The 129,780-nt window shown below is 47.7% G+C and overlaps 3 protein-coding genes and 4 non-coding genes across 8 annotated transcripts; 2 read left to right on the top strand and 5 right to left on the bottom strand.

Annotated features, from left to right (window-relative positions):
- Window positions 1-8,379: 8,379 nt before the first annotated feature.
- On the bottom strand, window positions 8,380-16,296 carry rpl13a (ribosomal protein L13a). Of its 2 annotated transcripts, XM_070898812.1 has the most exons (8): window positions 16,232-16,296; window positions 15,493-15,565; window positions 15,215-15,280; window positions 14,674-14,775; window positions 10,727-10,812; window positions 10,488-10,547; window positions 9,018-9,140; window positions 8,380-8,570 (listed from the first exon to the last, which is right to left on the bottom strand). In XM_070898812.1, exons 1-8 carry the CDS (start codon window positions 16,250-16,252, stop codon window positions 8,484-8,486), a joined length of 618 nt encoding a protein of 205 aa, XP_070754913.1. In that variant the 5' UTR covers window positions 16,253-16,296; the 3' UTR covers window positions 8,380-8,483. The 2 variants fall into 2 exon arrangements, with proteins under 2 accessions (XP_070754913.1, XP_070754914.1); XM_070898813.1 differs by lacking the exon at window positions 15,493-15,565 and having other exon boundaries at window positions 16,232-16,250.
- LOC139280431 (small nucleolar RNA SNORD34) lies at window positions 10,612-10,686 on the bottom strand. The gene has a single exon (XR_011596684.1). It is a non-coding gene; the product is annotated as a small nucleolar RNA SNORD34 (small nucleolar RNA).
- Window positions 15,025-15,100, bottom strand: LOC139280428 (small nucleolar RNA Z195/SNORD33/SNORD32 family). The gene has a single exon (XR_011596682.1). It is a non-coding gene; the product is annotated as a small nucleolar RNA Z195/SNORD33/SNORD32 family (small nucleolar RNA).
- On the bottom strand, window positions 15,392-15,463 carry LOC139280429 (small nucleolar RNA Z195/SNORD33/SNORD32 family). The gene has a single exon (XR_011596683.1). It is a non-coding gene; the product is annotated as a small nucleolar RNA Z195/SNORD33/SNORD32 family (small nucleolar RNA).
- A 115-nt stretch (window positions 16,297-16,411) lies between the features above and the next one.
- On the top strand, window positions 16,412-16,483 carry trnaw-cca (transfer RNA tryptophan (anticodon CCA)). The gene has a single exon. It is a non-coding gene; the product is annotated as a tRNA-Trp (tRNA).
- A 33,955-nt stretch (window positions 16,484-50,438) lies between these two features.
- On the bottom strand, window positions 50,439-52,980 carry atp5if1b (ATP synthase inhibitory factor subunit 1b). Its single transcript, XM_070898408.1, has 3 exons — window positions 52,795-52,980; window positions 51,428-51,540; window positions 50,439-50,714 (listed from the first exon to the last, which is right to left on the bottom strand). Exons 1-3 carry the CDS (start codon window positions 52,864-52,866, stop codon window positions 50,561-50,563), a joined length of 339 nt encoding a protein of 112 aa, XP_070754509.1. The 5' UTR covers window positions 52,867-52,980; the 3' UTR covers window positions 50,439-50,560.
- Window positions 52,981-62,330: 9,350 nt separating this feature from the next.
- dnajc8 (DnaJ (Hsp40) homolog, subfamily C, member 8) lies at window positions 62,331-109,280 on the top strand. Its single transcript, XM_070898407.1, has 9 exons — window positions 62,331-62,439; window positions 70,570-70,671; window positions 73,340-73,396; window positions 75,460-75,526; window positions 77,381-77,475; window positions 95,452-95,523; window positions 104,259-104,350; window positions 105,327-105,402; window positions 108,754-109,280. The coding sequence occupies exons 1-9, from the start codon at window positions 62,353-62,355 to the stop codon at window positions 108,871-108,873; spliced, it is 768 nt and encodes a 255-aa protein (XP_070754508.1). The 5' UTR covers window positions 62,331-62,352; the 3' UTR covers window positions 108,874-109,280.
- The last annotated feature ends 20,500 nt before the right edge of the window (window positions 109,281-129,780 follow it).

The raw sequence follows: 129,780 nt of genomic DNA, 5'->3' as shown, positions 1-129,780 counted from the left end.
ATATAGCGTCTTTCGCCACCTCAGGACGTCCCAAAGCGATTTTCAGCCAATGAAGTGCTTTTGGAGTGTAGCCACTGTTGTAATGTGGGAAACGCGGCAGCCAGTTTGCGCACAGCAAGCTCCCACACACAGCGATGTGATAATGGCCCAGATAATCTGTTTTAGTGATGTTGATTGAGGGATAAATATTAGACCGGGACACCGGGGATAACTCCCCTGCTCTTATGCGAAATAGTGCCATGGGATCTCTTGCGTCCGCCTGAAAGAGCAGACGAGCCTCGGTTTAACGTCTCATCCGAAAGACAACACCTTCGACAGTGCGGCACTCCCTCAGTACTGCCCCTGCAACAGTGCAGCACTCCCTCAGTACTGTCCCTCCAACAGTGCAGCGCTCCCTCAGTACTGCCCCTCCGACAGTGCGGCGCTCCCTCAGTACTGCCCCTCCGACAGTGCGGCGCTCCCTCAGTACTGCCCCTCCGACAGTGCAGCGCTCCCTCAGTACTGTCCCTCCAACAGTGCGGCGCTCCCTCAGTACTGCCCCTCCGACAGTGCGGCGCTCCCTCAGTACTGTCCCTCCGACAGTGCGGCACTCCCTCAATCCCTCCGACAGTGCGGCACTCCCTCAGTACTGTCCCTCCGACAGTGCGGCGCTCCCTCAGTACTGTCCCTCTGACAGTGCTGCACTCCCTCAGTACTGTCCCTCTGACAGTGCTGCACTCCCTCAGTACTGTCCCTCCGACAGTGTGGCGCTCCCTCAGTAATGTCCCTCCGACAGTGCTGCACTCCCTCAGTACTGCCCCTCCGAAAGTGCAGCACTCCCTCAGTACTGCCCCTCCAACAGTGCTGCACTCCCTCAGTACTGTCCCTCCGACAGTGCTGCACTCCCTCAGTACTGCCCCTCCGAAAGTGCAGCACTCCCTCAGTACTGCCCCTCCAACAGTGCTGCACTCCCTCAGTACTGTCCCTCCAACAGTGCTGCACTCCCTCAGTACTGCCCCTCCGAAAGTGCAGCGCTCCCTCAGTACTGCCCCTCCGACAGTGCGGCATTCCCTCGGTACTGTCCCTCCGACAGTGCGGAACTCCCTCAGTATTGCCCCTCTGACCGTGCAGCCTAGATTTTTGTGCTCAAGTCTCTGAAGTGGGACTTTAACCCACTGACTCAGGCAAGACTGCGACAACTGAGCCACGTCTGACAGAAAGAAGGAAGGGACTGAATTGCATTTAGGTGGAAGCAAGATAGTGAGGAAGAAAGCTGTAGACTGCAGGAAGATATCAATGGACTTGTCCGGTGGGCAGAAAAGTGGCAAAATTAAATTTAATCTGGAGAATTGTGAGGTATTGCTTTTGGATAGGGCTAACAAGGCAAGGAAATACACACTAAATAGGATACTGAGAAATATAGAGGAACAGAGGGGCCTTTGGAGTGCAGGTCCACAGAACCCTGAAGATAGCAGGGCAGGTAGATAAGGTGGTTAAGAAGGCATACGGAATACTTTCCTTTATTAGCTGAGGCATAGAAGATAAGAGCAGGGAGGTTGTGCTAGAATTGTATAAATCAATAGTTTGTTCACGGTTAGAGTATTGTGTACAGTTCTGGTCATCACATTACAGGAAAGATGTGATTGCACGCAAGCGTAGAGGAGATTTATGAGGATGTTGCTAATAACTGAATTTTAGCTTTGAGGAAAGAATGGATAGGCTGGGGTTGTTTTCTTTGGAACAGAGGAAGCTGAGAGAAGACTTGATTTGAGGTGTATACAATTATGAGGGGTCTAGATAGAGTAGATGGGAAGGATCTATTTCCCTGAGCAGAGAGGTCAAGAACCAGGGTAGTTGCTGAGAGGTTGCTTCCTCTGGCTGGAGAGTCTAGAACCAGGGGGCATAGTCTCAGGGTAAGGGGTCAGCCATTTAGGACTAAGATGAGGAAAAATGTCTTCACTCAGAAGGTTGAGAATCTTTGGAATTTGCTACCCGAGAGGGTTGTGGATGCTCAGGTGTTGAGTATATTCAAGACTGAAATCCATAGATTTTTGGATACTAAAGGAATCAAGGGATTGGATGGGAAAGTGGAGCTGAGGTAGAAGATGTGCATTGATCGTATTGAATGGTGGAGCAGGCTCGGGGGGCCGTATGCAATGTTCCCATTAACTTTTTGGGGTGTGGGCTGTATGGCCCATTCAAAAATGTTCTCATTAAAAACCCAGTGATGCGGCTATGTGGCCTACTCCTGCTCCTATTTCTGATGTTTTTTTATGCTGTTACATACATGCACTGCAACCCCGCCTTAGTCCTCTTTCCAATTCTCTCCAGATCCCTCCTCTTCCTGGACTATTTATTCCAATGCTGTTTCTCGCCCAGTCCTCTATGCACCTTGTTTCACCTTGCTTTATCCTGGTTCCTCTCCCTCTGCCAAATTAGTCTAAACCCTCCCCCACAGCACTAGTTAACCTCCCTGCGAGGACAGTCAGTCTGAAAATCCTGTGTTCAGACGTGTGCCCGTAGTGCCCAATATCTACTATGATAGTAACAATATTCTGTTCGTGTGATGTGTCTTTCGCCAGTTCCTCTCCAATCTTCTCAAAGGCAGACCAAGGAAACATCTGGTGAGATGAGGCCGCATATGAATTGTTCAGCTGCTTTATTTCAGCAATGGTTGAACTCACTTATTTAATTAATACAGTATTTTACACTTTCCCACAATGGCTTTTCTTGTTGGACTGAAACAAAATAATGACTTTCCTGCGTTATCCTCCTGAGCCTGGCTTTTGGTCGAAGGTGGGTTGGATAACCGTGGAATAGTTGAGTCCTTTCACAGAGGCAGTATGTGGGAAGGAAATATAAATGGGCCCTAGTGAGAGCAGTACAGCTGGCCTCATTTTACCCAAGCTAGGGAGGGGAAAGTGCTTGCACCTGTAGAAAGGTATGGCTGTATGCAAGACAACTGCATATCTGAGCCAGGGACTGGAGTGCATCATCACCCCCGGCAACCAAATTTAAATTTGATTTTATTTGTTTTAAAGTTTCATTTTGTTTTAATTGCCGGGTTTTAGTGTCCCCCTCCCCTTTTATAGGGGGCACTTGTAAACTATATGATTTTAATGCCCCCCAAAAAAATCACAAAAGGAAAAAAAAACACACAAAAAAAAGAGGGCAGTTATAAGTGTCTGGAGTGTCCCCCAGATCGGGGGGGGGGCACTCGATCTAATGTTTATTTTGTCTCCTCAAAAGAGTTGCAAGGCAACTGCACATCTGAGCCAGGGTGTCCCTGGAGATGGAGCACGCGGTGTCCACCGGTACGCTCGCGGCCTTCCGCGAGAGGTGGGCACCGGAGGGACTGGAGTGCATCATCACCCCCGGCAACCAAATTTTAATTTGATTTTAAATGTCTAAAGTTTAATTTGTTTATTGTGCTGGTTTTAGTGCCCTAAAAAAAAGGGGCACTTGTTTGAAAGTGTTTGGTGTCTTTCCCCCCCCCCCCCCCCACCCCTCTCCCTTTTAATCAGGGGGCACTTGATTTTAAATGTTTCCTACAAAAATAGTTGCAAGGCAACTGCACTGGAGTGCATCATCACCCTCGGCAACCAAATTTTAATTTGATCATTTAAGTTTAAAGTTTAATTTGCTGGTTTTAGTGCCCCCCCCCTCTTTTAGCCAGGGGGCACTTGTATAATTTCTGTTTTTAGTGCCCTCACCCCTCCCCCCTCTCCCCCCTGCAAAAAAAAATATTTTGAGTGTGACTCCCCCCTTGCAGGGGGCATTTGTTTAAAGTGCACAACTAAAATAGTTGAACTGGTAATGTGTAGTGTGATTGTTAAACTTTTGCTGATACTGCAAGGCAACTGCTAAATCAAACCTGAATTGTGACACATCCTCATCAGTCATAAAGACTTGGATTTATATAGCGCCTTTCACGGCCACTGGACTTGTATTCTTATTACAGTAATTTCTCTGGGCCACAATGCAAATCAGTGACCAGTGATTGCAAAGAATGCACCATAGGGAAATTGAAATTTATCAATGCTGATTATATTTGGATTGGACCAATTGTGACATGATAAAATCCTAAGGGGAAAAAATGACCAATGTACATGGCCCTGTGATTTGTTTTAAACTAGGAACATCTCCAATAGTGCCCGGACTTTGTGTGAGCAAGATGGCACTCAGCTGCAATACCGTTATGGTGTTTTATATATTCATTCACGGAATGCAAGCGTCACTGGCAAGTCCAGCATCTGATATGGTTGTATCTGACACTGTCCAGGTTCATGTGTTGAATGAGCAAGGAGACCAGAGAGCTGCTGAAGATGTGCATCCTTACCGAACCGTGGCATTCGGGGGAGAAAGTGAAGTGGGAAGAAAAATTTGTATTAAAAAGTGTCATTATAGAGGCTGAAACATCCTTCACTTTCTGACCTTGATTTTAAATTATTATTGCTAATGAGTTTTTTTTTAAAGTATAAATTTGAACTGAGTAATGACTTTCCTGCATTATCCGCAATCCTTCAGTCTGCAAGTGTGACCCCGAGCTTCCGGTCGCCTGTCATTTTAACTCTCCGCTCCACTCCCAGTCTGACCCGTTTGTCTTTGGCCTTCTACATCATCATCATCAGCGTAGGCAGTCCCTTGGAATCGAGGAAGACTTGCTTCCACTCTTAGCATGAGTTCTTAGGTGACTGTACAATCCAATACGAGAACCACAGTCTCTGTCACAGGTGGGACAGACAGTGGTTGAGGGAAAGGGTGGGCGGGGATTCTTGTTTGCCGCACGCTCCTTCCGCTGCCTGTGCTTGATTTCTGCATGCTCTTGGTGACAAGACTCGAGGAGTGCACTTCCTCCACTTAGGGCGGTCTTTGGGGATGTCGCACTTTATCAAGGAAGCTTTGAGGGAGCCTTGTAACGTTTCCTCTGCCTGCCTTTGGCTCGTTTGCCACGGACGGGTTCCGAGTAGAGCGCTTGCTTTGGGAGTCCCGTGTCTGGCATGCGAACTATGTGGACTGCCCAGCGGAGCTGATCAAGTGTGGTCAGTGCTGGGGATGTTGGCCTGGACGAGGACGCCAATGTTGGTGCGTCTGTCCTCCCAGGGGATTTGGAGGATCTTATGGAGACATTGTTGGTGGTATTTCTCCAGCGAATTGAGGTGTCTACATGGTCCACGTCTCTGAGCCATACAGGAGGGCGGGTATTACTACGGCCCAGTCTGACCTGTTTGTCTTTGGCCTTCTACGCTGTTCTAATGAAACTCACCGTAAGCTCGAGGAACAGCACCTCATCTTTCTATTGGCACTTTATGCATAATACTCCCGTGAAGCGCCTTGGAATGTTTCACCACGTTAAAGGCGCTATATAAATACTTGTTGTTTACAGCCTTCCAGACTCAACATTGAGTTCAATGCTTTCAGATCATAACCTCTGCCCCCATTTTTACAGACGGCAGCTGTTGCTGTTTCTGCCATTCCCATTTACACCTCTTCTCAACCCATCTTTCGTTTCTTTATTTGTCCCATTACCATCTCCTTTTGTGTCGCACCATCATCCCTTTTGTTATTTAATCTCTCCTGCCCTCCACCCTATCACAGACCTTCCCTTTTGTTCTTCCTTCCCCTTTCTCTGCCTCTGTACTTGCTTAAAACCTGTTATATTTCTTAACATTTCGACCTGAAGCGTTAACTCTTTCTCCACAGATGCTGCTTGACCTGCTGAGTATTTCCAGCATTTTGTTATTATAAATTTGAACTATTTTACCATTGGGATCCCCACAAGTGGTAGAAATATATGTACTGTTTCCTCCCTTTGATAAGATACCCTAATCAAGGTGACCAGCTCCGCTGACGGGCCATACCGTCCGCATGCCCGACACGCGACTCCCAAAGCAAGCGCTCTACTCGGAAAGCGAGCCCCAGGTGGGCAGAGGACACCCTCAAAGCGTCCTTGATAAAATGCAACATCCCCAACGGCAGCTGGGAATCCCTGTCCCAAGACAGCCCTAAGTGGAGGAAGAGCACCTCGAGTCTCGTTGCCGAGAGCATGCAGAAACCAAAAGGAGAGTGCTGCAAACCAGACTCCCCAACCGCCTGTGACAGAGATTAATTCTCGCATTGGACTGTACAGTCACCTGAGAACTCACTTTTAGAGTGGAAGCAAGCCTTCCTTGATTTCGGGAGACTGCTTATGATGATGTAATCACAATAAAACATTCCCAGATCAGGTATACTAGTTTGATGCAGGACAGCAGTCACTCCAATAATGTGTGACACTCCGCTTCCTATTCCAGGTATTCTTCTGGCCTTTCTGATCCAGGCTGACAATTTGTGTCTAGACTTGTGCACAATAGGAACTGGTGTGAGACTGCCAAATTCATTATACTGAGGAGCTTTACAGCTGTTGGAGAGAGGTGTAATCACATCCTTTTTGGGCTGGAACTGAACCCAGATACTACTAATGAAAACCAGTGTCTTAACTCCCTGCTTTAAACCCTTCAGATATAAAAATAAAGTTAGTGGTGTACCTAATAAAACAGTCGCACTTTTAGCTCACTCAGAGAACACGCAATTAAGGAGCTGCTGGACGCTGTGCCATTGCTTCACAAAAACTAAATTTAATGAGAAGTCTGATTTTAAAAACTGCTCACTTTCTTTGTGATTCATTTGACAAGGTGGATGCAGAGAGGCTGTTTCCATTGATAGGGGAGACTAGAACTAGAGGGCATAATCTTAAGAGTAAGGGGCCGCCCATTTAAAATTTCTTCTCTCAGCGGGTTGTGGATCTGTGGAATTAGCTACCTCAGAGAGCTGTGGAAGCTGGGACGTTGAATACATTTAAGACAGAAATAGACAAGTTTCTTAAACGATAAGGGAATAAGGGGTTATAGGGAGCGGGCAGGGAAGTGGACCTGAGTCCATGATTGGATCAGCCATGATCATATTAAATGACAGAGCAGGCTCGAGGGGCTGTATGGCCTACTCCTGCTCCTATTTCTTATGTTCTTTTAATGGAGGGAGATTGGGGCCCAGAAGAGGTGTGGGCCCAGTGGCAGCATGGGCCAGCCCACACTGCGATATGTGTGCGCACTATGTCCGTGCAGCAGAGCTGGTCTCCAGTCGACTTGGTTAATCCTTGCCACTGGACCAAGCCCAACGGCCACCACACGTTAAAAAAAAATCCATGCACAGGCATCTTCTACCCTTCAATATGCAGTTCGGAACCGAGAATATCAGGTCTTCATCGAAACACCTGTGAACTTATCCCTTTTTAGTGTGGAAGCAAGTCATCCTTGATGCGAGGGACCGCCTAAGGAGAATAAATTCCCTAGAGTTGAGTTTCCAATCTCAACAGCAGAGGATGCAGCACTTGCTTTATTGCACGGTACAATTCATTGATGTAATGATTGTTCAATTGTTTTTATTACAGTATAGTGGGAGTGGTACTTTTAAGTTGAATTCCATGATTTAGTACATAGAAAGTGTGAATCAGTGGCTTTTATATCATCGTCATTTAATAGGTAGTTAATTGTAATGAAAAAAGCACCAGAGCTCATATAGTTGAAAGTAGAACAACTTGTATTTATATAGCGCCGTCAACATAGTAAAATATCCCAAGGCGCTTCACAGTACAGCTAGGGAGGGCCTGTGGTTAAGGAGCATTGGGAAGTCAGTCCTGGGGAGTGATGCACTCAGGTGGCAATGGCAGGAACATTGCAGGTCATCATCATAGGTAGTCCCTCAGAATCGAGGAAGACTTGCTTCCACTCCCCAAGTGAGTTCTTTGATGACTGAACAGTCCGATACGAGAGCCACAGACCCTGTTACAGGTGGGACGAGGGAAGGGATCGGTGGGGCTGGTTTGCCACGTGCACCTTCTGCTGCCTGCGCTTGGCCTCTTCATGCTCATAAATTGCAGAGTTCTGAAAGAAGATCCATGATAGCCCATGTATGTTAGAAACACTTTCAAGTAGTTTCCTCTGAACAGTTCTTGTCCTCCCAGGGACTGGAACTATATTTCTACTCCCATTCTTTAACAGGTTCGGGGTCCTATTTGCCATATTTTGAGTGTTGCAATTTCAGTAATCTTGGGGAACTGCAAAACCCAGAATATACTGAGAATGACAACTGATAACTCACTTACATGGAGGTTTCGTTTTCACCCCATGAAAGCACCGTGCGATTATACACACAGCACAACAAAGGTTAGAAACAAAGTGGGAAAAATAAAGATGTTTATCAAGGTAATTTGGTGCTGAGCTCAAACATTGTTTTCCAGTCCTGGCAAAAGATGGGTGCATTGCAGATTGTCCCTTTACCCTAGCCACAGGACAGGTTTTTCTTAAAGCATCAGGGTATTAACTTAAGTACAGGTAGTTGAGTAAATAGAGAATTCCTGCATGGCGACAAAACAAGCTTTAATTGGGAAAAGATCAAAGAATCAAAGCCACATGGAAATCAACATTTTCTACAGTTTTTATTGTCACTGCCTCTAACTGAATATATTAAACAAGAACGCCATATTGTTTTAGCACAGCCGTGTACTTGGCTATTTTGCTTTCAACATTCTTCTCGGCAATTTTCTTCAGTTTCTGTGAACAGAATTTATGAAAATCATTGATAAAATATAAATTCCTGTTTTATCAGACAAGCCCCATTTTAACTTTTGCTTTATTCCAAGTACAGATACACAATTATTACAAAGAAAACTGCAACGATGGAACCAATTTAAAATCCACTTTATTTGCAGGACAAAAAAGTTTAAAACATAACCTTCACCTTTCCATGGGTTTCCTTGTGAACACAGCAGCATAAAGGCCCAAACAGTAGCCATCACTCTAGAGCAAGTTATGGGCCCACACACATTGGGCACCAGTCAATCATTATCAAGAATAGCAAAGAATCCTCAATCTCAGCTCAGGCAAGCAGGAGGGATCCTAGCCAGCTGGTTGTGGTTCTCCCAGGGAACAGTGCTCGGCACCAGACACTTCAAACAAAATGGATAAAATTGCAGTAATCTGAAGAACGGCACTACTTACCAAAACTTTCTTCTTTTTCTCATAGTGAATCTTGGCCTTTTCTTTACGCTTCTCTTCGAGAGTGGCCGTAACGGCCTGGTATTTCCAGCCAACCTCATGAGCAAGGCGACCCAGAAGAGCAAACTGCAGGGGAACAATTAGTCCAGAGTCAAGCTCGTGATTCAGCTTTTGGACAGGGTAACATTGTATTTCCTATTTTTAAACTGCTTTCCCGACGGCTCAGCAAATAAATGAGCCCCCAAGTTTGATCCCTGGCCTCCGTCAAAACAGCGCTAAGGCACAACAATTGGTTTTAGTACTCTTGGTTCGAGGGTGGAACAACAGGTCAATGCTACACATCAGGGTTAAGGACCGAGAGCTGGAAAGTGGGATTAGGCTGGATAGCCTCCTGTTGGCCGGCACAGACACGAGGGGCCAAAATGACGACCTTCCGTGCTGTAAACTTCTCTGATTCTATGACATCAGCCTTATGACGGTCAGGCCTGACAATGACCCAATACCAACTCAAGGAGCACAAACAGAAGTTCCTAGGGATCCAAATCCCAATGTGCAAGTAATGCTAATTATTTTATAATCTTTCAAAAAGATTTTATTCAATCAATGGGACAATGACAAACTGTTTGGAACTCATTACATAAACAAGCTTCAATGTCATAAGCAACTCATTATAGTGAAAACCAGATTTAATATAATCATTAGTCCAACAAATCTCCAACACTCCCATCTGGCCAATTTCAACAAATAGGATGATATCTGCAAGCAGCCACTCAAGAAGATGGTCCACCACCATATCAGGTTAATTAGGGATGAGTAATAGTCAGTCTTGCCCATACCAAGAATGAACAAGAACAAGGCAGATAAACCCAATGAGTCTCCGAAAAAGCAGATTGCTATTTGAACTACAGAATACATTCTAGTGTTACAGAAAATCCAGAGGTTCTATTAAATGGCTGTATTTACCACTGTGAACCAGTAAATGGCAGAACCTGTTTCCTACATGCTACACAGGTGGTTACATGGGCAATGGCTTGTTCTTGGTGGGAAACAGGTTGCCTGCATCATTGAGCAAAAAAAGATTTCAAGCATACCCAATACCTAAAAACACAACAAAACGACTTTCCTCTTAAAAGGGGAATGGAACTTTTGTCTCCCCTCCCAGAAGCATGGATTCCTTGCTGGGCCTGATCTCTGTAGATATAGGTTACCCTCCACCTAAGTAACCATCAGCAGCACGATGATTGTTGGAAGCACCAGGGCTGTCACGCACATTTCCGGCAAGGGTCACTGGTTAGCATCCATCCTATTCCGTCCCCTAACCCAGAGACCAAGTCTGGCTCCCTGCTGCTGGGCCCCAGGATCAACTAACTCAGCAGACCAGGGGTCAAACCTGGAACCTTGGCTTAGCCACATACTGAATAAACCCAGAGGCTGTGGATTCAAGGGGAAAAAAATTGCAATGCTCAGTATTACCTTTCGAGTTGGCTTCAAACGTACAATCTTCAGGGCTGCTGGCACAACCATGCGTTTCCTCTGTAAATGCAAATTACATTGATTAAAACAGAGCAAACAGAATAAATAATTTGAAGAGAACTTGATCTATCTCAGTATTAAGTTTGTTCTCATTTAACAGATCAAACAATGTAGGTATAAGAATTCATCAGTGACAGAACATGGAGCTGAATTATTCAGAGTCTGTGTATGTTGTGCACCTTGTCATATGGAGGAGGGATCCCATCAAAGACCTTCAGTCTGTCCAAGGCAGCTTGACCTCGCTTTGTCTTGTGTGGCAACATACCTTAAAGTAACCATAGTACAACAAAATTGTATTTATTTTCCAAACAACATATTCATGCAAAATAGTCAACTGTTCTACCAGTGTCCACACGCCAGGAAATGTGATCGGTGCTCGAGTGTGATCATACAGCACAGCCGTTGCACATCAATTAGGACATCCAGCAATAATTACAACTGTGTATATATAACTGAAATTAACCAGGTCAAAAACAGTAAGTCTGCAATGTTCTGAACACTGACAACTCCATTAAGTCGAGTCCCATTCCACCATACTACATGCAAGTAACTCATGTCTCCGGCTTTTAAGGCCAGTGCCGGAAAGCACCAACGGAGTTCTCCAGAAGGTGGTTGACAACTAACGAGAGTTCCCGCATTATTGCCTCGGGTACCAGTCCCCCAAGGATCTATCCTTGGGCCCCCTTGGCGACATCATCCAGAAACACAGCGTCAGTTTCCACATGGACGCTGACAACACCCAGCTCTACCTCACCACCACTTCTCTCAACCCCTGCAGCCTCTAAATTGTCAGGCTGCTTGTCCAACATCCAGTCCTGGATGAGCAGAAACTTTCTCCAATTGAATATTGGGAAGACCAAAGCCATTGTTTTCGTTCCCCGCTACAAACTCCGTTCCCTTGTCACCGGCTCCATCTCTCTCCCCAACTTCTGGCTGAGGCTGAACCAGACTGTTCGCAACTTTAGTGTCATATTTGACCCCGGAACAAGCTTTTGACCACATATCCATAGCATAACTAAGATTGCCTTGTTCCACCTCCGTAACATTGCCCATCTCCGCCCTTGCCTCAACTCATCCACGCCTTTGTTACCTCTAGACTTGACTGTTCCACGTACTCCTGGCTGGCCTCCCACATTCTACCCCAAGTAAACCTGAAGTAATCCAAAACTCAGCTGCCCCATGTCCCAACGGACACAAAGTCCTGCTCACCCATCCCTCCTAGGCTCACCGATCTTCACTGCCTCCCAGTTAAACAACATCTCAATTTCAAACTTCTCAGCCTAGTTTTCAAATCCCTCCATGGCCTCACCCCCTCCCTATCTGTAATCTCCTTCAGCCCCACAACCCCCACCGCAAGATATCTGCCCTCGAGTATCGCCGATTATAATCGCTCAACCATTGGCAGCTGTGCCTTCTGTTGCCTGGACCCCAAGCTCTAGAATTCCCTCCCTAAACCTTTCCATCTCTTTCCTCCTTTAAGATGCTCCTTAAAACCAAGCTTTTGGTCACCTGCCCCAATTCCTCCTTATGTGGTGGTGTCAATTTTTTTGTCTCAATATTCCTGTGAAGTGCCTTGGGATCTTTTACTTCATATAAAAAAAAAAGAGTTGTTATTCACAGAGTTGCAACATCTCCACCCCTGCCTCAGCTCATCCATGCCTTTGTTACCTCCAGACTCAACTATTCCAATGTTCTCCAATCCAGCCTTCCATAAACTTGAGCTCATCTAAAACACTACTGCCCATGTCCTAACTCAAGAGTCCCATTCACCCAGCACCTGGGAGCATAGATTTTTTTCAATCAATCCATAGCCTCACCCCTCCCAAGCCCTGTAACCTCCTCCAGCCGTACAACACTGAACGATCTCTGCACTCTTCTAATGCTGGATTCTTGCGCATCTCCGATTTCCATCACCCCACCATTGGCTGTTGTGCCTCAGCCCCAAACTCTGGAATTGCCTCCCTAAACCTCTCCGCCTCTGTCCGATCCTCCTTAAACACACTCATTAAAACCTAGCTCTTTCACCCATCCTAATAGTTCCTTGTACTTGTTGTCAAATTGTGTTTGATAATGCTCCTGTGAAGGGCTTTGGGATGTTTCAACGGCGCAATATAAATGCAAGCTGCTGTTGATGTATCACATTATTTAGAAAGACATGCATTTATATACACGGGCAGATCGTGTGTGACCATCATTTATATACACGGGCAGATCATGTGTGACCATCATTTATATACACGGGCAGATCATGTTTGACTAAGTTTTTTTGATGAGGTAACAGAGGGTGGATGAGGGCAGTACAGTTGAGGTATATGTGGACTTGCAAAAGGCATTTGATTATGTACCACATGATTTTGCTAACCAGTATAGAGGCCCATGGGGTAAAATTGGCAGTAGCAGCATGGGTGCCAAATTGACAAAGATAGAAAACAGCAGTGTGAATTTTTGGACTGGAGGGAGGTATACAGTGGCATTCCAAGCTAGGAACACTGCTATTTTTGATATACATTAATGATGTAGACATGGGGGTACAGGGCACAATTAAATAATGTGCAGACAACATGAAAGCTGAAAGTGCATTAGTGAGGAAGACAGTAATAGACTTCAAGACAGACAGACAGACAGACAGACAGACAGACAGGTGGAATGGTAGATGAAATTCGACGCAATACGAGATCATTCTACCTACCAAAATGCATCATCTCACTTCTCTGCATTGAATTTAATCTGCCATTTTGGTAGGAAGAATGACCTGAGACCATATGAAGAAGAACACCGAGAAGTGTGGAGGAACAGAGGGACCTGGGAGTGCATGTCCACAGATCTCTGAACGTAGCAGACCAGGCAGACAAGATGGTTAAGAAGGCATATGGAATATTTGCCATTATTAGTCAAGGCATAGAATACAAGAGCAGGCAGGTTATGCTTGAACAGTATACAACACTAGTTAGGCCACAGCTGGAGTACTGCGTGCAGTTGTGGTCACCACATTACAGGAAAGATGTGATTGCACTAGAGAGAATTTTAGCTACGAGGAAAGATTGGATAGGCTAGGTCTGTTTTCTTTGGAACAGAAGCTGATGGGAAACCTTATTGTGGTGTATAAAATTATGAGGAGCCTTGATAGTGGCTAGGAATGACCTAGTTCGCTTAGCAGAGGGATCAACAACCAGGGACATAAATTTAAATTAATTGGTAGGAGGATGAGGGGATTTGAGGGGGAATTTCTTCACCCAGAGGATAGTGGGGGTCTGGAACTCACTTCCTGAAAGAGTGGTAAAGACAGAAAGCCTCACATTTAAAAAGTACTTGGATATGCACTTGGTGCCATAACCTAGGGACCAAGATTTTGGAAGTGAGATTAGGCTGGATAGCTATATTGGCCAACGCAGACACGATGGGCTGAAATGGCCTCCTTCTGTGCTGTAAATTTCTACGATTGGTACTAAATACTAAACAAACAATCTGCGCGGCCGCCGGCCTGCGAACATCATCAGAGCAGGCTGGGCTAGGCCTCCACGCTGCTCCTTCTGCTCCCCGGCCTGCGAGCACCATCGGAGCTCCTGCTCCAGCATGTGCTGCTCCCTGGAGTGGTATGCCTCTGCGCTGCTCCATCCGAGCTGAAGGAGCAAGTGTGGAGGCCGAGCCCAGCAGTCTGCACAGCCCCCGGCCTGCGAGCACCACCAGAGCAGGCCGGGGAGCGGAAGGAGCAGCGTGGAGGCATACGACTCCAGGGAGCAGCGGCAGTGAAAAGGGACGTCATCACGGTCCAGGTCGGTGATCGGAGCGCGAGCAGCTATTGCAGGAGCGGCACGGTCGGGGCAAAGGAGCAGCAAGAGATTGTAGAGGGACGTGAACGGGGCCCAGGAGAGGCGTGTGTTCTTTTCAAAATTTAGTTTGGGACCTGGAATTTTAGGTCTTTCATTGAAACACCCGTGAACTTTCCAACATGGAAGCAAGTCATCCTCAATTCAAGGGACTGCCCATGATTATTTCTAAACAGTGTAATTTAAAAGGGAGTGCAACAGAGACATGGGGGCACTTATGTACAAATCTTTGAAGCATAGATAACTGCAGTGTAGACATTAATACATGTCTCTAACTATGAACTTCAGAAAAAAATTACCTCTTACAGTCCTCCAGAAGATTCGGCTTGGTGCTCTGAAGTGATAGGGGCCACGAGAAGGGTTAGTATTCATCCTCTTGCGCAAGAACGAAAGGTACTTAACTATAGAAAAAGAAAGGTAATTGAATACCCGTACAGAATAAATCCAACACCATTTGACTTCATGTCACACTGAAATCTAACGTTGAATACTCTCAATGCAATATCTTTGGATCAACAAAATTAAATATTTTAGGGAAAATGTACAAGTATAAATCTCCATAAACATTCAGTCTGGAGCTTTTGATTTAAGTGGACTGCTACCAACAGATGAGGCTGGAAATGTGAATCAAAGCAAGCTGATGCCGACCATGCGTCTCAGATGGTAGTGCATGTGAATCTTCTCATTGTCCAGAAAACTCGATCACAATCATTCATCACGGACAGAGGCATTCAGCTGCAGCTGCAAGTAACGTGAAGCAATCTGAACTTAATACATCTGATCCAGTCAACAGGTTTTTACAGACAAAACCCCGCCGTTCTGGGTGGGGGAGAAACTTACGCTTGTTCCGGTAAAAGTTGCCCGAGATGTTGATACCTTCGCACCTGACCACCACCACCTTATGGCCTTGGGGAGAGAGAGAGAGAGAGAGTTGGGTCAGTGACGGACATGAAGCAAGGTAAAGCCCACAGTGTCCCCCTCAGGGGCTGTGTCCCTGGGCCCGGACTATGGGGAGATGGTGCCTCAGATGGTAGTGCATGTGAGTATCGTCAGTAACCCTTCAAAATCCACTGGTTCATCACCGGCACCGCGCCGCCGCCATTCACTCACTCACTCACCCAGCAGGATCTGTTTGGCCACGATGGCGGCCAGGCGGCCCAGGAGGTGTCCGCGGCCATCCAGGAGCAGCACCTGCGGGACACCAAGCGACAGCGGTTACACACAGCGCGCAAGCCGGAGGCCCGGCCCGGGCCGCGCGCCGCGAGGACTTACACCGGGCCCCTCAGGCAGCGGCCCGGCGCCAGCTCTCGCCCCGCCGGCCTTTCCCCCCATCCCCCACCCCACCCGGCGTGTCGATCGAATCAACCCGGCGCCGTCACCTCATGGGATCGGGGCCCGCGGCCTGGGGACACGAGGAGTGGCACCGCGTGGAGACCGGGGACTCGGGGCCTGGGATGCGCTGTGAGAGGAGGTGGGGCGGGGGGGGGGGGGGTGTGAGGGGGGAGCGGGCCCGTGGTGATAGAGTCGGGAGAGAGCGCGCGAGGTTTGGGGCCTGGGTGTGACGGAGAGGCCGGGGACTCTGGGCCCTGGGAGTAGGGAGAGTGCGGTGTTTGGGGCGCTGGGAGCACGGGGAGAGCGCGGTGTGGGATGTGGGGCCCGGGGTGAGGGATGAGGCAGGGCCCGGGAGTGGGAGTAGAGAGGAGATCCGGGGCCCGGGGGCGGGTAGAGCCCGGGGCCCGACGATGAAGGGACGGCCCGGGGAGGGGGGGTGGGGGAACAGCGCGGTGTTTGGGGATCGGGAGTACGGGGACAACCCGGGGGTGAGGGAGGAGGGGGACGGACAGCGCGCCCCGCCACCTTGTTGAAGCCGTCCGCCATGGCGCCCGAAAGGAAGAGGCGCGGGGTTTCCCAGCCTAAAAAGCAGGGCTCCGAGGCTCCGCGGAGCGCCGGGCCCCGCCCCGTGACGTCACTGTGGGTGATTGACAAGCGGGCCGGGCCGCGGCTGATAAGCTGCACAGCGCCCACTCTCAGCAGTGGGACCTCGTGGCGCAACGGTAGCGCGTCTGACTCCAGATCAGAAGGCTGCGTGTTCAAATCACGTCGGGGTCACATAGAACTTTTTTGAAAAAATATTTTGCAATGGTTTAATATTTCTTATTTATTTTTCGAGTGAGCATTTGCAAGAATTTTGCAATCTAGAGCACATTAAAATCAGATTTCCAGCCTCCACAGCACTTTGCTTTTGTTGTGAGAAGCTACCTGTGTAACCAGTCCCCATGAGGCCACTGTCCCTATCTTGCAACAAGGAATGCAGAATCACAGAATGTTACAGCACTGACACAGGTCCCTTGCTCTATTCTCCACAGGCCCCTTTGCTGCAGAAATCCACAACTAATCCCATTGCTCTTCTCTTCCCATGTCACCAAATATTCCCCCACTTTTCCATTGAAAGATAAGGGAATTAAGGGTTACGGGGAGCGGGCGGGTCAGTGGAGCTGAGTCCACGGCCAGATCAGCCATGATCTTGTTGAATGGCGGAGCAGGCTCGAGGGGCTAGGTGGCCTACTCCTGTTCCTAATTCTTATGTTCTTATGTTTGACCACGCCCTATGCAAACGCATACCCCGCTCAAACAGACCACTGCACAAAGCAGTTTCTCCTCACCTCTCTCCCCAACTCAATACCGCTGTTTTACTCCGCACGTGCCACTCTGGGACCGTTTCGGGGGGAGATAGGATCTGTACAAGCCAGTATGTAACAAGCCCAACAAGAGAGGGGCCGGTTCTGGACTTAGTTTTAGAAAATGAATCATCATCATAGGCAGTCCCTCGGAATCGAGGAAGACTTGCTTCCACTCTTAGAATGAGTCCTTAGGTGAATGAACATCATCATCATCATAGGCAGTCCCTCGGAATCGAGGAAGACTTGCTTCCACTCTTAGAATGAGTCCTTAGGTGAATGAACATCATCATCATCATAGGTAGTCCCTCGAGCGAGGATGACTTGCTTCCATACGAGTTCACAGATGTTTCAATAAAGGACCCGATGTTCCAGTCCTGAACTCCAATTGAAGGGTGGAAGATGCCTGTGCGTGGATTTTTTTAACGTGTGGTGACCGTTGCACACCAGCCACCACACGGGCTTAACAGAGCTAGGCCTTTATCCAGTGACAAGGGTTAACCAGGACGACTGGAGACCTGCTGTGCTGCATGGACCTAGTGTGCACATATATCGCAGTGTGGGCTGACCCGTGCTGCCCCTGGGCCCTCGGTTTTTCTGGGCCCCGTACCCTCATTCGCTGCATCTTTGCCCACGGTGTTCCAGGGCCCGTGCTCCAGCTCTGTTTATAGCCCCGGCCTGCGGTGGTGTTCTCACACAGGTCGGGGCGCTCGACGATGTGCATTTCTGGCAGATAATGCCACAACAGGAACTGTTTGAGTCTTATCTTTTTGCAAGTGTTATCTTTCAATACATCACCAGATACACAGCCAAAAATCTACTTGTGGAAGATGACGATATAGTGGAGATACTAAATATTTTGCATCATTTTTTTACAAATGACAGTAAAATTAAGAACGTACACATACTAGAGGAGGATATGGAACAATTGTTAAAAGTTCAAATCCCAACATGCCGCATTGTGCAACTGAATTTAATAAATGTGGTCACTGGTGAACATGAAAGCTGTTGGCTCTTTGTAAAAACCCAATAGGGAAGGAAATCTGCCACACTTATCTGGTCTGGTTTATATATAATTTACGTCTACACTACCTGGTCAACTCTTAATGCTTCTAAGCTAGCAATGCAGTTGTAAAAATTCACTTTGAAAGTCAATAATGTGAAAAATATTGGAATGCCTATTGGCTATAACCCAGACATTGTATCAAAACAAGGCTCAGGCAACCTCAGCCCAACAGACCCTGCAAAGCCCTCCTCATTAACATTTGGGGACTGAAACAAATTGGGAGAGCTGTCCTACAGACTTGTCAAGCAACAACCTCACATCCATTTTCAGAGAGTTATATCCGTCACCATCTCACACTAGCGGATACCCCGAGAGAGAGAAGCGGACATCCCGAGAGTGTGAAGGATTTGAGACAGAGTGAGAGACTTGCTGAGGGATTGGAGACAGAGTGAGAGACAGTCCAATACGAGAGCCACAGCCACAGGTGGGACAGATAGTCGTTGAGGGTAAGGGAGGGTGAGACAGATTTGCTGCACGCTCTTTCCGCTGCCTGCGCTTGATTTCTGCATGCTCTCGGCGATGAGACTCGAGGTGCTCAGCGCTCTCTCAGATGCTCTTCCTCCACCGAGGGCGGTCTTTAGCCAGGGTCTCCCAGGTGTCGGTGGGGATGTTGCATTTTATCAGGAAATTAAGCTGGGCAAGTGGAAAGGGTATCAGTGCGAAAGCATTTTGGTGCTAGTGATCATAATTTAGTTAGATTTAGGGTAGTTATGGAAAAGGACAAAGATAGACCAGGAATAAAAGATCTCAATTGGGGAAAAGCCAATTTTACTAAGCTGAGTTGTGATTTAGCCAAAGTGGACTGGAAATAGCTACTTGAAGGTAAATCAGTGTCAGGGCAGTGGGAGGCATTCAAGAAGGAACATAAGAAATATAAGAAATAGGAGCAGGAGTCGGCCATTTGGCACCTCGAGCCTGCTCCGCCATTCAATACGATCATGGCTGATCTGATCTTGGACTCAGCTCAACTTCCCCACCTGCTCCCCATAACCCTTTACTCCCTTATCGCTCAAAAATCTGTCTATCTCTGCCTTAAATATATTCAATGACCCAGCCTCCACAGCTCTTTGGGGCAGAGAATTCCACAGATTTACAACCCTCTGAGAGAAGAAATTTCTCTTCATCTCAGTTTTAAATGGGCAGATGCCAAGGGCTGAATACTGCAGGATAAATCTTCATTTAGAAAGACACGGATTAATCAAGGACAATCAGCATGGATTTGTTCAGGGAAGGTCGTGTCTGACTAACTTGATTGAATTTTTTGATGAGATAACAAGGAGGGTCGATGAGGGCAGTGCGTATGATGTGGTGTATATGGATTTTAGCAAGGCTTTTAATAAGCTCCCACGTGGCAGACTGGTCACGAAAGTAAAAGCCCATGGGATCCAGGGCAAAGTGGCAAGTTGGATCCAAGGGCTCAGCGGCAGGAAGCAAAGGGGAATGGTCAATGGATGTTTTTGTGACGGGAAGGCTTTTTCCAGTGGGGTTCCGCAGGGCTCAGTGCTGGGTCCCTTGCATTTTGTGGTATATATCAATGATTTAGACTTGAATGTATGAGGTATGATTAAGAAGTTTGCAGATGATACAAAAATTGGCCGTGTGGTTGATAATGAAGAAGAAAGCTGTAGACGGCAGGATGATATCAATGAACTGGTCATGTGGGCAGAAGGGTGACAAATGGAATTCAATCCAGAGAAGTGTGAGGTAATGCAATTGGGAAGGGCTAACAAGGTAAGGGGAGACACAATAAAGGGTAGGACACTGAGAAGTGTAGAGGAACAAGGGTATCTTGGAGTGCATGTCCACAGATCCCTGAAGGTAGTAGGCCAGGTAGATAAGGTGGTTAAGAAGGCATACGGGATACTTGCCTTGATTAGCCACGGAATAAAATATAAGAGCAGGGAGATTATGCTTGCACTGTATCAAGCACTCATCATCATCATCATCATCACAGGCAGTCCCACAAAATCGAGGAAGACTTCCTTCCACTTTAAAAATGAGTTCTCAGGTGACTGTACAGTCCAATACGGGAATTACAGTCTCTGTCACAGGTGGGATAGACTGTGGTTGAAGGAAAGAGTGGCTAGGGATACTGGTTTGCCGTACGCTCCTTCCGCTGCCCGCGCTTGGTTTCTGCATGCTCTCGGCGACGAGACTCGAGGTGTTCAGCGCCCTCCCGGATGCTCTTCCTCCACTTAAGACGGTCTAGGGCCAGGGATTCCCAGGTGCCAGTGGGGAAGTTGCACTTTATCAAGGAGGCTTTGAGGGTGTACTTGAAACATTTCCTCCTTATGTAGGGTAGAATGTAGGAGGCCAGCCAGAAGTGCATTGGAATAGTCAAGTCTAGAGGTAACAAAGGCATGGATGAGGGCTTCAGCAGCGGATGAGGTGAGGCAAGGGCGGAGACGGGCGATGTTATGGAGGTGGAAATAGACGGTCTTAGTTATACTGCGGATATGTGGTCGGAAACTCATTTCAGGATCAAATATGACACCGAGGTTGCGAACAGTCTGGTTCACCCTCAGACAGATGTTGGGGAGAGGGATGGAGTCGGTGACGAGGGAACAGAGTTTTTGGCGGGGACCAAAAACAATGGCTTCGGTTTTCCCAATATTTAATTGGAGAAAATTTCTACTCATCCAGAACTGGATATCGGACAAGCAGTTTGACAATTTGGAGACTGTGGAGGGATCGAGAGAAGTGGTAGTGAGGTAGAGCTGGGTGTCGTCAGCGTATATGTGGAAACTGGCGCTGTGTTTTCCGATTATGTCGCTAAGGGGCAACATATAGATAAGAAATAGGAGAGGGCCAAGGATAGATCCTTGGGGGACACCAGAGGTAACAATGCGGGGGAGGGAAGAGAAGCCATTGCAAGTGATTCTCTGGCTACGATTAGATAGTTAAGAATGGAACCAGGAGAGTGCAGTCCCACGTTGCTGGACAAAGGTGGAGAGGCGTTGAAGGATAGAGTGGTCAACCGTGTCAAAGGCTGCAGACAAGTCGAGAAGGACGAGGAGGGATAGTTTGCCTTTGTCACTGTCACCAAGGATGTCATTTATGCGTGTGATGAGAGGCGTTTTGGTACTGTGGCAGGGACGGAAACCTGATTGATTTAACATGGTTGGCCACTCCTTGATGTAAGGGAGAAAGGAATAGAAGGATATGCTTATAGGGTGAGATGAAGAGGGGTGGGAGGAGGCTGGTGTGGAGCACAAATGCCGACATAGAAAGTTGAGCCGAATGGCCTGTTTCTGTGCTGTAGACTCTGCCCAGCTCTATGTAACCATTCCAATACATTTGTCTCAATGTGAACTGTTTCCCATATCCTTTCACTCAGCCTTCTTGACTGTTAATGTTGATGGACATCTCATGGTGCATGCATAGAGCACATGCTGTTCAAGTGAGATAGATAAAGCAGTGGCAGAGGGGAGCCAAAAGCAGCAAATATTGTCTAATTTTGGAGTTCGGAGAAAAAGGGGCTGATAATAGAAAGACTTGCATTTATATAGCGCCTTTCATGAACACTGGACGTCTCAAAGTGCTTTACAGACAATGAATATTTTTGGAGTGTAGCCACTGTTGTAATGTGGGAAACACGGCAACCAATTTGCGCACAGCAAGCTCCCACAAACAGCAATGTGATAATGACCCAGATAATCTGATTTAGTGATGTTGGATGAGGAATACATATTGGCCCCAGGACACCGGGGATAACTACCCTGCTCTTCTTCAAAATAGTGCCGTGGGATCTTTTACGTCCACCTGAGAGAGAAGACAGGGGCGTCAGTTTAATGTCTCATCGGAAAAACAGCCCCTCCGACAGTGCAGTGCTCCCTCAGTACTGCCCCTCTGACAGCACGCTGCTCCCTCAGTATGTCCCCTCCGACAGTACGGCACTCTGTCAGTACTGCCCCTCCTACAGTGCGGTGCTCCCTCAGCACTGCCCCTCTGACAGTGCAGCGCTCCCTCAGTACTGCCCCTCTGACAGTGCAGCGCTCCCTCAGTACTGCCCCTCCGACAGTGCGGCGCTCCCTTAGCACTGCCCCTTCAACAGTGCGGCCCTCCCTCAGTAGTGTACTGGAGTGTCAGCCTAGATTTATGTGTTCAATTTCCTGGAGTGGAACTTGAACCCATGACCCTCTGACTCAAAGATGAGTGTGCTACGCACTGAGCCATAGCTGACACTGTCAACGACAATGAAGCTATATGTAATGAGGTGGAGGTAGAATGGGAGGAGGCTCAAATGGAGCATAAACGCTGGCACGGACTGGTTGGACCAAATAGCCTGTTTCTGGGCCGTAGATTCTATGTAATTCTATGTTATTTTATGTAAATGCAATTTCTTTCATTCACCTCTTGTTTGAGGCTGTCTGAATGAGTTGTGAGCCAGGGCTAAAGAGAATATCCTTGATCACAGAGGAACCAAAGGCTGTGGAGCCGTATACATCCCTATGAGGAAGAAAGCCACAAAGTACCCAAGCTGTAGGCATGTAGGCACTTGTTCCAAAGCCATTTTTGATGCTCCATGCAGGTGGCCATTCTTTCTGTGAACTAACACATCTTAGCCATGGCCTGCGACATCAGGCCAGTCATGCTTGAGATGGACTCCTCCATTCTCCCGCAAGCGAGCACATCGCGGCTGGAAATCCTGCCAAAGCCTCATGTGTTTTTTCTTTCTCCGCCAGAATCATTCTCTTTGTCGTCGGTCCCTGAGGTTCAGCATCTTCATCCAGCTGAGCAGAACTTGGAGCATTCTGCACCTTCCAACGAAGACTCTCCACTGCTGTCCCAGTCTGCATCATCTGCTCCTTTTATGGCCCCGACCTGTGGGAGACCATCAGCGGCAGGTCGGGGCCATAAAAGGTGCGGCAAGCGGCGGCCATGGGCAGAGTGAAGGCAGGCCACGGCAAGGTATAGTGCAAGCTGGTACAGGAGGGCAACAGCAGTGAAGAGGGACGTCGTCAAGGTCCAGATCGATGATTGGAGCGTGGGCAGGTACAGCAGGAACGGTGAGGTCGGGGCGAAGAAGTGGTGAAAGACTGTGGAGGGATGTGATCGGGGCCCAGAGGAGGCATGAGTTTGGGCCCAGGGGCAGCACGGGCCCAGCCCACACTGCGATATATGTGCGCACTTGGTCTGTGCAGCAGAGCAGGTCTCCAGTCGTCTTGGGTAATCCTTGCCACTGGACCAAGACCTAGCTCTGTCAGGCCCGTGTGGTGGCTGGTGTGCAACGGCCACCCCACGTTAAAAAGATCCACGCACAGGCATCTTCCACCCTTGATGATCTGGAAGAGGGGACAGAGTGTAGTGTAACAAAATTTGCAACTGACACAAAAATTAGTGGGAAAGCGGGTTGTGTAGAGGACACAGAGAGGCTGCAAAGAGATTTGGATAGGTTAAGCGAATGGGCTGAGGTTTGGCAGATGGAATACAATGTCGGAAAATGTGAGGTCATCCACCTTGGAAAAAAAACCAGTAAAAGGGAATATTATTTGAATGAGGAGAAATTACAACATGCTACGGTGCAGAGGGACCCGGGGGTCCTTTTGCATGAAACTCTTTTTGGAGTTTATCTGCAAAACAAAAAACATTAAACCGTGCCACCCGACCTGGGTGACACACCAGACATTTACAAGGCCCTTTTTTTTTCCTCCTTTTTTTTTGTGTTTTTCTTTTTTTGGTTTTTTTTTTGGGCACTAAAATCACAATTTTTCCCCAGTGCCCCCTTTAAAAGGGAAGGGGGACACTAAAAGCACCGGCAATTAAATCAAATTAAACTTTAAAACGTAAAATCAAATTAAAATTTGGTTGCCGGGCGTGATGATGCACTCCAGTCCCTCCGGTGCCCACCTCTCGCGGAAGGCCGCGAGCGTACCGGTGGACACCGCGTGCTCCATCTCCAAGGACACCCTGGACCGGATGTAAGAGCGGAAGAGAGGCAGGCAGTCAGGTTGAACGACCCCCTCGACCGCCCGCTGCCTGGACAGGCTGATGGCACCCTTGGCCGTGCCCAGGAGCAGTCCTACGAGGAGGCCTTCGGACCTACCCGCTCCCCTCCGCACAGGGTGCCCAAAGATCAGGAGAGTGGGACTGAAGTGCAGCCAGAATTTCAGGAGCAGCCCCTTCATATAATGGAACAGGGGCTGCAACCTCATGCATTCAATAAAAACATGGAACACGGACTCCTCCAGACCGCAGAAATTGCAGGCGGCCTGGGAGTCCGTGAACCGGCTTAAAAATTTATTGCACGGCACTGCTCCGTGCACCACCCTCCAGGCCAAGTCCCCGATGAATAGTGGGAGGACCCCTGCGTAGAGTGCCCTCCATCGGGGACCCCCGCCTCCTCCGGACGGCAGGATGGTACGCCATGGCGTGTCCGGACGGCAGGCGAGGATGGCAAAGTTGAGAGTGTGCAGGAGCAGCCCGTACAGGAAACCCCTCCGCGCGGAACTGAAGGGCACGGAGGGGATTTCCCCGAGGCGGCTCAAGTTGTGAGGCGCCGGCCCCCGAGGGAGGTTCCGGTGTTTGGCGCCAATGAGGAATTCCGTCCGGACGGGGGTCAGTTCGGACGGGATCTCCCCATGTGCTTGAGCCTCCTCGATGCACCTAACGGAGTCAGGGCCCAGAGCTGCTTTTAGCGACTCGATGGCATCGGCCGCGTGGCGGACGTTGGCAGAATTTAGGCGCCGCGCCAGCATGTCTGGCGCCATCCAGCCCGCTCCTCCGCCATCGAGCAGGTCCCTGACCCTGGTCACCTCACCAGCCACAGCCCTCTCTTCCGACCGCCACATAAAACCTCGGTCGTGGAGGTACGGATTCCCGAGCAGCGGCTCCTGCAGGACGGCCGCCACTCCAGCCGGCGGAGAGCTGCGCTTGGTGGAGACTTTGTTCCAGACCCTGATGAGTTCCCTGTAAAAGACAGGCAGCTCCCGGAGGGCGGTCCTGACGCCCCCCAAGTTCACAAACAGGAGCTGCGTGTCGTAATTGAGGTCGCGCTGCTGGCGGAAGAAATACGTCGCCAGAGCACGCCACCTAGGAGGGGGCTCGACGTAAAGGTATCTCTGCAGGGTCTGAAGACGGAAAGTCGCGAGCTGGGCGCTGACGCACACCAACGACTGACCGCCCTCCTCAAGCGGGAGACTCAAGACTGCAGCAGAGACCCAGTGCTTCCTGTTGTTCCAGAAGAAGTCCACCAGCTTCTTCTGTATCTTGGCGACAAACGCAGGGGGAGGGGTCAAAGTGACCAGCCGGTACCACAGCATTGCGGCCACCAGCTGGTTTATGACTAGCGCTCGACCCCTGTAGGACAGCACTCAGAGCAGTCCTGTCCAACGCCCTAAGGGCGCCGTCAAGGACCCGTTAACCTTAATCAGACACTCCGCGGCGGCGTACAAAAGTCGGATCCGGGCGACGAAATGCGTCCCGAACCCGAAAGCGCGCAGAGTTCCGAGCAGATAATCGTGATCCACCCTGTCGAACGCCTTCTCTTGGTCGAGGGATAGGAAGGCGACCGACAGACCAGCCTCCTGGGAACAATGGATGAGGTCCCGGACCAGATGGATGTTATCGTGGATTGTCCGGCCCGGGACCGTGTAGGACTGGTTGGGGTGGATCATGTGGTCCAGCACGGCACCAAGGCGAGCAGACATCGCCCTGGCGAAGATTTTGTAGTCCGTGCTGAGGAGGGAGACCGGGCACCAGTTCTTAAGGAGGCGGAGATCGCCCTTCTTAGGCAGCAGGACGATGACTGCCCTGCGCCAAGAGAGGGGCATCTCCCCGGTCGCCAGACTTTCCCCCAGGACCCACGCGTAGTCGCTCCCCAGGACGTCCCAGAACGCCCTGTGGAACTCCACGGTCAGCCCGTCCAGCCCCGGGGATTTTCCCCTCGAGAGCCGGGCGAGGGCACCGGTCAGCTCCGCCAGGCTTAGCGGAGCTTCCAGATTTTCGGCGCCCTCCGGGCTGACCTTCGGCAGGTCCTCCCACAAAACTCTACGCGCTTCCTCGCTGGACGGATCCGGAGAGAACAGAGCCCCGTAATATTCACGGACCCTGTTGTTGACACCCTCCGGATCCGAGACGAGAGAGCCGTCGTCGGCCAGCAGCGTCAAGAGCTGCTTACGGACACTCTGCCTTTTTTCCAGCGAGTAGAAGAAGGGGGAGCCGCGGTCCAGATCCCGCAGGAACCGGATCCGCGACCTCATGAATGCGCCTCGGGACCCGACGAGCTGCAGGTCCTTCAGCGCGGCCTTCTTCGCTTCGTACACCGTCCGCAGGGCCGGGTCCTGGACGACTTGACCGAGACGGGCTTCCAGGTCGAGCACCTCTTTTTCTAGGCGCCCGACTCTGGCCGCCCGCCTCTTGGTCGACCCCCTCGCGTACTCTTGACAGAAGACGTGGACGTGAGCCTTGCCCACGTCCCACCATAGCCTCAAGGAGGGGAAGCCCCCCTGCTTCCTTCTCCAGTCGGACCAGAATCGACGGAACGAGTCCTGGAACCGCACGTCCTCCAGCAGCCGGTTGTTAAAGTGCCAGTACGCGGACCCCGTCCTCGCGCGGAGCGAAGCGAGCTCCGCCCACACCAGGTGGTGGTCCGAACATGGCACCGGCCGCATGGAGGCCGCCGGGACGCAGGAAATGTACGCCCGAGACACGTAAAGGCGGTCGACTCTAGACCATCCAACTCCAGGCCTCACCCAAGTAAAGGCGCTGGAGTCGGGGTGGAGATTTCGCCAGACGTCCACCAAGTTGAAGGACCCGACCAGGTCCCTCAACTTCTCCATCGCCGTCATGCACTGCGGGGCACCGGAGCGGTCCCTCGCCTCGAGGGTGCAGTTAAAATCCCCCCCGAGGACAATACAGTCGCCGACGTCGAAGGAGCCAAGAAGAGTGGACACTTCTTCGAAGAAGCGCGTTTGCTGCGGGCCGGGATGAGGGGCGTACACGTTCACGAGATGGAGCGGCACGTCCCCCAGGCGAACCGTTACGTGCAAGCGGCCTGGCATGGGCTCCTCGACCCCCAAGATCTCCGGCTGAAAATGCGGGCCCAGCAAGATGGCCACCCCACTAGAAGTGGCGGTGAGGTGGCTCATGCGGACTTCTCCTTGCCATTCCAGGAGCCACGTGGCTTCGTCTCCCGGAACGGTGTGGGTTTCTTGCAGGAAGCACACCGCATATTTCCCCTCCCGCAGGAGCGAAAAATTGTCAAATCTACGGCGTGCCCCTCTGCCGCCGTTGATGTTGAGGCTGGCTATGGTTATCTTCATGGCAAAAGCATAGTGCAACCTCTACCTAACCTATTGTGGGGGAGGAAGCGGAGTCTTTTGTTGACCTCCGCTCCTTCAGCAGCCCAGCGAGGAACTTTTTGAGCCGGCGCAGCTCAAGGCCTTGAGCCTTTGATAAGGGCCCGCCCGCGGCCATGGTTTTAGCGGCGGCGCGGACGGACGCGACGAGCAGCCCCGGCTCGGACCATCTTTCCAGGGCCAGACGGGCTTGGTCGCGGCGACCCCGGCACTGGACCAAAAAGTCCCGGAGTTCCTCTGCGGGAATGAGGAGGGTCTCAGTGGCGGCCGCGAGCAGATCCACCGCCTCACTGGCGATGGACTCGAGATCTTCACCCGCGTCCCCCACCGAGTCCCCGTCCCCCTCCGGGAGGTCGCCGCTAGCAGCCGGCCCGTCGACCGCACGAGGTACGGCAAACGGCCCGGCCGCTCCATCTGGCCCTGGCTCTGCCCCGATCCCACCCCCAGGATCGTCGGCAGAGGAGTCCCCACTGGGCTCTTTTAAAATTGGTGCTGGGTCGGGAAGCGACAGCGGAAGGGGTTCCTCCTCCGCCCCAGGAGCCGGGGAACACGGAGAGACCCAGTTTAGGAAGTTCTCCAGGTCCACCAAGTCCCTCAGCTCCAAAGTAGGGGGCGAGGGTTGTTGTTCTTCCCCCTCCCCGCCGCCACCCCCCGGCCCAGCGTGTGGATGTATGTTAAAATTGTTTGCAGTGTCAGTTTCTGCCGAGTCGAGCAAATCCCGGGGGAAGTTGGGTATTGGCTGGGCGGGCTCAGGTTCGGCCTTTTCGGCCTCGCCCGCCTCAGTCCCCGGGACGCTCGACCCGGCGGCTACGCATTCTTCCGCGGTCCCCACGCCCCCCACGACGGGCAGATCCTCCACTCCATCCCCAGGAGGCAGCGGCTGGGCAGCCTCGACTGCCTCACCCTCCCCGGGGACAGACTCCTCCCGCCTACAGCGCAATTTGGGGGCGCTGGTGGGGGACGCGGGACACGCGGCGGGCACCGCCTCCTCCGCGGAGGGATGTTGTTCCCCCTCCGCCTCATCGGAGCGGCGCCTCCTTTTGTTCCTGGGGGTGCGCGGAGGCAGGGAGACCTCCATGTCTGCCGAGGCCTCCCGCTCCGCCCCCCTCTTTTCCTTATCTTGCCCTCGCCCGAGCCCCTCTGCGGTATTGGTCAAGGGCTCGGGCACGGGCTCAGGGCACCCCGCGCTCGTCGGTGACGGGGTTGGGCTGAGCGCGGTGGTCAAACTTTCTGGCGCACTGAGGGGACCCGCCTCTAGATGTCTCGTCTTCTTCCGCGCCTTCTTTTCGATCGGACGCTCTCCCTCCCCCCCGCCGGAGGCCGTGAAAACAAAGGCCCCCGACGATGCCCGCGCACCTACGGCTCCCGGCACGCGGACGCAACTAGGAGGAGGGGTGGCGGCGGCGCCAGCCTTGGCCGCCTTCGGTGGTTTGGCGGCCTTGGAGGCGGGGCAGTTCTTGCGAACGTGCCCCACCTCTCTGCAGGCATGGCACCGCACGCCGTCCGACGTCCAGAAGACGCGGTAGGCAGTCCCCTCGTGCACCACATTAAAATACCCCTCTGTCGTCTCCTCCCGCGCCAGCCGGACAAAGAGCTGGCGGCGGAAGGAGAACACGTGGCGCAGGCTGTTCTCCCTGAGGCCGAGCGGTATGGGGTTGATCCCTGACCTTACCTCCCCCAGTTGGTGTAGGTGAGGGAGGAGGAGCTCAGCGGGAACAAAGGGCGGGACGTTTGATATGATGACCCTCTGCGCGGTGGCCTCGAGAGGATCCTCCGGCAGGAACGTCCCGCCCACCGTGAGCCCCTTTTCGAGGGCCAGGGACACCGCCCGCTCCGACCCCAGGAAGAACACAGCCTCCCCAGACATCTTGGAGGCTGCAACAATGGCCGAGGGGCCGACTACCCCAGCCATCGCCCGCACGCACTCCTCAATGCTCATTGTGGGGTGAGTGTCGCTCTTGACCCCGTGTTTTTTTGTTATTAGTTTGAATGGTGGCAGGGCAGCGGGTGGCGCAGGAGGTGCCGTGGAAGCGGTTGCCACCTGCGCATAAGTCCTCGCTGGCCCTGCCACCGGCGTGGATGGGGTCGCCATCACGGGGTCCCTTTAAGGGCTACACCCACCCCAAAGTCACAGCCCTTAATGGTCTTAATTGGCCTCGTATATAGACTGAGCGGAGGAGCTCTTAACGAGGCACACCTCTCCCCTAGTTGGCAATTGGGGAGGGGCCTTGCTCCCTCTGCTCAGTTGTCTCAATTGTTTTTTCCAATCTGGAAGGAAGGGCTCTCAGAGAGAGAGGGGAGAAACAGAGAAAGAGAGAGGGGGGTGGGAAGGGGGGGGGGAACTGCGAGGGCAGGTCTCCCCTCGCAGCTGTGGGTGGGTGCAATCCCCAGATGGCAAAACACAAAATAGTCTTTGGGGTGGTCTTCGGGTGGGGGGAGAAGATGTCTTCACCTGGGCCACCAGGCACACACTCCTAACGATGTTAAATGGGTGATTAAAGAAATGAAATCTTCAGCCTGGTAGCTCCAGCTATCCCAGGCTAGGCAATTGGGGGGGGGGGGGGTTCAATTGTGTGTGGGGCCTAGTTGTAGGCAAGACTCCCACACACACTTTCCACACACACACACCCCCCGCGATGTTCCGGCCCTCAGTGGTCTTCTTTCCTCCCCCCACCGATACAACAAAGTCTTTTTGGGAAATGCACCCACACCCACCTGTAGAATGGTAGAGTCTCCCTCCTTCCACACTGGATGTTGTTGTTGGTCTTTCCCCCTCTCTTCAACTCTTTGCAGAAATGGTAAAAAGTTGTTAAAAGTTTTCTGCTTTTTCCTCCTCTCCCCCTGGGTGAAAGTTGGTGGTGAAGCCCCTTCCTTCCTTCTCTTCCTGGGCTGTTCTCAGGGCTCTCCAGGCCTTCAAAGGCAGGAGCAAAAGTTGGTAGCTCCTCTCCTCACTGCAGCTCAGCTCCAACTGTGCAGGACACGCCTCCACTGCTCCACGATTGGTTCCTTGTGCATGAAACTCTTTTTGGAGTTTATCTGCAAAACAAAAAAACATTAAACCGTGACACCCGACCTGGGTGACACACCAGACATTTACAAGGCCCTTTTTTTTTTCCTCCTTTTTTTTTTTGTGTTTTTCTTTTTTTTTTGGGGCGCTAAAATCAAAAAATTTTCCAGTGCCCCCTATAAAAGGGGAGGGGGACACTAAAAGCACCGGCAATTAAAACAAATTAAACTTTAAAACGTAAAATCAAATTAAAATTTGGTTGCCGGGCGTGATGATGCACTCCAGTCCCTCCGGTGCCCACCTCTCGCGGAAGGCCGCGAGCATGAAACTCTTTTTGGAGTTTATCTGCAAAACAAAAAACATTAAACTGTGCTACCCGACCTGGGTGACACACCAGACATTTACAAGGCCCCTTGGTTTTTTTTTTGTGTTTTTCTTTTTTTGGTTTTTTTTTTGGGCACTAAAATCACAATTTTTCCCCAGTGCCCCCTATAAAAGGGGAGGGGGACACTAAAAGCACCAGCAATTAAAACAAATTAAACTTAAAAACGTAAAATCAAATTAAAATTTGGTTGCCGGGCGTGATGATGCACTCCAGTCCCTCCGGTGCCCACCTCTCACGGAAGGCCGCGAGCGTACCGGTGGACACCGCGTGCTCCATCTCCAAGGACACCCTGGACCGGATGTAAGAGCGGAAGAGAGGCAGGCAGTCAGGTTGAACGACCCCCTCGACCGCCCGCTGCCTGGACCGGCTGATGGCACCCTTGGCCGTGCCCAGGAGCAGTCCTACGAGGAGGCCTTCGGACCTACCCGCTCCCCTCCGCACAGGGTGCCCAAAGATCAGGAGAGTGGGACTGAAGTGCAGCCAGAATTTCAGGAGCAGCCCCTTTATATAATGGAACAGGGGCTGCAACCTCGTGCATTCAATAAAAACATGGAACACGGACTCCTCCAGACCGCAGAAATTGCAGGCGGCCTGGGAGTCCGTGAACCGGCTTAAAAATTTATTGCACGGCACTGCTCCGTGCACCACCCTCCAGGCCAAGTCCCCGATGAATAGTGGGAGGACCCCTGCGTAGAGTGCCCTCCATCGGGGACCCCCGCCTCCTCCGGACGGTAGGATGGTACGCCATGGCGTGTCCGGACGGCAGGCGAGGATGGCAAAGTTGAGAGTGTGCAGGAGCAGCCCGTACAGGAAACCCCTCCGCGCGGAACTGAAGGGCACGGAGGGGATTTCCCCGAGGCGGCTCAAGTTGTGAGGCGCCGGCCCCCGAGGGAGGTTCCGGTGTTTGGCGCCAATGAGGAATTCCGTCCGGACGGGGGTCAGTTCGGACGGGATCTCCCCACGTGCTTGAGCCTCCTCGATGCACCTAACGGAGTCAGGGCCCAGAGCTGTTTTTAGCGCCATCCAGCCCGCTCCTCCGCCATCGGGCAGGTCCCTGACCCTGGTCACCTCACCAGCCACAGCCCTCTCGTCCGACTGCCACCTAAAATCTCGGTCGTGGAGGTACGGATTCCCGAGCAGCGGCTCCTGCAGGACAGCCGCCACTCCAGCCGGTGGAGAGCTGCGCTTGGTGGAGACTTTGTTCCAGACCCTGGTGAGTTCTTTGTAAAAGACAGGCAGCTCCTGGACGGCGGTCCTGAAGCCCCCCCAAGCTCACAAACAGGAGCTGTGTGTCGTAGTTGAGGCCGTGCTGCTGGCGGAAGAAATACGTCTCCAGAGCACGCCACCTAGGAGGGGGCTCGACGTAAAGGTATCTCTGCAGAGTCTGAAGATGGAAAGTCGCTAGCTGGGTACTGACGCACACCAACGACTGACCGCCCTCCCTAAGCGGGAGACTCAAGACCGCGGCAGAGACCCAGTGCTTCCTGTTGTTCCAGAAGAAGTCCACCAGCTTCTTCTGTATCCTGGCGACAAACGCAGGGGGAGGGGTCAAAGTGACCTGCCGGTACCACAACATGGCGGCCACCAGCTGGTTTACGACTAGCGCTCGAACCCTGAAGGACAGCACTCGGAGCAGTCCTGTCCAGCGCCCTAGGCGAGCGGCGACCTTGGCCTCCAGCTCTTGCCAGTTCGCCAGCCAGGCTTCCTCGTCGGGGCTAAGGTAGACTCCCAGATAGGGAAATGCTTGCAGGACTGTGGGGAAAGTGTGGGGGAGTGAGACTGATTGGAGCAGGGGAGAGTGCAACTGATTGGAGTAGGGGGGAGTGCCACTGATTGGAGTAGGGGGGAGTGGCACTGATTGGAGCAGGGGAGAATGGCGCTGATTGGAGCAGGGGAGAGTGGCGCTGATTGGAGCAGGGGAGAGTTGGGACTGATTGGAGCAGGGGAGATTGGTGCTGATTGGAGCAGGGGAGAGTGGCGCTGATTGGAGCAGGGGAGAGTGGGATTGACTGGAGCAGGGGAGAGTGGCACTGATTGGAGCAGGGGAGAGTGGGATTGATTGGAGCAGGGGGGAGTGGCACTGATTGGAGCAGGGAAGAGTGGCACTGATTGGATATCTCTATCAAAGAGCCGGTTCAGGCACGATGGGCCAAATGATTAAACCAATGCCATTTGCTTTCACATACTCAATTTCTGAGGTTATCCAGAGATACGTCACAAATGTCCTCCTCCTGGACTATCATTTGAAGGCACATGGCTCTCTTACTCCACGTTTAGTCTGCCCACCCCATGCTTCAGGTGTGTGGTGTTTGAGCCTCTGGTGACTCCTTCAGAACTTTTTTATTGTTTAGATTGCAATAAGATTGACTTCTTCATGAATCGATTGACAAGCACAAATAGTTCATCTAGTTGGTACATTGATCATACGGTACTTAAACTTGGCATTTGGATTTTATTGTTAAGGCTTATAGTTTTCTCCTGGTCTGATTCCTCGTCCTCGGGTACTGTGTCCTTTTAAAAAAAATCACAGAACGGTTACAGCACAGGAAGCCACTCGGCCCATCGAGCCCGTGCCGGCTCTCTGCAAGTGCACTTCAGCCAGTCCCACTCCCCCGCCCTTTCTCCATAGCTCTGCAATTTTTTTCCCTTCAGGTACTTATCCAATTCCCTTTTGAAAGCCACAATTGAATCTGCCTCCACCATCCTTTCAGGCAGTACTGGTGGCTGGTGTGCAACAGTCACCACATGTTAAAAAAATCCATGCACAGGCATCTTCCACCCTTCAGGATGCAGTTCGGGATCCGGAATATTAGGTCCTTCATTGAAACACCTGTGAACTCATCCCTTTTTGGCATGAAAGCAAATCATCCCCGATACAAGGGACTGCCTATGATGATGCATTCCAGATCCAAACAACTTGTTGCATAAAAGGTTTTTCCTCATGTCGCCTTTGGTTCTTTTGCCGATCATCTTAAATCTGTGTCCTCTGGTTCTCGACCCTTCCACCAATGGGAACAGTTTCTCTCGATCTACCCTGTCCAGACCCCTCGTGATTTTGAACACCTCGATCAAATCTCCTCTCAACCTTCTCTGCTCCAAGGAGAACAACCCCAGCTTCTCCAGTCTATCCACGTAACTGAAGTCCCTCATCCCTGGAACCATTCTCGTAAATCTTTTCTGCACCCTCTCTAAGGCCTTCACATCCTTCCTAAAGTGTGGTGCCCAGAATTGGACACAATACTCCAGTTGAGGCCAAACCAGTGTTTTATACAGGTTCATCATAACTTCCTTGCTTTTGTACTCTGTGCCTCTATTTATGTAGCCCAGGATCCCGTATGCTTTTTTAACTGCTTTCTCAACCTGCCCTGCCACCTTCAATGATTTTTGCACACATACCCCCAGATCTCTCTGTTCATGCACCCCCTTTAGAATTGTACACTTTAAGTTATATTGGCTCTCCTCGTTCTTCCTACCAAAATGTATCACTCTGCACTTTTCTGCGTTAAATTTAATCTGCCACGTGTCTGACCATTCCAGCAGCTTGTCCATGTCCTCTTGAAGTCTAACACTATCCTCCTCACTGTTCACTATAGATTCAAGTCTTATGTCCTGTACATCCAAGTCTAAGTCATTAATATATATCAAGAAGATGTAACTGATAGAATAGATAAGGGAGAACCAGTGGATGTAGTGTATTTGGATTATCAGAAGGCCTTTGATAAAGTCCCACATAAGAGGTCAGTGTGCAAAATAAAAGCACATAGGATTGGGGTTAATGTATTGGCATGGATTGAAAATTGGTTAACTGACAAGAAACAGAGTGTAGGAATAAACGGTGTCTTTTTCGGCGTGTCGGGCAGTGACTAGTGGGGTACCACAGGATCAGTGCTTGGGCCCCAGCTATTCACAATATATATATAAATGATTTGGATGAGGGAACCAAATGTAATATTTCCAAGTTTGCTGACAACACAAAACTAGGTGGGATTGTGAGTTGTGAGGAGGATGCAAAGTCGCTGCAAGGTGATTTAGATCGGTTGAGTGAGTGGGCAAACACATGGCAGATGCAGTATAACGTGGATAAATGTGAAGTTATCCACTTTGGTAGGAAAAACATAAGGACAAAGTATTATTTAAATGGTGATGGCTTGGGAAGAGTCGATGTACAGAGGGACCTGGATGTCCTTCTACACCAGTCATTGAAAGCAAACATGTAGGTGCAGCAAGCAGTTAGGAAGGAAAATGGTATGTTGGCCTTCATTGCAAGAGGATTTGAGTACATAAGAACATAAAGAATTAGGAACAGGAGTAGGCCATCTAGCCCCTCGAGCCTGCTCCGCCATTCAACAAGATCATGGCTGATCTGGCCGTGGACTCAGCTCCACTTACCCGCCCGCTCCCCGTAACCCTTAATTCCCTTATTGGTTAAAAATCTATCTATCTGTGACTTGAATACGTTCAATGAGCTAGCTTCAACTGCTTCCTTGGGCAGAGAATTCCACAGATTCACAACCCTCTGTGAGAAGAAATTCCTTCTCAACTCGGTTTTAAATTGGCTCCCCCGTATTTTGAGGCTGTGCCCACTAGTTCTAGTCTCCCCGACCAGTGGAAATAATAACTTCATGGTGGGGAGGGCAATAATCAAGGGAATAATGGAGGCATGTGAAAAAGGAACAGCAGTAATCATGGAGGATTTTAACCTACATATCGATTGGTCAAATCAAATCGCACGGGGTAGCCTGGAGGAGGAATTCAAAGAATGCATACGGGATTGTTTCTTAAAACAGTATGTTACAGAACCTACAAGGGAGCAAGCTATCTTAGATCTGGTCCTGTGTAATGAGAGAGGAATAATAAACGATCTCCTAGTAAAAGATCCTTTTGGAATGGGTGATCACAGTATGATTGAATTTGTAATACAGATTGAGGATGAGGAAGTAGTGTCTCAAACGAGCGTACTATGCTTAAACAAAGGGGACTACAGTGGGATGAGGGCAGAGTTGGCTAAAGTAGACTGGAAACAGACTAAATGGTGGCACAATTGAGGAACAGTGGAGGACTTTTAAGGAGCTCTTTCATAGTGCTCAACAAAAATATATTCCAGTGAAAAAGAAGGGCGGTAAGAGAAGGGATAATCAGCTGTGAATAACCAAGGAAATAAAGGAGAGTATCAAATTAAAAACCAATGCGTATAAGGTGGCCAAGGTTAGTGGGAAAATAGAAGATTGGGAAAATTTTAAACGACAGCAAAGAATGACTAAGAAAGCAATAAAGAAAGGAAAGATAGATTATGAAGGTAAACTTGCGAAAAACATAAAAACGGATAGTAAAAACTTTTACAGATATATAAAACGGAAAAGAGTGACTAAAGTAAATGTTGGTCCCTTAGAAGATGAGAAGGGGGATTTAATAATGGGAAATGTGGAAATGGCTGCGACCTTAAACAATTATTTTGCTTCGGTCTTCACAGTGGAAGACACAAAAACCATGACAAAAATTGCTGGTCACAGGAATGTGGGAAGAGAGGACCTTGAGACAATTACTATCACTAGGGGGGTAGTGCTAGACAGGCTAATGGGCCTCAAGGTAGACAAGTCCCCTGGTCCTGATGAAATGCATCCCAGGGTATTAAAAGAGATGGCGGAAGTTATAGCAGATCTCATTGAAATGTATAAAATTCTGACAGGATTGGATAGACTGGATGTGGGGAGGATGTTTCCCCTGGCTGGGAAGTCTAGAACAAGGGGTCACAGTTGTTATGTCTTTAATATTTATGAATGACTCCACGAGGTCTAGTATTGTACTTGAGCTGTTGTGACCTTAGGCCCATTCATTGTAACTCCAGAGTGACACACAAGATGGTGGGCAGCCTTTTATACTGGGCCCTGCACACCTATCAGGTGACCCTCAGGTCTCCCACCGCAGTGCTCTCTGGTGGCACACTTTATGTGACTATACAGTCAGTATATATGGTCGACATACATGATAACTGTCTCAGGATACGGGGTAGGAAATTTAGGACCGAGATGAGGAGAAATCTTTTCACTCAGAGGGTGGTGAACCTGTGGAATTCTCTACCACAGAAGGCTGTGGAGGCCAAGTCACTGAATGTATTTAAGAGGGAGATAGATAGATTTCTAGAAACAAAAGGCATCAAGGGGTATGGGCAAAAAGCGGGAATATGGTGTTGAGATAGAGGATCAGCCATGATCATATTGAATGGTGGTGCAGGCTCGAAGGGCTGAATGGCCTACTACTGCTCCTATTTTCTATGTTTCTATGTTTCTAAGAAATGCAGTGGTCCTAGTACCGACCCCAGTCTGAAAAACAACCATTCATCACTACTCTCTGTTTCCTGTCACTGAGCCAATTTCATATCCATGCTGCCACTGTCCCTTTCATAAAAACATAAGAATTAGGAACAGGAGTAGGCCATCTAGCCCCTCGAGCCTGCTCCGCCATTCAACAAGATCATGGCTGATCTGGCCGTGGACTCAGCTCCACTTACCCGCCCGCTCCCCGTAACCCTTAATTCCCTTATTGGTTAAAAATCTATCTATCTGTGACTTGAATACATTCAATGAGCTAGCCTCAACTGCTTCCTTGGCAGAGAATTCCACAGATTCACAACCCTCTGGGAGAAGAAATTCCTTCTCAACTCGGTTTTAAATTGGCTCCCCTGTATTTTGAGGCTGTGCCCCCTAGTTCTAGTCTCCCCGACAAGTGGAAACAACCTCTCTGCCTCTATCTTGTCTATCCCTTTCATTATTTTAAATGTTTCTCTAAGATCACCCCTCATCCTTCTGAACTCCAACAAGACCCAGTCTACTCAATCTATCATCATAAGGTAACCCCCTCATCTCCGGAATCAGCCCAGTGAATCGTCTCTGTACCCCCTCCAAGACTAGTATATCCTTCCTTAAGTAAGGTGACCAAAACTGCACGCAGTACTCCAGGTGCGGCCTCACCAATACCCTGTACAGTTGCAGCAACACCTCCCTGCTTTTGTACTCCATCCCTCTCGCAATGAAGGCCAACATTCCATTTGCCTTCCTGATTACCTGCTGCACCTGCAAACTAACCTTTTTTTGGGGGATTCATGCACAAGGAGCTTCCCCTCCTTGAGGCTATGGTGGGACGTGGGCAAGGCTCACATCCGCGTCTTCTGTCAAGAGTACGCGAGGGGGTCGACCAAGAGGCGGGCGGCCAGAGTCGGGCTCCTAGATAAAGAGGTGCTCGACCTGGCATCCCGTCTCAGTCAAGTCGTCGGGGACCTGGCCCTGCGGACGGTGTACGAAGCGAAGAAGGCCGCGCTGAAGGACCTGCAGCTCGTCGGGTCCCGAGGCGCGTTCGTGAGGTCGCGGATCCGGTTCCTGCGGGATCTGGACCGCGGCTCCCACTTCTTCTACTTGCTGGAAAAAAGACAGGGTGTCCGTAAGCAGCTCTTGACGCTGCTGGCCGACGACGGCTCTCTCGTCTCGGATCCGGAGGGTGTCAACAACAGGGCCCGTGAATATTATTGGGCCCTGTTCTCTCCGGAGCCGTCCAGTGAGGAAGCGCGTAGAGTTTTGTGGGAGGACCTGCCGAAGGTCAGCCCGGAGGGCGCCGAAAATCTGGAAGCTCCGCTAAGCCTGGCGGAGCTGATCGGCGCCCTCAACTGGCTCTCGAGGGGAAAATCCCCGGGGCTGGACGGGCTGACCGTGGAGTTCCACAGGGCGTTCTGGGACGTCCTGGGGGGGCGACTACGCGCGGGTCCTGGGGGAAAGTCTGGCGACCGGGGAGATGCCCCTCTCTTGGCGCAGGGCAGTCATCGTCCTGCTGCCTAAGAAGGGCGATCTCCACCTCCTTAAGTACTGGCGCCCGGTCTCCCTCCTTAGCACGGACTACAAAATCTTCACCAGGGCGATGTCTGCTTGCCTTGGTGCCGTGCTGGACCACATGATCCACCCCGACCAGTCCTACACGGTCCCGGGCCAGACAATCCACGATAACATCCATCTGGTCCAGGACCTCATCCATTACTCCCAGGAGGCTGGTCTGTCGGTCGCCTTCCTATCCCTCGACCAAGAGAAGGCGTTCGACAGGGTGGATCACGACTATCTGCTCGGAACTCTGCGCGCTTTCGGGTTCGGGACGCATTTCGTCGCCAGGATCCGACTTTTATACGCCGCCGCGGAGTGTCTGATTAAGGTTAACGGGTCCTTGACGGCGCCCCTTTGCTTTGGGAGAGGGGTGCGCCAGGGATGCCCCATGTCCGGCCAGTTATATGCTGTTTGCGTGGAGCCTTTCCTGCGCCTCTTGCGGACGAGGTTGACGGGACTGGCTCTGCAAGGGCCGGGCGTGGAGGTCATCCTCTCGGCTTACGCCGATGACGTGCTCCTCGCGGTAGAGGATCCCGCTGACCTGCGGAGGATGCGTGAGTGTCAGGAGATTTACTCGGCCGCGTCCTCCGCCAGGATCAACTGGGAGAAATGTTCCGGACTCCTGGTGGGTCAGTGGCGGGTAGACTCCCTGCCGGAGGGGCTCAGGCCTTTTTCCTGGAGCACGACCCATCTCCTCTATCTGGGAGTCTACCTTAGCCCCGACGAGGAAGCCTGGCCGGCGAACTGGCAGGAGCTGGAGGCCAAGGTCGCCGCTCGCCTAGGGCGCTGGACAGGACTGCTCCGAGTGCTGTCCTACAGGGGTCGAGCGCTAGTCATAAACCAGCTGGTGGCCGCCATGTTGTGGTACCGGCTGGTCACTTTGACCCCTCCCCCTGCGTTTGTCGCCAAGATACAGAAGAAGCTGGTGGACTTCTTCTGGAACAACAGGAAGCACTGGGTCTCTGCCGCGGTCTTGAGTCTCCCGCTTGAGGAGGGCAGTCAGTCGTTGGTGTGCGTCAGCGCCCAGCTCGCGACTTTCCGTCTTCAGACCCTGCAGAGATACCTTTACGTCGAGCCCCCTCCCAGGTGGTGTGCTCTGGTGATGTATTTCTTCCGCCAGCAGCACAGCCTCAACTACGACACGCAGCTCCTGTTCCCTCCGGGAGCTGCCTGTCTTTTACCAGGAACTCATCAGGGTCTGGAACAAAGTCTCCACCAAGCGCAGCTCTCCACCGGCTGGAGTGGCGGCTGTCCTGCAGGAGCCGCTGCTCGGGAATCCGTACCTCCACGACCAAGGTTTTTTGTGGCGGTCGGAAGAGAGGGCTGTGGCTGGTGAGGTGACCAGGGTCAGGGATCTGCTCGATGGCGGAGGAGCGGGCTGGATGGCGCCAGACATGCTGGCGCGGCGCCTAAATTCTGCCAACGTCCGTCGCGCGGCCGATGCCATCAAGTTGCTAAAAAGAGCTCTGGGCCCTGACTCCGTTAGGTGCATTGAGGAGGCTCAAGCACATGGGGAGATCCCGTCTGAACTGACCCCCGTCCGGACGGAATTCTTCATCGACGCCAAACCCCGGAACCTCCCTCGGGGGCCGGCGCCTCACAACTTGAGCCACCTCGGGGAAATCCCCTCCGTGCCTTTCAGTTCCGTGCGGAGGGGTTTCCTGTACGGGCTGCTCCTGCACACTCTCAACTTTGCCATCCTCGCCTGCCGTCCAGACACGCCATGGCGTACCATCTTGCCGTCCGGAGGAGGCGGGGGTCCCCGATGGAGGGCACTCTACGCAGGGGTCCTCCCACTATTTGTCGGGGACTTGGCCTGAAGGGTGGTGCACGGAGCAGCGCCGTGCAATAAATTTTTAAGTCGGTTCACGGGCTCCCAGGCCGCCTGCAATTTCTGCGGTCTGGAGGAGTCCGTGTTCCATGTTTTTATTGAGTGCACGAGGTTGCAGCCCCTGTTTTGTTATTTGAAGGGGCTGCTCCTGAAATTCTGGCTGCACTTCAGTCCCACACTCCTGATCTTTGGGCACCCTGTGCGGAGGGGAGCGGGTAGGTCCGAGGGCCTCCTCGTAGGACTGCTCCTGGGCACGGCCAAGGAGGCCATCAGCCGGTCCAGGCAGCGGGCGGTCGAGGGGGTCGTTCAGCCCGACTGCCTGCCTCTCTTCCGCGCCTACATCCGAGCCAGGGTGTCCCTGGAGATGGAGCACGCGGTGTCCACCGGTACGCTCGCGGCCTTCCGCGAGAGGTGGGCACCGGAGGGACTGGAGTGCATCATCACGCCCGGCAACCAAATTTTAATTTGATTTTATGTTTTTAAGTTAATTTGTTTTAATTGCCGGTGCTTTTAGTGTCCCCCTCCCCTTTTATAGGGGGCACTTGGAGGAAAATATGATTCTGTGCCCCCAAAAAAAAGCCTTGTAAATGGTTGGTGTTTCCCCCAGATCGGGGGGGGGGCACGGTTTAACGTTTTTGTTCGCTCCCAAAAGAGTTTCATGCACAAGGACCCCCAGGTCCCTCTGCAACGCAGCACATTGTAATTTCTACGCATTCAAATCATATTCCCTTTTACTGTTTTTTTTCCCCAAGGTGGATGACCTCACATTTTCCGACATTGTATTCCATCTGCCAAACCTTAGCCCATTCGCTTAACCTATCCAAATCTCTTTGCAGCCTCTCTGTGTCCTCTACACAACCCGCTTTCCCACTAATCTTTGTGTCATCTGCAAATTTTGTTACACTACACTCTGTCCCCTCTTCCAGGTCATCTATGTATATTGTAAACAGTTGTGGTCCCAGCACCAATCCCTGTGGCACACCACTAACCACCGATTTCCAACCCGAAAAGGACCTCTTTATCCCGACTCTGCTTTCTGTTAGCCAGCCAATTCTTGATCCATGCTAATACATTTCCTCTGACTCCGCGTATCTTTATCTTCTGCAGTAACCTTTTGTGTGGCACCTTATCGAATGGCCTTTTGGAAATCTAAATACACCACATCCATCGGTACACCTCTATCCACCATGCTCGTTATATCCTCAAAGAATTCCAGTAAGTTAGTTAAACATGATTTCCCCTTCATGAATCCATGTTGCGTCTGCTTGATTGCACTATTCCTATCTAGATGTCCCGATATTTCTTCCTTAATGATAGCTTCAAGCATTTCCCCCACTACAAATGTTAAACTAACCGGCATATAGTTACCTGCCTTTTGTCTGCCCTCTTTTTTAAACAGGGGCGTTACATTAGCTGCTTTCCAATCCGCTGGTACCTCCCCAGAATCCAGAGAATTTTGGTAGATTATAACGAATGCATCTGCTTTAACTTCCGCCATCTCTTTTAATACCCTGGGATGCATTTCATCAGGACCAGGGGACTTGTCTACCTTGAGTCCCATTAGCCTGTCCAGCACTACCTCCCTAGTGATAGTGATAGTCTCAAGGTCCTCCCTTCCCACATTCCCGTGACCAGCAATTTTTGGCATGGTTTTTGTGACTTCCACTGTGAAGACCGAAGCAAAATAATTGTTTAAGGTCTCAGCCATTTCCACATTTCCCATTATTAAATCCCCCTTCTCATCTTCTAAGGGACCAACATTTACTTTAGTCTTTCTCTTCCGTTTTATATATCGGTAAAAGCTATTATTATCTGTTTTTATGTTTTGCGCAATTTTACTTTCGTAATCTATCTTTCCTTTCTTTATTGCTTTCTTAGTCATTCTTTGCTGTCGTTTAAAATTTTCCCAATCTTCTAGTTTCCCACTAACCTTGGCCACCTTATACGCATTGGTTTTTAATTTGATACTCTCCTTTATTTCCTTGGTTATGCACGGCTGGTTATCCCTTCTCATACCACCCTTCTTTTTCACTGGAATATATTTTTGTTGAGCACTATGAAAGAGCTCCTTAAAAGTCCTCCACTGTTCCTCAATTGTGCCACCGTTTAGTCTGTGTTCCCAGTCTACTTTAGCTAACTCTGCCCTCATCCCACTGTCGTCCTCTTTGTTTAAGCATAGTACGCTCGTTTGAGACACTACTTCCTCACCCTCAATCTGTATTACAAATTCAACCATACTGTGATCACTCATTCCAAGAGGATCTTTTACTAGGAGATCGTTTATTATTCCTCTCTCATTACACAGGACCAGATCTAAGATAGCTTGCTCCCTTGTAGGTTCTGTAACATACTGTTCTAAGAAACAATCCTGTATGCATTCTATGAATTCCTCCTCCAGGCTACCCCGTGCGATTTGATTTGACCAATCGATATGTAGGTTAAAATCCCCCATGATTACTGCCGTTCCTTTTTCACATGCCTCTATTATTCCCTTGATTATTGCCCGCCCCACCGTGAAGTTATTATTTGGGGGCCTATAAACTACGCCCACCAGTGACTTTTTCCCCTTACTATCTCTAATCTCCACCCACAATGATTCAACATTTTGTTCATTAGAGCCAATATCATCTCTCACAACTGCCCTGATATCATCCTTTATTAACAGAGCTACCCCACCTCCTTTCCCTTCTTGTCTATCCTTCCGAATTGTCAGATACCCCTGTATGTTTAATTCCCAGTCTTGGCCACCTTGCAACCACGTTTCTGTAATGGCCACCAAATCATACCCATTTGTAATGATTTGTGCCCTCAACTCATTTACTTTATTTCGAATGCTGATGTGCGTTTAGGTAGAGTGTTTTAATACTAGTTTTTAAACCATGATTTTTTAGTTTTGACCCCTCCTGCAGCCCCTTTATATTCATACATATTGTCCCTTCCTATCACCTTGTGGTTTACACTTACCCCAGTGTTACTCTGCTCTGTTGCCTCCTGCCTTTTGCATTCTTTCTTGGGGTCCTGTTCATCTGAGCTCTCACCCACTCTAACTAGCTCAGAGCCCTCTCCTGGGTTCCGAATACTCCTCCCATCGAGCTTTCAGGCTTGCTTTTTTTATTACACTTTGACCCTTTAGAATTTTGCTGTACATTGGCCCTTTTTGTTTTTTGCCTTGGGTTTCTCTGCCCTCCACTTTTACTCATCTCCTTTCTGTCTTTTGCTTCTGTCTCCATTTTGTTTCCCTCTGTCTCCCTGAATTGGTTCCCATTCCCCTGCCATATTAGTTTAACTCCTCCCCAACAGCACTAGCAAACACTCCCCTTAGGACATTGGTTCCGGTCCTGCCCAAGTGCAGACCGTCCGGTTTGTACTGGTCCCACCTCCCCCAGAACCGGTTCCAATGCCCCAGGAATTTGAATCCCTCCCTGCTGCACCACTGCTCATTCCATGGGCTTCAACTTTGCTGGCAAGCATATTATGTGACACTTTATCGAACACTTTTTGCATGTCCATGTACACATCTATCACATTTCCCCCATCAACCCTCTCTGTTACCTCATCAAAAAACGCAATCATGTTAGTTAAACACAATTTCCCTTAACAAATCCTTGCTAGCTTTCCTTAATTAATCCAGACTGTTAATTTTGTCCCTGATTATCATTTCTCAAAGTTGCCCCACTACCAAAGTTAAACTGACCGGCCTGTAGTTGCTGGCTTTATCTTTGCACCCTTTTTTGAACAAGGGTGTAACATTTGCAATTCTCCAGTTCTCTGGCACCAGCCCGGTATCTAAGGAGGATTGGAAGATTATGGCTAGTCCCTCTGCAATTTCCACCTTTACTTCCCTCAGCATCCTGGGATGCATCTCATTTGGTCCTGGTGACTTTAAGTTCAGCCAGCCTTTCTCGTACCTCCTCCTTATCAATTTTTATCCCATCCAATATCTCTTCTATCTCTATGACTCTGACAGCATCTTCTTCTCAAAAAACACTCTCAACCCCTTTGGCTTTGTAAACTACCGCCCTATCTCCAGTCTTTCTTCTCCAAAGTCCTTGAATGTGTTATTATCTCCTAAATCCGTGCCCATCTTTCATGCAACTCCATGTTTCGATCTGTCCAATCAGATTTAACCTCTCCCCATCCCCACCTCCACCCTCAGTTCTGAAACAGCCAGAATCAAAGTTACAAAAGACATCCTGTGACTATGACCATGGTGCATTTTCTCTCATTCTCCTCAACCTCTCTGCAGCCTTTTACAGGGTCAACCATACCACCCTCTTTCCACATCTCTACTCCATTGTTCAGCTCTCGCCTGGTATCAGTCTTACCTTGGTACTCAACTCATGAGCTGTATAAAATTATGAGGGGCCTGGATAGAGTGGATGAGAAGGACCTTTTTCCCTTGGCAGAGGGGTCAACAACCAGGGGGTGTAGATTTAAAGTAATTGATAGGAGGTTTCGAGGGGATTTGAGGGGACATTTTTTCACGCAGAGGGTGGTGCGGGTCTGGAAATCACGGCCTGAAAGGGTGGTAGAGGCAGAAACCTTCATCCCATTAAAAAAGTACTTGGATGTGCACTTGAAGTACTGTTGCCTACAGGGCCATGGACCAAGAGCTGGAAAGTGGGATTAGGCTGGGTCGCTCTGTCGGCCGGCTCGGACACGATGGGCCGAAATGGCCTTCCTCCGTGCTGTAAATTTCTATGAAATCCTGAAGTCAACACACAACCTGATGAATAATCTGCCACCTCAGTGATAAGCAGAATTGACCTCAATGTCGCAACTGAGTAAATTCATTCACGTTGATAAATACTTGTTGCAGAAACCACAACTAAATATAATAGTACTAGGGAGAGCAAAGACAATTAAACTAAAGACTCAGCGATGAAAAGAATAATGATTCGAAAAGGCAAAAGTTGGTCTAAAATATCAAAAATGTACCGACGGTGAAAACTTGTCTCAGAATTGGAGTCAGTTGCGAGTACACTTCACACTATTGCACCAAAACAGATTCATAAAGCACACAATATACAGAAAGGTATTAACTGAGTGAGTTCGATATACCAATCAGTTATGGGGTTCTGTGTCTGGGTCCCATCGAGTATCAACCTCACCACCCTTCCCCCCAGCTTCCCCATTTGTGGTATATCTATAACAATGGATGAGGAAAGACGGGAGGAGGCTCGAGTGGAGCATAAACGCCGGTACGGACTGGTTTGGCCCAATGGCCTGTTTCTGTGCCGTATATCCCGTGTAATGTAAATTAGTGACAAAGTATATTTTAAACATAGAAACATAGAAAGTAGGTGCAGGTGTAGGCCCTTCAAGCCTGCACCACCATTCAATACGATCATGGCTGATCATGCAACTTCAGCACCCCATTCCTGCTTTCTCTCCATACCCCTGGATCCCTTTAGCTGTAAGGACTACATCTAACTCCCTTTTGAATATATCTAACGAACTGGCCTCAACAACTTTCTATGGTAGAGAATTCAACAGGTTCACAATTCTGTGAGTGAAGAAGTTTTTACTCATCTCGGTCCTAAATGGCTTACCCCTTATCCTTCGACCTGTGCCCCCCTGGTTCTGGACTTCCCCAACATCGGGAACATTCTTCCTGCATCTAACCTGTCCAGTCCCGTCAGAATTTTATATGTTTCTATGAGATCCCCTCTCATCCTTCTAAACTCCAGTGAATATAAGCCTAATCGATCCAGTCTTTCTTCATATGTCAATCCTGCCATCCCGGGAATCAGTCTGGTGAACCTTCGCTGCACTCCCTCAATAGCAAGAACGTCCTTCCTCATATTAGGAGACCAAAACTGTACACAATATTCAAGGTGCAGCCTCACCAAGGCCCTGTACAATTGCAGCAAGACCTCCCTGCTCCTATACTCAAATCCTCTCGCTATGAAGGCCAACTTGCCATTTGCCTTCTTCACCGCTGTACCTGCATGCCTACTTTCAATGACTGATGTACCATGACACCCAGGTCTTCTATTTTAAAGAATCGGCATCACGATTTATAACATACTTGTTTACAATTGGAGGAAAGTCCAAATGCAGTTTCTAATTTTAAACGAAGCTATTGTTGAATTACTTTTCAATGGCCTCAACGTGCGGCAGGAAGAAACCCAGCCACAAATGTAGCCACACGACACAATAGTATTGCAAATATAATAAAGTTTAACACATGTTTATAATAGTCAAACACATGAATCAAGATGAAAATAAACTGCACTGTTGAAAGGTAAAATAAGCTGAAGTAAGAACCATTGTGCTGAGGTTTGTAAGACAGGACGAAGGCGAGGGAAACTGTGGGAAGCAGCTCCCCCTAATATTGACCATGATGGCTGGGAGGACATGGAACGACATGGAATTTACACTCAGAAGGATCTCAGCCATAGTTTTCAGAGAGCCAAAGGATTAATCTAATGAGACGGAATAAGTATTAGCAAGGGGGGATAAAAATCAGAGGTTTATAGGCGATCAGTAACATAGGGAGGGAAAGCCATTTCAGTGGTTGGGACAAGTTCTGGCCCATACTTCACAGCGAGACGAGGGGAAGAAACACAGAGCCCTCCAGATCCCCCAAATACTATTTATTACAGATTGTGTTTCATTTTAAAAATCAATATTTCATAAAGGTAATCATTACTAATTATAAAGCAGTCAATCATTCAACAATTAACAGGATACAGGTATTTCTTTGAAAATTCTTCCTGAACGGTTAGATTATACACTGGTTTACATGGTGTAGTTGCACATTTCATTCACAGTATTCACAGGAGGGCACACTGACAGTTGTGCATCATTTTACAGTAACGACACACCATAGTCGCACATGGACCATCGGCCATTTCCACACTGGGGAACTGATCACCATGTGGGAGGCTTTGATATTCAGTCTGGCATCAGCCCTTCAGCGGAGGTATGAGTCCGCAGGTTGGGCTATAAAAGAGCTGGAGCAGCGTATCACGTCAACCCCCAGCGCGAGCTGCTCCAAGTGTGCGACGATTTTGAGGTGGGCGACTGGGTGACGTCATCGAACCCTGGTTGCCGTGTTGGAGTGTGGGCAGGAACATCGGCGGGGCCCAGGTACAGAGGAGTGGGAAGGTCGGGGCGGATGAGCAGCGAGAGTTTGTGGCGCAAGTACAACAAGAGATCGTGGCGTAGGAGCGGCGAGAGATCATGGCGGAGAGCAGTGTGAGATCGCGGCGGAGGTGAGGTGAATGCTTGGTGGAGGAGCGGCGAGAGATTGTGGCAGAGGTGCGGCAAATGAGGGGCCCAGAAGAGGCGAGGGCCCCAGAAGAGGCGAGGGCCCAGGGGCAGCACGGGCCGGCCCACACTGCGAGATGTGTGCGCACTGGGTCTGTGCAGCAGAGCAGGTCTCCAGTCGACTTGGTTAATCCTTGCCACTGGATAAAGGCCCAGCTCTGTCAAGCCCGTGTGGTGGCTGGTGTGCAACGGTCACCATATATTAAAAAAATCCACACAGGCATCTTCCACCCAGTCAATTGCAGTTTAGGACTGGAACATCGGCCCCTTCATCGAAACACCTGTCAACTCATGAAAGCAAGTCATGCTCGTTCGAGGGACCACCTATGATGATGGTGATTCAGTGTTTTGGGGAAGAGACCGTCCGTGTGGGCGGTTTGATACTTTCCCAGCTCCAGGCAGAAACCATCGGTTGTATCCCAATGGTGCATAGTCCACATTCGATGGGTCGGATGGAAAATTCAGCTTCCCCAATCGCTGCGTGATGCATCTTATCAAAAGCAGTAAGGGACAGACCTGGTCGCTGATCTTCTCAGCAATACATCATCAATTAGCAAGTCAAGTGATCGATTTGACAGGCCTGAAGTCAAATTGTACTCAGAGACACCCGTGTGTAACATTTAACCACCACATTGCCAGCTCTGAAAGAGTTTCAGCTGTGACAGGCCCCAGTGAGGTAACGAGCTGGTCAATCGCCAATCGTCCCTCGAGTACTGCAGACATACTCAGCTTAAATGTCAGTCTACCAGAGGATCAACTGGGTCTCACTTTGTGCAGCTACACGATCATCTTCATCCTCAAAAAGGACAATTACTACTTACGCAGGTTTGAATCCTTGCTCAGATGGCGACATTACCACCATCAGCCCACCTACTGTGGACATGCACCATTATCCCTTTGAACCAGACCATAAATTGGACACGTAGAGCTCCAGCAACAGTTGCTTGCTTCTGTGTCTCGCAATGGCGGTCGGCAGAAAATCTGGGCTGTCAGAGCATGTGCTGATACCTAGCCTCCAGATAATTCCCTCACCAACTGTTGTCCAAAATCAGAGTTTTCTCATCAGCTACAAGACAGGCATCCGCCTTAAGGATAGTGAAAGTTAATTGCAACGTGCTGGCCACATGACGTTCCAGACACCCACGTCTGATATCAGACTACTTAATCAGCCGATCCTTCATTGTCGTTGGGGAAAAATCATAGAGGTTTACAGTACAGGAGGCCATTTCGGCCCATCATGCCCGCACCGGCCAACAAGAGCCTATCCAGCCTATTCCCACTTTCCAGCTCTAGGTCCATAACCCTGTAGGTTCCAGCTCTTTAAGTGCACATCCAAGTACTTTTTAAATATGGTGAGGGTTTCTGCCTCTACCACCCTTTCAGGCAGTGAGTTCCAGACCCCCACCACCCTCAGCGTGAAAACATTTCCCCTCAAAACCTTCTACCAATTACTTTAAATTCATGCCCCCTGGTTGTTGACCCCTCCGTGAAGGAAAATAGACCCCTTCTATCCACTATATCTAGGCCCCTTATAATTTTATACACCTCAATGAGGTCTCCCTTCAGCCTCCTCTGTTCCAAGGAAAACAAACCCAACCGATCCAATCTGTCCTCATAGCTAAGATTCTCCACTCCCAGCAACATCCTTTGTAAATCGCCTTTGCACCCTTTCCAGTGCAATCACATATTTCCTGCATTGTGGTGATCAGAATTGCACGCAGTACTCCAGCTGTGGCTAATCAGTGTTTCATACAGTTCATGCATAACCCCCCTGCTCTTGTATTCTATGCCTCGGCTAATAAAGGCAAGCATTCCATATGCCTTCTTAACCACCTTATCTATCTGGCCTGCTACCTTCAGGGATCTGTGGACCTGCACTTCAAGGTCCCTTCATTCCTCTACACTTCAGTGTCTTGCCCTTTATTGTGTATTCCCTTGCCTTGTTAGACCTTTCCAAATGCATTACCTCACACTTCTCCGAATTGAATTCCATTTGCCACTGTTCTGCCCACCTGATCAGTCGATTGATATCTTCCTGCAGCCCGCAGCTTTCTTCTTCATTATCAACCACACAGCCAATTTTTGTATCATCTGCAAACTTCTTAATCGTACCCCCTATATTCAAGTCTAGATCATTGATGTATACCACAAAAAGCAAGGGACCCAGTACTAAGCCCTGCAGAACCCCACTGGAAACATCCTTCCAGTCACAAAAACACCCATCAACCATTACCCTTTGCTTCCTGCCTCTGAGCCAATTTTGGAACCCAAAATCCTGGAACTCCCTCCCTAACAGCACTGTGGGAGCACCTTCACCACACGGACTGCAGCGGTTCAAGGCGGCGGCTCACCACCATCTTCTCAAGGGCAGTTAGGGATGGGCAATAAATGCCAGCGATGCACACATCCCAGGATTGAATAGAGGGAACATTGGTTACCATGAGCAAATCCTGGCTGGGTCACGTCATCTATAAAATACAAACATTTTAATGATAAATATCTTGTATGTCATAACCTGCAGAGACAATGCATAGCTTGTAGAGATTAAGACTCCATCAGCCAGTGATACACAAAGTTAAGATAAACCAGCAATATTTGATGCACGGTATTGAGGGTGTATGGAAAGTCTACAGCAATAAATAAGACTAAGTATTAAGATAGTAAATTTAACATGCATCTTTATTTGATAATGCACAATGTACATCCACATATGATTACAGATAAAGCGCATTTATTAACTCCAAGATTGAGATACGTAAAGCCTCGTCAGGACACAAGAAATCCTAGTCATCATCGTCATCTTGTTTCCTCAGCTTCTTGATCTGGCTCTTGTGGCGTCTGACCGCATCCTGTAAACGCTGGATTTCCTCTTCATGGTGATGAATCTCCTCTTGATGGTGCTGCTTCAGTTTCGCAATCTGATCCCTTTCCTTTTCCCTGCAACAAAATACAACTACATTGAATTGCCCAGGAGGTATTGTATTGATAGAAATAAAAGTAACGTAAAAGCCTAAGAAGACAGAATAACGCAGGCAGAATTGGTTTAAATCATGTTCTCGAAAAGCGTGTAGATGAGGAACAGGAGGATTTCTCAAACAACAATAATTGCAAAACATTTAAGAAAGAAATTGTGGGTTGTTGAAATGTCGAAATCTATGCCACAAAATGTTGGGAAAAAAATCCGTAAATTCTTGAAGAGGAATGAGATAGATGTTTGAAACAATGTTAAAGATCAAGGGGGAGCGAGGAAATCCACTGTATGAAAGCATTCATCTGCTCTTATCTTGAATGTCACTGAAAGCCTGCATCAGTCTCGTGCCAAGGCATCAGGATAAGAAGTGCAAGTTCAAGAATGCAATCATTGACTGTGGGCCGTCAACGTGGAACGTTAATACAAAGCAAAGTTAATCACTCTCACTGACGAGAATCAGCAAATTTGAAGCCATTAACAGAGCTGAACAAACTGCAGAGTCTGCTCCTCTCAGCTCCAGAGTTCCTCAAGTCAAATAACTAGATTAGATTTTTTTTTAAAAGCACAAAATTCCCACTTTGCTGGGTTATTTACATTAGTTCAGGCTATCCGGGGGGGAGAGGAGAAACGGGACAGACTGTAGTCAATCAACTACAGATTTCAGATAGTAGAAAGTTACCTGAAGTATTTCTCCTCCAATGCAGCTTGTCTTGCACCAAATGCTCCTCCAGCTTCTCTAATCGATCCTCCGCCACCACCGCCCTTGCCGGCTCCCTTGCCCAGCTCTCCCAGCTGAAAGAAAACAGTATTGCATAGCCTTTAGTGCTAGAAATACAGAGACAGCATTATCCATGTTACTTTGAAAATCTTCTGCTGCCCTTTGAACAAAATTATACCGCCCATGCGTGCAAATTGAAACAGTACGACATCTCAGCAGCATTGTGACCGCATTCCACCTTCTTATGTGGAAGTTAGAGGTCAGGGTGACTCCAGGACATGTGGTTGACTATTACCTGGTCTCTGAAATGGCCTAGCTCAGTTATATTCAAGGCAGCAGCTCACCACCACCTTCTCAAAGGCGATTAGGGAATGGGCAATAAATGCCAGCCTTGCCAGCAACACCCACATCCCAGGAACAATTAAAAGGCTCTCCTCTAATCCATCGGCTGAAACAATGCGCCAGTCGTTACCGAACATGTACCCAGCTCGATTGCCTGCATCACGTGGGAAACAAACCGATGTGAAATGGGGGGTTGCCACCTCTCGGTTCACTTTCCACTGCCCAGCAGCAAATGTAAACACGGCTGACTGAAACGAGGATTTCTGCATTAAGTCGTGGTCAGTCTCACAGGCGGAACGCGTGCGGATGCTGCCCGAGCCGGACTCTGGCCCAGTGTCCCCAGCGGGGCATCGGGCACTGACCCTGGGCAGAGGCTCAGCCCCCCACACCTGGGGGGAGGGGAGGGGCAGCGACACAGGCCCCACCCACCCGAGGCTCCACCTCCTAGACAGGCCCCGCCCACCCAGGACACACCCACCCAGACCCGCACACGAGCCCCGCCCTGAACACAGGCCCCACCCACCTGAGCCCCGCCCTGGACACAGGCCCCGCCCACCCCAGGACACACCCACCCAGAGCCCCGCCCTGGATACAGGCCCCACCCACCCCAGGACACCCACCCAGAGCCCCGCCCTGGACACAGGCCCCGCCCACCCCAGGACACACCCACCCAGAGCCCCGCCCAGGACACACCCACCCAGAGCCCCGCCCTGGACACAGGCCCCGCCCACCCCAGGACACACCCACCCAGAGACCTGCACACGAGCCCCGCCCTGAACACAGGCCCCACCCACCCCAGGACACACCCATCCAGAGCCCCGCCCACCCCAGGACACACCCACCCAGAGCCCCGCCCTGGACTCAGGCCCCGCCCGGCCCCAGCAGCGGCCCCGGGTTACCGCGTCCTTGAGGCGGGTTGTCCGCCCAGCCTGCGGGCCCGGAGCCTGTCCCCGCCCCGCCCCGCCCCGCACTATCCCCGGGCCCACCTGGCCGCTGTCTGAGAGGCCCCGCACCAGACGGGCCGCCAGACTGTGAGCGCGGAGCAGCGAGCGCAACATCTCTCCGTCGGTCTGTCTGTTCCTGACTGCGTGCGGGCCCGATTGACCCCTGACCCGGCCCCGATTCCGCACCACCTGACCACCAGGCCCCGCCCCGCACACTACGTCACCGCGCGGCCCCGCCCCCGTAACACCTGACCACTAGCCCCGCCCCCAAAGTACGTCACCGCGCGGCCTCGCCCCCCCCCCCCCCGCACCACCTGACCACCAGGCCCCGCCCCGCGCGGCCGCGCAGCACGTCATCTGACGGCCCCGCTCACTGACACGTCAACCCCGCCTTCCCGCCTCCGCACCAGCTGACCGCCGCCGGCCAATCAGGCAGCGGCACGCCGACCAATGGCTGAGCCCGCCCCCTGGCGGCGCGGCCCGACACTGCAGGCAGACAGTGAGCACGGCCGCGGGAGGGAGGCTGGCGGGGTAGCGGCTGCTGCTCACTCCCCGCGCCGGCCTCTAGCGACAGCAGATAAACACCGCACCGTGTCAAATAATCATTGCGGGAACCTGCACAAATCAAATTAACATCTGGTTGCCAGGGGTGATGATGCTCTCCGGTCCGGAGCGCTCCGGACCCCCGCCCCACCGCGGAGACACACCGCCTCCGTCCCCCGACCCCACCTCCGTCCCTAGACACACCGCGGAGACACACCACCTCCGTCCCCAGGCCCCGCCTCCGTCCCCAGATCCCGCCTCCGTCACTAGGCCCCGCCTCCGTTCCCAGACCCCGCGCTCCGTCCCCAGGCCCCGCCTCCGTCCCCAGAACCCGCCTCCGTCCCCACGCCCCGCCTCCGTCCCTAGACACACCGCCTCCGTCCCCAGACTCCGCCTCCGTCCCCAGACCCCGCCTCCGTCCCCAGACACACCGCCTCCGGACCCCGACACCGCGCTCCGTCCCCAGGGGCACCACGCTCCATCCCCAGACCCCGCGCTCCGTCCCCAGACCCCGCCTCCGTCCCCAGACTCCGCGCTCCGTCCCCAGACCTCGCCTCCGTCCCCAGACACACCGCCTCCGGACCCCGACACCGCGCTCCGTCCCCAGACCCCGCCTCCGTCCCCCGACCCCGCCCTCCGTCCCCAGACCCCGCCTCCGTCCCCCGACCCCGCCCTCCGTCCCCAGGCCCTGCGCTCCGTCCCCAGACCCCGCCTCCGTCCCCCGACCCCGCCCTCCGTCCCCAGGCCCCGTGCTCCGTCCCCAGACTCCACGCTCCGTCCCCCGACCCACCGCGGAGACACACTGCGCTCCGTCCCCAGGGGCATCGCGCTCCGTCCCCAGACCCCGCGCTCCGTCCCCCGACCCACCGCGGAGACACACCGCGCTCCGTCCCCAGACGCACTGCGCTCCGTCCCCAGACACACCGCGCGCTCCATCTCCAGGGACACCACGAGCTCCATCGCCAACGACCCCGCTTGCTCCGTCTCCAGGAACCCAGGGAAAGGAGGAACGTCTAGCTGAACTAAAATTTCCAGAAAAACAAAAAACCAATAATATCTTCTGATGAAGGGTTCCGCCTAAATGTAAATCTCGCTTTGGTTCTTAGATGCTGACTGGTGCACTGTGTATTTCCTGCATTTTCATTCCCCGCCCCCCCCCCCCCCCCCCCCGCCGGATGTCCAGAATTAGTGTATTTTTAACTTTAACAATTATTGACCTCAGGATCCTGATCTAGGGATGAAAACAACCCGCCAGAGTTCTCATATCTGAGTGGAAATGAAACCAGCATGAGTCAGCATCTTCAGGAGAGGAGAAAGAAAATTATGCAACCCCACCCCCAAATGATTATCTTTTTATATTATTCATTCCTGGGATGTGGGCGTCGCTGGCAAGGCCGGCATTTATTGCCCATCCCTAATTGCCCCTTGAGAATGTGGTGGTGAGCCGCCGCCTTGAACCGCTGCAGTCCGTGTGGTGAATGTAAAATTAGATAGTTTGCAATTTCATTCAGCTGATACTAAAATTGCTGTAGTAAATAAATAGTTGTATAGAATATGTAATCACAATGAAATTATTTCATTATGGATTACATAACTTGGAGTGTTTTTTAAATTATATCACAAATTAATAATTGAAAAATGCATTGCACAACTTGGCAAACTGCAAATCTGTGCAAGCTATACTCAAGTCCCAAATGTGCTTCTTTTCAAACTGTGAGACAGATATTCCTCTCAAGGACTTCTCACGGGCAAAGCACTAAATAAGAAACATAAAATGCGCACTGACCTGAAGCTGCTGTGTCCGCTCGAGATCCCGGTCCACAGGCCTCCTCTCCCAGCGCATCACAGCGTGTGCTCGTAGGGACGTGCGCAGGAGTCACGTGGACCTGGGCACCCAATCACAGGTAAGTATTTTCTCATTCATTGTAATGGGAGTTTTGTAAGTTACAAAGCTCCTATTGCAATGAATGAGAACAACCCCAAAACACATAAAACATTAAAAAAACACCTCACACAATGCACTAATAGAAATTAAAGTTGTTATACTGTACATGTTTTTCAAGAAAAAAAATTGTCGATTTTAAAAAAAAAGTTAGGATTAGGGTTTAAAATAACATTACCTGAGTGGGCGGGGTTTTAACATAAATATGTTTTTAAAATTTTTATTATAATCATGTTTTTTCTAGGTTTTTAAACTCTTGCGCCTGTAACAATCGGCTATGCGCCTGCTTTTTCGGGCGCAAGATTTTTGAGGACATTTGCTGTGCAAGATTTGGGTAAATCCCGCAATCTTGCCCGTGCAAATGTCCTCGCTCCCGCTGTGCGTTGGAGCGTGACAGATCGGAAAAGCCGGTTTTCTGCGCATGCGCATTGTGCGCTGAAAACCGGCTTTTCCGATGCCTTCCCAGGTCCGTAGAAACTTCGTACAGACCCCATTATCTAAAACGAGTTAATCTAAAACTGTTGGTTTGACCGGCGACATGTTTGCGAAGACTGATTTTAGGTATTTATTTTACTGTGTAGATCGCCATCAAGTGGTCGGGCCAGGAAGTGGCTGAAGGCCAAGTCTGGCTTTAACTGGAAGGAAAGACTTGCATTCATATAACACCTTTCATGACCACTGGATGTCTCAAAGCGCTTTGCAGCCAATGAAGTATTTTTGGAGTGTAGTCACTGTTGTAATGTGAGAAATATTATTTATGAACTGTTTTAATGGAACACAGCTCCATTGCCAAGTCAGCCAATCATTGGCTCTTAGGCAGGGAATTTATTTGTGTTCCTGGTGGATCTCCCATGGCATTGCTGATATTCTGAGGTCTCTCGAGTGCGGTTTGGACGTATAACTGCTAACCTTGAAAATGCAATGTCTCCGCAAGATCCTACAAATCCCCTGGGAGGACAGACGCACCAACGTTAGCGTCCTCGACCAGGCCAACATCCCCAGCATCGAAGCACTGACCACACTTGATCAGCTCCACTGGGCAGGCCACATTGTCTGCATGCCAGACACGAGGCTCCCAAAGCAAGCGCTCTACTCGAAACTCCTTCACGGCAAACGAGCCAAAGGTGGGCAGAGGAAACATGACAAGGACACCCTCAAAGCCTCCCTGATAAAGTGCGATATCCCCACTGACACCTGAGAGGCCCTGGCCAAAGACCGCCCTAAGTGGAGGAAGTGCATCCGGGAGGGCGCTGAGCACCTTGAGTCTCATCGCCGAGAGCATGCAGAAACCAAGCGCAGGCAGCGGAAAGAGCGTGCGGCAAACCTGTCCCACCCACCCCTTCCCTCAACAACTATCTGTACCACCTGTGATAGGGACTGTGGTTCTCGTATTGGACTGTTCAGCCACCTAAATAAGTCTTCCTCGATTCCGAGGGACTGCCCATGATGATGATGATGACACCGTGTAGGGATCCAGGAAATGGTTGTGCGGTCCCTTGGTGCACACAACACCGGCTGTGAACTTACACACCGGGATAAATGAACAGTGCAGCTTGTTTCTGGCGGTGTTGGTTGAGGGAAGAATATTGAACAGGTTACTGGAAGAATTTCCAGCTCTTTTGGATAGTGCCATGATCTTTTTTTACAACCCCCTTGACAGAGACAGAGCCTTAGTTTAACATCTCATCCAAAAACTAAAACTAGGGCACATAGTCTCAGAATAAGGGGCCGCCCATTTAAAATTGAGACGAGGAGGAATTTCTTCTCTCAGAGGGTCGTAAATCTGTGGAATTCTCTGCCCCAGAGAGCTGTGGAGGCTGGGTCATTGAATATATTTAAGGTGGAGATAGACAGATTTTTGAGCAATAAGGGAATAAAGGGTTATGGGGAGCGGGCAGGGAAGTGGAGCCGAGTCCATGATTAGATCAGCCATGATCTTATTGAATGGTGGAGCAGGCTCGAGGGGCCTATTTCTTATGCTCTTATGCTCTTAAAAGACAGTAAAGCTACAGTCCAATTGAAGCTCAGTTCAGGAGCACCATCACCTCCCAGGTAAACACTATCCTGATGTAGATGTATATTGCTATTACTTCAGTGTTGCTGAGTCAAAGTCCTAGAGTTCCCCACCAAACGCCACTGTGGGAGCAACTTCACCACACGGACTGCAGCGGTTCAAGCAGAGGGCCCTCCAGCACCTTCTCGGGGCAACTAGGGATGGCCAATAAATTCTGGCCTTCCCACTGTAGCCCACAACCACATCCCTATCAGTAATGGTGATCATGTAACTACCGGATTGTCATAAAAACCCATCTGATTCACTAATGTCCTTCAGGGTCGGACATTATTGCCGGTGACTGGCCTCTGAAATGGCCCAGCAAGTCACTCAGTTGTCAAGGAGACGCCTCACCACCACCTTCTCGAGGGTAATGAGGGTGGCAGTGATGCCCACATTCCGTGACTGCCCTGAAAACACACACTGTCAAGACTCACATGGGGAAAGGGCCACGAGCTGGGCGAGTAGCATTTCTGGAACAAAACCCCAGTAAGAGAGTCAATCCTTCAAAACGGGGAAAACAATACCCATCGGAATAATATCTGACTGCTTTGCACGCTTTCCTTCCCACACATTCTTGCAACATGTAAAAATGTAACAATTTATCTTCAGCACAAGGTCACGAGAATCTTATATTCCTCTCACGTGCTGGCTTCATTGATAAGATTTCTTGGTTTGTTTCTGGAATTACCTCACTCTCTGGATCCCACTGATCTGCAGGGTTTCCTGCCTAAAACATAAGAACATAAGAAATAGGAGCAGGAGTAGGCCATACGGCCCCTCGAGCCTGCTCTGCTATTTAATAAGATCATGGCTGATCTGATCATGGACTCAGCTCCACTTCCCCGCCCGCTCCCCATAACCCCTTATCCCCTTATCATTTAAGAAACTGTCTATTTCTGTCTTAAATTTATTCAATGTCGCAGCTTCCACAGCTCTCTGAGGCAGCGACTTCCACAGATTCACAACCCTCTCAGAAGAAATTTCTCCTCACCTCAGTTTCAAATGGACGGCCCCTTATTCTAAGATCATGCCCTCTAGTTCTAGTCTCCCCGATCAGTGGAAACATCCTCTCTGCATCCACCTTGTCGAGACCCCTCATAATCTTATACGTTTCGATAAGATCACCTCTCATTCTTCTGAATTCCAATGAGTAGAGGCCCAACTACTCAACCTTTCCTCATAAGTCAACCCCCTCACCCTCAGAATCAACCGAGTGAACCTTCTCTGAACTGCCTCCAAAGCAAGTATATCCTTTTGTAAATATGGAAACCCAAACTGCATGCAGTATTCCAGGTGTGGCCTCACCAATACCCCGTATAACTGTAGCTAGATGTCTTTAAACACTGATAAAATGTTCTCACTACGTTTTGGAGGTGTGCAGGCCTGATTATTTACTGTGACATTTTAAGAGGGGTGGGAAAGGAATGATGTTTGACCAATAACTATCTGCCAGTTTTCTACTTTCTTCTCCTCCGCTCCTGGAAGCATCGACTCCTTACTGGAGTACCATTCCACCAGTGTCACCAGCCCTCCCATACCTCACCCCAACATCCCCAGCATTGAAGCACTGACCACACTTGATCAGCTTCGCTGGGCAGGCCACATTGTCTGCATGCCAGACACAAGACTCTCAAAGCAAGCGCTCTACTCGGAACTCCTTCATGGCAAACGAGCCAAAGGTGGGCAGTAGAAATGTTTCAAGGACACCCTCAAAGCCTCCCTGAAAAAGTGCAACATCCCCACCGGCACCTGGGAGTCCCTGGCCAAAGACTGCCCTAAGTGGAGGAAGTGCATCCAGGAGGGCACTGAGCACCTTGAGTCTCATCGCCGAGAGCATGCAGAAATCAAGCACAGGCAGTGGAAAGAGCGTGCGGCAAACCTGTCCCACCCTGGGCAGGGACAGTGCATAAACTAAATGTTGGTCCCTTAGAGGATGAGACTGGAGAATTAATAATGGGGAACAGGGAAATGGCAGAGACGTTGAATAAATATTTTGTATCGGTCTTCACGGTAGAAGACACTAAAACATCCCAATAGTGGATAATCAAGGGGTTATAGGGAGGGAGGAACTTAATACAATCACTAATGAAGTAGTACTTGGTAAAATAATGGGACCAAAGACGGACAAGTCCCCTGGACCAGATGGCTTGCATTCTAGGGTCTTAAAAGAAGTGGCTGCAGAGATAGTGGATGCATTGGTTGCAAAATCTACCAAAATTCCCTGGATTCTGGGGCGGTCCCAGCGGATTGGAAAACCGCAAATGTAACACCTCTATTTAAAAAAGGAGGCAGACAAAAAAGCAGGAAACTATAGACCAGTTAGCCTAACATCTGTTGTTGGGAAAATGCTGGAGTCCATTATTAAGGAAGTAGTAGCGGGACATTTGAAAAAGCATAATTCAATCAAGCAGAGTCAGCATGGTCTTATGAGAGCAAAATCATGTTTGACAAATTTGCTGGAGTTCTTTGAGGATGTAACAGCAGGGTGGATAAGGGGGAACCAGTGGATGTGGTGTATTTGGATTTCCAGAAGGCATTCGATAAGATGCCACATAAAAGGTTACTGCACAAGATAAAAGTTCACAGAGTTGGGAATAATATAAGACTAATCTTCAATGGTTGTAAAGTGCTTTGGGATGTCCGGTGGTCGTGAAAGGCGCTATATAAATGATTGTCTTTCTTTTCTTTTTTTTATCTTCAAGTCGCTGTTTCCCCTCCACTTTTGCTAAATCAGATCTCAGTTTAGTAAAATTGGTCTTTCACCAATCGAAAACTTTAACTCCTGATCTATTTTTATCCTTTTCCATTACTTTTCAAAACATTTATTGCCCAGCCCCAATTGCCCTTGAAAAGGTGGTGGTGAGCAGTTAAGATAAATAAATTGCTGTGTCATGTATAGGCCAGACCGGGTAAGGACGGCAGGATTCCTTCCCAAAAGGACATTAATGCACCAGATGGGTTTTTAACGACAAACCGGTCACCATTACGGATACTAGCTTTTTATTCCAGATTTATTTAACTAACTGAATTTAAATTCCCCAGCTGCCATGGTGGGATTTGAATTCACGTCTTCGGAAGGTCTCCTCGTAGGACTGCTCCTGGGCACGGCCAAGGGTGCCATCAGCCGGTCCAGGCAGCGGGCGGTCGAGGGGGTCGTTCAACCTGACTGCCTGCCTCTCTTCCGCTCTTACATCCGGTCCAGGGTGTCCTTGGAGATGGAGCACGCGGTGTCCACCGGTACGCTCGCGGCCTTCCGCGAGAGGTGGGCACCGGAGGGACTGGAGTGCATCATCACGCCCGGCAACCAAATTTTAATTTGATTTTACGTTTTAAAGTTTAATTTGTTTTAATTGCCGGTGCTTTTAGTGTCCCCTTCCCTTTTATAGGGGGCACTGGGGAAAAATTGTGATTTTAGTGCCCAAAAAAAAAAAGAAAAACACAAAAAAAAAACCAAAAAAAGGAAAAAAAGGGCCTTGTAAATGTCTGGTGTGTCACCCAGGTCGGGTGGCACAGTTTAATGTTTATGTTTTGCAGGTAGACTCTAAAAGAGTTTCACGTCTTCGGATCGTTAGTCCAGGCCTCTGGATTCCAACTGAATTATGATCACTACCTCCAAAATGCTCTCCCACTGATACCCCTTCTACCTGCCCAACTTCATTCCCTAAAACTCAGTCCAGAACCACCCCCACCCTGCTACCTGCTCTTGTTGGGCTTGCTACAGACTAAGTAAAAAAAAAGCTATCCTGAATGCATTTTAAGAATTCTGAAATAAAAACAGAAACTGCTGGAAATGCTCAGCGGGTCAGGCAGCATGTTGTCTTTGCTTGCAAGGAGAGCTGAGCAGAGCAGAGGGCATTGAGGTGCAGGATGCATTCGGGTGCAGCAGGTTGTATTGAGCAGCGCGAGAGGTGGGCGCCGGAGGGACTGGAGTGCATCATCACCCCCGGCAACCAAATTTTAATTTGATTTTATGTTTTAAAGTTTAATTTGTTTTAATTGCCGGGGATTTTAGTGTCCCCCTCCCCTTTTATAGGGGCACTTGTAAATTATATGATTTTAATGCCCCCCAAAAAATCACAAAAGGAAAAAAAAGAGGGCAGTTATAAGTGTCTGGAATGTCCCCCAGATCGGGGGGGGGGGGGGGGACTCGATCTAATGTTTATTTTGTAGCCCCCCCCCAAAAGAGTTGTATTGAGCAGCGATTTGCAGGTTGCATTGAGCAGTGAGCTGCAGGTTGCATTGAACAAGTTGCCGGTTGCATTGAACAGGGAGCATTGGATAGGTTGCATTGAGCAAGCTGCAGGGAGCAGGAAGCAGTGAGCTGCAGGTTGTGTTGAGCAGGTTGCATTGAACAAGTTGCATTGGGCAAGTTGCAGGGAGCAGGAAGCAGTGAGCTGCAGGTTGTGTTGAGCAGGTTGCATTGGGCAAGTTGCAGGGAGCAGGAAGCAGTGAGCTGCAGGCTGTGTTGAGCAGGTTGCATTGGACAAGTTGCATTGGGCAAGTTGCAGGAAGCAGTGAGCTGCAGGTTGTGTTGAGCAGGTTGCATTGAACAAGTTGCATTGGGCAAGTTGCAGGGAGCAGGAAGCAGTGAGCTGCAGGTTGTGTTGAGCAGGTTGCATTGGACAAGTTGCATTGGGCAAGTTGCAGGAAGCAGTGAGCTGCAGGTTGTGTTGAGCAGGTTGCATTGAACAAGTTGCATTGGGCAAGTTGCAGGGAGCAGTGAGCTGCAGGTTGTGTTGAGCAGATTGCATTGAACAAGTTGCATTGAGCAAGTTGCAGGGAGCAGTGAGCTGCAGGTTGTGTTGAGCAGGTTGCATTGAACAAGTTGCATTGGGCAAGTTGCAGGAAGCAGTGAGCTGCAGGTTGTGTTGAGCAGGTTGCATTGAACAAGTTGCATTGGGCAAGTTGCAGGGAGCAGGAAGCAGTGAGCTGCAGGTTGCATTGAACAAGTTGCATTGAGCAAGTTGCAGGAAGCAGTGAGCTGCAGGTTGTGTTGAGCAGCGCGGGGCCGGCTCCTGTCCATCACCCGGCGGGAGGGCGGGTCACGTGGCGCGGGAAGATGGCGGCGGAGAGCGGAGCGGCGGGCGGCCCGGCCCCCGGCACTGAGACGGGCGGCGAGGAGGCTTTCAAACTCTTCCTGACCGAGGTAAGGGCGGCCGCGGGGAGCGGGGGAGCGGCTCCAGCAAGGCCCCGCCGTCCCGCGCGGTGTGACGGGCGATTCCCCAGGAAAGGCCCGAGCAGCCTGAGGCCTAGGCCTGGGACTGAGGGGCGCCCGAGTGTGTGTGTGTGTGTGTGTGTGTGTGGGGGGGGTGGGTCTATGTGTGTGTGTGGGGGTTGTGTCTGTGTGTGTGTGTGGGGGGGTTGTGTGTGTGTAGGGGGGGTTGTGTCTGTGTGTGTGTGTAGGGGGGGTTGTGTGTGGGGGGGGGTCTGTGTGTGGTGGGGGGTGTGTGGGTCTGACTGAGTGTGGGTCTGTGCATGTGTGTGGGTCTGGGTCTATGTGTGTGTGAGTGGTGGGGTGTGTGTGGGTCTGTCTGTGTCTGTGGGGGTCTGTGTGTGTGTGTGTGAGTGTGGGTGGGGAGGAGGTCTCTGTGTGGGTCTATGTCCGGGGGTCTGCCTGTCCAGTCTGTCTGCGGTGGAAGCTCCCAGCCCTTCCTCAGTGTGTTTCCTCGCCCAATAATTGCATTTTTCCAGATGTCCTGTTAAATGCAAACCGATAACATATTTTGAGTAATATTTTATGTAATGTATATGGTTTATAAAGAAAGACTTGCATTTATATAGCGCCTTTAACAAGCTCAGGACTTCTCAAAGCGCTTTACCGCCAATGAAGTACTTTTTGAAGTGCAATCACTGTTGTAATGTGGGAAACGAGGCAGCCAAGTTGCGCACAGCAAGCTCTCTCAAACAGCAATGTGATAACCAGATAACATCTATTGATATTAACTGAGCGATAAATATTGACCCCGGAACACCAGGGAGAACTCCCAAGCTCCTCTTCGAAACAGTGCCATGGGATCTTTTACGTCCACCTGAGAGAGCAGATGGGGCCTCGGTTTAATGTCTCATCCGAAAGACGGCACCTCCGACAGTGCGGCGCTCCCTCAGTATTAGCCCCTCCGACAGTGCGGCGCTCCCTCAGTACTGGCCCCTCCGACAACGCGGCGCTCCCTCAGTACTGGACCCTCCGACGACGCGACGCTCCCTCAGTACTGGACCCTCCGACAACGCGACGCTCCCTCAGTACTGGCCCCTCCGACGGCGCGGCGCTCCCTCAGCATTGCACTGGAGTGTCAGCCTAGATTTTTATGCTGCAGTCTCTGGAGTGGGACTTGAACCCACAACCTTCTGATCCAGAGGTGACTCATTGAGCCACAGCTAAGACTAAATTTAGAATGTAGTAAGCACTCGGGTCAAGAGATAAGCAACTAATCTTAATTTCTCATGTCTGGCTCTTTTATACAGTGCCTCGAGAAAGCATTTGAAAGCTTGGTGTGTAAATACACTTTCTGGTGTGGTGCTGGGCTAGTTTTGGGATTAATGCCTGGGGCTTCTGCAGATCCCAGTTGGGGCAGTGAAGCTTGCCTCTATGTCCCCGGCTAGGGAGGGGAGGAATCAGCAAGGGTTGCCTCTCCTGATCACTGTCAAGTGATATCTGCTGGGAAAAGTACAGGTTATTGGGTGAGAATAGTATTGAATCCACGGGTCGGGGCTATAAAGAGAGCTGGAGCGGAATACCACGACATCTATTGAGTTGTACCTGTAAATCCAGTGTAATACAAGTGCCCCCTTATTAAAGGGGCACTAAACCGACAAATAAACAAATTAAACTTTAGACATTATGTGATTCAAATTAAATTTGGTTGCCGGGGGTGATGATGCACTCTAGTCCCTCCGGCGCCCACCTCTCGTGGAAGGCCGCGAGCGTACCGGTGGACACAGTGTGCTCCATCTTCAGGGACACCCTGCCTCGGATGTAACCACAGAATATCACTACAACTTCCAGCGCGAGCTGCTCCAAGTGTGCGACGGCTTCGAGGTGGGTGACTGGGTGATGTCATCAGGACCCAGGTCGCTGTTTGGAGCGTGGGCAGGAACATTGGCGGGGCCCAGGTACAGCAGAGGAGCGGGAAGTTCGTGGCGGAGGTGTGGCGAGTGATCGAGGCAGAGGAGCGTTGAGGGATTGTGGCTGAGATTCGGCGGGTGATCGTGGCGGCGGTGGGGGGGACGGCGGCGAGAGATCGTGGCGGGGGGGGGGGGGGGCGGCGAGAGATCGTGGCGGGGGGGGGGGGCGGCGAGAGATCGTGGCCGGGGGGGGGGGGGGGCGGCGAGAGATCGTGGCCGGGGGGGGGGGGGGCGGCGGCAAGAGATCGAGGCGGCGAGTGTTTTGTGACGGAGAAGCGGTGAGAGATCGTGGTGGAGGTGTGGCAAATGAGGATACAGGGCCCAGAAGAGTCGAGGGCCCAGGGGCAGCACGGGCCAGCCCACACTGCGATATGTCTGCGCACTCGGTCCGTGCAGCAAAGCTGGTCTCCAGTCATCCTGGTTAAGCCCGTGTGGTGGCTGGTGTGCAACGGTCACCACACGTTAAAAAAAATCCACGCACAGGCACCTTCCACCCTTCAATTGGAGTTCAGGACTGGAATATCGGGTCCTTCATTGAAACATCTGTGAACTCGTGTGGAAGCAAGTCATCCTCGTTCGAGGGACCACCTAGGAAGATGAGTATTGAATATTTTTAAATGTTCTTTCAAATTCGCATTGTGCTTGAAGAGAACGGTTGGTCTATAATACGGCAATGGTTGAACTACTCGTTACAGGCCTGTCCTTGTGGGTGGCAGAGTTTTTGAAGGCCATGATCTCCAAGCATCACACGAGAGGCAAACTGGTTGAAGATGTTGAACAGAGCTCTCTAGGGAAGGGGTGCGGGCAGTTAGTGCTTGTTCCACTGTATCTATCAGCATGGTTATCAAAGGAAAACTCCGGCTTGCCAGATGTGTCAATGATGCAAACCAGGAGCAGTGGAATCTGAGGCAGCAATGGATTTACAGAGGGGCTTGGATTGGCCATACAGTTGGGAAGACAAATGCTAAATGACATTTAACACCAATTAAAAATAATTACACTGTCTCTCATGTGTTTCCCGTATGTGTGCAGTGAGTAAGATTGAATGAAGAGGGGTGCTTTTGAAAGGAGTGTTGACAATGTGGTCCTCCCTCAATCTTGGATTGGTATGGCTGCTGCATTATATCCTGGCGTGGGATTTGAATCCTTCTGAATCATAACTTTGTGACAAAGCAATTTCTTTTTTCAAAACTGGAACAGCTCCAGTAGTGTGTTATCTGACCAGTCTCGGTTCTCTGGGAGCTCCTCTGGTCAGTTTTATAAATGGCAACTCTGACTTCAGGCACGATTGCTGCCGACACAGCTGATGGTGCAATGGCTGATCCATGTGCACTCGCTCAGCTCCCCATGCACCCACCCACGATAATAAAAACTTGTATTTATGTCACACTTCGCCACATTCACCATCAATGACTTACTCTTGAACTGCCGGCGATTTGACTCCTGTGGAGGCAAATGCAGCAGCCACTTTATAAACAGTCTGTTAAATGAATGACTCGTTCTTTTGTTGGTGGTTTGAGCTGTGGATGGTGACTCAGGACTGTGGCAAACTGCTCTGCTCCTTTTTGAAGAGTGCACTGGTACCTTCCCCCCTGAATGGGTAGATGGAGCCTTGGTTTACCATCTAATCTCCAGGATGCCACCTCCGACATTGCCGTACTCCTTCAATACTCCCTATCTCTGTAATCTCCTCCCCCACCCCACCCCACCCCCGAGATGTCTACCCTCCTGCGCATCCCCGATTATAATCGCTCAACCATCGGTGGCCGTGCCTTCTGTTGCCTGGGCCCCAAGCTCTGGAACTCCCTGCCTAAACCTCTCCACCTCTCTACCTCTCTTTCCTCCTTCAGGACGCTCCTTAAAACCTACCTCTTTGACCAAGCTTTTGGTCACCTGCCCTAATTTCTACTTGTATGCGGCTCAGTGTCAAATTTTTAACGCATAATACTCCTGTGGAGCGCCTTGGGACATTTTGCTACATTAAAGGTGCTATATAAATACAAGTTGTTGTTGGAATGTCCGCTAGATCATGTGGCCAATTCCTGGAGTAGGGTTTGAATCCAGAACATTCTGACTCGAAGAAGAGAGTGCTGTTGTGAGTCAAGTTGTTGAGTCCAGTAATCAAATTGTTGCATTAGAATGTTATTGATTTCATATGTGTCAGATCTGGCCGATAAGTGGCTGGATCAACGTACATCTGTTCTCATCCCATCATTAAATTAATTTAAAAACACTTCAGTTGCACATCTGTGAAATAGAAACATAGAAAATAAGTGCAGGAGTAGGCCATTTGGCCCTTCGAGCCTGCACCGCCATTCAATGAGTTCATGGCTGAACATGCAACTTCAGAAATGGAGCAGCACTTTGGTTATGTTGTGATTGACACCCGCTGACGGCCTGTTGATCTTTTGTTGGCTGATACCGAGCTATTGAAGGAACCCCAACTTTCAGGTCAAACAGGGTTTAGTGAGTGGAAGACAGATTGTTGCATTGACCGGACAGGTGGGAGATCTGTCTCCCAATCTGTTAATTTAGAGTTTGATCTGCAGGGTATTTCTGCCCTAATTTCTGCTCTAATTCTGCTCTCTTGAGCATCCCTGATTATAATCGCTCAACCATTGGTGGCCGTGCCTTCTGTTGCCTGGGCCCCAAGCTCTGGAACTCCCTTCCTAAACCTCTCCACCTCTCTACCTCACTTTCCTCCTTCAAGATGTTCCTTAAAACCTACCTCTTTGGCGTAATTTCTCCTTGTGCAGCTCGGTGTCATTTTTTAATCTCCTAATACTCCTGTGAAGCGCCTTGGGATATTTCATTACGTTAATAAGAACGTAAGAAATAGGAGCAGGAGTAGGCCATACGGCCCTCAAGCCTGCTCCGCCATTTAATACGATCATGGCTGATCCGATCATGGACTCAGGTTTCCTTCCCTGCCTGCTCCCCTTATTCCTTTATCGGTTAAGAAACTGTCTATCTCTGTCTTTTAAATTTGTTCACTGTCCCAGCTTCCACAGCTCTCCGAGGCAGCGAATTCCACAGATTTACAATCCTCTGAGAGAAGAAATTCCTCCTTATCTCAGTTTTAAATGGGCGCTATATAAATACAAGTTGTTATTTGGTTGGATTGTGTTTCACTGTGTGAGCATTGTAGCTTATGTTTGTAAACCCCTTACCCGAGACAGTATTTCAGATATTCTAAGTGAGGCAGTTGTTAAATGTCATAACTAGGTCAATCTTGCACCAACTCTGTTCTGAACCAGCTAGGTGTTCAGTGTCTGTTGGAATATTGGGTAGCTCATAATGGTGCTTTGACTGGACAAGAGGCTTGGCAAATGTTAGCGGTGGTGTCTCTGCCCACTGTTTCGAAGTAGCATTGCGTGTTTGTTGACTCAGATTTAGATTTTGACTGGCTCTTGTCTGCAGCTGTTCCCTGTCGGAATCTGAAATACGTGCACAATGCCGATTGGCATCAGTCAAATGATCTTGGTGTCTTAGGACTAAATCCATGATCATTTTACTGGAGCTATCAATAGTTGGTGTTGTGTTTCTGCTCTTTACAGATACTAACCTGTGTGTTTCATAAGAACATAATGGGAGCAGGAGTCGGCCATTTGGCCCTTCGAGCCTGCTCCGCCATTTAATAAGATCATGGCCGATCTGATCTTGGGCTCAGCTCCACTTCCCCTGCCCGCTCCCCATAACCCTTCACTCCCTTCCAACATTTGCTTCAATGCAGACACTGCTCAGTGCAATTTTAGTCAAACAGGTACTTTAGAATATGGTGTTCAGTGCTGGCTGTCCATGCTCTATACCTAACTCTGAATGAGAGACTTGATCTTTGCTGCACTATATCGAATACAGTCCTTGCAGGCGGACCCAAAGCAGATCCCAAAAAATCTAAATTGCACAGCTTTCGTTTCTTTCCTCGCGAAGATCAGGGTGAGAGTACTCGCACATTGCAACGGATATAAGCTCGGCACCTAACGCATGCTGACATCATGGATGATACCCATGTTTATCTCCAGCCCTGGTTTTTGTTAACGGAGTGACTGCTGTGCAGAAGAAAAAAGTAACGTTCACCACAACAGACGGAGGATCTGAAGTGCTGAAGCACATCACTAATAAAGTTTCATTAATGTTGCTGTACTTGGATTCATTTTACTTTGTTTTGTAAATGTTACTATAGTTTGATTCATGTTACTTGGTTGGGTTAATGTCCCTGGTGATTTTTCAGTTTAAGAGCCACTGTCTCGAAGGACAAACAACAACTTTAAAAAATAAACTCTCAGTTTGAATTTTATTTAAAATGAACGGTTTGAACAGAAATCTCTGAATCCAGCTCCATTATTCCTCATTTTGGGAAGTCCGGCGACAACAAACAAAATAAACACTGGAATGGCGGCAGTGCGGCTCCTTCCGGCTCCCGCCGAAGAGCTGTTCGGGCCGTCTGGCCACGCCGAGGAGGATGTTGTCGGGCGGGCCGGAGAGGAGGCCCTGAGGTAAGGGCAGTGAGGCCTGAGGTCGGCAAGGTCGTCGGATCTGGATTCCTGACAACCCTGCCACTGATCGGTCCGGATTCTGGAACATTCCGGAACGCCGGATTCTCGACGCTGCACCTGTATCACATTTGGTCCCCTCGTCCAAATCATTGATACAGTTTGTGAATAGCTAGGGCCCCAGCACCGATCCTTGCGGTACCCCACTAGTTACAGGCTGCTAGCCCGAAATTGACCTGTTTATTCCTACTCTGTTTTCTGTCCGTTAACCAATCCTCAATCCATGCCAGTATATTACTCCCAATCCCATGAGCCCTAAATTTGTTCAATAACCTCTTGTGTGGCACCTTATCGAATGCCTTCTGTAAATGCAAATATACCACATCCACTGGCTCCCCCTTATCTATTATACAGGTTAGAATGTATCTTATATTGGAATGCATATATAGAATATAAAGTGAGTAAGACCCTCAGCACAATAATTAGCTTCCTGATTGATGAAGGGCACATTATTTCTTTTTTTAGCCTTTGCTCTTGACACCTCCTGAATCTCAGCAGGCTGGCCCAACAATGTAATCATCTCACCTATTTTAAACTTGTTCTTGGCCCATTCAGTCTGTTGCAGTACAAAAGCAAAATACTGCCAGATGCTGGAATCTGAAATAAAGACAGAAAATGCTGGAAATCTCAGCGGGTCAGGCAGCATCTGTGGAGAGAAACAGTTAGCATTTCAGGTCGATGGCCCTTCGTCTGTTGCAATGTTCTGTTGCTGCCTCAGTATTGGGATGTTGCGCTCGTAGGTTGCACTTTATTTGCTGTTTGTGTGAAGAGGCTTTTTCCCCTTCTCTGTCTTTGTTTTCCTTGCACAATAAGTATAATGCTTTGTGACACGACAGTATTTCAAACTATTTATATCTTGTTAATGTCACTGCAATCTATTTTGTACCATGCCGTTGTTACTTCTAGGCTTGACTATTCCAGCGCAATCCTGGCTGGCCTCTCATGTTCTACCCTTTGTAAACTTGATTGAGGTGATCCAAAACTCAGCAGCCCGTGTCCTAACTCGCACCAAGTCCCGCTCACCCATCACCCCTGTGCTCGCTGACCTACATTGGCTCCCGGTTCAGCAACGCCTCAAATTCAAAATTCTCGTCCTTGTTTTCAAATCCCTCCATAGTCCTTGCCTCTCCCTATCTCTGTAAGCTCTTCCAGCCACACAACCCTCCAAGATCTCTGTGGTCCTCTAATTCTGGCCTCTTGAGTATCCTCGATTTTAATCACTCCACCATTGGCAGCCGTGCCTTCAGCTGCCTGGGCCCTAAGCTCTGGAACTCCCTCCCTAAACCTCTCCGCCTCTCTTTCTTCCTTTTAAGAAGCTCCTTAAAACCTATCCCCTTGTGTGGCTCGGTGTCAAATTTTGTTCGATAACACTCGTGAAATGCCTTGGAACATTGAATTACTTTAAAGGCTCTATATAAATATAAGTTGTTGTTGTTTAAAGGCGCTATATAAATACAAGTCATACATTTTCCAAGCTGGCCAGGAATACTAGTGTTCTGCTGAATTGTCAATTTGACTTGTGTCATTTCCATAAAAGATATCTTTGTAAATGTTAATTTAATGAATCATTCTTGGTAAATGCAACCTTTGTGTTCTTTCAGGTTAAGCAGATTGAAAAGAGGGACTCTGTTCTGACCCCAAAACAGCAAATTGAAAGACTGACGAGACCGGGATCCACCTACATCAATCTAAATCCATTTGAAGTGAGTCTATTTCCAACCTTTGCAGTTGTTTCTAATTTGAAGTACTGTATACCTAACTTCCTGACATCCTCTGTGACTGACTGTGGTACACGATCCTTCTCAACCTGGCTGCATCTTTTGACACAGGTGACCACACCAGCACCATCCTCCTCCAACGACCAGCTGGGTGGGGCTGCCCTTGTCTAGTTCCATTCTTCTCGATCCAGCCATTGCCAGAAAATCTCCTGCAAAGGCTTCTCTTCGCCACTCCCACTATTTCTGAAATTCCCCAAGGATCTACCCTTGGCCCTGTCCTATTTCTCAACTACATGCTGCCCCTCGGCAACATCATCTGGAAAGACGACATCAGGTTCCACGTGTGTGCTGACGACACCCAGGCCTATCTGATTGCCACCTCATCCCTCGATCCCTCCACTGCCTCTGTGGTATTGCAGCTTGTCCAACATTCGGTACTGGATGAGCATAAAGTTCCTCCAGTTAAACATTGGGAAAACCAAAGTCATTGTCTTTGACACTGTTACAGTCTCCGTTCATTAGCCATCAATTCCATCCCCCTCGCTGGCCTCTGTCTCAGTCTGAACCAGACTTTTTGTGACCTCGCCACCCTATTTGACCCTGAGCTGAGCTCCCGACCCATAGCCTCTCCATCACTATAACCGCCTACTTCCACCTCCATTATATCACCCGTCTCCATCCCTGCCTCAGCCCAGCTGATGCTGAAACCCTCATCCATGCTTTTGTTACCACCAGACTCGACTATTCCAATGACTGGCCAGCTTCCCATCTCCACCCTTCGTAAATGTCAGCTTATTCCAAGCTTTGCTGCCCGTATTTTGACTCGCACCTAGTCCCGTTCACCCATTACCCCTGTGCTCGCCGACCCACATTGGCTCCTGGCCTAGTAACGCCTCAAATTTTAAATTCTCACCTCTGTGTTGAAATCCTCCCGTGGTGTTGTCTGTCCCTGTCTCTGTAACTGCTTCCAGCCCTGCGACTATTAAGCTGTCCCGTGCAGACCGCTTGCTGGCTTTACAATGGAAAAACCGCGGAAATTTGAATGGGCTGCCCACCCCCAAAAAAAATTAGACATGACCATTCTGGCCTCTTGTTCATTCCCAGTTTCTATCGCCGCTCCATTGGTGGCCGTGCCTTCAGCTGTCTCAGTCTTCAGCTCTGGAATTATCTCCCATGACTCTATATTAATACAAGTCGCTATGATCGATCTTGCTCTCACTCGCTCTCACTCGCTCTCACTCGCTCTCACTCGCTCTCACTCGCTCTCACTCGCTCTCACTCGCTCTCACTCGCTCTCACTCGCTCTCACTCGCTCTCACTCGCTCTCACTCGCTCTCACTCGTTCTCTCTCTCTCTCTCTCTCTCACTCTCTCGCTCGCTCGCTCTCTGCTCCTTCAAGACGCTCATTAAAACCTACCTCTTTGACCAAGCTTTTGGTCACCTGTCCTAATATCTCTTTGGCTCAGGGCCAATTTTTATTGCATGATTACATACCTGTGAAGTGTCTTGGGGCGTTTTGCTACTTCAAAGGCGCTGTGTAAATACAAGTTATTGTTTATATGTGGAGCAAATTGTACTCAAACTTGTGCTAGTTTTCCAAAGTGAAGTTATGGTTCAAGTTTCTGCTAAAACTAATTTGAATAATCACAAACTTAAAATCTTGCATGAACCGGCACCCGTTTCCTAATTTAGAACGTGATCTTTCATTGCATTAAAAAATATTCTTTGACCTATTTAAGAGTGGTAACCTGGTGCAGTTTTATTAATAAAGCTGAAAATGGGTTTGTCACAAAAAAAAATATGCTTTTTGAATCAGTTTCTAGTCCCAACACCCAAGAACATAAGGGCATAAGAATTAGGAGCAGGAGTCGGCCATTCGGCCCCTCAAGCCTGCTCCGCCATTCAATAAGATCATGGCTGATCTTCTACCTCAACTCCACTTTCCTGCACTATCCTCATTATCCCTTGATTCCCTTAATATCCAATGTGAGTAACCCGATTTTAAATGATTGAAAATGACTTTGAAGAACAAAACGGCGCCACTTACTAGTTATATTGGTGTACATTAGTCAATATCTCAGTTGATTAAATATTTAACTTTTTTAAAAAGGTGCCTACTAATGTCTTTGCACCTAAAATGAAAACTCCAGCAAAGCAACTATTGGAAGAGCCTTCTCGAAGGGCTGCACTCAGGCGCAATTGGCAGAACCTCATCATGCTCGTTAATTCGATCTGGGGGCGGGGCCGGCTTCCAGTGCAAAGTTTAAAAAACATTAGCGTAAAAGATCGCGGAAACTCTGTTTGCGCTGGACGTAACTCGCGCTTAAATCTTCTACGCTGGTTCGTCCGATTTCGGGCGACTTGTGTCCTTGCAGAAACTGTACCCCCGCTTGGCTGCAGTGAGAAGAAAGGTACATGATTGCTTTTATTTTCACTTTCAGCAACCTTGGGTTCTAATGAATGAAATGAACATTCTATAACTTATGTATAAATATTAATGCCTTTGTGACATGCTTACTTTTGGAGGAGATCGCTATCATAGCTACTGTCGAACTCGGTCAGCTCGTTCCAATGTAGCAAATTCCTAATGGTGCCGAAAAAAATAAACACTGAATGCATTCTAGTAGTCATGAACGTATGTTTTGTTACACAGGTATTGCAGATAGACCCTGAAGCAACAGATGAAGAGCTGAAAAAGAGGTTCAGACAGGTAGAAACATCTCTGTTTGCCAATGCTACAGGCTAAGATAGCAGCAGATCTTAGGTACAGTCGGCTCCATTTAAGTGAGTGAATAAAAAATGAAAATTCCAAAACTTTTTTTTATCTACATCCATTACGTTTTGTTAACTGAATCTTGTTTTGGTTGAAAATTCTTGTTAAGTGAATACTTTTTTTTTTCAAATTGTATATATTCTATTTGGCTCAGAGCCCCAATTACGCACGGTCATTGTCTGTATAATATGTTGCATTACATCTGTTGTTTCAATAATATATCATACCACACTACAGCAAGTTAACAGAAATTACAATCAAAGCTCCCCCACCCCCCCCACCCCAGCCCCCCAGTTGGTGACGGCAGAGTGTAACTGAGCCATATGGACCAGAAGAATCCCGGTTCCATTCCCAGCCAGGGCAGCAGTTGGGCTCTGGCACTCCTGTTGGGATGTGCACACGTGGGGACGTCAGGTGAGATCAAGGGCGGGCTTGGCTGTGATGGCCCCCATTGTAGAATAGCCTGCTGCCGTCTAGACTTGCATATGAAGACTAGCCTTGGGTGTGAGGTACTGAAGGGCTGCAGGTGCCTGTGGAACCATACTCCAGCATGAGTCAACACCTTCAGGAATAAATTGGCCAAAGAAGAATTTAGGAAACTGGGAAACTGACAGATAATCCTTGCTAATGTTTCACTGTACTCTTCAGGAAGATTTTGTGGGGAAGCAAGTTATTCACTTAACAGGAATTGACATTACTAATGCTGATTGTTGCTCATAGTTGTAAGAAACATTACTACTTTGAAGTTTTCTGCAAGTTATTGAATTAAAAGTAATGTAATCATGTTAAAGAAATTTGGCAATGCGTTTTATTTTAATTCACTGGGGCCATATCATGCACTAGACATAGCATATCCTTTACTACCCTATGAAAATCTACACTTTCTTTTCCCAAATTTTCTCCCCATCTCAAGGTGCTGACTCATGTTGGGGTTTGGTTCTCTGGGTGCAAGCAGCCCTCCGGTACCTCGCCCACGTGGCCATTCTTCAGCTGTGAGCCTCGACTGTGAGTATCGTCAGGCTACCCTCGTCCAGCATCCACATCTTTACTTTCCAGCACTGCTCACTGCACGGTGATCAGGAGCAAGAACTCTGGCATATTTTCTTTTTTTTTAAACCCTCCTAATCTGAGCAAATGTTATAGTGTTACACTACAATTGCAGCTAATTCGGAACAAACCAGGCATCAGATTTGGGACCTTGCTGCTCTCTATAGCTCAGTACCATACCAGGCAGTATCGTTGCTGACTGAGCTATCAGGATCAGTGGTAGGATTAATAATTTATATGGTGGCAATACTTGATCCTTGCTGTGGGTTGGCATTTAAGTGCAGTGCTTTATGCTCTTGTCAACACAGGTTTTACTGTGCACAATGTAGATATCTTTGCAATTATTATGTATTTAAAGTTGCCTGTCAAATATTTTCATATAGGTATTGTTTTTGCACTCAGTCGGGAGCTGTTATTCTTGAGTGCCATTTGCTCTCTCTGTGCACACTGGGTGCTTGTTTCCTGCAACAAGTTCCATGCACGTTTCCAGCACGTCTGTGCTGCAAGCAGACCCGAACTAAGGTTTATTTGGCAGCCTTAATTCAGCATCTGCAGGGAGCGTTTCTGGATCCTTTCTGTTTAACAAAGATTGAAATGGGGGAGGGAAAAGGATAGGTTTGTTTCTCTCCTTGGGGCCGGTGGAGAAGGAGCAAGCAGAAGGAAGAGTTTAAACACTTTAAGCTTTGGGTCACTGAAAGCTGTGAAGCAAACAGAGAGGGAATCAGGAATTGGAAATTCCAATGGACACCAGATTTGAATGAAGGCAAAGGGTGAAGAGCAGAAAGGGAAAAATTAAGAATACTCTTGAAGTTGTTGAGAAGGATTAAAGTATTTCATGCATTGAAATGTGTATCCGCTGCCGCTGAGTGAAAATTGCTACAATTGTGATTTCTATCAAGTTCTAATATCTTGATTTATGCACGTATCATAAATAATTTTCTTCATAATTCCAGCTGTCAATCTTGGTCCATCCAGACAAAAATCAAGATGATCCTGAAAGAGCACAGAAGGCTTTCGAAGGTAAATTAAACACAACCTTGGTAGGAATAAGATGCGCAGCAATGCTATGATTTTTGTGGGTCTTCATAGTGCATATTTGGGAAACTACACAAACCTGTGGCATTATCCTATCCCTTAATGGCCCTATTCCCATCCCAACCTTCCTATTTTTAATTGATGTGCCTGTAAAATATTTTACTATTTTGTTTTATGTTCCTTGATAATTTAATTTCATAGTTCCTCTTTGCCTTCCTAATTGTTTTTTTGACTTCTTTCCTAATCTCTTTGTATTCTCCCTTATCATGCATTCCCCTGCTGTCCATGTATTTAATGTATACCTCTTTCCTTATCCTCAATTGTTCCCTTATGGCTTTATTTATTCATTTTGTGTTTAGTTTATTTCCTTTTAGCGGAATATATTGTTCCTGCACTCTGTTGAACAGCGTTTTAAATGTTTCCCATTGCTGTTCCACATCGTTGTTTACCAATATTGTTGCCCATTTTATTTTCCCATGTTCTATTTTCAGCTCCTCAAAATCAGCTTTTCTCCAATCTATTAACCTGGTTTACGTCATACGTGTATCCTTCTCAATCAGCATCTTAAAGCGTATTATATTATGGTCACTATTGCCTAGATGTTCCCCTACTTTTACTTCTCTTGTCTGCTCTGGTTCATTCCCCATTACTAGATCCAATAACGAATCCTCACTTATTGGGCTTTTTACATATTGGTTTAGATAAGAGTCCTGTAAACATTGTAGGAACTCCATTCCCTTATCCCCTTTACCTGCCTCTTCTGTCCAATTAATATCGGGGTAGTTGAAATCCCCCTGGATTATTATTCTGTTTTTTTATTAATTTCCCTAATTTGTCTGCATATTCCTTCCTCCACCTCCCGTTCACTATTAGGTGGTCTGTAGATTACACCTATTGGTGTGATTGATCTTTTATTTTATCTCTATCCATATGGATTCTATTTTTGTCTATAATGGACATTTGAATAATGCCTGGCATTTGATGACCTGTACCTCAGCTAGGAATCAATGTCTTCAACAGAGGAGAAGTAGGGAGAGGAGAAAATTCACATGGAAAGAGAAATAAATAAGAAAGTAACCTGCTGTGACAGCCTAGTGGGAACAGCACAGAAACCGGCCATTTGGCCCAACTGGTCCATGCAGGTGTTTACGCTCCACACGAGCCTCCTCCCACTCCTCTTCATCTGCTCATATCAGCATAACCTTTTATTCCTTTCTAGCTTCCCCTTAGAAGCACCTATGCTATTTACCTCAACCACCCTTTGTGGTAGTGAGTTCCACATTCTACCCCTCCTGGGTAAAGAAGTTTCTCCTGAATTCCCCATTGGATTTATAGTACACGAGTAAGCTACACAGACAAGGAATGTCCTGGATTTGATTCCCCATTGTTGCTGAGTTTGCTGATCTTGGCCAGGAGCAGTAGTTGGGACACACAGTTGGCTGCATTGCCTCTGGGCTAAGTGGAGGCAAAATAAGCCAGGGTGCCTGCTGATTGCTATCCAGTGATTCTTACAGGAAGGTGCGTGTGACAGATAGAGTAGCTTGTTGACACACTGTGAATAGCTACTCCCAGGAGTGTCTCTGCACATCTGGAGAGAAAGGAAATGGCAGTGTCAAAGCACCCAACCACTGCTCCCACTGAGATCAGCTGGCTTGGCACCAATTATGCATCGAATCTGGGACCACCTTATCTGCACAGCTCAGTACCGTATCACTGTTACCCAATAGGATATCTGGGGCACTGGGAATGTACACTCTGTTTAGGAAATGAGTTGCAGGACATAACTTGATTCATATGTTCTTGTAACCAAAATCCTAACTTTTCTTCGCTTCCCAATAGCTGTTGACAAAGCTCACAAGATGTTACAGGAACCAGAGCAGAAGAAACGTGCTATCGATGTGATACAGGCAGCAAGGGAAACAATAGAACACAATGTAAGCAACCATTTCAATCACTTGGGCTTAATCCTGAGCGGCGCACGTGGTTGGTATATTTTGCGATGGCAACAAATACCTACAGACTCCTGTGCTTGAAAGTGTGTCCGAGAATAGAACAATTAAATCTCAGACTGTAGGAAGAATGTTCCCGATGTTGGGGAAGTTCAGAACCAGGGGTAACAGTCTAAGGATAAGGGGTAAACCATTTAGGATCAAGATGAGGAGAAACTTCTTCACTCAGAATTGTGAACATGTGGAATTCTCTACCACAGAAAGTTGTTGAGGCCAGTTCGTTAGATATATTCAAAAGGGATATAGATGTGGCCCTTACGGCTAAAGGTATCAAGGGGTATGGAGAGAAAGCAGGAATGGGGTACTGAGGTTGTATGATCATATTGAATGGTGGTGCAGGCTCGAAGGGCCGAATGGCCTACTCCTGCACATATTTTCTATGTACTCTCCTTCCCCTCTGTTTTTGTTCCCATTTTGTTCCTATGGCACCATCATGCTGACATGAACAAATATTTACTGTGCGTTATGTATTCACTAAATTTTCAACAGCCTTGCAGTCTTTTTAGCAATTAACCTACCTTGTTAATTGTTAATGAATTAAAAGTTTAGAATGTCTTAATAGCTTGGTCATGTGAGTATAAGCTTGTGCGCCTTCTAGATTAAGTAGTACATTTAGCATGCTTGGACTAATGTAAAATATAGTGTTTCGGAATTTGGTTTGTTGCCATTAGATTGTGCCACAAGAACTTCTACGCTGTTGGTACAACACCGAATCCAATTTCGTGCAATAGCATTTGGCGTCGGTATTCACAGTTTTCCACATTGTCAACAGAAGGCTCAAACAAGAGATGATTTTCAAAAAGTGAGAGGTAATTTGAGGACACCCAGCAAAAGTCAAATAATAGAGCAATTATCCCTGGTGCGAATTAATTTTTTGATGGTGCAGATTCAGAAAAAGAGAATTTCTAAAAAGCAAAGAGTAGGAAAACGGAGTGAAAGGAGTAGCAAATTCAAGTCCTCGCACTACACCAAAGCGTTTCACTATTGCGGGACAATCATCTGTGGTTTTTGTTTCCCAAAAAGATGGGGAACTTCCTATAAATAAATTCAAGTTAAATATAGAACACAAGGTATTTTGAGGATATGGAGACAAAATTCAATATGAATGTTTATTGCTTCTAACATTTATCTGATGTTTTTTAAAACAACCCACGTCTTAACCATCGAAGTACACTTTGTTAACTGTTATGCCATTCACTTCAGTTTTTCTTTTCTTTTCTCTTCCTGCCTCAAATACAGTGACGAATGCTGGGCACAGATCTTGAATTTGGTGTTTAGCCCAGGTGACTTTTTTGTACGAGAGTCTGTATAGTGAGTGAGTGTGGACTATTCAAATCGGACAATTACAGCTGAGCCCAGTGCAATCTCCCCTGACCTCTGACATTGCCTGCTGGATCGTGATTGGCTGTGGGATCCTTGGCCATGTCCGCTGGCTCCTTTCCCCACCACAGGGATGCTAATAGTTGCATCTCTAACATGAGACTAGCTAATTTAATACACTTCAGAATTCAAACCTAATCTCTCGTTCAATGCCAATCCCACAGTGCAATCACCCATTGGTGAGCTAGTATTCCATTCGGATAGGTCGGTCCCTGTGATCTCCACTTAGTCATTTAGTATTTTTTTTTATTAAATTAAAATGAATTCTATAATTTATTAAAGCAAACCTTGCACCTGGTAACATTTTAAAATAAATTAACAGTTGAATATTTTGTGTCAGAAGCCATTCTTTTCATCTATGATGTAACTCTCTTTCTCCTTTACTTATTTTCTCCTTCTTTCTCTCTGTTCTCTCCTTTTCAATCTGAGGACATTCCATTGGGGTTGGTGGGAAGTGGTGCTGGAGACACGACCTTATGCTTTGTTGGTGGGTGGGGGGCATCTGAGAGTCACGTGATTGGGGGGGGGGTGCGGCTGGTTGCTGAGGCAGGCCCCTACTTGAGTGCGAGAGCAGCAGTGCTGGATACAGGAGCTCATTGGATTTTTGGAGCAAATTTCCCCATTTGGAGCTCCTTCCTAGCCCATTTGAAATTGGGTAGTGGCCCATGGGTTGGACACCCCTTCTCAAACGGGCATTACGCCTGCCCACATCATAGTTCCAGCGGAATCGGGTGCAGTGCTTTTACCAGCTGTCAGTGCCTCAGAGTTGGCCCATGGGTGGTATCGAGACACATGTCCAGCAGCCAGAACCTTCTGCGCTCTAGAATCGTTGGGGAAAATGTTCACTTTTAACGTCGGACAGAAAACGGCTTCAGCGGAAACGAAAGTCAGGGGGAGTGTGAAACGAGCCGCTGCCCATTTTACACCCTGCCGTAGTTCACCCATAGAATGTCGCAGCGCAGAAACGGACCATTCAGCCCGTTGGGTCTACATTTGCGCTTTTCTCCACGAACCGCCTCCTCGCAGCGGGCTGGGCGTTTTCAGCTGAGCAATGCACTTATGTTCCATTAATCGATGGCGGCCTTTCTCTCAAACCTCACCTTGCCGAAACTGCAGCCTTCAGTCAATGACTGCAACCGCTCCTTTTATCCCTGTGACCATTGTTCTCACAACCGCTTCTGTAGATTAATTCGGCATTGACACCAATTGACTGCACATTTATGGACACGCTGTGTTTAAGCAATAGCGTTCCAAAGAAGGAAGCAACATTACCCGTTCCCGCTTTGGATCGAGACCGTAACCCTCGGATGGTCTTCTGTCCTGGTCTCTAACTCGAGCTGTTAAACTCAAAATCTTAGAACATTCCTGTCACTTGTGCCTTTCCTTATATGGAGTTGTTTTTGACGTCCTTCATGACCTTTATCGTACCTGCCCAAGGCCCTAACCTAATCAGTGTCTCAACTTATTGCATCATGTTGCTTAGCCAAACCCTTCAGCATTCTGGGTAGGTTCTAACATGACTATTCTGTGGTTTCATGTAAAAGGTTACTGCACAAGATAAGAGCTCATGGGGTTGGGGATAATATATTAGCATGGATAGAGGATTGGCTAACAGAAATCAAGAGTCGGGATAAATGGTTCATTTTCTGGTTGGTGATCAGTATCTAGTGGGGTGCCGCAGGGATCGGTGCTGGGGCCTCAACTATTTACAATCTATATTAATGACTTGGATACAGGGACTGAGTGTAATGTAGCCAAGTTTGCTGATGATACAAAGATGGGTGGGAAAGCAAGTTGTGAGGAGGATACATAGAATCTGCAAAGGGATATAGACAGGCTAAGTGAGTGGGCAAACATTTGGCAGATGGAGTATAATGTGGGAAAGTGTGAGGTTATCCACTTTGGCAGGAAAAATAAAACAAAATCATTATTTTAATGGCAAGAGATTACAAAATGCTGCAGTACAGAGGGATCTGGGGGTCCTTGTGCATGAAACACACAAAGTTAGTATTCAGGTACAGCAAGTAGTCGGGAAGGCAAATGGAATATTGGCCTTTATTGCAAGGGGGATAGAGTATAAAAGCAGGGAAGTCGTGCTGCAGGGTATTGGTGAGACCGCAGCTAGAGTTTTGGTCTCCTTATTTAAGAAGGGATACACTTGCATTGGAGGCAGTTCAGAGCAGGTTCACTAGGTTGATTCCTGAGCTGAAGGAGTTGACGTATGAAGAATGTTTGAGCAGGTTGGGCCTATACTCATTTGAGTTCAGAAGAATGAGAGGTGATCTTATTGAAACATAAGATGTTGAGGGGACTCGACAGGGTAGATGCAGAGAGGATGTTTCCCCTCGTGGGGGAATCTAGAACTAGGGGGCATAGTTTCAGAACAAGAGTCATTTAGAACTGAGATGAGAAGGAATTTCTTCTCTCAAAGGATTGAAATCTGTGGAATTCTCTGCCCTGGAGAGCTGTGGAGGCTGGGTCATTGAATATATTTAAGGTGGAGATAGACAGATTTTGAACGATAAGGGAGTGAAGGGTTATGGGGAGCGGGCAGGGAAGTGGAGCTGTGCCCAAGATCAGATCAGCCGTGATCTTATTGAATAGTGGAGCAGGCTCGAGGGGCCAAATGGTCGACTCCTGCTCCTATTTCTTATGTTTCATAGACTTACATAGAATATGCAGCACAGAAACAGGCCATTCAGCCCAACCAGTTCATGCCACTGTAATATGGGTACATAGGACAGTTGTTAAATTCATAGAGAGACAATGGGGAATCGCTACTTGCCAGACAGTTAGCTGGGAATGCCAGATGGCAGATCTCCTCAGCAGGAGTGCCCCAGAGGGCTGTGGAGGCTCAGTCTTTGAGTATATTCAAGACAGAGATCGATAGATTTTTGGATATTAAGGGAATCAAGGGATATGGGGATCGTGCAGGAAAGTGGAGTTGAGGTCGAAGATCAGCCATGATCTCAGTGAAAGGCGGAGCAGGCTTGAGGGGCAAAATGACCGACTCCTGCTCCTGATTTTGCCCACAGTAGACCTTGAACAGGAAAATAAAGCTGGAATCAAGGGTACGTACTGATATTTGCCTTGAACAAGAGCTGTCGAATCAGAATGTTCTGTTCCGAATGTCAGAGTCCATTTTGATGGCATGAGATGACCTTTCTTGACAAAGCATGTTATGAATGTGTTTCACTCTTGTACTTTTACCAAGCTGATTATCGCAATCAAATGAGGCAAGACCTGTATGTTTCCAATTTGCCCTATATTATATTCCAGGTTTTTTTCTGCAATAACACATTCAATTTAAGTCTACATTCATATATGTTGTGAGACCACTACATTTAGGTGTCCATTCACACATATATATTCTATGAAGCTAATAACACAAAAATTAGGAGCAGGAGTCGGCCATTCACTGAGATGATGACTGATCTTCGACCTCAACTCCACTTTCCCGCACTGTCCTCATATCCTTTGATTCCCTTAATATCCAAAAATCTATCGATCTCTGTCTTGAATATACTCAAAGATTAAGCCTCCACGGCCCTCTGGGGTACATTTTGTATATTTGTACATTTTGATTGCACAGCACTTGCAAGAGGCATGCATTGAGGGGAATATTTTAAATATATTTTATCCCATCTCTCAGAAATGATAGACATATTACCATCCCGCTGCAGCCGGTCTGTGTTAATAGTCTGCTGACGGGTTCTCAACCTTTTTTCCTTCCAAGGTCCTCCCTCCCATGCTATAAAAATTCCGTGGCCTCCCTGTATCACAAGACAAGAATATTTTCCAGATGAATATTAGTTAATAATAGTTCTATTACACCTTACGTAAAAAGGAATTTATTAAGTCAACTTTCAGGAAGGATAGAAAGAAAGGAAAAGGAGGTGGGGTAGAGTTGTTGGCTAGAGAAGAAATTAACGCAATAGTAAGGAGGGACATTAGCCTGGATGATGTGGAATCTGTATGGGTAGAGCTGTGGAATACCAAAGGGCAGAAAACGCTAGTGGGAGTTGTGTACAGACCACCAAACAGTAGCAGTGAGGTTGGGGACAGCATCAAACAAGAAATTAGGGATGCATGCAAGAAAGGTACAGCAGTTATCATGGGCGACTTTAATCTACATATAAATTGGGCTAACCAAACTGGTGGTAGTACGTTGGAGGAGGATTTCCTGGAGTGTAACAGGGATGATTCTCTAGACCAATATGTTGAGGAACTAACTAGAGTACTGGCCATCCTAGACTGGGTGATGTGCAACGAGAAAGGATTAATTAGCAATCTTGTAGTGCGAGGCCCCTTGGGGAAGAGTGACCATAATATGGTAATATTCTTTATTAAGATGGAGAGTGACATGGTTAATCCAGAGACTAGGGTCCTGAACTTAAGGAAAGGTAACTTTGATAGTATGAGACGTGAATTGGCTAGAATAGACTGGCGAATGATACTTAAAGGGTTGACGGTGGCTAGGCAATGGCAGACATTTAAAGATCACATGGATGAACTTCAACAATTGTACATCCCTGTCTGGAGTAAAAATAAAACCAGGAAGGTGGCTCAACCGTGGCTACCAAGGGAAATTAGGGATAGTGTTAAATCCAAGGAAGAGGGATATAAATTGGCCAGAAAAAGCAGCAACCTGAGGACTGGGAGAAATTTAGAATTCAGCAGAGGAGGACAAAGGGTTTAATTAGGAGGGGGAAAATAGAGTATGAGAGGAAGCTTGCTGGCAACATAAAAACTGACTGCAAAAGCTTCTATAGATATGTGAAGAGAAAAAGATTAGTGAAGACAAATGTAGATCCCTTACAGTCAGAATCAGGTAAATTCATAATGGGGAACAAAGAAATGGCAGACCAATTGAACAAATACTTTGGTTCTATCTTCACGAAGGAAGACACAAATAACGTTCCGGAAGTACGAAGGGTCCGAGGGTCTAGCGAGAAGGAGGAACTGAGGGAAATCCTTATTAATCAGGAAATTGTGTTAAGGAAATTGATGGGATTGAAGGCCGATAAATCCCTAGGGCCTGATAGTCTGCATCCCCGAGTGCTTAAGGAAGTGACCCTAGAAATAGTGGATGCATTGGTGGTCATTTTCCAACAGTCTATCGACTCTGGATCAGTTCCTATGGACTGGAGGACAGCTAATGTAACACCACTTCTTAAAAAAGGAGGGAGAGAGAAAACAGGTAATTATAGACCGGTTAGCCTGACATCAGTAGTGGGGAAAATGTTGGAATCAATTATTAAAGATGAAATAGCAGCGCATTTGGAAAGCAGTGACAAGATCGGTCCAAGTCAGCATGGATTTATGAAGGGGAAATCATGCTTGACAAATCTTCGAGAATTTTTTGAGGATGTAACTAGTAGAGTGGACAAGGAAGAACCAGTGGATGTGGTGTATTTGGACTTTCAAAAGGCTTTTGACAAGGTCCCACACAAGAGATTGGTGTGCAAAATTAAAGCACATGGTATTGGGAGTAATGTATTGACGAGGATAAAGAACTGCTTGGCAGACAGGAAGCAGAGAGTCGGGATAAATGGGTCCTTTTCAGAATGGCAGGCAGTGACTAGTGGGGTGCAGCAGGGTTCAGTGCTGGGACCCCAACTATTTACAATATACATTAATGATTTAGATGAAAGAATTGAGTGTAATATCTCCAAGTTTGCAGATGACACTAAACTGGGTGGCGGTGTGAGCTGTGTGGAGGATGCTAAGAGGCTGCAGGGTGACTTGGACAGGTTAGGTGAATGGGCAAATGCATGGCAGGTGCAGTATAATGTGGATAAATGTGAGGTTATCCACTTTGGTGGCAAAAACACGAAGGCAGAATATTATCTGAATGGCGGCAGATTAGGAAAAGGGGAGGTGCAACGAGACCTGGGTGTCATGGTACATCAGTCATTGAAGGTTGGCATGCAGGTGCAGCAGGTGGTGAAGAAGGCAAATGGCATGTTGGCCTTCATAGCTCGGAGATTTGAGTATAGGAGCAGGGAGGTCTTGCTGCAGCTGTACAGGGCCTTGGTGAGGCCTCACCTGGAATATTGTGTTCAGTTTTGTTCTCCTAATCTGAGGAAGGACGTTCTTGCTATTGAGGGAGTGCAGCGAAGGTTCACCAGACTGATTCCCGGGATGGCAGGACTGACATATGAGGAGAGACTGGATCGACTGGGCCTGTATTCACTGGAGTTTAGAAGAATGAGAGGGGATTAAATGTAGTATCTCCAAATTTGCGGATGACACTAAGTTGGGTGGCAGTGTGAGCTGCGAGGAGGATGCTGTGAGGCTGCAGAGCGACTTGGATAGGTTAGGTGAGTGGGCAAATGCATGGCAGATGAAGTATAATGTGGATAAATGTGAGGTTATCCACTTTGGTGGTAAAAACAGAGAGACAGACTATTATCTGAATGGTGACAGATTAGGAAAAGGGGAGGTGCAAAGAGACCTGGGTGTCATGGTACATCAGTCATTGAAGGTTGGCATGCAGGTGCAGCAGGCGGTTAAGAAAGCAAATCTCATAGAAACATATAAAATTCTGACGGGACTGGACAGGTTAGATGCAGGAAGAATGTTCCCGATGTTGGGGAAGTCCAGAACGAGGGATCACAGTCTAAGGATAAGGGGTAAGCCATTTAGGACCGAGATGAGGAGAAACTTCTTCACTCAGAGAGTTAACCTGTGGAATTCTGTTCCGCAGAGAGTTGTTGAGGCCAGTTCATTGGATATATTCAAGAGGGAGTTAGATATGGCCCTTACGGCTAAGGGGTATGGAGAGAAAGCAGGAAAGGGGTACTGAGGTGAATGATCAGCCATGATCATATTGAATGGCGGTGCAGGCTCGAAGGGCCGAATGGCCGACTCCTGCACCTATTTTCTATGTTTCTATGTAAGTCCTAACTTTACATAAGCAAAATACTGTGGATGCTGGAAATCTGAAATATAAACAGAAAATGCTGGAAACACTCAGCAGGTTAGGCTGCATCTGGAGAGAGAAACAGAGTAAGCGATTCAGGTCTGATGAAGGTCATCGACTTGAAACATTAACTCTGTTTCTGTCTCCACAGTTGCTGCCTGACCTGCTGAACGTTCCCAGAAGTTCCTGTTTTTATCCTAAATGTACATTATGTGCCCACCTACTCCATCTCATCAACCTTTTGCTTGACAGGAATTGAACCAGGAGTAACAGGCACAGTGCTCACTTCAGGCCCGTCCTGTACATGGAGAGTGGGCAGTGCTCACTACAGGCCTGTCCTGTGCACACTCGGAGTGCTCACTACAGGTCCATCCTGTACACACTCGCTGTGCTCACTACAGGCCTGTCCTGTGCACACTCGGAGTGCTCACTACAGGCCCATCCTGTGCACACTCGCTGTGCTCACTACAGGCCCGTGCAGTGCACACTTGCTGTGCTCACTACAGGCCTGTGCAGTGCACACTTGCTTGGACTGTACTGAAATTCCAGGTCCATGTCCTCCATTTCAGAAACAGAATTTCTCCTTTATTTCGATACCAAACCCCAAAATGACTTGAATTAGCAGTACCAGTAATGGCGGAGGCGGATGGCACGAGAGAAATGGAGAAAAAAACAGGGCCTGAGCAACTTGAACCACCCAACCTCATCCCTATAAATCCTTTAGTAGCCCCCCTCGTTACTCCTCCCCACCCCTTTCGCAAATAGTTGGCGAGATCTCAAAGGACTAGACTTATCCATCCGTCAGAAGCTCATGGCCATGAACACACAGCTTCCGAGTCTGAGGTCATTTTCCCTATTTTCTCGCCTCTTTGCTTCACCTCCATTTTGCGTGCATCATCCCCGAGCCTTACTCAACTATTTTCACAACTTCTCTTTTGCATTTTTATTGCCACAAGAACATAACAAATAGGAGCAGGAGTAGGCCATTTGGCCCCTCGAACCTGCTCTGCCGTTTAATAAGATCATGGCTGATCTGACCATGAACTTAGCTCCACTTCCCCGCCCACTCCTCATAACCCTTTACTCCCTTATCGCTCAAAGATCTGTCTATCTCCCCCTTAAATATATTCAGTAACCCAGCCTCCACAGCTCTTTGGGGCAGAGAATTCCACAGATATACAACCCTCTCCGAGAATAAATTCCTCCTCATTTCTGTTTTAAATGGGCGGCCCCCTTATTCTGAGACTGTCCCCTAGTTTTAGTTTCCCCTATGAGTAGAAATATCCTCTCTACATCCACCTTGTCGAGCCCCCTCATTATCTTATGTTTCGATAAGATCACCTCTCATTCTTCTGAACTCCCAATGAGTATAGGCCCAGCCTATCTTCATAAGTCAACCCCCTCATCTCTGGAATCAACCTGAACAGCCACCAATGCACGTATATCCTTCCTTAAATATGGAGACCAAAACTGTATGCAGTACTCTAGGTGTGGCCTCACTAATACCCTGTACAGTTGTAGCAGGACTTCTCTGCTTTTATACTCTACCCCCCTTGCAATAAAGGCCAACATTCCATTTGCCTTCCTGATCACTTGCTGTACCTACATACTAACTTCTTGTGTTTCATGTACAAGGACCCCCAGATCCCTCTGTACTGAAGCATTTTGCAATTTTTCTCCATTTAAATTATAATTTGCTTTTCTATTTTTCCTGCCAAAGTGGATAACCTCACATTTTCCCACATTATATTCAATCTGCCAAATTTTTGCCCACTCACTTAGCCTGTCTATATCCCTTTGCAGATTTGTTGTGTCCTCCTCACAATTTGCTTTCCCACCCATCTTTGTATCATCAGCAAACTTGGCTAAATTACACTTGGTCCCTTCATCCAAGTCATTAATATAGATTGTAAATAGTTGAGGCCCCAGCACTGATCCCTGCGGCATCCCACTACTTACTGTTTGCCAACTGAAAAATGACCCATTTATCCCGACTCTCTGTTTTCTATTAGTTCATTCAAACGAACAACGGTTTTGGTGGTCAGTGTATTATCTGCTCCTCCATGATACACTGACCACCAAAATAGTTGTTTGTTTGAATGAACTAACAGAAAACAGAGCATCGGGATAAATGGGTCATTTTCCGCCCTGCCGTCCCAACCCCTGTCGTCTGGTTGTGTTTAGTCCGATGAAATGCTTTGTCCATCTTCGAGTTGTGATGAAGGTTCAGCTGCCCATGCATTAACCTGACTCCTTTTCACCAGGGATCGGTGTATTTCATGCATCGTCCGATTTTATTTCTTTGCCTCTTACCCGTTGAACACCTCCCTACCCTCTGCACCTGGTTCAGTCCAAGCAGCTGCTTTTCTATTGGGGTTTCTTGCCATTTTAGTTGCTGCCGTCTCCTGGCGTGTGGGTTTTGTGCAGCCGGCGGCGATTGTAAGGTAAACGTGCTGGATCCGCCAAGCCCAACAGCTGGGATACCGCTTGTAAAAAAAAAAATGTAAACTAGGTCTCCATGATAGCTGGCCAGTGTCTCGGTGGCTGGTCTTGAGTGTACCTGGTGAGCTCATGTCAGGAAGCAGCAACAGAAGGAACTTGTTTATTTCTCAACACCGAAATGGAAGGATCCAAGTCAAAACAGGAGACAACTTGTTGCATTTCAAATGCCGACGGCCCTTTCATGTAGTACCCCCCCCCCCCCCCCCCCCCCGGGCCCAGGTCAGCAGATCTCTCTCTCTGCTAGTGCCGATGTTAATTCAGAATGTGCACTGAAGTGGCATCATTACAATGGGGTTGAAAGGACCCTCGCTACCTCGGGCCATGCACAGGCATTTGTCTAAACATGGTATCCAACAGTAAGAGCTTGAACTGCCTGTGCATGCATCGTGTTTGTATCACTGAGACGCTTCCGCTTGTCTCAGTATACAGGGGAGACTACTGATGCTTATGCCTACTGGTGGACCCCCCTGAAATCTTCTCTCTGACCCCTAGGAGGCCGCGGACCCCCATTGAGAATCCCTGTGCTAATAGATGAGATAGCATATTGTTATTAAAACTTTGTATTCTCACTTGCTTGAAATGATTGTCAACCCTGCATTAGACTTAATCCTTACACCTAACCCGTCTAGTGTAGCAAGATATTATTTATTCATGTGCAGGACGACCTGTATGTCCGCCTGAACTATGAGTAAAGCCCAACAGTACTTGTGGAATTTATCTTTCCAAAACGTTTGTAGTGTTGTATAACCTTTTATAAAGTACTGGTAGTCACACATCTGATCGTGGTAATGGTGAGAACACTTTGAGGTGATGAATTGTGGGAAGCATTCCTACAACGTTAGAGCATTTAGGCTGAAGTGCTGTTTTTTTTTTCATGTACCTATACATTAAGTCTTTTGTCAACACTGGGATGGACTATCCTCCATCACCACTTATGTTAAGTTTCTTCATATGTAGGTTTATAATAATGGGGCTCCGTTTTGTTGAAGGTTATCCATCACAGTATACATTGAATGATTTCAATATTGTAATGTCTTATCCTTTGATTTATATTCAGGATATCCCTACCTTCCTCTCTAATGGAACTCGAGTCTCCAGTTCAACTAGTTTGACAGGAAGTCCTGGGACCACACATGCTAATGATGTTGGGATCCAGAGTATCAAATAAAATCTACTCCTGTTAATTTGAGATCTATGCATAGTCACCTCCCAAATCCATGCCCATCTTTCCCGGAAATCCGTGTTTGAATCCCTCCAATCAGGTTTTCGCCTCGGACACAGCACCGAAATGGCTCTCGTCAAAGTCACAAATGGCATCCTCTGTGACTGTGACAAAGGTAAATTATCCAACCTCCTCCTTCTCGACCTGTCTGCCACCTTTGACACGGTTGACCATACCATCCTCCTCCAACGCCTCTCCACCATTGTCCAGCTGGGTGGGACTGCACTCGCCTGGTTCCATTCTTATCCATCTCATCGAAGCCAGAGAATCTCCTGCAACAGCTTCTCTTCCTGCTCTTGCATTGTTACTTCTGGGATCCCCTAATTATCTATCCTTGGCCCCCTCCTATTTCTCATCTACATGGTGCCCCTTGGCGACATTATCCGAAAACACAGCGTCAGTTTCCACATGTACACTGACAACACCCAGCGCTACCTCTCCACTACCCCTCTCGACCCCTTCAGTGTCTCTCAATTGCAATTATATAGGGCCCTGGTGAGACCACACCTGGAGTATTTTGGACAGTTTTGGTCTCCTTACCTGAGGAAGGATATACTTGCCATAGAGGGAGTGCAATGAAGGTTCACCAGACTGATTCCTAGGATGAGGGGGATTAACCTATGAGGAGAGATTGAACAGACTCAGCCTATATTCTCTAGAGTTTAGAAGAATGAGAGGTGATCTCATTGAAACATATAAAATTCTTACAGAGCTTGACAGGGTAGATGAAGGGAGGATGTTTTCTCTGGCTGGAGAGTCTAGAACCAGGGGTTACAGTATCAGAATAAGGGGTCGGCCATTTAGGACTGAGATGAGGAGAACTTTCTTCACAGGGTGGTGAATCTTTAGAATTCTCTACCCCAGAGGACTGTGGAAGCTCAGTCTTTGAGTATATTCAAGACAGAGATTGATAGATTTTTGGATATTAAGGGAATCAAGGGTTATGGGCTAGTACAGGCAAGTGGAGTTAAGATAGAAGATGGCAGAGCAGGCTTGAGGGGCCAAATGGCCTACTCCTGCTCCTATTTTTTTAAGTTCTTATGTCAGACTACTTGTCCGACATCTAGTGCTGGATGAACAGAAATTTATTCCAACTAAATATTGGGAAGACCGAAGCCACCATCTTCGGTCCCTGCCGCGAACTCCATCCCTCTCCCTGGCAATTGTCTAAGGCTATACCACACTGTTTGAACCTTGATATCACATTTGACCACAAGATAAGCTTCCGTCCACATATCTACGGCATCACTAAGACCGCCTATTTCCACCTCCAGAACATTACCTCACTTGGCCCCTCCATCATCCATGCCTTTGTTACCTCTATACTTGTCGGACAAGTAGTCTGACATAAGAACATAAAAAATAGGAGCAGGTGCAGGCCATTCGGCCCCTTGACCTTGCTCCGCCATTCAGTGAGATCATGGCTGATCTTCTATCTCAACTCCACTTGCCTGTATATTCCAACACACTCCTGGCTGGCCTACCCTCCGTAAACCTGAGGCCATCCAAAAATCTGCTGCCCGTGTCCTAACTCGCACTGAATCTTGTTCACCCAGCACCCCTGTGCTTGCTAACCTACACTGGCTCCTGGCTAAGCAACACCTCGATTTTTAATATTCCCATTTTTGTTTTCAAATCCCTCTGTGGCCTCATCTCTCCATATCTCTGTAACCTCTTCCAGCCCCACAACCTCTCCCCCCCCCCCCCCCGAGATATCTACACTCTTCTAATTCTGGCCTCTTGAGCATCCCCGATTTTAATCGCTCCACCATTGACAGCCGCGCCTTCAGCTGCCGATGTCCTACGCTCTGGAACTCCCTGCCTTAACCTCTCCGCCTCGCTGCCCCTCTCTCCTTTATGACGCTCCTTAAAATCTACCTCTTTCACCAAGCTTTTGGTCATCTCCTTATGGGGCTCGGTGTCAAATTTTGTTAATCGTTCCTGTGAAGCACCTTGAGACGTTTTACTACGTTAAAGGCGCTATATAAAATGCAAGTTGTTGGCGTGGTCATCAGATTTTGCTTGAAGAAATAGTCAATTGATCCAACAAGCTGGATTTGAGCAATTTTACCAGAACAGTACAGGAGATGTGTTTTTTTGCACAATTTGAATTGAACTGAACAGATAGTTCACATTAAACAACTTTAAATTAAAAGTAGTGTGTTGGGATCAGTGGGTTGAAATGGAGCTGTCCCATATTAGCCATGATGCACTAATTTATTACCAGCATCGAGTGCAATTTCAACCCACAAATCCACTAGAACGAATTTATTCCTCCTGTTTTAGTTATTTGAATGTCAGATTTATGAGGGGTATTTACTCTTCCACTGTTTAATCTAATTAAACTTTATAACTAGAGCTGACTTTTATGATGCAGCAGCTCAATAGTTTTTATTTCACAAATAATAATTCATCATTGTCTCCCTATTTTAGTAGATTTTGTGACTCAATCCTTTTAAGAACGATAAAGTTGCAACGGTTATCACATGTCAAAGTCCCACACCATTTTCTAAGCACAAGGAGATTAAAAGAACAAATACTATTGAAATAGTTTATCGTCTCCGGAAGGGGGAAACCCTGTCTGTTAAATGTGGAGAAAGTGCCCGTATGTGGTTATCGGGAGAGGCTGGGATCAGACTTGGGTGTGATGGTCCCCTACGGTCCGATAGCCTGCCAGTACCTGCAGTCTCGATTGCCCAATGAAGACGTGCATTTAGCTAGTTAATGGAGAGCAACTGGTGCCTACGGAACTGCTTGCAGCTGGGGGTCAGCATCTACAGGAGACCAGGGAGGGGAAGGGGGGGGAAATATTTGTGTATCTGTGACGAGGACTTTTTATTGTTTCTGTACCTTTTTCCTTTTTAAATGTATAGTCAGCAGTTCTCTGTTTTGCCACTAGATAGCTCTATTACACTGTATGTAACTTGGTGACACAGTCAGAGTGGCAATATTAACTGGTGATACTTCAGTTACATTGCTGCTCTCTGGGCTGTCAGTAACGTCAGAGGATTATTTTATGGCTTCTCAATTGTCGATCTTGAACCAATTCAATTTTCTTTTGCTCGTGAATTCAGACATGTGTTAGAACATTGGAAAACAAATTTGGAAGCCAAGTGGAGTTCATAGGCCTGTGGAATTTTCCTTTACTCCCAACAGCCAAGTGTTTTATCTGTTTTCTGACTTAACCTTCAGTCCCACCCTGAGCCATGGGGAGGCTTCCCTACATTCTCTACACTGCTCTGTGTTAAAGCTGTTGATCATTGGACCTTCGACTGCAGAGCAGGATGTATGGTTCTATTTTTACTTACTGTGATGTAGATGTCCCATCTAACGACCCAACCGCGAACTGAAATTCATATCCCACATTTTTGGCACATTTAAATGTCAGACCTTGCTGAAACTCGGAGTCAATTCCCTTCTGTTTGGTGCTCCAAGTACCAGCAAAGGCTTGCCTTTCAATCTGCCGCACAAGTGTGCATTGAGTCTCCTTAGTTTATCAAGTTAACGTTTGCTTTAACCTGCAGAGTAACACCAACGTAAATATCTGCATTTAACTTTGCCTTATCTAAGATAAGTTTTGTGTCTGTTTCATACCAAATGTTTTCTTGCCATATGACTCAGTTTCACAATCATTATAAAGCAACCAAACCAAGACACGAGAGCAAATATACACACTGACATTACTTCTCAAACAATCCACAGTCTCAAAAAAAGAGGGTTACATATCCACCCCACTATATACCACTAGTTATACAACTTCATAACTTTCCACTTTACTGTTGAAGTATCACTGCTCTCTGCATGCTTTTTTGTTTTGCTGCGCCTGTATAACCTACACCCAGAGAATTCTTGACAGGACTCTGTGATTACAATGGCAGAAATGGATGTCAACGTTTCTGCAGACATTTTGTAATTTCATCCCTCTTCTGCTTATCTGCCCTCTTCTGGAAGTTGTCTTGTGATGGGGGGGATGGTTCGATGGGGGGGATGGTTCCATGGGGAACAGTCGTGTAGTACTTTGTTCCTATGGCCATTTTAATTCTTTAAACTCCAAAGCTCAATGACGTGCATCATATTCCCCACTCATCTGCTCACCTGTTACTACTGCCCTTGCTGATATCAGTTGGCAACCTCTATCCACTGGTGTGGTGACTTCAGAATTCTTGTCCTCACTCGCTCTGTCTTTGTAACCTCTTCCAACCCACTCCCTCTAGTGTTCTGGCTGACCTATTGTGCATTCCTTGTATTCTCTCTTCCTCCCCCCCCCCCCCCCCCCCCCCAGCACTTCTTCAGCCGTTACAGCCCCCCTGCACGTTTAGCTCTTTCTTTCTGAGCCCCTCTGTCAGGCTATCACTCTTCCTATCATTTAAAATCATAAAACCTACTTTTCCAAGCCGGCCTTCAATCCGTTTTCATCATGTCTATCCATTTGCTCTTCTGTCTCTCTCTTTCCCCCCCCCCCCCCCCCCACCCCACCGATTTTAGTGAAACACTGTGGGACATTTTGCTATGTTTAAATGTACTGAATAAGTGCATACACATGGGTTGTTTCTGCTGGGCTATTTAACTGGAAGGCAATCACAGCCAAACGTAATACTGTCCTAATCCCTGCACGGGTACCTCTAGCAGGTTTGGCTGATGATCGAGTGCAACCTTGCTGCCCACCTGCTATTCCAACACAGTAAGCATTGTATACATTGCCCAATGTCAGCTGTGGCTCAGTGGGTAGTCCCACTCCAGAGACTTGAGCACAAAAATCTAGGCTGACAGTGCAGTGCTGAGGGAGCTGCACTGTCGGAGGGGCAGTACTGAGGGAGCGCTGCACTGTCGGAGGTGCCGCCTTTCGGGTGAGATGCTAAACCGAGGCCCTGTCTTCTCTCTCAGGTGGATATAAAAGATCCCACGGCACTATTTCGAAGAGGAGCAGGGAAGTTATCCCTGGTGTCCTGGGGCCAATATTTATCCCTCAATTAACATCACAAACAGATTATCTGGTCATTATCTCATTGCTGTTTGTGGGTGCTTGCTGTGTGCAAATTGAAGATTGGCTGGTGCATTTCCTATATTACAACAGTGACTACACTTCAAAAAGTACTTCAGTGGGTGTAAAGCGATTGGAAACGTCCCAAGGTCGTGAAAGGTGCTATAGAAATGCGAGTCTTTCTTTCTGTCTACAATGAACACTTCAGCAGCTGTCACTAATAGTATTTGGTAAAATTAATCCTGGCTGCCTTTTTTACCCTTCCCCCTACCTCGACTGACAATGCTGAAGTCACTGGTAGCACCCGTATTCTGCTAACTCATTGCAGGCAAAGTGTTGAAGCTGGGTCACTCCTGATTTGTTGTAGCAGACATTTTTTTAATTTGTTCCTGGGATGTGGGCGTCGCTGGCAAGGCCGGCATTTATTGCCTATCCCTAATTGCCCCTTGAGAAGGTGGTGGTGAGCCGCCTTCTTGAACCGCTGCAGTCCGTGTGGTGAAGGTGCTCCCACAGTGATGTTGGGGAGGGAGTTCTAGGATTGTGACCCAGTGACGATGAAGGAACGGCCGATATATTTCCAAGTCGGGATGGTGTGTGACTGGGAGGGGAACGTGGAGGTGGTGGTGTTCCCATGCGCCTGCTGCCCTTGTCCTTCGAGGTGGTAGAGGTCGCGGGTTTGGGAGGTGCTGCCGAAGAAGCCTTGGCGAGTTACTGCAGCGAATCTTGTGGATGGTACACACTGCAGCCACGGTGCAGAAACTTGTGCTTTGGATTTACCACTGACCTCTTTGGGGAATGTAAAATATGTACTTCACAAATCTTCCAACAGTGTATTCCGAAAAAATATTTTTTTGAAGTGATTCCTTTAAAATATGTGGTTTTCTTTTTTAGATGAAAGAAAAAAGGAAGGCATTGAAGAAAGATGGAAAGCAAGGCTTTGTGGAAGAAGATGATCCCGAAATGGTAAGAGATGTGTTACACTGGCTGATAACATTTTCAGAAATGAGACTCTCAGAGTGCGTGTCTTGCATTTCAACTGGGGAAAATAATTTACGCCGTGGTCGTGTTTAAAGAATAAAATTAGGCACTAAAAAAGATTGAGCACTCAGTGGCTCGCACTGCAGTAGCTGCACTATAATGGGCTTTCTGAGAGCGGGCCAGAGTGAACAGCACACTGTAGCAAGCATTTATTTCTAACAATTTATCATTGAGGATGACAGTTAATGGTAGCGCAAATGTTATCTGCAGTCCTTTCTGTATTCCCACACGTGGAAAGGCCAAACATGTATTTTTTGTGAAATGGTTTGTTTGTTGGGTACTTTCTTCTCTGAAATGAATTTTAGAACTTTATTATGTTTGATGAAATATGACTCTGCCAAACAGTGTTATGAAACTTTGTAAAATATATCATGGATAACATTTTGAAAAGCCTTTCTACATCTTTATTAAAAAGAATGTATTTAAATAGTATAAAGTAAGTTCAAGCATTTCATACCGAAATTATTCTATACAAGTTTATTAAGAAAATAAATAAAGGAGTTTAATTCAAAAGGGAAAAGCAAATTGCTTTCCTATTTATCCAAAGTCACCTGCTGCAAAATCTCAACTTGTAATGCCTCAAGCAGCCATTGGAGGGTGCACAAGAGTAGGTAGGGGTGGACAGGAGGCCCCTTTCGTCCGGCCCCCAGAGATCCGGACCCCATTGTGTGGGGAATCGGGGCTGACCCCATGTTGTATTAGCCGACCGTTTACCAAAATAGCTGTGGTGCTGCAGGTCTTTGTGTAAGCAACATTTTGCCCTCTCTCGGGAATGACTGCCCATGTGCTGATATATGTCTGCAGGTCAGCGGAGGCACGAGCAGTCATTTCTCCTCTGTATATTCAAATTGGTTTTTAAGCTCCCTTAACGCGTGGGGTTGTTTAAGGCAGCACCTCCAGCGCGACGAGGCTGTTTTTCTTTTTTTTAAAAAAGGAGATGGAATTCTCGGTTTTTATCATTACAGGTATAGAATATAAAAAACGAGTCAACGATGAGCCTATATAAACTAAATAAGAGCTCGGTTAGACTACTGTGTCCAGTATTGGGGTATTGGGCTTCACACTACGGGAAGGATACGAAGTCTTGAAGAGGGTACAATCCATGAGGAAATACAGATTATTAAAGACTTGAAAATTGGGTCTTTATTCATTGGAACAGTTCAGATTATGAGACTTCGGGCTGGATTTTAGGCTTTTCTGGGGTGAAAACTGAGGCGGGGTGGGAAAGTTACCAGCCAGGAGTAGGTTGCGCTTTAGTCAGGAAGTTTGGGCATCTGGGCCCTGTGCCGGGGAAGGTAGGCATTGGTACAACTGTTGTGGTGCAAAAATGGGAAACTTGCTGATTAAAGTGCCGGGCCATGTGTGCTCCGAGAGGCTGGTGGGGGGATCTTTTTAAAAAAAAAAGCACTCAAACGTTCCCACAACATTGCCCACGCCACCACAACACAGATCGCTAAACAATTGAAAAGAATAAACACTCGCACTTACCGTTACAGCACTTTATCTTCATCACCGCCACAGTCATTGCGAGGCGCGATTCCAGGCGGACGGGTTGGGTTCGAGGCAAAAGTCGGTCGGTGTCGCGTTGCACACCCGGTGCGGCTCTTCCCCGGCAGTGCCGCCGTAAAATCCGAGCCAAGGATCGCGATCGGATGCAGGAGACCTCACCGTTCCATTCCACGCCGCTCCAGGGCGAAACTCGGAGCGCAAAGGACCGGAAAATCCAGCCCATTGTGTTTGAAATGATGAAAGGATGGGATAGGATCGATCGCCGCAGATTGCTACCAGTTGTTGGAGGGTCTAGAATGAAGAGCCGTAGGTACAAGATGGAAGAGATTTGGAACCGAAAGCGAATGAAAGCTTCTTGCACAGAACGTTGTGAGGCTGTGGAATTCACTTCTCGGGTTAGTGGTCGAGACAGAAACAATGCCAACAATCAAGATTAGATTGTAAAGGTGGATAAAGGGATCTGGGACCAGATGGGTAAATGTGGTTGGGACTATACGCTTGCATGGAGGACGAACACCAACACGGCCCAGTTGGGCCGAATGGCCTGCATAAGAATATAAGAAATGGGTGCAGGAGTTGGCCATTCGGCCCCTCGAGCCTGCTCCGCCATTCAATAAGATCACGGCTGATCTGATCTTGGCCTCAACTCCACTTCCCTGCCCGCTCCCCATAACCCTTGACTCCCTTATTGTTCAGAAATCTGTCTATCTCCGCCTTAAATATATTCGACGAATCCTGTCTCGGCTTTGTGACCTCTGTATATTTCTGTATATTGGTGATGAGCAGTGGAATATGAGAATATATTTTAACTTGTGATACTTGGAAAAGGTGCATGGCATAATCTTCGTATTCCACTGATGTATTCTGCTTGAATATTATTTTATAAAGGTCAAAGCCTTCGAATCTGTAATTCTATTCTATTAACACGGGGCATTAAATGAATATTTAGCATTGGGTCTGATGGGAAATGTCTCATTTCCTGCTGTTTTTGCTGCACTCCAAGTCCTGCTTATAAATGTTACAGCAGGCTTTAGAAAGGCCCCCACTGAAACATTCCACATCTGGATCAGTTTGCTTCATTTCTGCCGTGCCCTTGTTTTCTGCTCTCAGGTGCCTGTGTGCTGCCTTTTGATTCTGTCTTCCTCACAACAGGCCTTTTGAAAATTACACCTGTGGTGTAGTAATGTACTCATTGTGTTCTGTAGATATGCCCTTTCAGTAATCTGATTCCCTGTATGAATAAAGTGCTAATCCAGAGGTTGTAGAAATACTAAGTTGTAATTTCCAACGTAAAATAGCAGGCATGGTGCACTTCTCCCTTTCTGCTGTAACCTTCAGGAAGCATGGCCATCATATGGCATTATTGTGCTGGCGTTTGATGGCCTTGTTGACGGCATTTAGTCGTGTTGGAACACGTGAAGCTTGCCCCCTTACCTCTCCTGGTGCACGGCTCAAAACCAGCCAATATTTGTTTTGTTAAATCTTTTGAGTAAAGTTCCTTGAAACAACTTCCCTCAGTTGAGTGAGCATTATGACAAACCAAAAGTGTTTTGTTTGGATATTAATGTCTTCACAGAGGCTCCACCAATGTTGCTGAGGAATATATTGGCCGGTGCGCTCAATAGTGGGTGGACGTGGGAACAGGAGTAGTGTTTTGAAGAGGATTTTCCCTTTTGGCCTTGTATTTTAAGCTTTGTTTTTGTTCCCTGTTCTTTCAACAGGGTGATTGGGGAAGTGAGAGTTACAAACTTCTGTCGTTTCTGTAAACCAAGTCTCCAGAAATATAGAAAATTTGGCCCTTGTTGACTTCCCCTTCACCCTTGCTTCAGGAAACTTCCCCCATAGACAGCCCAGCCCAGCCCTGCCCTGCAGAAAGCAGATTCATGTCTATTCTGTGATACCACCAGTTACGGCACTGTGCCATCAAAAGTATCAACATATGAAACTGGATAGAAGTTAGGTTATTAATCTGTATAAACTTTTTATACAGTTCACTGGTCGTCTACTTCCCAATGGTAAAGCCAGCACTTCAGTCAATAAGTAGTCGATCGTAAAATATATCCGCAGTGTTGCAGCTTGCTGGGTGATTGCACCGGAGTGTATTGTTTCCAAGTTCTCCTCCACCTGGCACTGCTTTTTAATTCTGCATTTGATTTATACAGCATTTGTTGCTGCCTGCCTTAATATCTGTTTAAAAAGAATGACTTGCATTTATATAGCGCCTTTCACAACCTCAGGATGTCCCACGTGGTGGGGATGGGGGGGTGGGGGGCCCGTTGGTGGGGAGACACAAATATGTAATAAACTGCCCCACACAGCAGCCGTCTAACTAAATATGGTCACCAAATAGAAGTGATTTGCACATTGATAAATTAAAAATTGATTACTGTGCCAGCAGAGGGAAATTATATCTTGTCTCTCCTGCCCCTGCAGAGGTGGAAAATGCATTGCAACCAAACCAGGCAGGAATGGAAGTACCAACAAGATTCTGAAATCAATGGGACATGTACTCTTGTTTTATTTGCGAGCACTTGATCATTTGTGGAAATTGATCGCAGCAATGCCCCATGCACATTTCTGCCGGTCTGCTCACTGCCCTTTGATCCCCAAGTACACTGCACCAATTTATTACCCTGAAAGGACGGATTTTCCCCACATTTTAGCAAATCTTACATCACTGCTGCCTGCATGTAGCATTACAGCTCGTAAATATGGTCATCAAATCGGCAAGGCAAATTTTTGTGTGAGCACAATCACCTGTTGCCAAATGTCATTTTATTTGGAGCAGTGAGAGCTCTGTACATTTAATTTAAGCTCAACTGGGGGTGGGGGGAATTTCATATACGGGCAGGTTGTGTCCTTTGTGGGGGGGGGGTCGTGTTTCGGGGCGGTTTGTCTATGCATGCTGACTGGTCTCCAATCTGCTTTTTCAACTTCCTCCTCCTTCAATCGGGCACATCCCGTTCAAAAATGGGCAGCTTCCAAATTATCTTGGTATGTCTATTGTGCATCTATAAAACACAAGTTTCCAAACAGGGGTGTGGCTGTCTTGAGCTATCCGTACGTGTGTCGAGCACGTGCTGTGCCTTGAGAATTCTGCATTCTACACTTTGCTTTACTAACATCTTATTTCTCTTGTGTTCTAATAACTTTAGATATTTGGTGGTTAAGTTGGAGGGGGGAAGGGGTGGTCATTGAGAATATCAGTATTTGCAGGGATTTTTGGGGGTCTGTCCCAAAGGTTTCAGGGGAGGGGTTCTCTCTCAAGTTTTAAAATCACATAAGAACTGGTTCCCATCCGTAACATCCTTCAGTCTAAATTCAAACTTCAAGTTGAATAGGGTGACCTCTGTATCTATAAGAAGTGATTAAAAACTCCTGCTTGTGTTAATAGACTTGAAAATATTCACGTAGAATAAATCATGCCCAATCAACATCACAAGAAATAGGAGTAGGAGTTGGCCATTTGACCTCTTGAGCCTGCGCTACCATTTAATAAGATCATGGCTGATCTAATCATGGACTCAGTTCCACTTCCCTGCCCGCTCCCCACAACCCTCTATTCCCTTATCGCTCAAATATGTATTAAACACCGCCTTAAATATATTCAATGACACAGCCTCCACAGCTCTCTGGGGCAGGGAATTCCATAGATTTACAACCCTCAGCGAAGAAATTCTTCCTCATCTCAGTTTTCAAAGGACAGCCCCTTATTCTGAGACTATGTCCCTTAGTTTTAGTTCCCACTATGAGTGGAAGTATCCTCTCTGCATCCAACTTGTTGAGCCCTCTCATTATCTTATATGTTTCGATAAGATCACCTCTCATTCTTCTGAACTCCAATGAGTATAGGCCCATCCTACTCAACCTATCTTCATAAGTCAACCCCCTCATCCCCGGAATCAACCTAGTGAACCTTCTCTGTACAGCCTCCAACGCAAGTATATCCTTCCTTAAATACGGAGACCTAAACTGCACGCAGTACTCCAAGAGTGGCCTCACCAATACCCTGTACAGTTGTAGCAATACGTCTCTGATTTTATACTCTCTTTCCCCCTTGCAATAAAGGCCAACATTCCATTTGCCTTCCTGATTACTTGCTGTACCTGCATACTAACCTTTTGTGTTTCATGCACAAGGACCCCCAGATCCCTCTGTACTGAAGCATTTTGCAATTTTTCTCCCATTTAAATTATAATTTGCTTTTCTATTTTTTCTGCCAAAGTGGATAACCTCGCATTTTCCAACATTATATTCCATCTGGCAAATTTTTGCCCACACACTTAGCCCGTCTATACCCCTTTGCAGATTTTTTGTGTCCTCACAATTTGCTTTTCTACCCATCTTTGTATCTTCGCAAACTTGGCTACATTGCACTCGGTCCCTTCATCCATTTAAAGATTGTAAATAGTTGAGGCCCAGCACGGATCCCTGCAGCACCCCACTATTTACTGTTTGCCATCCGGAAAATGACCCATTTATCCCGACTCTCTGTTTTCTGTTAGTTAACCAATCCTCTATCCATGCTAATATATTACCCCAACCCCATGAACTTTTATCTTGTGCAGTAACCTTTTATGTGGCACCTTATCGAATGCCTTCTGGAAATCCAAATACACCACATCCCGCTTATCCTCCCTGCTCATTAATCATCAAAGAACTCCAGCAAGTTTGTCAAACATGCTTTCACATTCATAAAACCATGCTGACTTTGCTTGATTGAATTATACTTTTCCAAATGTCCTGCTACTGCTTCTTTAATAATGGACTCCAACATTTTCCCAGCAACAGATGTAAGGGTAACCAGTCTATAGTGTCCTGCTTTCTGTCTCCCTCTTTTTTAAATAGGGGCGTTACACTTGCGGTTTTCCAATCCGTTGGAACCTCCCCAGAATCCAGGGAATTTTGGTAGATTACAATCAATGCATCCACTATCTCTGCAGCCACTTCTTTTAGGACCCTAGGATGTAAGCCATCAGGTCCAGGGGACTTGTCCGCATTTAGTCCCATTTTACCGAAACTACCTGAATTCCTCCCTCCCTATAGCCCCTTGATTATCCCCTATTGGGATGTTTTTAGTATCTTCGACTGAGAAGACTGATACAAAATATTTGTTCAAAGTCTCTGCCATTTCCCTGTTCCCCATTATTAATTCTCCAGTCTCACCCTCTAGGAGACCAATATGTACTTTAGCCTCTTTTTAGCCATCAACTCCTGCTCGTGGCAATTTTGTTCATGGAAAGGGAGGTCACGCTTCTGACAATGTGAATATAGGAGAAGGAACTATGCTTCGGGAATAGTGGCTCAGGAGACTTGCGATGGCAGCTCCATTTTTATTCATTGCCGGCATGTGGGCGTCACTGGCAACGCCGGCATTTATTGCCCATCCCTAATTGCCCTCGAGAAGGTGGTGGTGAGCCGCCTTGAACCGCTGCAGTCCGTGTGGTGAAGGTGCTCCCACAGTGCTGTTAGGGAGGGAGTTCCAGGATTTTGACCCAGCGACGATGAAGGAACGGCGATATATTTTCAAGTCAGGATGGTGTGTGACTTGGAAGAGAACTTGGAGGTGGTGGTGTTCCCATGTGCCTGCTGCCCTTGTCCTTCTAGGTGGTAGAGGTCGCAGGTTTGGGAGGTGCAGTCGAAGAAGCCTTGGCGAGTTGCTGCAGTGCATTTTGTAGATGGTACACACTGCAGCCACGGTGCGCCGGTGGTGGAGGGAGTGAGTGTTGAAGGTGGTGGATGAGGTGCCAGTTAAATGGGCTGCTTTGTCCTGGATGGTGTCGAGCTGCTTGTGTTGCTGGAGCTGCACTCATCCAGGCAAGTGGAGAGTATTCCATCACACTCCTGACTTGTGCCTTGTAAATGGTGAAGAAGGTTTGGGGTCGGGAGGTGAGACACTCAACATAGAATACCCAGCCTTTAATCTGCTCTTATGTGGCTGGTCCAGTTAAGTTTCTGATCAATGGTGACCCCAGGATGTTGATGGTGGGGGATTTGGCGATGGCAATGCTGTTGAATGTCAAGGGGCGGTGGTTAGACTTTCTCTTGTTGGAGATGGTCATTGCCTGGCATTTCTGTGGCGCGAATGTTTCTTGCCACTTATTAGTCCAAGCTTGAATCCTGCTCTCGGTCATTCAACGTTGAATTGCTTTTGACGTACAGTCACTGTCATTATATAGGAAACTGTACCCACAACATTGTGGCAGCAACATCCCACATTTAGGGTGAAGGTGTGATACCGCCCAGTACAGAGGCAGTGACCTGTTCTTCATATCGTTTTGAACCACTGGAATAGGTAGACACCATCTTAGTTTCATGGCTCCTCTGAAGGGCAGACAGCACCGCTGACAATGCAGCACTCCCTCAGTACTGCACTGGAATTTCGACTTCGTATGCAAGTTCAAACTCTCAGCTTTGTTACCTGGAGCCAGAAGAAACTTGCATTACACTGCAGACTTCTGCCCACTGCTGTGTAAACTGGGTGGTTTAATATTTTTGGGGTTGTACCAGAACAAGACGTTACAGTGTATAGTGGTTGTAGAGTAGGAATAACTGCTGTGTTATCTGGAAAGACTGTAACAAAATTTTTTCAAATAGGAATAAACGTGAACAATGTCAGACATTGATGGTTTATAAACCTTTGTGCATTCGTATTGAGGCCCCTGAAAATATTACTCCAGGAAATTGCTTCTCCTAACTTCGAAGAAACAGTATCAACTGCAGAAGATGTCTGTTGGTGTTCTGCAAGAGAAAGTCAGACAAATACAAATGGTAGAAATTCCATGACAGGCAGGTAGAATTCTGATGACCCCATGCACCCTTCAGCGATTCCATAATGTCGGAGGAACTTGCTTTGAAACCCATGTTTAGAGAAATCCTTGGGATTGGAGGAGTCTTGCACCTGCAGATATTGGCGCTGTCAGCTTAAGCAATATTTTGATGCATCTTTGAAAGAAATGCAGTGCTTTGCAATATCCTTTGTTTCTAGCTGAACGACTCCTTTTGTGAACAGATCGAATTCTCAGTCAGTTGGAGAATATTGCTATTTGTGTCATTATTGCAAAATATGTTATAGACTAGCCTGCTCGAGGTAGTGCTGCCATTGTGTCTTGAGTTGTCCAAATCAATCTTTTCTTTTCAAATCTTACTAGTTCAAACAGTCGGTGCACAAACAAACAATGAAGCTGTTTGCTGAACTCGAGATTAAAAGGAAGGAACGCGAAGCCAAGGATATGCATGAGAGGTATGCAATTATCTTAAAACCTATTGAACGAAACATTCTGCTTTTGTTCCCCTAAAAATGGTCGTTATAACTAGCAAGTTGATTGCTGATATGGCAAAGAAGCCGCAAAATATATAACCTCCTCTTAATTCAGAGTTATTTAATTTAAATTATCCGCTATTTCAAAATTTTGCACAAAATCCTCTCACCCGTCACCTAAGTGCTCGCTGACCTACGTTGCCTCCTGATATGGCAACGCCTCGATTGAAAAATTCTCATCCTTGTTTTCAAATCCCTCCATGGCCCTCGCCCCTCCCTATCTCTAATCTCCTCCAGTCCCACAACCCCCCGAGATATCTGTGCTGCTCCAATTCCGGTCTCTTCCGGCCTCAATTTCCATTGCTTCACCATTAGCGGCCATGCCTTCAGCTGTTCAGGCCCGAATTCTGGAATCCCCTCCCTAAACCTCTACCTCACTCTCTTCCTTTAAGGCACTCCTTAAAACCTTCCTTAAAACCAGGCTTTTGGTCACCTGTCCTAATATCTCGTTATGTTGCTTTGTCTTAAATTTTGTCTGATAATGCTCCAGTGAAAGTGCCTTGGGATGTTGCACTAAGATAAAGGCGCGATATAAATACAAGTTTTGTGTTCTAAATACTTCTTAATTCAATTGTATTTAGTACAAAAACTGGGGGATGGGGTGTGGGTGGCGCAGTGGGGCAAGATCAAAACCAGTTCTGGCACTGTTGTCGCCCATGTTTATTAACCAGCAGACAGTAATGGTTGGATAAAGGGGGAGCTGGTTCTATGGGGTCTCCAGACGAAAGACCAGCTCCCCAGTCCCAGGGAACGAAGCAAGGGGGCATCGCAGGATGTGCGAGTATGAAAAGCGCCTTACTTTGCTGGGATTTGGATATATCCACTGTCTCAGCAAACACACAGGATATTTGGAAAAAATCTCTCAGCTGAATGATACTGTACCTCCTTCCAAATCCAGGAAACGACAAAGGGAAGAAGAGATTGAACAGGAAGAAAAAGCAAAACGCGATAAAGAGTGGCAGAAAAATTTTGAGGTTTGTAGAAGTCCAATTTGCCAATTCCCAATTCTTGTCATGTTTTGAAAGATTTGTGTAACAGCGAGTGGTAGTTCTGGTTTTGCGGTCTTATTGAAAACTCTTTCCTTCTCAAAAGCCAATTTATTTTATTAACTACCTTGACATCGAGATGTCCAGTGAGTGATGTCGAATAGTCAATTTGATAGCATGTCTTGAAGCACTCATAAAAATGATCCGTTTTCGATAGAATATTAGATACTAAATTACAAAGCTGTGGATTCTAATTAAAAAGCACTATAGAATATAAGCTCCACATCTGTGTGCAATATTTCCTCATATATGAGAGTTTAAAAAAAGTGGCACAGTTATTACACGCTGAGCATAGCTGGACACACGCGCACATTTTATTGGGCTGGAATTTGCTGTGAGAATGACAGTGAGGCTAACTGCGTTCACCGTTATTTACGCGGAAATCGAATAGCAACTTCCGGCGCCGCACGTGTTAACCGTGGATATCCGGAAGCTGCTGTCCGGGATGCCCTGCTCCTCCAAAAGCTTCCCAGAAATGGCATCTCTCCGTCTAACTCATCATTCAAATACATTGAACGGCATAAAGTTGCTGTGCTGACTGCATAGATTCGGACTAAACTCGCCGAAAACGTTAGGGCTTGTCCATTCAGTGTATATACCCTTTTAACCGAAGGGCCGAATGGCCTACTGCACCTATTTTAATGACATGGTATGTCTTAATTACTGCTAAACAACCTCTCTGGCACTGGAAATCAACTTTTACAAGCGTGGGTTCTCCTTCAGCATTTAATTATTTTTGTCTTATTTAAAAGGAAGAAATATTTTTCTTTTTCTTTCGATCTCCTTTATCTCTCTCGCTTGATCCAATCTTTCTTTACCCCTTTTTATTTTGCCTTCTGTACTGGATTTGACATTGAATTCAATATTCTAACTTCCTGGTTCAGACTCTGCGCTGCTCAGCAATGATTCTTCGATCTGATTGGTTAAAGGGATACACCATTGCTTGCCGTGTTCACACGGGTCCCAGATGCCCTGTAGAGGGCGCTGCACTTTTTGGATGGTTGGCTGACGGGAACTTGCTGTGCAAAAGCCCATCGTGTCTCTGGGCAAGTGCAAGTCCGAGCAAAATCGGGCCCATTATTTTTTTAGTAATAAATTGTATCTTGTACACAAGGGGCCATAGTTTCAGAATAAGGGGTCGCCCATTTAAGATGGAGATGAGGAGGGATTTCTTTTCTGAGGGTCGAGAATCTTTGGAATTCTCTGCCCCAGAGAGCTGAGGAGGCTGGGTCATTGAATATATTTAAGGTGGAGATAGACAGATTTTTTAATAAGGGAGTCGAGGGTTATGGGGAGCGGGCAGGAAAATGAAGTTGAGGCCAAGTTCAGATCAGCCATGATCTTATCGAATGGCGGAGCAGGCTCGAGGGGCCAAATGGCCTACTCCTGATCCTAATTTAAAAAAAAACATATCACACTGCGTGACTTGAAAAACTCATTACATTTTTCACAGCAACAATATCATTGAATTGTATAAAATATTGTGCTTTTTAAGATTATGCTGTAATACAGAAAGAGTATGCAAGGCTTCCTGCAGATTGCTCAGTACTTGCCAATACATATAGTTATACAAGTACTACAATATATCATTCCTTGCTTATTGATGGGATTACTCACTGGCAAGATGGCAGAGGGAGGGTGCAGCAGCACTGTGTTGAGGCAGTGTTTGTACCCGTGTACTGGTGACACAGACTGTTCTGCGCAGGAGTCAGCTTGGAATCTCCTGAGACGGGCATGAAGTGAGCCTGTGTCTCCTGGTCCTTTTATCGCACCAAACCCGCCAGTACCCCACTGGCTCTGATTGTCAGATGCCTCTTTGTTATAAAAAATCAGTTACAACATGGTTTGTGACCAAGCTCCCTCTACTCGACTGTAGTAATGTGCTCGAAGTCTTAAGACTTCGAAGTCTCCGACTGCATCAGTGTGAATTTTTCATATCTTGTAATAATCATCATTGTGGTCTCTGAGTAAATCTGCAGTTCTGTGACATTTTATGGAAATGTTTGTGCTGTGAGGGTCCTCCGTAGGAATTGATTGAAACTACGGCAAGGTTTCAAATCGGATGTTTGCAGTGGACAGTGAAATGAAGCGTTCATCCCATTAGTTTGTTTGGCTCCTAGGTGCCAGAGGGACACAGTGGACTGACTGACTGAGTGTGCTGCCTAGAGACTAATGCATTGCTTAGAGTGGCGAGGAATACCCTGATAGTGCAAGCAACTTTATATTGATCACTTCCCCTGATGGTTCACCTAGTCAAGACCTGCTTGGTTCCATTCTTATCCATCCATCCTAGCCGGAGCATCTCCAGCAATGGTGTCTCTTCCCCTTAATGGCAGAGCCTCATTCACATCTTGTAGCTCTGCCCGGCAGCCGGCCAAATGGACAGCCTGGCCGGCGGGAGGGAGAGAGGGAACGCCAGGGACAGGAGGCTGAAGCCAGGGCCCATCCTGGGGTGGAGGCAGAGAGAGAGTGAGAGAGACTGAAGGCTTCTTTGAGGGGCTGGGGGCAGCCTTCCTGCCCCTCCTGGCCCCCACACACCGTGCAGAAACAGCTGCTTCCCCGGTGAAGCCGGCACCTCCTGCCTCCGTTTCACCGCTGAGTTTCCCGGACCCCCCCCCCATCACGGCACGCTTTAAACCTGACTCCCAATGACACTGGGAACCCAATTCAAATGTTACTTAATCGGTCCGCTTCAGCATGGCGAGACACTTTGATAATTGGCGCCATAAAATGGCGTCGCGGCGGTTTGGGAACATATTCCGCATTGTTCACCTGCCGTTGGGGTGGGGTGGGGGGAGGTGTTAATATCGCGGCCAGTAAGATGGGTGTTCGACTGTGAGCAAACTGAGGAAAAAACAGAAGTTTTAAAAACATAACCACACTGATTGCGGATAAAGTGAAGACAGCTGTTGCTTCAAGATAGGTCTTCAAGATTGGTGCTGACAATGGCAGCTGTATTCAAACATAGGTCCCAGCAGTAAACTGGATTCTCCCACAATAAAACACTGCTTGCCTTGTCCTTGCCCAGTACTCGCAGTGCCAGGTATGGCACAGATTGGATGCAACGTGAAGCTCCCACCACACAGTCCTCCATGACTGGGATCTTTGTCACTTTCTCCCTCGCCATCCATCAACTTCTACAATTCACTGTAGGCAAGCAGTAACTTTAATAGATTTAAGAAAAGATAGTTAACTTGCTAACATAATGGGGGGTGATTTTTGAAAAAGACCAATGCTGTACATTTTGTTTTTGACAATTGCGTGTGTGTGTTACCGCAGGAAAGTCGAGATGGCCGTGTTGATAGCTGGAGAAACTTTCAAGCCAATAAAAAAGGCAAGAAAGAAAAGAAACAGAGGAGTTTTCTCAAGCCACCAAAAGTTAAAATGGAGCAGCGATAAGAGTTCTGAAATTATTTTACGTAAAATAGGAAATCACAAACACAAACAACTATAGCAATGTTTACTCTGGAACCTGTTCTTCACTGAGGAGGAGTGTTTGCAGTTTAGTGGCAGAAATGTTTGTTTTCCTGTCCATTCTACTGACTCATAAGTGTTGTACTTGTAGCTATTACTATTAGTTTCATCGCTGATAACCTATGTCGCAGGGCTTCACTGCTTCTTGATTCTAAAACAATATGATGTAAATGTACAGTATAAAAGAGGTTGATAATGGCCTTGTATCTTTTTGAAAACCTTTAATTTTTAAGCCCTGTAATTTAACGTTTTGTACCCTTTTTGTACTGTGATGAACAATTTGTCTATCTTTAGTCATCAAAGGTAATCATTAAAAGTGTTTGGAAATAACAGTATGTGCTTTATATTTTTGAAATCGATGGATTGCACATTGTGTGATCATAGTTTGACACATGTACTGACGTTTAGCTTCTGTGTACACTGATTAAAGTTGGACAACATTTAAATACTTTGCATTTCAAACTCCGAGAAAAGAAATACAAGAATTAGCTTTGCAAATGTGGTACTAATCCACAGATAGAAGTATTTTTGCTAGTCTTCACTCCTTTCCTGAGGTGCTGGCTAGGGTTGGGGCGACAGGTGTACGGTTCCACAGGACTTCACCAATGGTGACTCGCCATATACTGGGGGTGGGCTGAGGGCCATTCATAGAATCATAGACATCTCAGCACAGAAAGCGGCTCGCTTCACGTGGGATCCACCCATGAGCTAGCTATGCAGCTAGCTCCATAGCTCAGGGGTTAGAGCACTAGTCTAGTAAACCAGGGGTTGTGGGTTCAAATCTCATGAGGAGCTATTTAAAATTAGCTCAGTATTTCAATTTACAAGGGTTGAATTATAAATATTACAGCTCTGAGACTGACTCTGGAACAACCAGCTCCCCTTCCAAATAGTTTCTATGTTTCTATTACTCGGGGGATCAAGGGTTATGGCGAGAAAGCAGGAAGGGGGTACTGAAGTTTCATGTTCAGCCATGAACTCATTGAATGGCGGTGCAGGCTAGAAGGGCTGAATGGCCTGCTCCTGCACCTATTTTCTATGTTTCTATGTTTCTATGATAAATCCCTTTTTACTCCTGTTTGCCCATACACAATTCTGGTGTCCACTTTTAATTTTAATAGAAAATACTTGTAAAATATTTGTGGATGAAAACTGATCAGTTCAGCCTATGTTGATTTGTGTTTTGTTGTTTGACGTAGCCAGAACCTGTGAGGGTGGATTTCCAGTATTGCCTTTCGGCTCGGTTTTTTGCTTTCTTGAAGTCTCTTGACTTTCAGGATTACTGTCCAATTACTGTTGACTGTTTCCCGGACCCCCCCCATCACGGCACGCTTTAAACCTGACTCCCAATGACACTGGGAGCCCAATTCAAATGTTACTTAATCGGTCCGCTTTAGCATGGCGAGACACTTTGATAATTGGCGTTTTCCCTGCTACCCGTTAATTATCTCTTTGCCTCTGCTCAATTTCCTATCTCAAATTTAATCTTGACCAGAATACTAATTAGTGGGAGGGGGGGGTCAGGTGAGCGGAACTTTATAAAGTCAATAAGGAGAAGGCAATAGATCAGGGTAGCACTGGGGGAAATGAAAACCAGAGCGTGCCAGGAAGGGACAGAATGTATGAACATAAAAGTGAACCAGAAAGTGGGGTCAAAGCAGGAAAAAATGGTGGTAAAACAAATTTAAAAGCTCTTTATCTGAATGCACGCAGCATTCATAAGAAAATAGATGAGTTGACGGCACAAATAGATCTGATGGCCATTACAGAGACGTGGTTGCAAGGTGACCAAGGCTGGGAACTAAATATTCAAGGGTATTTGACAATTCAGAAGGGAAAAGGAGGTGGGGTAGCACTGTTAATAAAGGATTAGATCAGTGCATTAGTGAGAAACTATATTCGCTCAGAAGATCAAGATGTTGAATCAATTTGGGTGGAGATAAGGAATAATAAGGAGGAAAAGTCGCTGGTGGACGTAGTCTATAGGCCCTCTAACAATAGCTACACTGTTGGACAGAGTATAAATCAAGAAATAATGGAGGCTTATAAAAAAGGAACGGCAATAATCATGGTCGATTTTAACCTTTATATTAATTGGACAAAGCAAATTGGCCAGGGTAGCCTTGAGGAAGAGTTCATAGAGTATATCCGGGATAGCTTCCTTGAACAGTACGTTGCGGAACCAACCAGGGAGAAGGCTATCTTAGATCTGGTACTGTGTAATGAGACAGGACGAATAAACAATCTCCTAGTAAAGGATCCTCTAGGAAGGAGTGACCATAACATGGTAGAATTTCAAATTCTGTTGGAGGGTGAGAAAGTTGGATCTCTAACCAGTGTCCTAAGCTTAAATAAAGGAGACCACAAAGGTATGAGGGCAGAGTTGGCTAAAGTGGACTCGGAAAATAGATTAAAGAGTGGGACGGTTGATGAGCAGTGGCAGACATTTAAGGAGATCTTTCATAACTCTTAACAAAAATATATCGCAATGCGAAGGAAAGGCTGTAAGAGAAGGGATAACCATCCGTGGCTAACTAAGGAAATAAGGGATGGTATCAAATTGAAAACCAGGGCATACAATGTGGTCAAGACTAGTGGGAGGCCAGAAGATTGGGAAATTTAAAAGCCAGCAAAGAACGACTAAAAAAATAACAGGGGGGAAGATAGATTATGAAAATAAACTAGCACGAAATATAAAAACAGTAAGAGTTTCTACAGGTACATAAAAAGGAAAAGAGAGTCGAAAGTAAAAGTTGGTCCCCTAGAGGATGAGACTGGGGAATTAATAATGGGGAACAGGGAAATGGCAGAGACTTTGAACAAATATTTTGTGTCGGTCTTCACGGTAGAAGACACTAAAAACATCCCAATAGGGGATAATCAAGGGACTAACTTAATACAATCACTATCACTAAAGAAGTAGTACTCAGTAAAATAATGGGACTAAAGGTAGACAAGTCCCCTAGATCTGATGGCTTGCATCCTAGGGTCCTAAAAAGTGCCTGCAGGGATAGTGGATGCATTGATTGTAATCTACCAAAATTCCCTGGATTCTGGGGAGGTCCCAACGGATTGGAAAACCGCAAATGTAACGTTGCTATTTAAAAAAGGCAGACAGAAAGGAAACTAGACCAGTTAGCCGAACATCTGTCGTCGGGAAAATACTGGAGTCCATTATTAAATAAGTAATAGGACATTTGGAAAAGCATAATTCAATCAAGCATAGCTTTATGAAAGGGAAATCATGTTTGACAAATTTCTGGAGTTCTTTAGAAACATAGAAAATAGGTGCAGGAGTAGGCCATTCGGCCCTTCTAGCCTGCACCGCCATTCAATGAGTTCATGGCTGAACATGCAACTTCAGTACCCCATTCCTGCTTTCTCGCCATACCCCTTGATCCCCTTAGTAGTAAGGACCTCATCTAACTCCTTTTTGAATATATTTAGTGAATTGGCCTCAACAACTTTCTGTGGTAGAGAATTCCACAGGTTCACCACTCTCTGGGTGAAGAAGTTTCTCCTCATCTCGGTCCTAAATGGCTTACCCCTTATCCTTAGACTGTGACCCCTGGTTCTGGACTTCCCCAACATTGGGAACATTCTTCCTGCATCTAACCTATCTAAACCCATCAGAATTTTAAACGTTTCTATGAGGTCCCCTCTCATTCTTCTGAACTCCAGTGAATACAAGCCCAGTTGATCCAGTCTTTCTTGATAGATCCCGCCATCCCGGGAATCAGTCTGGTGAACCTTCGCTGCACTCCCTCAATAGCAAGAATGTCCTTCCTCAAGTTAGGAGACCAAAACTGTACACAATACTCCAGGTGTGACCTCACCAATGCCCTGTACAACTGTAGCAATACCTCCCTGCCCCTGTACTCAAATCCCCTCGCTATGAAGGCCAACATGCCATTTGCTTTCTTAACCGCCTGTACTTGCATGCCAACCTTCAATGACTGATGTACCATGACACCCAGGTCTCGTTGCACCTCCTCTTTTCCTAATCTGTCACCATTCAGATAATAGTCTGTCTCTCTGTTTTTACCACCAAAGTGGATAACCTCACATTTATCCACATTATACTTCATCTGCCATGCATTTGCCCACTCACCTAACCTATCCAAGTCGCTCTGCAGCTTCATAGCATCCTCCTCGCAGCTCACACTGCCACCCAACTTAGTGTCATCCGCAAATTTGGAGATACTACATTTAATCCCCTCGTCTAAATCATTAATGTACAGTGTAAACAGCTGGGGCCCCAGCACAGAACCTTGCGGTACCCCACTAGTCACCGCCTGCCATTCTGAAAAGTACCTATTTACTCCTACTCTTTGCTTCCTGTTTGATAACCAGTTCTCAATCCATGTCAGCACACTACCCCCAATCCCATGTGCTTTAACTTTGCACATTAATCTCTTGTGTGGGACCTGGTCGAAAGCCTTCTGAAAGTCCAAATATACCACATCAATTGGTTCTCCCTTGTCCACTCTACTGGAAACATCCTCAAAAAATTCCAGAAGATTTGTCAAGCATGATTTCCCTTTCACAAATCCATGCTGACTTGGACCTATCATGTCACCTCTTTCCAAATGCGCTGCTATGACATCCTTAATAATTGATTCCAACATCTTACCCACTACCGATGTCAGGCTGACCGGTCTATAATTCCCTATTTTCTCTCTCCCTCCTTTTTTAAAATGTGGGGTTACATTGTTTACCCTCCACTCGATAGGAACTGATCCGGAGTCAATGGAATGTTGGAAAATGACTGTCAATGCATCCGCTATTTCCAAGGCCACCTCCTTAAGTACTCTGGGATGCAGTCCATCAGGCCCTGGGGATTTATCGGCCTTCAATCCCATTAATTTCCCCAACACAATTTCCCGACTAATAAGGATTTCCCTCAGTTCCTCCTCCTCACTAGACCCTCTGACCCTTCTTATATCCGGAAGGTTGTTAGTGTCCTCCTTAGTGAATACCGAACCAAAGTACTTGTTCAATTGGTCCGCCATTTCTTTGTTCCCCGTTATCACTTCTCCTGATTCTGAATGCAGGGGACCTACGTTTGTCTTTACTAACCTTTTTCTCTTTACATATCTATAGAAACTTTTGCAATCCGTCTTAATGTTCCCTGCAAGCTTCTTCTCATACTCCATTTTCCCTGCCCTAATGAAACCCTTTGTCCTCCTCTGCTGAGTTCTAAATTTCTCCCAGTCTCCAGGTTCGCTGCTATTTCTGGCCAATTTGTATGTCACTTCCTTGGCTTTAATACTATCCCTGATTTCCCTTGATAGCCACGGTTGAGCCACATTCCTTTTTTTATTTTTACGACAGACAGGAATGTACAATTGTTGTAGTTCATCCATGCGGTCTCTAAATGTCTTCCATTGCCCATCCACAGTCAACCCCTTAAGTATCATTCGCCAATCAATCCTAGCCAATTCACGCCTCATACCTTCAAAGGTACCCTTCTTTAAGTTCTGGACCATGGTCTCTGAATTAACTGTTTCATTCTCCATCCTAATGCAGAATTCCACCATATTATGGTCACTCTTCCCCAAGGGGCCTCGCACAACGGGATTGCTAATTAATCCTCTCTCATTACACAACACCCAGTCTAAGATGGCCTCCCCCCTAGTTGGTTCCTCAACATATTGGTCTAGAAAACCATCCCTTATGCACTGCAGGAAATCCTCCTCCACCGTATTGCTTCCAGTTTGGTTAGCCCAATCTATGTGCATATTAAAGTCACCCATTATAACTGCTGCACCCTTATTGCATGCACCCCTAATTTCCTGTTTGATGCCCTCACCAACATCACTACTACTATTTGGAGGTCTGTATACAACTCCCACTAACGTTTTTTGCCCTTTTGTGTTCTGCAGCTCCACCCATATAGATTCCACATCATCCAAGCTATTGTCCATTCTAACTATTGCATTAATCTACTCTTTAACCAGCAATGCTACCCCACCTCCTTTTCCTTTTATTCTATCCTTCCTGAATGTTGAATACCCCTGGATGTTGAGTTCCCAGCCCTGATCATCCTGGAGCCACGTCTCCGTAATCCCAATCACATCATATTTGTTAACATCTATTTGCACAGTTAATTCATCCACCTTATTACGGATACTCCTTGCATTAAGACACAAAGCCTTCAGGCTTGTTTTTTTTAACACCCTTTGTCCTTTTAGAATTTTGCTGTACAGTGACCCTTTTTGTTTTTTGTCTTGGGTGTCTCTGCCCTCCACTTTTCCTCATCTCCTTTCTGTCTTTTGCTTTTGTCTCCTTTTTGTTTCCCTCTGTCTCCCTGCATTGGTTCCCATCCCCCTGCCATATTAGTTTAACTCCTCCCCAACAGCACTAGAAAACACTCCCCCTAGGACATTGGTGCCGGTCCTGCCCAGGTGCAGACCGTCCGGTTTGTACTGGTCCCACCTCCCCCAGGAATTTGAATCCCTCCCTGCTGCACCACTGCTCAAGCCACGTATTCATCTGCGCTATCCTGCGATTCCTACTCTGACTAGCACGTGGCACTTGTAGCAATCCCGAGTTTACTACTTTTGAGGTCCTACTTTTTAATTTAGCTCCTAGCTCCTTAAATTCGTTTCGTAGGACCTCATCCCTTTTTTTTTTTACCTATGTCGTTGGTACCAATGTGCACCACGACAACTGGCTGTTCTCCCTCCCTTTTTAGAATGTCCTGCACCCGCTCAGAGACATCCTTGACCCTTGCACCAGGGAGGCAACATACCATCCTGGAGTCTCGGTTGCGGCCGCAGAAACGCCTATCTATTCCCCTTACAATTGAATCCCCTATCACTATCGCTCTCCCACTCTTTTTGCTGCCCTCCTGTGCAACAGAGTCAGCCACGGTGCCATGAACTTGGCTGTTGCTGCCCTCCCCTGATGAGTCATCTCCCTCAACAGTACTCAAAGCAGTGTATCTGTTTTGCAGGGGGATGACCACAGGGGACCCCTGCGCTACCTTCCTTGCACTGCTCTTTCTGATGGTCTTCCATTCCCTATCTGGCTGTGGACCCTTCACCTGCGGTAAGACCAACTCGCTACATGTGATACTCACGTCATTCTCAGCATCGTGGATGCTCCAGAGTGAATCCACCCTCAGCTCCAACTCTGCAACGCGGTCCGTCAGGAGCTGGAAGCGGATACACTTCCCGCACACGTAGTCGTCAGGGATACTGGAGTCGTCCCTGAGTTCCCACATGGTACAGGAGGAGCATAACACGTGACCGAGCTCTCCTGCCATGACTTAACCCTTAGATAGGCAACAACAATGTTAAAGTTTACTCAATGTTATAGAAGTGAAGAAAGAAAAACTACTCACCAATCACCAGCCAATCACTTACCCCTTTGGCTGTGATGTCACCTTTCTGTTTCTTTCTACTTTTTTGCCTTCTCCCTGTAGCTGCACAAGAACGCCTCTCGCTGCCGCTGGGCCTCTTATAGGCCTCCGACCCCCGACTCGCGCCTCATCAACTGCCGCCGCCTCTCGCTGCCGCTGGGCCTTTGAGGATGTAATGAGCAGGGTGGATAAGGGGGAACCAGTGGATGTGGTGTATTTGGATTTCCAGAAGGTGTTCGATAAGGTGCCACATAAAAGGTTACTGCACAAGATAAAAGCTTATGGGGTTGAGGGTAATACATTAGCACGGATAGAGGATTGGCTAACAGAAAACAGAGTGTCGGGATAAACAGGTCTTTTTCCGGTTGGCAAACAGTAACTAGTGGGGTGCCACAGGGATTGGTGCTGGGGCCTCAACTATTTACAATTGACTTGGATACAGGGACTGAGTGTAATGTAGCCAAGTTTGCTGATGATACAAAGATGGGTGGGAAAGCAAATTGTGAGGAGGACACAACAAATCTGCAAAGGGATATAGACAGGCTAAGTGAGCGGGCAAAAATTTGGCAGATGGAGTATAATGTGAGAAATGTGAGGTTATCCACTTTGGCAGAAAAAATAGAAAAGCAAATTATAATTTAAATGGAGAAAAATTGCAAAGTGCTTCAGTACAGAGGGACCTGGGGGTCCTTGTGCATGAAACACTCAAAGTTAGTATGCAGGTACAGAAAGTAATCAGGAAGACAAATGTACTGTTGGCATTTATTGCAAGGGGGCTAGAGTATAAAAGCAGAGAAGTCTTGCTACATCTATACAGGGTATTGGTGAGGCCACTCCTTAAATACGGAGTTTTGCTCTCCGTATTTAAGGAAGGATATACTTGCATTGGCTGTTCAGAGAAGGTTCACTAGGTTGATTCTGGAGATGAGGGAGTTGACTTATGAAAATAGGCTGGGTCTATACTCATTGGAGTTCAGAAGAATGAGAGGTGATCTTATCGAAACATATAAGATAATGAGGCGGCTCGACAAGTTAGATGCAGAGAGGTTATTTCCACTCATAGGGGAAACTAAAACTAGGGGGCATAGTCTCAGAATAAGGGGCCACCCATTTAAAACTGAGATGAGGAGGAATTTCTTCTCTCAGAGGGTTGTAAATCTGTGGAATTCTCTGTCCCAGAGAGCTGTGAAAGCTGGGTCATTGAATATTTTTAAGGCGGAGATAGACAGATTTTTGAACGATAATGGAGTGAAGGGTTATGGGGAGCGGGCAGGGAAGTGGAGCTGAGTCCATGATCAGATCAGCCATGATCTTATTAAATGGCGGAGCAGGCTCGAGGGGCCGAATGGCCTACTCCTGCTCCTATTTCTGGTGCTCTTGTGGAATACAGTTTTTGGCATTTGTTATTGTTTTATTACTGGAAATTTGCAGTCAAATGAATAGTCGGGAACAATATTTGAACCTGAAAGATTAACGACAGGGTGCAAAGCACTAATTTCCCTTCAGTTACTCACTTCGTTTGTTATGCTTTACAGTCTACGGAGAGATTGCAATCACAGGGATGCCCATCACTCAGAGGCCTGTACAGAACCATATCACTTTCCAGCACCATGTAAGAACTTCCCAGCTTGTCCGTGTTGGTGCCCGTTTCCACTCCATCCGGTCCACCTGGGTTGTACCTTGTTCCAAGGTATGGATGCCTCTCCGAGCAAAAACTTCAATCTGTTGCCTCCAAATCAAACAAAATTTGACACCGAACCACTGGAGATACTGGATCTGGTGAAAGTGCTCGGTTTTTAAGGAATGTCTTAAAGGAGGAAAGAGGTAGAGAGGTTTAGGAAGGGAATTCTAGAGCAGTATCAGTTGGGGCTTGCAATTTGTCAATCTTGATTTGAGTTGCAATATGCTTGATATAGCTTGATAAGGCACGTTCAAACTTTGTCAGTGCTGACTAACTGGAATTGACAGCAGTCATGGAGAGGTATGCCTGCAACTCTCCCTACTGGAGGAGGATGTACGGGGAGAACGCATTGTAAATTGATTAAATTGGACAGAAAAAGCAGACCTGATGGGATTGTACTTTTTTTTCCAAGCCATTTGCAGTTTGCTCTGAGGTGACATTGCAAGGTGTGCTGTTTGGAGTGTTTCTTATGGCTGTGGTTTTTAGAATTGTTTCCTCAGTTCATAAGAAGCTTAAGTGGATGCAACCTACATTTTTGTTTGTACCTTGGAGGCTGAATCCAATGTACAACAGTAATTTTCATCCATTTAGTCTCCTGTAGATCGTAGAACATCCCTGAACCCTTCACGAGAGGGAGAAGAAGGGGGAATGAGCAGGAGACTAGAAGATTAAGGGTGGGGAAATTGTAAACGCAGAGATAGGATGGCTCAGATAAGGTAGAGCAAAGCTGTGGACAGGTTCGAAAACGAGGATCTTGAAATCAGTGCCTTGGTGATCCAAAATATTTTACGTTCAGTACAATTTAAAATGCAGCATTTTAAAATAAGGTTCTGCTTATGTTAACATCTTTAAATTAGAATTTATCTGGATCAAATTTCATGTATGTCTTATAACCAAACTCCTTAAGTACACTTCCTCATTAATTACGAGAAGTTACTATATGAATTATTTCATGATCTCAAGTTATGAAGACGTGTCTGAAAATTACTGGTGAATTGTGAGATCTGCTCTTAAACTTCCACTCTTAAAATGAGTCCTTAGGTGGCTGAACAGTTCCTGTCACAGGTGGGACAGACAGTGGTTGAGGGTAAGGGAGGGTGGGACAGGTTTGCCGCACGCTCCTTCCGCTGCCTGCGCTTGATTTCTGCACGCTCTCGGCGACGAGACTCGAGGTGCTCAGCGCCCTCCCGGATGCACTTCTTCCTCATTTATGATGTCTCAACAAGGGACAGGATGACACAATCTAAACAATATCTGCATGCAGAAAGCTGCAAGTGCCAATTCTAAAGCATAAAAATTTGCAAAGAGGGGCATCTGAGAGACAGCAGTTTAATGCTCAGCTTCCAGTGCAGTGTTTTTTTTTACACTAGCGGAAACTCGATTTGTGCTGGACATAATTTGCGCATGAAATTCCTTGATCGGATGTACTGGTTTGGCCGATTGCAGAATACCAGTGCAACCTAACGGAAACTAGATATCCAGACACGGCATAAACTTTGATTTACAGAACTGCCAGGATTCTGTATTTGGGCCCCAAAAGCTGAGCTTTCCCTGCGTACATTTCAGATGATAGTGCAATTTAAAACTAATCACTCCAAGAGTATGTACTTTTTCATTTTAATCATGTGTTCAAAGGTCAATTTTCTAACTTTACAAGCCATGTTTGGTGTTCACTTGGAGTCCACATGGTAAAACCATCCAATACTGAACGCTGGCAAGTATAATCCAAAAGGTCATTTTCAAAATTCAATACAGATGTTTCCATAGTTCTGAAAAAATAAAATAGTTTATTTCTGTTCTAGTAGTATTAGTATTAGGCAGTCCCTCGTATCGAGGATGACTTGCTTCCACACCAAAAAGGGATGAGTTCACAGGTGTTTCAATGAGGGACCTGACAATCTAGGTCCCGAACTACATCCTGAAGGGTGGAAGATGCCTGTGCGTGGATTTTTTTAACGTGGGGTGGCCGTTGCACACCAGCCACCACACGGGGTTGACAGAGCTAGGTCTTGATCCAGTGGCAAGGGTTAACCAAGACGACTGGAGACTATACTCTGCTGCACGGACCTAGTGCGCACGCATGCTCGCAGTGTGGGCTGGTCTGTGCTGCCCCTGGGCCCTCACCTCTCCTGGGCCCTGAACCCTCGCTCCTGGGCCCCGATCTCTCACTGCCCCTCCGCCCCGATCAAAAATGGAGCAGTCAGAAACAGGACACCAGTTAGTCTCTTAACTTTCTGTTCTATTGTGTTATAGTCACTCTGTTAACTCTGCCCTCCTTGCGACAGAGGAATCTGCTTGGGAGCGAGAGACTTCGGTAGTTGCGAAATCTGTGGGTAGAAGTGAACAATAATTGGTATTTTGTACAATTGCTGCAGTCGTGATTATCAGCGATCTGCCTTTGGTTGGGGCACAGCAAGTGAAGTTACACTATATTTGGGAGATTGCGTAGGAACAGTAAGGACGGCTAGCAATATTAATCAGAGATTCTGTTAATGGAGTAAGGAATAGTGAAAACGCTGAACCTATTTGGTTAGAGCTGAAGAATAAGGAAACTGAGAGTGTATTGAGAGCACTTTGCAAACCACAAAATGGTGGTGAGGAGAAAGCGAAAAATGCAGAAACAATAGGTCCGTGATAAAGGGTGATGTTAATTATCCAAAGATAGACTGGGGTAAAAGTAATATATGTGGCATAGAGGAGGAGGAGACAGTCAGTATATCCAGGACTGCTTTTTGCGATCAGTATGTTTTAGGGAGGCAGCAGAGCTGTTCGAGGGAATGAAATGGGGAATAGGTTTGGATCCGGCTATAAATGGGGACTAGAATCAATGCTCCCTCTAAGCTGTGTGGCCACACAGTAATGGGGCATAGATTTAAAGTGGTTGGTGGAAGGATTAGAGGGGAGACAAGGAAAAATGTTTTCACCCAGAGGGTGGTGGGGGTCTGGAACTCACTGCCTGAAAGGGTGGTAGAGGCAGAAACCCTCACCACATTTAAACAGTACCTGGATGTGCACTTGAAGTGCCGTAACCTACAGGGCTACGGACCCAGAGCTGGAAAGTGGGATTAGGCTGGGTAGCTCTTGGTCGGCCGGCGCAGACACGACGGGCCGAATGGCCTCCTTCCGTGCTGTAAATTTCTATGATTCTATGAAAGGCCTGACACAGGCAGCTCACCGGGGTTCACATTGCAAATACGGCTTCTGAGCAGATTTAACGGGATCGCGCACAGCAACGTGCAGCCGACAGGGAACGTTGCCCAGAGCAGAACAGACTTGGCAGATTCCTACCAGAAGTAAAGGGAGCGCAGCAAACGTTAGCTTAAACAGAGAGGTATAAATTTAAATGAGACTTGGAAAAAGTCCATTTCCAACTTCCCTCTTGGGAGGTTTGTGAATGAAAACGTGCTGGACAAACTCAAGTTCCTGTTACGAAAACGGAGAGAATTGCGGCGGAATTTCTTTACACCAAAAGTAGTGAGAATGTGGAACTCGCTGCCATGTGAGTGGTTGAAGCAGAGGGCATTGCTGTGTGTAGGGGCAGGCTTGATGCAGGTGAGGAGGACGGGGAGGGGGGAGCAGGGGGGGCAGGGTGGGGGGAGGGGAGCAGGGGGGGCAAGGGGGGAATGGGGGATAGGGTAGGGAGAGGGAGACAGGGTGGGACGAGGGGGGCTGAATGGGGCGAGGGGGGCAGGGTGAGAGGGGGATGGGGGGGGCAGTGTGGGGCAAGGGGGGGCAGGGTGGGGCAAGGGGGGGGCAGGGTGGGGCAAGGGGGGGGCAGGGTGGGGCGAGAGCTACTTAGAGTGGGAGGAGGCTGGTGTGGAGCATAAACCCCGGCACGGACCCGTTGGGATGAATGGCCTGTTCCTCTGCTGTAGATTCTCTGTAATTCTATGTAAACACATAAGGCTAAGTAGAGCAGAAGGGAGGTCAGAGAAATATTTAAGGAAGGTCTGAAGATAGACTGGCAAGGAACGCAAAGGGCCTGATTTTAACCTTACCCGCCGGGCACAAACTGGCTGGGCAGGCAGTTAAAATTGCCAGAGTTCCCCGGCCCTCAGGCAGCCAGGATCCTGCTGTCCGCCTTTAACCCGTTCTCCTGAGCAGGCAACAAGGACACCCGCCTAAAGTTGGCGAGGTCCTTTACATGGGCATCTTGTGATCCAATGATGCCGACTGCAAATCTAACGGGTGTGAGCGGGCGGGGGAGAGGAGGCTGAGAAAGAGAAGTGCTTTTTCTATCCTCTGCGGGGCCAGGAGTGTTGGTCCAGGCCCCACAGGAAAGCTTAGGCCTTGTTTTCCCCAGAGTATTCCCAACCCCCCACAACACCCCACCTTCCTGAACTCAAGAGAGCCTGGAACCAGATCCCAATCCTTGCCCTGTGTCGGTAGCTGGTCCCCGGGCCACACAATCCTCCCCCGCTCTCACGTGGGAAGTTGGCGGGCAATATTTAAATGAGGCCCAACGTTAAAAGCACGCTGCAACTTTAGAACAGGGGGGGTTGAAATTTCTGTTTCCTGGGCCTCTCAAGATGTGTAGTATGAACTCGCCGCTCCTCCGCCACAGAAACATTCGCCGCACCTCTGCCACAATCCCCCGCCGCTCATCCGCCCCGACCTTCCCGCTCCTCCGCTGTACCAGGGCCCCCGCCGATGTTCCCGCCCACGCTCCAAACGGCGACCTGGCTTTTAATGACGTCACCCAGTTGCCCACTTCGAAGCCGTTGCACACTTGTAGCACACCGGTGTCCTCTCGCAGATCGGGGTGGCCCATGATGTTCCAGGGGCCCGTGATGGAAGAACAGTGAGACCTCGTGGCGGAGGGGTGGCCAATGAGGGTCAGGGGCAGCACGGGGCCCAGCCCACACTGCGATATGTGTGCGCACTAGGCCCGTGCAGCAGAGCTGGTCTCCAGTCGTCCTGGTTAACCCTTGCCACTGGACCAAGACCTCGCTCTGTCAAGCCCCGTGTGGTGGCTGGTGTGCAACGGTCACCCCACGTTAAAACAATCCACGCACAGGCATCTACCACCCTTCAACATGCAGTTCAGGACGGGAACATCGGGTCCTTCATTGAAACATCTGTGAACTCTTGTAGAAGCAAGTCATCCTCGTTCAAGGGACTGCCTATGATGATGAGTATGAACCCTTGGGAGCCACATGCAAAGTTGATTTCCATATTCCCATTAATTTGCATGCGTTTAAAGTTGCTGACAGCAATAGATCTTGTGAACAGATTTATCCAGCAGCGCAGCAAACCCCCGGCCCACTGAGATACACAATGGTGTAGGACAGAGTTGCCTGGGCTACAGGGCTGAAATGTCCAAAGTGGAGGATGTGGGGACGGTAGTGTAGTGGTTGTGTTACTGGACCAGTATTCCTAAGGCCTGGATTAATGATCCAGAGACATGAGTTCAAATCCCACCACGTCAGCTGGGGAATTTAAATTCAGTTAATTAAATAAATCTGGAATAAAAAGATAGTACAGCTTTTTTGACCTCCAAACTCTGGAATGTACTGAAATCTGAACATCGCGCTGATCCATGGAGGGGTGGTCCGAAATCCGGACATTTTTTTAAACGCCGATGGCGGTATTTTTTCGTCATTTTTCACCCAAAGCATCGCTGATCACTCCGCTATTTTTTAAAGGCCCAGCGGTAAAACTCAGCGGAAACCGCCACCAGTCCTCGCCAACATTAGTCCTCGGCCGATACCGCTGTGAGTTGGGCCTTGGGAGGGGGGAAACACAAACAAACAAAAAATAAAAAAATTACAAAACATTCACCAGACACTTCACTATCTAATCGCTGCAAAAGAATTAAAAAATAAAAACTTTAACTTACCTTTTTTGCAGGTCTTCATACCTACCGCTGTCCTTGGGGCTGCCATGCAGGTTTTTCACTGGCGATTTTTCTTCGCCCAGAATACGGCTGGCCAAAGGGTTCCGAAATCCGGAAATACCAGAACCTTAACCCAGGCGTTTCTGGATTCGGGATGTCGTGAAAAGATTCCAAAATCCCGAAAATTCCAAAATCCGGAATGGCCTCAGTCCCGAGGTTTCCGGATTTGGGAGGTCATACCTGTATCAGTAATGGATCATTAATGTCCTTTAGGGAAGGAAATCTACCGTCCTCACCCGGTCTGACCTACATGTGACTCCAGACACACAGCAATGTGGTTGACACTTAACCGCCCTCTCACCACTTTCTCGAGGGTGACAAATGCTGGACTTGCCCAGTATTTGTTGCCCACATCCTGTGAATGAAGAATAAAATAAACGCTCTTGGACCTGTGCTCTCGTGGTGCAATCAGGAGCAAGAGGAATGCTCGGCAATACAGTCTACTCTTGATAATTCAATGCTTTTTGGACTAAAAAAGTGGAATTATCCAGTGATTCTAGTTAATGTATGCAAATATTGACAGCAAATTATATTTTCGAGCGTCTTAAATGTAATAAAACATCCCAAGACACTTCCCTGGAGTGTTAACAAAAAAAGAATTTACATCGAGCCATATAAGGAGATATTGGTCAAAGAGGTAGGTTTTAAGGAGCATCTTGTAGAAGGTGAGTGAGGTTTAGGGAGGGAGTTCCAGAGCCTGGGGCCCAGGCAGCTGAAGGCACGGCCACCAATGGTTGAGCGATTATAATCAGGGATGCTCAAAAGACCAGAATAGGTGGAGCACAGACATCTCGGGGGGGGGGGGGGGGGGCTGGAGGAGATTACAGAGATAGGGAGGGGCGAGGGCCATGAAGGGATTTGAAAACAAGGATGTGAATTTTGAAATCGAGGTGTTGCTTAACTGGGAGCCAATGTAGGTCAGCGAGCACAGAACTGATGGGCAAATGCACGGCACAGCTTTGGACAACGTGGACTACTTTCCACACCTCAGGAGTCTACTGTCAGCAAGGGCAGACATCGATGACGAGGTCCAACACCGCCCCCAGTGCGCCAGTGCAGCCTTCGGTCGCCTTAGGAAGAGAGTGTTTGAAGAACGGGACCTCAAATCTGGCACCAAGCTTATAGTATACAGGGCAGTAGTGATACCCGCCCTCCTATATGTCTCAAACGACGTGGACCATATACAGTAGACACCCCAAAGCGCTGGAGAAATACCAGTGCTGCTTCCACAAGATCCTGCAAATCCCCTGGGAGGATAGACGGACCAAAGTATTCTCGCTCAGGCCAACATCCCCAGCATCGAAGCACTGACCACACTCGACCAGCTCCGTTGGGCGGGTCACATCGTCCGCTTGCCCGACACGAGACTCCCAAAGCAAGTGCTCTACTCGGAACTCCTACACGGCAAGCGAGTCCCAGGTGGGCAGAGGAAACATTTCAAGGACACCCTCAAAGCCTCCTTGATAAAATGCAACATCCCCACCGACACCTGGGAGCCCCTGGCCAAAGACCGCCCTAAATGGAGGAAAAGCATCCGGGAGGGCGCTGAGCACCTTGAGTCTCGTCGCCGAGAGCATGCAGAAATCAAGCGCAGGCAGCGGAAAGAGCGTGCGGCAAACCAGACTCCCCACCCACCCTTTCCTTCAACCACTGTCTATCCCACCTGTGACAGGGTCTGTACAGTCACCTAAGAACTCACTTTTAGAGTGGAAGCAAGTCTTCCTCGATGTCGAGGTACTGCCTATGATGATGGGTAAGCGGGACTTGGTGCAAGTTATTACTATTGACTACAATTCCACCCTATCACCCACATACCATAGTGCCTCTTATTTTCACGACTGAAATATGGGAAGTATGAAAGTCAGTTCTGTAATTACAAAAAAATTACTTTCACATGTTACCGCCTCTATTCTTGCTTTAACTCAAAATGACATTGCACCACTCGAGGGTTTCCAGCGATATTGTTCTGTTTTAAGTTTAAGATCCTCAAACTCCAAGACCAGGAGTGCCCAAACTTTTTGTCTTTGTGGGTAATTAGTGATGTAATACCGATCCCTGCGGGCGGTGTACAAACAATATCAGGCCCGATCATCAATTCAACGACCATCACCGTGAAATTAAAAAAAATACTTTGTGCAACTGGAGAGACATAAAACCATTTCCCCCCCCCCAGGCTAAATTACAGACATAACTAGTCTGTGCAAATCTAACAGATATTCCCAGTGGAGAAATAAAAACACCCAAGAGAAGCTTATTGAGCCTGGCTTTGCTGGCTGGCTAGCCCAGGCTGATGGTCGATCGTTTGAACACCCCAGTGTATGGATTCACTCACCTACTGCCCCGTAGGGGGGGCTGCACTTTCCCAAGTAAGCAAGTTATATTTTAAGAAGAAAGAAAGACTTGCATTTATATAGCGCCTTTCACGACCATTGGACATCTCAAAGCGCTTTACAGCCAATGAAGTACTTTTGGAGCGCAGTCACTGTTGTAATGTGGGAAACGCGGCAGCCAATTTGTGCCCAGCAAGCTCCCACAAACGTCAATGTGAGAATGACTCAGATAATCTGTTTTTTTTGTTATGTTGATTGAGGGATAAATATTTGCCAGGACATCGGGGATAACTCCTGCTCTTCTTCAAAACAGTGCCATCTTTTACGTCCACCTGAGAGAGCAGACGGGGCCACGGTTTAACGTCTCATCCTAAAGACGGCACCTCAGGCAGTGCAGTGCTCCCTCAGCACTGCCCTGGGAGTGTCAGCCTGGATTTTTTTTATGCTCAAGTTGTGTTTAAATATTGTGGGTCTCTCTCACTGTTGAGAGACCCACACACATGGAAAGAAAGAACATGAATTTCAGAACCTCAGGACGTCTCTTCACAGCCAACGAATTACTTTCGAAGTGTAATGCACTGTCGTAATGCAGGGAAATGCAGCAGCCAAATTGCGCACAGCAAGCTCCCACAGACAGCAATGAGATAAATCTGTTGTAGTGATGTTGATTGAGAGATAAACATTGGCCAGGACACTGGCGGTGAAAAGTAAGAGGGTCACATACGACCAAAGTCGGAGGACTGGAGCGTGTCCGAGACGATGCAAAGCTGGGGAACCAACGATAAATAGGAAAGCGATACTTCATCCCACTCTCAAATGAGTTGCTAATCATCTTTGGTCTCCATTGCTGGATGGCTGCCGCATACAAAATCGGACAGGTAGTCCACACATAACACGTACGTAACTAATTCTGGGCACTACCGGTCGAAAGCACGTAAATCTAATTTTTTTAAAACAATATAATTAACTTTTTAATAATCTCAGCATCTAAATCTCCATGGTTTCCATACCTAGTCTGGCAGCAGTGCTGTGCTGCATTTGCTCAGCCACAAATCCTTGAAGGCGATAACTGCCTGAAGAATCAATAAAGATTAGCTACAGTTTGCACTGGAAATGAAATGAAATTAAACATAGTGATTCCGCCAGATGTTCCTATTGTTTTATTATAGTTTGTAGGCTGGCTACGCATAAATTTAAATAATATAGTTCAGGGTTTCTGCGAGCTTCCCACAGTTGGAGTGAACGGAACGATTTACATACATGGTCGATTAGGCATGTATTTTATAATTCAGGTGATGAATTGTACACAGAGAAAGATTCAATGTAGGCCGCATTTTAATAAGCTCTGAAGTTTACGTTGAGCAGCCCAGAGTTCTAAGAACATAAGGTGGGAGATTCGGGGATCAGTGTTGGGACCACTATTGCTTTAATTTACGTAACGTTTAGTGCATATTGTGCAAATCTATATGTAAATGAGAAACGGGAAGTGGTTGCTTGAGCTGAAACCGATGGCGTGTAACTTTATTGATCTGCTGCACCCTGAGCTGCGTTTCAAATCTTTGATTCAGTCCATCATGAATCACAGAACGGTTACAGCACAGAAGGAGGCCATTCGGCCCATCGAGCCCGTGCCGGCTTTCTGCAAGAGCACCTCAGTCCCACTCCCCTGCCCTTCCCCCGTAGCCCTGCAATTTTATATGAAGATTTACACATTTGCAACATTGTCTGCCTCCACCCTGGCTGCCGCTGAAAACCTCAGCCGCGCTTTTATCAGCTCCCAGTTTGATGAACGTTCCCTTGGCTGGCTCCAGTCCTCAGTGCTCCCTTCCATGTGACTGCCACTCCTCCAGAACTTGTCCGTTTGTGTTCTGCTGCACACGCTGTACTTTGCCCCTTTCATCTTCAACACCCGATGGCTCCCTGACCCCCAGCACGGTGACTTTAACGTGCTTGTTCTTACTTTCAGATTAGCCTCACTCTTCCTTCCCAATGCAATCCTCTATAATGAAAAGAGAAAGTGCTGGAAACGCTCAGCGGGTCAGGCAGAGTAGCATCTGTGCAGAGAGAAACCGAGCTAACGTGTCAGGTCGACGAGCTTTCATCAGGACCAGTTCTGACGAAGGGTCAGCGACCTGAAACGCTAACTCTGTTTCTCTCTCCACAGATGCTGCCTGACCCGCTGAGATTTCCAGTAATTTCTCTCGTTATTTCAGATTTCCAGCATCCGCAGTATTTTGCTTTGTGTTAATGGAACCCTCCACTTCACCGCAAGAACCCTTTGCTCTTCCAACTCCAGTTACCTGTGCCTCCTCCCTCCACTATTGATGTACCTCGTCATCATGCCCTGCACTCAGCAATCCTTTTCCTGACACCTCCAGCTCACTACCTCCTTTTCCCACATCCGCAAAACCTTTCCCTCTGACTGTGCTTTGGGCCCCTATCACATACCGTGCAAGACATTGTTACATGAAAGTTCCTACTGACGTGCAAAGCAAACGCTCTACTCGGAACTCCTACATGGCAAGCGATCCCCAGGTGGGCAGAGGAAACATTTCAAGCACACCCTCAAAATGGGGAGCGAGCAGGGAGGTGGACCTGAGTCCATGATCAGATCAGCCATGATCGTATTAAATGGCGGAGCAGGCTCGAGGGGTCAAATGGCCGACTCCTGCTCCTATTTCTATGTTCTTAAAGCCTCCCTGATAAAGTGCAATATTCCCGCCGACACCTGGGAATCCCTGGCCAAAGACCGCCCTGAGTGGAGGAAGAGCATCCGGGAGGGCGCTGAGCTCCTCGAGTCTCGTCGCCGAGAGCATGCAGGCAGCGGAAGGAGCATGTGGCAAACCAGTCCCACCCACCCCTTCCTTCACCCACTGTGACATAACTCCGCTTACAGTACCTGCTAATTTCTTCGCCATTCCCAAGACTGAACTTGAATTCCCAGAGGTTTGAGCTTAATTAACAGCTACTTATGTGGAACTTATCAAATGCCTTTGGAAGTGGAGGGATACAGCACAGGAGGCCATTCGGCCCGTCGAGCCTGTGCCGACTCTCAGCCAGTCCCATTCTCCCACCCTTTCCCTGTAGCCTCCCCTGCAGTTTCTTTCCTTCAGATACTTACCCAACTCCCTTTTGAAAGCTACGATTGAGTCTGCCTCCACCACCCTCTCAGACAGCGCATTCCAGATCCTAACCACCTATTGTGTAGATAATCTTCAAGTTTAGTCCTGATAATCCGTTCCATTATTCTACCCATGGGTCTGCAGTTACCCGAGTCTGTTTTGTGGTTTTGTTTGAACACAGGCACTTACATTAGCCTGTTCCCAATTAACTGGTACCTCCCAGTGAAGTGGAGTGACTTCCTCATACCATGCATGTGGAATGGCCAGCACATGTTAAAAAAAATCCACGCACAGGCATCTTCCACCCTTCAGGATGTAGTTCGGGATCTGGAATGTCAAGTCCCTCATTGAAACACCTGTGAACTCATCCCTTTTTGGTGTGGAAGCAAGTCATCCTCGATACGAGGGACTGCCTAGGTGATGATGATGATGTGTAA

This window comes from Pristiophorus japonicus, chromosome 14 (assembly GCF_044704955.1).
Source record: "Pristiophorus japonicus isolate sPriJap1 chromosome 14, sPriJap1.hap1, whole genome shotgun sequence".
NCBI classification, from domain to species: domain Eukaryota; kingdom Metazoa; phylum Chordata; class Chondrichthyes; family Pristiophoridae; genus Pristiophorus; species Pristiophorus japonicus.
The sequence above is the reverse complement of the archived record's forward strand: the minus strand, read 5'-3'. Positions and strand labels throughout refer to the sequence as shown.

Coding starts and splice junctions, on each gene's coding strand:
- dnajc8 (XM_070898407.1), top strand. CDS start 62,353: ATGGCGGCGGAGAGCGGAGCGGCGGGCGGCCCGGCCCCCGGCACTGAG. Junction 70,672..73,339: donor TCAATCTAAATCCATTTGAA/GTGAGTCTATTT, acceptor TTTGTTACACAG/GTATTGCAGATAGACCCTGA. Junction 104,351..105,326: donor GCCAAGGATATGCATGAGAG/GTATGCAATTAT, acceptor TTCCAAATCCAG/GAAACGACAAAGGGAAGAAG.
- atp5if1b (XM_070898408.1), bottom strand. CDS start 52,866: ATGTTGCGCTCGCTGCTCCGCGCTCACAGTCTGGCGGCCCGTCTGGTG. Junction 51,541..52,794: donor GCCTCTCAGACAGCGGCCAG/GTGGGCCCGGGG, acceptor GTTTTCTTTCAG/CTGGGAGAGCTGGGCAAGGG. Junction 50,715..51,427: donor TTGGAGGAGAAATACTTCAG/GTAACTTTCTAC, acceptor ATTTTGTTGCAG/GGAAAAGGAAAGGGATCAGA.
- rpl13a (XM_070898812.1), bottom strand. CDS start 16,252: ATGGCGGACGGCTTCAACAAG. Junction 9,141..10,487: donor GTTTGAAGCCAACTCGAAAG/GTAATACTGAGC, acceptor GTTCCCCTGCAG/TTTGCTCTTCTGGGTCGCCT. Junction 8,571..9,017: donor AGAAAAAGAAGAAAGTTTTG/GTAAGTAGTGCC, acceptor TTCTGTTCACAG/AAACTGAAGAAAATTGCCGA.